The sequence below is a fragment of the Bufo bufo genome, chromosome 5 (assembly GCF_905171765.1).
Source record: "Bufo bufo chromosome 5, aBufBuf1.1, whole genome shotgun sequence".
Taxonomy (NCBI): Eukaryota; Metazoa; Chordata; class Amphibia; order Anura; family Bufonidae; genus Bufo; species Bufo bufo.
The window spans coordinates 105984794-106128972 of record NC_053393.1 but is presented as its reverse complement, the minus strand read 5'-3'; positions in this window follow the sequence as shown (position 1 = coordinate 106128972).

Sequence of the window (144179 nt, the reverse complement as noted above, 5' to 3'; positions counted from 1 at the left end):
ACTGTCCGCTAGTAATGTTCTAGGTGGTGGGTGTCTTGGCTGTAATCCCTCACCTTGCAGCAGTGTCTTTAATGCTAATTATGGCAGTTCACGCTGCTGTCTAGTGTCTCAAGACTTCACATGAAGCAAAAGAATAAATGATCTCTCTAGAGAATTCTCTTTTGGAGCAGGAGCTCAGACTTGTGCTTCCTCTCCTTCCACTGTCTCAGCAGAAACTCCCCCTCCTGGTAGGAAGCAGGGCCAGCCCACTCTTACCAAGATGAGAGGAACAGGGTGATTAGTCTTGTTCCTTTGTAACTTTTGCCAACTATTCCTTGCTGGAAAAAAACAGCCAGAACATACAATGAAACACCTAACATTTGAATACAAAACTATTATCAATTGTAGTGCCCCCAGGTCTGGGGTACTACAGCTGTATGCCATTTTTTGGTGCAAATCGTACCGCAGGTCTGATGTATTATGTAAATCTGTTAGGGTGGCACAGCCAGTGTAGTAATCGAGCACAGGAACCAGGCAGAAGACAGATTCTATACAACTTTACTTCAACAATGAAATATATAACACGGAGTTGTACAGAGGAGCTGTTAAATTTTAACCCTTTCTACCCCGGGCCACTTTTCACCTTCCTGCCCAGTACATTTTTTGCAAATCTGACATGTGTCACTTTATGTGGTAATAACTTTGGAACACTTTTACTTATCCAAGCCATTCTGAGATTGTTTTCTCGTGACACATTGTACTTCATGACAGTCATAAATTTGAGTCAATATATTTCATGAAAGGGAAAGTAGTGAATAGTGATCTGGATTGTTTAAGACTTAACTTTAACTTATTATACATTATAAAATATATCCCTCAAAGTGGTTCAATATAAATACAACTTTTCATAGTCCCACACTCCAGGGGACTCCTTGAAAACAAGGGAAACCGTGTCTACACTTAGTGTCATATATATAGAGATAATCCACGGCACACCATTGTCCACTGGTGTGCCGTGGATTATCTCTATATACTCTGCGACTGAAGTCCTCTGCGAGCACCCACCATTATATTCAGGTGTGCGGACTCCACAATTTCCTCAATTACACTTAGTGTCAGACACTAAAGGGTGACAGGAGCCGTTATGCCCAATCACCTTACAATTTTTACACAGTCACACACAGAAGAGGATTCTTTGGAAACAAAAACAATTATGTCTACACTTATACTTTCAGTGTCAGACACTATAGGGTGGCAAGAGCCGATATGCACGAGCACCCTAAGTGTACAGAAAACAGGGTAGCAGTAATCGATATATATTGGCACCCTATATACACAGTGATGTGAATAGATAACATATAGCAATGTATACAAAAATGCACGGCGGCATACAGAGAAGAGTATGCACATTGATTAGGTACATAAATATCATCATACACGAAGGATGCACAGCTGCACCTATATCAAAAAGGTGCACGGCGGCACCAAAGAAACCCAGGGTCCTACCCTACAGTTGATAGGCTCTTCAGACACCTCCGTTCCGCTATTTCTTGGTGGGATGGTCCGGTTTTGGGGGTACGAGGTCCTTAAAATATGTGGGGGTAGCAGGAGCACTAGTTGGGCCCCCGTCCGGAACCTAACCCTGGAATTGCGTTCCCTATTTGGCCCTGAAAAGATCCCGACATGTCTCTCATCAGGGGAATATATAAAAAAGGGCTAGATATAATACACTTGCTGGAGAGGATGTTCACCAACAAGTGTTTGCTGGAAAAGGTATTTGCCAGCAAATACAAAAAAAACACTGGAAAAGATAGCCCCCAGTGGAATAAAATGCACAGGTAAGTGCCAAAAAGGGAATAAGGAAGGGGACCCCTTCCCCTAGTTGCGGTACATGATTAGAGCCGCTGGCATGGATGTTACCTGGCGCCTGCAGGTGCCCGCCGATATTTAAACTGTCGCGTCCACCTGTGTGCGCAGCGCACGATATGATGACATCAACACTCGCGAGACGTCACGCGCGCAAACCGGAGTTTGGCGTGCGTCGTCCTGCGCTTACTGCGCCAGTGACCACAAACAAAAGTAGGTCACTGTGCAGGCGCCCCACCCCCGATGCGCACGCTCTAGCTTTTAAATACACTGCTAACATCACCGGACACAAAAACCATAGTGTACAGTGTACTGACATAAGGATGCCCATATTCAAACTGTGGGAACATATTCGGCATAAAAAGGACAAAGTATGATTAGATGAGTTGTCCTTAAATATGGGCATTGATATAAGGCACCATATGAGTGTATCCTAATGGGCATCGGGATATATGCCCATATAGTCTACACGTATACAAACCCCAATATGGGTATGTGGTAAATAAACAGTGGTATTTGTGGTGGTTTGATCTTATAATTTCCTGACCATGGCTCAGGATAGGACTCAGGGGTGGTGATAGGCACATAAGAAGGAGAGTCTATTGTAATGTGTATGCAGAAAAAATCATCATATTTGGGACAATTTCTTGTAGTACTTAATAGTACGTAGAGGAAGGGTAGATCTCAATTAATGCTCTAGAGGAAGCAACCAAATTGGAGTTGTTCGTTCAAACCTCTAGGGGATACTGTATCAAGTTGGAATGTACAGCGTGCTTCCCGCTGTAATAGGAGACGGTCCCAATCACCACCACGTATAAGTGGTGGAATTTTGTCGATGCCTATAGCCTTAATACAATTTTGGTCCCCTCCATGGGTATCATTCACATGCCGGGCTACTGGTGTATCGCGTTCATTTGCGATATCACCCAAGTGCTCCCCTAGGCGTCTCCGCAGCTCTCTTTTAGTTTTACCTATATATTCAAGTCTGCACACGCATGTGATCTTATAGATCACACCCCGTGTGCGGCAATTGATGAAGTCTTTGATAGTAAAGGACTTCTGCAGATTCGAGCTGTAAAAGGTTTTGCTACTTTGTAGTATCTTGCATGCCACACAGCCACTACACCTATAGCAGCCATTGATCTTACGGTCAAACCATGTGGTCCCTTGAGTGGCTGGGGTGTAGTGGCTGTGGGCAAGCATGTCTTTGAGGATATTGCCTCTCCTAAAGGAGATCTGCGGATAGCTGAAAATAGTCTCTTTGATTTCAGGGTCCATCAATAAGACGGGCCAATGTTGATGAAGGATGTCCCTAATCTGTCCTGGGTTTCTTCGGTGCCGCCGTGCACCTTTTTGATATAGGTGCAGCTGTGCATCCTTCGTGTATGATGATATTTATGTACCTAATCAATGTGCATACTCTTCTCTGTATGCCGCCGTGCATTTTTGTATACATTGCTATATGTTATCTATTCACATCACTGTGTATATAGGGTGCCAATATATATCGATTACTGCTACCCTGTTTTCTGTACATTTAGGGTGCTCGTGCATATCGGCTCTTGCCACCCTATAGTGTCTGACACTGAAAGTATAAGTGTAGACATTTTTTGTTTCCAAAGAGTCCTCTTCTGTGTGTGACTGTGGAAAAATTGTAAGGTGATTGGGCATAACGGCTCCTGTCACCCTTTAGTGTCTCCAAGGAGTCCCCTGGAGTGTGGGACTATGAAAAGTTGTATTTATATTGAACCACTTTGAGGGATATATTTTATAATGTATAATAAGTAAAAGTTAAGTCTTAAACAATCCAGATCACTATTCACTACATTCCCTTTCATGATTCATGCGAGTGATCATATATGAAAATTATTTTCCGATTTGGCAATTTTAAATTTCTCTGCTTTTAAAACAGAAAGTGATACCTCCTAAAATATGTATTACTTAACATTCCCCATATGTCTACTTTATGTTGGCATCATTTTGGAAATGTCATTTTATTTTTTTTAGGACGTCAGAAGGCTTAGAATTTTAGAAGCACTTTGTGGGGCTTACATAGTGAAAACCCCCCATAAATGACCCCATTGTAGAAACTACACTCCTCAAGCTACTCAAAACTTATTTTACAAACTTTGTTAACCCTTTATGTGTTCCACAAGAATTAAAGGAAAATAGAGATGAAATTAAAAAATTTCAGTTTTTTGGCGGATTTCCCATTTTAATAAAAAAAAATCTTAAACACATCGAGGGTTAACAGCAAAACAAAACTCAATATTTATTGCCCTGATTCTGCGGTTTACAGAAACACCCCACATATGGTCGTAAACTGATGTTAGGACGCACTGCAGGGCGCAGAAGAAAAGGAACGCCATATGGTTTTTGGAAGGCAGATTTTGCTGGACTGGTTTTTAGATGCCATGTCCCATTTGAAGCACCCCTGATGCACCCTTACAGTAGAAACTCCCAAAAAGTGACCACATTTTGGAAACTAGGGGATACGGTGCCCATTTTATTGGTACTATTTCGGGGTACATATGATTTTTAATTGCTCTATATTACGTTTTTTGTGAGGGAAGGTAACCAAAAAATTGCTGTTTTGGCACCGTTTTTTTTTTTTTTTACAACATGCATCTGACAGGGTAGATCATGTGCTATTCTTTATAGAGCAGGTTGATACGGACGCAATGATATCAAATATGTCTACTTTCTTTGTTTGTTTGTTTCAGTTTTACATAATAAAGCATTTTGGGAAAAAAAGTATTTTTTGTGTCTCCATTTTCTGGAAGCCATATTTTTTTATTTTTTTGCCGATCGTCTTGTGTAGAAGCTCGTTTTTTGCAGGAAGAGTTGACGTTTTTATTGGCATTATTTTTGGGTACATATGATTTTTGGATCATTCATTATTACACTTTATGGTGCAAGGTGACCCAAAAATAGTCTGAGAGCCATAGTTTTTTTTATTTTTTGACCGATTGTCTTAGGTAGGGTCTCCATTTTTGTGGGATGAGGTGATGGTTTGATTGGTACTATTTTGGGGGACATATGCCTTTTTGATCGCTTGGTGTTGCAATTTTTGTGATGTAAGGTAACAAAAAATGGCTTTTTTGGCACAGTTTTTATAATTTTTTTCTCACAATGTTTACCTGAGGGGTTAGGTCATGTGGTATTTTTATAGAGCAGGTTGTTATGGACATGGCAATACCTAATATGTCTACTTTTTTTTTATTTATTTCACTTTAGCACAATAATAGAAGTTTTGAAGCAAAATAAATCATATTCTATTTTTTGACCGATTGTTTTAGTTAGGAATTCATTTTTTACGGGATAAGGTGATGGTTTGATTGGTACTTTTTGGGGGAGCATATACCTTTTTGATCGCTTCGTGTTGCAATTTTTGTGATGTAAGGTGACAAAAATGGCTTTTTTTATACAGTTTTTATTTTACATTTTTTACGGTGTTCACCTAAGGCGTTAGGTCATGTGATATTTTTATAGAGCTGGTTGTTACGGACGCGGCGATACCTAATGTGTATACTTTTTTTATTTATTTCACTTTAACACAATAATAGCATATTTGACACATAAAAAGTGTTGTTTTAGTGTCTCATGTTCTGAGAGCAATATTTTTTTTTTTTGATTTTCTTATGTAACGGCTAATTTTTTTCAGGATGAGGTGACGGTTTTATTGGTATCATTTTGTGGGAAATACACCTTTTTGATCGCTTGGTGTTGCACTTTTTGTGATGTAAGGTGACAAAAATGGCTTTTTTTGACACAGTTTTTATTTTATTTTTTTATGGTGTTTATCGGAGGTGGTGGATCATGTGATATATTTATAGAGCCGGTCGTTACGGACGCGGTGATACCTAATATGTGTGTTTTTTCATATTTATTTTTTTTCAATTTTTTATTATAATATCAGGGGAAAGCTGCGTTTTTCTTTTTTTTATTATTAAAAACACAGTTTTTAACTTTTTTTTTTTTTTTTAGGGTCTGATCCCATCTGCAATGCATTACAATACATCTGTATTGCAATGCATTGCATGTTAGTGTTTTACACAGAGTAATACACTAACAGGTTGCCTAGGAGACCTAGCCTGGGGCTGGATCTCCTGGGCACCCGTAGAAGGCAGGTACTGATGCTGTGCAAGGCATTGGTCAGCCTCTGCACGGCATTGGGCTGCCTTCTCACCCATCGAGTCTCCGCCACAGCAGCGCGGGGACCCGATGGGCTCCCTCACCCGCAGCAAACTCCTTCTATGTCACGGTCAGTGCTGACCGCGGCATAGAAGGGGTTAATGCGCCGGCATCAGTGTTTTCACAGATGCCGTCGCATACAGCAGGGGCCTGGCTAACGGGAACAGCCAGTCCCCTGCATATGATCGGGCGGGCGCAGCTCCTGCACCCGCACGATCAGCGTGCCGTAATAGTACTGCGCTGGGCGGCAAGTCATGTCCCGCTGCGCCAGGGGAGGGCTGGCAGCCTTAGTCCTGGGAGGCAAGTCCAGTCAAGTGGCCCATTTTAGCCCCGCCCATTATTAAAAGCCCCTCCTACATATAATAGGCCACTCCCAACAAACACTGTACAGCTGACATTCTATTGTTGAGGCCTGTCTCTACACATCATACGGAGAGGGGAGGCCTGTCCTGGCTGCACTGCCTGCTTCACATTATACAATAAACAGCAGGCTACAGCCAGGAAGCTCCTCCGCTCTCCTGCCTCCCCAGATCCTGCTCAATCTGCCACCCGCCAATCCATCATCTGCCACCTGCCTGTGGCCTGCTGCCCCCTTTCGTCGTCCTCACCAAGCTCTGAATCCTCCCCTATCTGCAAATGGCAGGGGGAGGAGCCGGAGCATCTCCTCTCCTACATAGCACCTCATACCTCTTACATCCAGTGATGTCACCTTTGTTGTAGACGTTCTCTTTCCTCATCTTCTCCATTCAGACCAGACCGCCATGATGATTTTTCTGCCATCTCCCGTCTCTGCAGAGATTGAGAAACAGACATTAGTTTCCCACATTTCCATCATCTTCACATCTTCTAAACACCCTTTCCTGCCACCCCCAATACTATACTGCAGAAACAGTCCCCCTGGAAATACTACTACCACACAGATAGTGCCCCCAATACTGTGCCCACTCTGCCCCCAATACTATACTGCAGAAACAGTCCCCCTGGAAATACTACTACCACACAGATAGTGCCCCCTTAAACAATTATTGGCACACAGTGCTCTAAAAAATAACTGCACCCAGAGACAAATAGTATAAAGATAATGTCCCCCCCAAAAAATTGTGCTAAGCTGATACTATGCGAGGGTGCCAACTGAAAAGAATGGCGTGGTATTAAACAAGCAGGAAGTGCTCAAACCCACATGCAGTTGTGCATATATATAGGGGAGCAAATCCTGCACTTGTGGCCCGTTGCTAATGACGATCCCCAGCAAAAATGCATACAGTGGAGGATGCCTGCGGCGGACCACAAGTACCACAATAGACATCCTACACAAGATAGCAATTATGTGGATGTGATAATCAATATAGCAATATAACAAAATAATAACAAAGACAGGTACACTCTGCGGTCTTACTAAACCCTCAAACTGATTTTAAAATTGAGAGATTAGCCAACATGTCCTACACCGTAGGACATGTTGGCTAATCTCTCAATTTTAAAATCAGTTTGAGGGTTTAGTAAGACCGCAGAGTGTACCTGACTGTTATTATTTTGTTATATGCCAGGGTGCCCCCAAAGTAACAGTGCTCCCCAAAATCCCACCAATAGAAATAATTCTCTGCCAGAGCACACTTAGTAGTAATAATGCCCCTATAGTGCCCTAGTAATCATGTTCCTCATAGCCCCCAGTAGTAGTAAAGCTCCCCATAATACCCCCTAGTAGTACTAATTCTCCCTATAATATGACAGTACATGAAATACCCCCGCTTAGTGCCCGCAGTTGAGCTAATGTCCCCATAATGTATGCCAGTATAAAATACCCCTATATAGTGCCCCAGTAAATGCCCACTCCCTCTTCGCCATAGTGTCCCCCATAATATGCCAGTAAAAAAATTCCCCTTCTTAGTGCCCCCAGCAGATGCCCCTATAGTGCTCCTCTCCCCCACAATGTGCCAGTAAAAAATGCCCATTCTTAGTGCCACCATATGCCCCAATAGTGCTCCACCCCCTCATAGTACCCCGAAATAATGCCCCATAGTACCGCTCTCCTCTATAGTGCCTCCCATAATGTGCCAGTAAAAAATGCCCCCTTAGTGCCACCAAATGCCATAGTGCCCCCCATAATGTGCCAATACAAAAGGCCCCTTTAGAGCCCCCACTTCCCCATAGTGCCCCCAAATAATGCCCCTATAGTAACACCAGATGCCCCATAGTGCCGCTCTTCCCTATAATGCCCCCAATAATGTGCCAATAATTAAAAAAAGCCCCTTTAGAGTCCCCAGATACCCCCATATACCCCAGATACCCCCATAGTGCTCCTCTCCCCCATGGTGCCCCCCCATAATGTGCCAGTAAGAAATGCCCCCATAGTGCCAGCTCCTCCCATAGTGCCAGCTCCCCTCATAGTGCAAGCTCCCCCCATAGTGCCAGCCCCCCCATAGTGCCAGCTCCCCCATAGTGCCAGCTCCCCCCATAGTGCCAGCTCCCCCCATAGTGCCAGTTCCCCCATAGTGCAAGCACCCCCATAGTGCCAGCCCCCCCATACTGCCAGCCCCCCCATAGTGCCAGCTCCCTCCCATAGTGCCAGCTCCCCCCCATAGTGCCAGCTCCTCCCATAGTGCCAGCTCCCCTCATAGTGCAAGCTCCCCCCCATAGTGCCAGCCCCCCCCCATAGTGCCAGCCCCCCCCATAGTGCCAGCTCCTCCCATAGTGCCAGCTCCCCCATAGTGCCAGCTCCCCCCATAGTGCCAGTTCCCCCCATAGTGCAAGCCCCCCCCCATAGTGCCAGCCCCCCCATAGTGCCAGCTCCCCCATAGTGCCAGCTCCCCCATAGTGCCAGCCCCCCCTCATAGTGCCAGCTCCCCCATAGTGCCAGCCCCCCTATAGTGCCAGCTCCCCCTATAGTGAAAGCCCCCCATAGTTCCAGCTCCCCCATAGCCATAGTGCCAGCTCCCTCATAGCCAAAGTGCCAGCTCCCCCCATAGTGCCAGCCCCCCCATAGTGCCAGCTCCCCCATAGTGCCAGCCCCCCCATAGTGCCAGCTCCCCCCCATAGTGCCAGCTCCTCCTATAGTGCCAGCTCCCCCCCATAGTGCCAGCCCCCCCCATAGTGCCAGCTCCTCCCATAGTGCCAGCTCCCTGATAGTGCCAGCCCCCCTATAGTGCCAGCTCCCCCTATAGTGAAAGCCCCCCATAGTGCCAGCTCCCCCATAGCGCCAGCTCCCTCATAGCCAAAGTGCCAGCTCCCCCCATAGTGCCAGCCCCCCCATAGTGCCAGCTCCCCCATAGTGCCAGCCCCCCCATAGTGCCAGCTCCCCCCCATAGTGCCAGCTCCTCCTATAGTGCCAGCTCCCCCCCATAGTGCCAGCCCCCCCCCATAGTGCCAGCTCCTCCCATAGTGCCAGCTCCTCCCATAGTGCCAGCTCCCCCATAGTGCCAGCCCCCCTATAGTGCCAGCTCCCCCTATAGTGAAAGCCCCCCATAGTGCCAGCTCCCCCATAGCCATAGTGCCAGCTCCCTCATAGCCAAAGTGCCAGCTCCCCCCATAGTGCCAGCCCCCCCATAGTGCCAGCTCCCCCATAGTGCCAGCCCCCCCATAGTGCCAGCTCCCCCCCATAGTGCCAGCTCCTCCTATAGTGCCAGCTCCCCCCCATAGTGCCAGCCCCCCCCATAGTGCCAGCTCCTCCCATAGTGCCAGCTCCCTGATAGTGCGAGCTCCCCTCATAGTGCAAGCTCCCCCCCATAGTGCCAGCCCCCCCCATAGTGCCAGCTCCTCCCATAGTGCCAGCTCCCCCATAGTGCCAGCTCCCCTCATAGTGCAAGCTCCCCCCCATAGTGCCAGCCCCATAGTGCCAGCTCCTCCCATAGTGCCAGCTCCCTCATAGTGCCAGCTCCCCCCATAGTGGCAGTTCCCCCCATAGTGCAAGCCCCCCCCATAGTGCCATCCCCCCATAGTGCCAGCCCCCCCATAGTACCAGCCCCCCCCATAGTGCCAGCTCCCCCATAGTGCCAGCTCCCCCCCATAGTGCCAGCTCCCCCATAGTGCCAGCCACCCCTCATAGTGCCAGCTCCCCCATAGTGCCAGCCCCCCTATAGTGCCAGCTCCCCCTATAGTGCCAGCTCCCCCTATAGTGAAGCCCCCCATAGTGCCAGCTCCCCCATAGCCATAGTGCCAGCTCCCTCATAGCCATAGTGCCAGCTCCCCCCATAGTGCTAGCCCCCCCATAGTGCCAGCCCCCCCATAGTGCCAGCTCCCCCCCATAGTGCCAGCTCCTCCCATAGTGCCAGCTCCCCTCATAGTGCAAGCTCCCCCCCCATAGTGCCAGCCCCCCCATAGTGCCAGCTCCTCCCATAGTGCCAGCTCCCCCATAGTGCCAGCTCCCCCCATAGTGCCAGTTCCCCCCATAGTGCAAGCCCCCCCATAGTGCCAGCCCCCCCCCATAGTGCCAGCTCCCCCATAGTGCCAGCTCCCCCCCATAGTGCCAGCTCCCCCATAGTGCCAGCCCCCCCTCATAGTGCCAGATCCCCCATAGTGCCAGCCCCCCTATAGTGCCAGCTCCCCCTATAGTGAAAGCCCCCCATAGTGCCAGCTCCCCCATAGCCATAGTGCCAGCTCCCTCATAGCCATAGTGCCAGCTCCCCCCATAGTGCCAGCTCCCCCCCATAGTGCCATCTCCCCCCCATAGTGACAGCCCCCCCCATAGTGACAGCTCCCAAATAGCCATAGTGACAGCTCCCCCCGCAAAGAAAAAAAAACAAAACACTAATACTTACCTCCCTCAGCAGCGAAGCAGGCCTCTTCCAGCCTGTGTCCCTGCTGTGTGCTGCCCGGCTCAGGCGGTGCGATGATAATGATGTCATCGCGCTGCCTGAGCCGGCCTCTGATAGGCTGCAGGCATTAGTGCCTGCGGCCTATCAGAAGAACAGGGGAGGGACACGCCTCTCCCTCCCCTGCCCCACAGCACAGCCATCTGTATCGCTGTCCTGAGGACGGCGATACAGATGAATATGGAGATAAGCGCTTCCACAATGGAAGCGCTCATCTCCTACTGCCAGCCGCAATTACATCCAGGGCCGCGCCTCCTGTGGTGATCGGCGGTGCGGCCCTAAAGAATAAAAAAAACTATAATAATTTTTGTTAAAGACGGGCGGCCCAGCGGCCGTTTTTTTAGGGCTGCCTGGTGGGCAATTGCCTCCCTGCCCCCCGGCCCAGCCTGCCCCTGCGCTGCACCGTATTATTACGGAGCTGGTCGGGAAGGGGTTAAAAGTGAGGACAACATAAAACTGGTGACAGATTCCCTTTAAAACTCTGTGGTCCCCATATGTGGTAGAGCAGACTTGGAGATACTTGGAAACACTAGGCCTGCTGTATGCGCCGGCATCTGTGAAAACACCGGTGCCGGCGCATTAACCCCATCTATGCCGCGGTGGAAATTCTGGAGATATAGAACCATGACTTATAGATGTTACTGGATTGTCATGCAAAATTTCACACTGCTTCATTACCAAATGTTCTTGAGATTTCAAACATGTGAGTCACGTCTAAGCCATAATAACAGGTTTGGTAGAAGCTGTGGGTAGTTATACTACTTCATTCTTGTGGTTTTGCTTATGCTAATTTAATAAAAATGAAATAAAATATAATATTGTCGTTTATTAAAGGGACACCAGGCCCCAAAATTCCCCATGGTTGTATTTGAGATATTGTGACTGTTTTAACATTTGCTATGAATTTTAAGTGTTCATGCTGCCACCTTGGGATGCAATAGGTAATTGTAATATGTAGGAAAACCTGGCGGTTTGGAGCCTGTGCTGCACCAAAACAGGAGAAACTGCACCACAACAGGAAAAACTAAGAATTACACACTTCTCATTGGAGTGAGTGTGATGTCTCTGTGGTGACGGTGCATCCTGAATGAGGGGACCACTCTGTACTAAAGGGGCTGTCTGGGCTACAGATGTTCATGACCTATTCAGGTACTACAGCTGAGCCTAGGTCATCAATATATATATTGCCCTATAAGGTATTTGGTGATGAATAGGGATGAGCGAACCCGAACTGTATAGTTCGGGTTCGTACCGAATTTTGGGGTGTCCGTGACACGGACCCGAACCCGAACCCGAACATTTTCGTAAAAGTCCGGGTTCGGGTTCGGTGTTCGGCGCTTTCTTGGCGCTTTTTGAAAGGCTGCAAAGCAGCCAATCAACAAGCGTCATACTACTTGCCCCAAGAGGCCATCACAGCCTTGCCTACTATTGGCATGGCTGTGATTGGCCAGTGCACCATGTGACCCAGCCTCTATTTAAGCTGGAGTCACGTAGCGCCGCACGTCACTCTGCTATGATCAGTATAGGGAGAGGTTGCAGCTGCGACGTTAGGGCGAGATTAGGCAGATTAACTCCTCCAAAAGACTTCATTCTGTGATCGATCTGCAGCTGTGGATCATTGAAGTGCTATTATTGACTTGCTCACTTTTTTGAGGCTGCCCAGAGCGTTTTTAGATCACTTTTTTTCTGGGGTGATCGGCGGCCATTTTGTGACTTGTGGTGCGCCAGCACGAGCTATCACCAAGTGTATTTAACCATCGATAGTGTGGTTATTTTGTGCTATATCCTACATCAGCTGCAGGCTGAGCCTGTGTCACCGAAGTGCATTTAACCATCAACAGTCTGGTTATTTTTTGGCCATATACTACATCAGCTGCAGGCTGAGCCTGTGTCACCGAAGTGCATTTAACCATCAACAGTCTGGTTATTTTTTGGCCATATATTACATCAGGGGCAAGTTGAGCCTGTCACCCAGCGCCTAAAAAATAGACCTGACATTTCTATTCAACCAAATCTGCACAGTTTTAGCTGGTCAAGTTATTTGTAGTGACCGTCAAAGCAGACTTTTTGTTCTGGGTTGAAAAAGCATTCCCAAATTTGCCATTCTGAAAATAACTAGTTTGTGGTATTTCAGGCCTACTTGAAATCTATCCCAAAAAGAAAATCTTCCATTGAAGTTATTGATAGTATCATTCAGAAAAACCTAAGACACACGCTAGCGTGCTGATAGAAGTGTCATTCTGTGATTAAACCTATAACTGTCACACAGCGCAAAAAAAAACAGGTCTCACATCTCTATTCAACCAAATCTGCACAGTTTTAGCTGGTCAAGTTATTTGTAGTGACCGTCAAAGCAGACTTTTTGTTCTGGGTTGAAAAAGCATTCCCAAATTTGCCATTCTGAAAATAACTAGTTTGTGGTATTTCAGGCCTACTTGAAATCTATCCCAAAAAGAAAATCTTCCATTGAAGTTATTGATAGTATCATTCAGAAAAACCTAAGACACAGGCTAGCGTGCTGATAGAAGTGTCATTCTGTGATTAAACCTATAACTGTCACACAGCGCAAAAAAAAACAGGTCTCACATCTCTATTCAACCAAATCTGCACAGTTTTAGCTGGTCAAGTTATTTGTAGTGACCGTCAAAGCAGACTTTTTGTTCTGGGTTGAAAAAGCATTCCCAAATTTGCCATTCTGAAAATAACTAGTTTGTGGTATTTCAGGCCTACTTGAAATCTATCCCAAAAAGAAAATCTTCCATTAAAGTTATTGATAGTATCATTCAGAAAAACCTAAGACACACGCTAGCGTGCTGATAGAAGTGTCATTCTGTGATTAAAGCTATAACTGTCACACAGCGCAAAAAAAAACAGGTCTCACATCTCTATTCAACCAAATCTGCACAGTTTTAGCTGGTCAAGTTATTTGTAGTGACCGTCAAAGCAGACTTTTTGTTCTGGGTTGAAAAAGCATTCCCAAATTTGCCATTCTCAAAATTGTGGTGAACGGGAACAATGAGGAAAACATCTAATAAGGGACGCGGACGCGGACGTGGACATGGTCGTGGTGGTGTTAGTGGACCCTCTGGTGCTGGGAGAGGACGTGGGCGTTCTGCCACAGCCACACGTCCTAGTGAACCAACTACCTCAGGTCCCAGTAGCCGCCAGAATTTACAGGGATATTTGGTGAGGCCCAATGCCGTTCTAAGGATGGTAAGGCCTGAGCAGGTACAGGCATTAGTCAATTGGGTGGCCGACAGTGCATCCAGCACGTTCACATTATCTCCCACCCAGTCTTCTGCAGAAAGCGCACAGATGGCGCATGAAAACCAAGCCCATCAGTCTGTCACATCACCCCCATGCATATCAGGGAAACTGTCTGAGCCTCAAGTTATGCAGCAGTCTCTTATGCTGTTTGAAGACTCTGCTGCCAGGGTTTTCCAAGGGCATCCACCTAGCCCTTCACCAGGGGTGGAAGAGATAGAATGCACTAACGCACAACCACTTATGTTTCCTGATGATGAGGACATGGGAATACCACCTCAGCACGTCTCTGATGATGACGAAACACAGGTGCCAACTGCTGCGTCTTTCTGCAGTGTGCAGACTGAACAGGAGGTCAGGGGTCAAGACTGGGTGGAAGACGATGCAGGGGACGATGAGGTCCTAGACCCCACATGGAATGAAGGTCGTGCCACTGACTTTCACAGTTCGGAGGAAGAGGCAGTGGTGAGACCGAGCCAACAGCGTAGCAAAAGAGGGAGCAGTGGGCAAAATCAGAACACCCGCCACCAAGAGACTCCGCCTGCTACTGACCGCCGCCATCTGGGACCGAGCACCCCAAAGGCAGCTTCAAGGAGTTCCCTGGCATGGCACTTCTTCAAACAATGTGCTGACGACAAGACCCGAGTGGTTTGCACGCTGTGCCATCAGAGCCTGAAGCGAGGCATTAACGTTCTGAACCTTAGCACAACCTGCATGACCAGGCACCTGCATGCAAAGCATGAACTGCAGTGGAGTAAACACCTTAAAAACAAGGAAGTCACTCAGGCTCCCCCTGCTACCTCTTCTGCTGCTGCCGCCTCGGCCTCTTCTGCTGCCGCCGCCTCGGCCTCTTCCTCCGCCTCTGGAGGAACGTTGGCACCTGCCGCCCAGCAAACATGGGATGTACCACCAACACCACCACCTGCGTCACCAAGCATCTCCACCATGTCACACGGCAGCGTTCAGCTCTTCATCTCACAAACATTTGAGAGAAAGTGTAAATTCTCACCTAGCCACCCTCGATCCCTGGCCCTGAATGCCAGCATTTCTAAACTACTGGCCTATGAAATGCTGTCATTTAGGCTGGTGGACACACACAGCTTCAAACAGCTCATGTCACTTGCTGTCCCACAGTATGTTGTTCCCAGCCGCCACTACTTCTCCAAGAGAGCCGTGCCTTCCCTGCACAAACAAGTGTCCGATAAAATCAAGTGTGCACTGCGCAACGCCATCTGTGGCAAGGTCCACCTAACCACAGATACGTGGACCAGTAAGCACGGCCAGGGACGCTATATCTCCCTAACTGCACACTGGGTAAATGTAGTGGCGGCTGGGCCCCAGGCGGAGAGCTATTTGGCGCACGTCCTTCCGCGGCCAAGGATCGCAGGGCAACATTCTTTGCCTCCTGTCTCCTCCTCCTCCTACTCAGCTTCCTCCTCCTCTTCTTCCACCTGCTCATCCAGTCAGCCACACACCTTCACCACCAACTTCAGCACAGCACGGGGTAAACGTTAGCAGGCCATTCTGAAACTCATATGTTTGGGGGACAGGCCCCACACCGCACAGGAGTTGTGGCGGGGTATAGAACAACAGACCGACGAGTGGTTGCTGCCGGTGAGCCTCAAGCCCGGCCTGGTGGTGTGCGATAATGGGCGAAATCTCGTTGCAGCTCTGGGACTAGCCGGTTTGACGCACATCCCTTGCCTGGCGCATGTGCTGAATTTGGTGGTGCAGAAGTTCATTCGCAACATGTCAGAGCTGCTGCATAAAGTGCGGGCCGTCTGTTCGCGCTTCCGGCGTTCACACCCTGCCGCTGCTCGCCTGTCTGAGCTACAGCGTAACTTCGGCCTTCCTGCTCACCGCCTCATATGCGACGTGCCCACCAGGTGGAACTCCACCTTGCATATGCTGGACAGACTGTGCGAGCAGCAGCAGGCCATAGTGGAGTTTCAGCTGCAGCACGCACGGGTCAGTCGCACTGCGGATCAGACCCACTTCACCACCAATGACTGGGCCTCCATGCGAGACCTGTGTGCCCTGTTGCGCTGTTTCGAGTACTCCACCAACATGGCCAGTGGCGATGACGCCGTTATCAGCGTTACAATACCAAAACACTTAGGGTGATGATGGAAGAGGAGGTGGCCCAGGAGGAAGAGGAGGAAGAGGGGTCATTTTTAGCACTTTCAGGCCAGTCTCTTCAAAGTGACTCAGAGTGAGGTTTTTTGCAACACCAGAGGCCAGGTACAAATGTGGCCAGACAGGGCCCACTACTGGAGGACGAGGAGGACGAGGATGAGGAGGAGGTGGAGGAGGATGAGGATGAAGCATGTTCACAGCGGGGTGGCACCCAAAGCAGCTCGGGCCCATCACTGGTGCGTGGCTGGGGGGAAACACAGGACGATGACGATACGCCTCCCACAGAGGACAGCTTGTCCTTACCTCTGGGCAGCCTGGCACACATGAGCGACTACATGCTGCAGTGCCTGCGCAACGACAGCAGAGTTGCCCACATTTTAACGTGTGCAGACTACTGGGTTGCCACCCTGCTGGATCCCCGGTACAAAGACAATGTGCCCACCTTACTTCCTACACTGGAGCGTGATAGGAAGATGCGCGAGTACAAGCGCACGTTGGTAGACGCGCTACTGAGAGCATTCCCAAATGTCACAGGGGAACCAGTGGAAGCCCAAGGCGAAGGCAGAGGAGGAGCAAGAGGTCGCCAACGCAGCTGTGTCACGCCCAGCTTCTCTGAGGGCAGGGTTAGCATGGCAGAGATGTGGAAAAGTTTTGTCACCACGCCACAGCTAACTGCACCACCTCCTGATACGGAATGTGTTAGCAGGAGGCAACATTTCACTAACATGGTGGAACACTACCTGTGCACACCCCTCCACGTACTGACTGATGGTTCGGCCCCATTCAACTTCTGGGTCTCCAAATTGTCCACGTGGCCAGAGCTAGCCTTTTATGCCTTGGAGGTGCTGGCCTGCCCGGCGGCCAGCGTTTTGTCTGAACGTGTATTCAGCACGGCAGGGGGCGTCATTACAGACAAACGCAGCCGCCTGTCTACAGCCAATGTGGACAAGCTGACGTTCATAAAAATGAACCAGGCATGGATCCCACAGGACCTGTCCATCCCTTGTGCAGATTAGATATTAACTACCTCCCCTTAACAATATATTATTCTACTCCAGGGCACTTCCTCATTCAATACTATTTTTAATTTCATTTTACCATTATATTGTGGGGCAACCCAAAGTTGAATGAACCTCTCCTCTGTCTGGGTGCCGGGGCATAAATGTGTGACAGTGGCCTGTTCCAGTGGTGGGTGACGTGAAGCCTGATTCTCTGCTATGACATGAATACAGATTCTGCGCTGACATAAGGCCAGATTCTCTGTTACGGGACCTCTCTCCTCTGCCTGGGTGCCGGGGCCTAAATGTGTGACAGTGGCCTGTTCCAGTGGTGGGTGACGTGAAGCCTGATTCTCTGCTATGACATTAAGACAGATTCTGTGCTGACATAAGGCCAGATTCTCTGTTACGGGACCTCTCTCCTCTGCCTGGGTGCCTGGGCCTAAATGTGTGACAGTGGCCTGTTCCAGTGGTGGGTGACGTGAAGCCTGATTCTCTGCTATGACATGAATACAGATTCTGCGCTGACATAAGGCCAGATTCTCTGTTACGGGACCTCTCTCCTCTGCCTGGGTGCCAGTGCCTAAATGTGTGACAGTGGCCTGTTCCAGTGGTGGGTGACGTGAAGCTTGATTCTCTGCTATGACATGAAGACAGATTCTGCGCTGACATAAGGCCAGATTCTCTGTTACGGGACCGCTCTCCTCTGTCTGGGTGCCGGGGCCTAAATGTGTGACAGTGGCCTGTTCCAGTGGTGGGTGACGTGAAGCCTGATTCTCTGCTATGACATGAATACAGATTCTGCGCTGACATAAGGCCAGATTCTCTGTTACAGGACCTCTCTCCTCTGTCTGGGTGCCGGGGCCTAAATGTGTGACAGTGGCCTGTTCCAGTGGTGGGTGACGTGAAGCCTGATTCTCTGCTATGACATGAATACAGATTCTGCGCTGACATAAGGCCAGATTCTCTGTTACGGGACCTCTCTCCTCTGCCTGGGTGCCTGGGCCTAAATGTGTGACAGTGGCCTGTTCCAGTGGTGGGTGACGTGATGCCTGATTCTCTGCTATGACATGAAGACAAATTCTGTGCTGACATAAGGCCAGATTCTCTGTTACAGGACCTCTCTCCTCTGTCTGGGTGCCGGGGCCTAAATGTGTGACAGTGGCCTGTTCCAGTGGTGGGTGACGTGAAGCTTGATTCTGTGCTATTATTATCAAAAGACCACGGCACTCTGTAAATATTTTTAGTTACTTATTTTATTTCATATCTTTTGTATATATATTTTTCTTTTGTATATCCATCCAAAAGTAATAGCCACTGGCCAACGTTTCGGTCTAATGTTAGACCTTGTTCACGGCCTATTATATAAATAAGTACATAATTACATTTATATATATATACTGATCAGGCACAAAGTTAATTACATGTATATCGTGATAACAAAATAGACAATGTATAAAGAGATATAACATTGATGAGGGGAGAACAAGACGTCTGTCATCGATGAGAATACATGATGGGAATACATAATGGGGATACAAAACGAACCGGACCCATCAATATTGTACACAGACGGATATTGTACTTGTAGCATGTAATCGTCAAAATTGGCAAAATTGAAAAAATGAGATGAAATGAAAATGACCAAATGACTGTAGTAACCGCTAGAGTGATGAGACCACAGAATAGTGGTAGCCAGGCAGAGGTACCAGAGTAAGGATGAGATATCTGTGGAAGCCAAATGGTATAATATTAGGTAGATGGTAGTATATAAAGTCATTCAATAGGTGTGCTAGAATGGCATAGCAGTAGCCATAGTAGAATGGAGAGGGGCAGTGTTAAGAAAAATAGTGGCTTCAGAATGGTTAAAATAGGAGATGCTCAGAGCGATCCATTAGGCATCCCTAGTAGTTTAGTTGTAAATAAGCTATCAAGATTATTGTAAAAGGACACTCTCTAAGTATAAATACCTTAATAAGCATAACGGACATAACGAGCGTGGCATAGTTAATATAATAGATGCTCACTTGGTCGCAATCGCTGTACATACCTTAGTTCTGTGGAGTAGGGAGAATCGTGGATGGCGTGGGGATGCTTGGCGCATGTGCAATTTAAAAGGACCGCGGGGATGACGTGGTAAGGCGCGACTGGCGCCGAAATGGTGACGTAATGAGAAAGCGCATGCGTAGTATGGGTAGTCAATGTCGGGAGCGCGGTCAATAGCGCGCGCATGCGCAGAGGTACTCTAATGTCTAAGAAGGGCACTGGCAACTAGTAATTGTGTATGGGAGAGCCAGATTTAGTAGAAATGGCACTGAGAAGCTTGTAAGGAGTACCAGAATAAGATAATATACCTCAGACATATATATCTCTTAAGGGGAAAAATAGTATCTATCCTATGTTAGTAATTAATCAGGTAATATCAATATACAGGGTAATGCATTAGTCCCTATAGGGATTAGTAAGATAATATATCTCTACATTTCTGAATATATATTTTTCTTCTATCCATATTTCTATAAATATATTATAATAATAGCAGTATCATATACTATATTATATCACTAATGGTATACTACTACCTGGCTGATAGTGGTCATTTCACCTGTGGAGAATAAAGAGGGGTGGGGGGGGGGGGAAGAGAGAGTTAATATTTGGAAAACCATAATTAACACCTATTGCAAAAGTTGGTACAAATAGCTTAATGGGTTAATAAGATGAGGACATTATAAGTCAATAATAAAGCGACAAAATGAAATGCAAAAGTATAAAAGATCAAGAGATACAGAAATCAAAGTCTCTATTTAATCCACGAGGTGTCAAAGTATTAAGTTCATAGATCCAGTATGCCTCACGTTGTTTTAACCGTGCTATCCTGTTGCCTCCACGCCTTGCCGATGCTACTTGTTCTAAAACTTGAAACTTTAATTGGTTAATCTGATGGTTTGCTGAAATGAAATGATGTGGAACCGGTAATTCCGTTTTGTGGCAGCGAATGTCCGATTTGTGCTTGGAAATGCGGTCCCGTATACATTGGGTAGTTTCTCCCACATATGCAAGGCCACATGGACAACGGATCAGATAAACGACATATGAGGAGGAGCATGTATAGAAGCCTTTTGGGTGGTATATTTTGCCTGAGTGGGGGTGAATAATCCTGTTACCTCTAATGACATTGTTGCATTGGGTGCAGTTGAGACATGGGTAGGTGCCTGTTTTTGAAGGTGCTAGTGTGGTTTGTTTTATGGAAGGTCTTAACGGTCCTATATCAGCCTTGACTAGTCGATCTCTTAAATTTTGTGGTCTTTTATAGCACATGCGGACCGGTGACTGAAATTCAGGAATGTCTGGATAAGAATCTTTCAAGATCGACCAGTGTTTTTTTATTACTGTTTGGATTTTAGGCATGATAGGGTGGTATGTCACTACTAGCGGGAGACGGGGTGATGATGGAGTAGTATTAGGAGGGGAGTTTTGGCGTACGGGAAGGGTCTGTTCTCGTTTCAGTAGAGGAAGTGGATATCCTCTATCCTGAAATTTTTGAGATATTTCTTGTAGTCTTTGTTTCTGGAGTGTGGGGTCTTTGACAATTCGAGCTACCCTTTGGAACTGTGAACGGGGTAAGGATTGTTTGGTGGTGAGAGGATGGCAACTGGAATAATGTAGGAGAGTGTTCCGGTCAGTGGGTTTGCAATACAAATCGGTCGTCAGTGTTCCTGTGGAGGTCTTGATGACAACTGTATCTAAGAAACTAATAGATTGCGGGTCCGTATGAGCAGTAAATTGTAGATCGGAGTCAATGCTGTTGATGTATAGTAGAAATGCATTGAATGTGTGTTGGTCACCTTGCCATATACAGAATATATCATCGATATATCTGTACCATGTTAATGCATGAGTCTGGAATAGGGCATTGGAATAGATCCAATCTTCCTCAAATTGAGCCATAAAGGCATTAGCGTAGGGAGGCGCCACGTGCGCGCCCATGGCGGTTCCTTTCCTCTGTATATAGAAGTTATCACCAAACATAAAGAAATTGTGTTGGAGCACAAATTCTAATAGGCGTATACAAAACATCTGTGCTATTGGGAGGAGTTCAGAAGTGCTAAGTAATATTGTGACAGCTTTGATTCCTTTGTCATGTGAAATAGAGGTATACAAGCTATTGACATCTAATGTCACTAGCAGACTGTCTGAGGGTAGGTCCTGTAGGTCAGAAATGATGGATAGGAATTGTGAAGTGTCCAGTAAGAAGGAGCGTGTTCGTTTAATAAGCGGAGTTAGTATTTTTTCAAGAAATTTTGATAGTGGTGAGAGTATAGAGTCAGTGGAGGCTACAATAGGCCTGCCTGGTGGGTGGGTGAGATTTTTATGAATTTTAGGTAGAATGTAAAATACCGGAAGGATGGGATTGTTGTTAAGAAGAAAGGTATATGTGGATTTATCAATGGTGTTGAGTTTAAGCTGATGGTCTAGAAATGTGGTGATATCCTTAGTGAGTTGGAAAGTGGGATTGTGGTGAACTTGCTCATAGGTGGTAGTGTCGGATAGTTGTCTCTGTATTTCCTGAATGTAAAATGAGGTATCCATTACGACTATCGCTGATTCTGTGCTATGACATGAAGACAGATTCTGCACTGACATAAGGCCAGATTCTCTGTTACGGGACCGCTCTCCTCTGTCTGGGTGCCGTGGCCTAAATGTGTGACAGTGGCCTGTTCCAGTGGTGGGTGACGTGAAGCCTGATTCTCTGCTATGACATGAAGACTGATTCTGCGCTGACATGAAGCCAGATTCTCTGCTATGGCATGAAGAGACTGATTCTCTGCTGACATGAAGCCAGATTCTTTGCTATGGCATGAAGAGACTGATTCTCTGCTGACGTGAAGCCAGATTCTCTGCTATGGGACCTCTGTCGAATTGATATTGGTTCATTTTTATTTTTTTTAATTTTTATTTTAATTCATTTCCCTATCCACATTTGTTTGCAGGGGATTTACCTACATGTTGCTGCCTTTTGCAGCCCTCTAGCTCTTTCCTGGGCTGTTTTACAGCCTTTTTAGTGCCCAAAAGTTCGGGTCCCCATTGACTTCCATGGGGTTCGGGTTCAGATCGGGTTCGGATCCCGAACCCGAACATTTCCGGGAAGTTCGGCCGAACTTCTCGAACCCGAACATCCAGGTGTTCGCTCAACTCTAGTGATGAATTTACTAAAAAAGTGAACACCTTTAATCATTAAAGGGGTTGTTGGAGACAATAAAAAATCTCCCCCAAACCAGGAATTGTCATAAAATAAAAAAAGAAGGCGTGGTCACTAATTTCATTCCCCTCCACTTGTAGCGCTGCTACTTTCATCCTCCTTGCTTACTTGCTTACTTGGCAGCAGCAATGACATATACCCCTCTTACTGCTGCAGTCAATCACTGGTCTCAGCAGTATAAGTTACACTGTGGGCAGTGATTGGCTAGGGTGGTCACATGTTTAAAGGGGTTGTCCGGGTTCAGAGCTGAACATATACCCTTCTTCCCTTACGCAGCCTATTGCATGCTCCGATGCTCTACCTTGTCCTGCGCTGAATCATGGAGGGCAAGGGCTTTTTCTGGAGACCTGGTGACGTACCAGGCTCTCCATGGGTAAAGCTAGGCAGAGGCTTCCACGTAGCAGTGAGCCCTGTGCTGGCACTAATGGATGGGCTTTAGCGCTGCCCTAGCCTGTAAGTCAGCGCCCATCAGTGCCAGTGACATCACCGGGAACACTGCTAAGTGGAAGCCTCCGCCTAGCAGTGTAAAAATATAAACAAAAAAGCCCTTGCCCTGCACGATACAGCGCAGGGCAAAGGAGAGCATCAGAGGGGCTGAGAGGGGGAAGGAGGGGATATGTCCAGATTCAGCTCTGAACCCGGACAACCCCTTCAATACTGGCATATTACGGCTTCAGAGTGGCAGGACTGAAGGTGGAGGGGGATTTAAAAGAGGATGTAAGGCTTCTTTTATTACTTTATCACAATTCCTAGCTTTGAGTAGCTTTTTGATTATCCCAGAGAATACCTTTAACATGTAATTTATATGTGTAATTGAATATTGTTCATGATATTACTCAATGATCAATTTTTTCACATTAAAGGGTTTCTACCACTTCGTTTTCACCTAATTAGCTTTCAGACACTAGCGATCCGCTAGTGTCTGCTCTACCAAACTATCCTAATATAACAGCTTATTGTCCTGCCGTTTCGCTAAAAAACAAACTTATATAGATATGCTAATGAGCCTCTAGGTGCTATGGGGGCGTCATTAGCACCTAGAGGCTCGGTCTACCTTCACAAACTGCCGCCGCCCAGCGCGTCCCTCCAGCCCGCCCATCTTCTCCTGAATGCGATCCTCCCCGTGCGAGTCTGTATTCGGCGCATGCGCAGTGAATGTCTGACCGCTTTCTGCACAGACATCTCCACTGCGCCTGTTCCTCGGAGCACTATGACGTCATCGGCGCAGTGGAGATGTCTGAGCAGGGAAGCGGTCAGACATTCACTGCGCATGCGCCGAATACAGACGCGCACGGGGAGGATCGCATTCAGGAGGAGATGGGCGGGCTGGAGGGACGCGCTGGGCGGCGGCAGTTTGTGAAGGTAGACCGAGCCTCTAGGTGCTAATGACGCCCCCATGGCACCTAGAGGCTCATTAGCATATCTATATAAGTTCGTTTTTTAGCAAAACGGCAGGACAATAAGCTGTTATATTAGGATGGTTTGGTAGAGCAGACACTAGCGGATCGCTAGTGTCTGAAAGCTAATTAGGTGAAAACGAAGTGGTAGAAACGAGGGATGAGCGAACCCGAACTGTATAGTTCGGGTTCGTACCAAATTTTGGGGTGTCCGTGACACGGACCCGAACCCGAACATTTTCGTAAAAGTCTGGGTTCGGGTTCGGTGTTCGGCGCTTTCTTGGCGCTTTTTGAAAGGCTGCAAAGCAGCCAATCAACAAGCGTCATACTACTTGCCCCAAGAGGCCATCACAGCCTTGCCTACTATTGGCATGGCTGTGATTGGCCAGTGCAGCATGTGACCCAGCCTCTATATAAGCTTGGGTCACGTAGCGCTGCACGTCACTCTGCTGATTCAAGCATAGGGAGAGGTTGCAGCTGCGACGTTAGGGCGAGATTAGGCAGATTAACTCCTCCAAAAGACTTCATTCTGTAATCGATCTGCAGCTGTGGATCATTGAAGTGCTATTATTGACTTGCTCACTTTTTTGAGGCTGCACAGAGCGTTTTTAGATCACTTTTTTTCTGGGGTGATCGGCGGCCATTTTGTGACTTGTGGTGCGCCAGCACGAGCTATCACCAAGTGTATTTAACCATCGATAGTGTGGTTATTTTGTGCTATATCCTACATCAGCTGCAGGCTGAGCCTGTGTCACCGCAGTGCATTTAACCATCAACAGTCTGGTTATTTTTTGGCCATATACTACATCAGCTGCAGGCTGAGCCTGTTTCACCCAAGTGCATTTAACCATCAACAGTCTGATTATTTTTTGGCCATATACTACATCAGCTGCAGGCTGAGCCTGTGTCACCCAAGTGCATTTAACCATCAACAGTGTGGTTATTTTTTGGCCATATATTACATCAGGGGCAAGTTGAGCCTGTCACCCAGCGCCTAAAAAATAGACCTGACATTTCTATTCAACCAAATCTGCACAGTTTTAGCTGGTCAAGTTATTTGTAGTGACCGTCAAAGCAGACTTTTTGTTCTGGGTTGAAAAAGCATTCCCAAATTTGCCATTCTGAAAATAACTAGTTTGTGGTATTTGAGGCCTACTTGAAATCTATCCCAAAAAGAAAATCTTACATTGAAGTTATTGATAGTGTCATTCAGAAAAACCTAAGACACACGCTAGCGTGCTGATAGAAGTGTCATTCTGTGATTAAACCTATAACTGTCACACAGCGCAAAAAAAAACAGGTCTCACATCTCTATTCAACCAAATCTGCACAGTTTTAGCTGGTCAAGTTATTTGTAGTGACCGTCAAAGCAGACTTTTTGTTCTGGGTTGAAAAAGCATTCCCAAATTTGCCATTCTGAAAATAACTAGTTTGTGGTATTTGAGGCCTACTTGAAATCTATCCCAAAAAGAAAATCTTACATTGAAGTTATTGATAGTGTCATTCAGAAAAACCTAAGACACACGCTAGCGTGCTGATAGAAGTGTCATTCTGTGATTAAACCTATAACTGTCACACAGCGCAAAAAAAAACAGGTCTCACATCTCTATTCAACCAAATCTGCACAGTTTTAGCCGGTCAAGTTATTTGTAGTGACCGTCAAAGCAGACTTTTTGTTCTGGGTTGAGAAAGCATTCCCAAATTTGCCATTCTGAAAATAACTAGTTTGTGGTATTTGAGGCCTACTTGAAATCTATCCCAAAAAGAAAATCTTACATTGAAGTTATTGATAGTGTCATTCAGAAAAACCTAAGACACACGCTAGCGTGCTGATAGAAGTGTCATTCTGTGATTAAACCTATAACTGTCACACAGCGTAAAAAAAAACAGGTCTCACATCTCTATTCAACCAAATCTGCACAGTTTTAGCTGGTCAAGTTATTTGTAGTGACCGTCAAAGCAGACGTTTTGTTCTGGGTTGAAAAAGCATTCCCAAATTTGCCATTCTGAAAATAACTAGTTTGTGGTATTTCAGGCCTACTTGAAATCTATCCCAAAAAGAAAATCTTACATTGAAGTTATTGATAGTGTCATTCAGAAAAACCTAAGACACGCGCTAGCGTGCTGATAGAAGTGTCATTCTGTGATTAAACCTATAACTGTCACACAGCGCAAAAAAAAAACAGGTCTCACATCTCTATTCAACCAAATCTGCACAGTTTTAGCTGGTCAAGTTATTTGTAGTGACCGTCAAAGCAGACTTTTTGTTCTGGGTTGAAAAAGCATTCCCAAATTTGCCATTCTGAAAATAACTAGTTTGTGGTATTTGAGGCCTACTTGAAATCTATCCCAAAAAGAAAATCTTACATTGAAGTTATTGATAGTGTCATTCAGAAAAACCTAAGACACACGCTAGCGTGCTGATAGAAGTGTCATTCTGTGATTAAACCTATAACTGTCACACAGCGCAAAAAAAAACAGGTCTCACATCTCTATTCAACCAAATCTGCACAGTTTTAGCTGGTCAAGTTATTTGTAGTGACCGTCAAAGCAGACTTTTTGTTCTGGGTTGAAAAAGCATTCCCAAATTTGCCATTCTGAAAATAACTAGTTTGTGGTATTTCAGGCCTACTTGAAATCTATCCCAAAAAGAAAATCTTACATTGAAGTTATTGATAGTGTCATTCAGAAAAACCTAAGACACACGCTAGCATGCTGATAGAAGTGTCATTCTGTGATTAAACCTATAACTGTCACACAGCGCAAAAAAAAAACAGGTCTCACATCTCTATTCAACCAAATCTGCACAGTTTTAGCTGGTCAAGTTATTTGTAGTGACCGTCAAAGCAGACTTTTTGTTCTGGGTTGAAAAAGCATTCCCAAATTTGCCATTCTGAAAATAACTAGTTTGTGGTATTTGAGGCCTACTTGAAATCTATCCCAAAAAGAAAATCTTACATTGAAGTTATTGATAGTGTCATTCAGAAAAACCTAAGACACACGCTAGCGTGCTGATAGAAGTGTCATTCTGTGATTAAACCTATAACTGTCACACAGCGCAAAAAAAAACAGGTCTCACATCTCTATTCAACCAAATCTGCACAGTTTTAGCTGGTCAAGTTATTTGTAGTGACCGTCAAAGCAGACGTTTTGTTCTGGGTTGAAAAAGCATTCCCAAATTTGCCATTCTGAAAATAACTAGTTTGTGGTATTTGAGGCCTACTTGAAATCTATCCCAAAAAGAAAATTTTACATTGAAGTTATTGATAGTGTCATTCAGAAAAACCTAAGACACACGCTAGCGTGCTGATAGAAGTGTCATTCTGTGATTAAACCTATAACTGTCACACAGCGCAAAAAAAAACAGGTCTCACATCTCTATTCAACCAAATCTGCACAGTTTTAGCTGGTCAAGTTATTTGTAGTGACCGTCAAAGCAGACTTTTTGTTCTGGGTTGAAAAAGCATTCCCAAATTTGCCATTCTGAAAATAACTAGTTTGTGGTATTTCAGGCCTACTTGAAATCTATCCCAAAAAGAAAATCTTACATTGAAGTTATTGATAGTGTCATTCAGAAAAACCTAAGACACGCGCTAGCGTGCTAATAGAAGTGTCATTATGTGATTAAACCTAAAACTGTCACAAAGGGCAAAAAAAAAACAGGTCTCACATCTCTATTCAACCAAATCTGCACAGTTTTAGCTGGTCAAGTTATTTGTAGTGACCGTCAAAGCAGACTTTTTGTTCTGGGTTGAAAAAGCATTCCCAAATTTGCCATTCTGAAAATAACTAGTTTGTGGTATTTGAGGCCTACTTGAAATCTATCCCAAAAAGAAAATCTTACATTGAAGTTATTGATAGTGTCATTCAGAAAAACCTAAGACACACGCTAGCGTGCTGATAGAAGTGTCATTCTGTGATTAAACCTATAACTGTCACACAGCGCAAAAAAAAACAGGTCTCACATCTCTATTCAACCAAATCTGCACAGTTTTAGCTGGTCAAGTTATTTGTAGTGACCGTCAAAGCAGACTTTTTGTTCTGGGTTGAAAAAGCATTCCCAAATTTGCCATTCTGAAAATAACTAGTTTGTGGTATTTCAGGCCTACTTGAAATCTATCCCAAAAAGAAAATCTTACATTGAAGTTATTGATACTGTCATTCAGAAAAACCTAAGACACACGCTAGCATGCTGATAGAAGTGTCATTCTGTGATTAAACCTATAACTGTCACACAGCGCAAAAAAAAACAGGTCTCACATCTCTATTCAACCAAATCTGCACAGTTTTAGCTGGTCAAGTTATTTGTAGTGACCGTCAAAGCAGACTTTTTGTTCTGGGTTGAAAAAGCATTCCCAAATTAGCCATTCTGAAAATAACTAGTTTGTGGTATTTCAGGCCTACTTGAAATCTATCCCAAAAAGAAAATCTTACATTGAAGTTATTGATAGTGTCATTCAGAAAAACCTAAGACACACGCTAGCGTGCTGATAGAAGTGTCATTCTGTGTTTAAACCTATAACTGTCACACAGCGCAAAAAAAAACAGGTCTCACATCTCTATTCAACCAAATCTGCACAGTTTTAGCTGGTCAAGTTATTTGTAGTGACCGTCAAAGCAGACTTTTTGTTCTGGGTTGAAAAAGCATTCCCAAATTTGCTATTCTGAAAATAACTAGTTTGTGGTATTTCAGGCCTACTTGAAATCTATCCCAAAAAGAAAATCTTACATTGAAGTTATTGATAGTGTCATTCAGAAAAACCTAAGACACACGCTAGCGTGCTGATAGAAGTGTCATTCTGTGATTAAACCTATAACTGTCACACAGCGCAAAAAAAAACAGGTCTCACATCTCTATTCAACCAAATCTTCACAGTTTTAGCTGGTCAAGTCATTTGTAGTGACCGTCAAAGCAGACTTTTTGTTCTGGGTAGAAAAAGCATTCCCAAATTTGCCATTCTGAAAATAACTAGTTTGTGGTATTTGAGGCCTACTTGAAATCTATCCCAAAAAGAAAATCTTACATTGAAGTTATTGATAGTGTCATTCATAAAAACCTAAGACACACGCTAGCGTGCTGATAGAAGTGTCATTCTGTGATTAAACCTATAACTGTCACACAGCGCAAAAAAAAACAGGTCTCACATCTCTATTCAACCAAATCTGCACAGTTTTAGCTGGTCAAGTTATTTGTAGTGACCGTCAAAGCAGACTTTTTGTTTTGGGTTGAAAAAGCATTCCCAAATTTGCCATTCTGAAAATAACTAGTTTGTGGTATTTCAGGCCTACTTGAAATCTATCCCAAAAAGAAAATCTTACATTGAAGTTATTGATAGTGTCATTCAGAAAAACCTAAGACACACGCTAGCGTGCTGATAGAAGTGTGATTCTGTGATTAAACCTATACCTGTCACACAGCCCAAAAAAAAAAGGTCTCACATCTCTATTCAACCAAATCTGCAGTGTTTTAGCTGGTCAAGTTATTTGTAGTGACCGTAAAAGCAGACTTTTTGTTCTGGGTTGAAAAAGCATTCCCAAATTTGCCATTCTCAAAATTGTGGTGAACGGGAACAATGAGGAAAACATCTAATAAGGGACGCGGACGTGGACATGGTCGTGGTGGTGTTAGTGGACCCTCTGGTGCTGGGAGAGGACGTGGCCGTTCTGCCACAGCCACACGTCCTAGTGAACCAACTACCTCAGTTCCCAGTAGCCAGCAGAATTTACAGCGATATTTGGTGGGGCCCAATGCCGTTCTAAGGATGGTAAGGCCTGAGCAGGTACAGGCATTAGTCAATTGGGTGGCCGACAGTGGATCCAGCACATTCACATTATCTCCCACCTAGTCTTCTGCAGAAAGCGCACAGATGGCGCATGAAAACCAAGCCCATCGGTCTGTCACATCACCCCCATGCATATCAGGGAAACTGTCTGAGCCTCAAGTTATGCAGCAGTCTCTTATGCTGTTTGAAGACTCTGCTGCCAGTGTTTCCCAAGGGCATCCACCTAGCCCTTCCCCAGGGGTGGAAGAGATAGAATGCACTAACGCACAACCACTTATTTTTCCTGATGATGAGGACATGGGAATACCACCTCAGCACGTCTCTGATGATGACGAAACACAGGTGCCAACTGCTGCGTCTTTCTGCAGTGTGCAGACTGAACAGGAGGTCAGGGATCAAGACTGGGTGGAAGACGATGCAGGGGACGATGAGGTCCTAGACCCCACATGGAATGAAGGTCGTGCCACTGACTTTCACAGTTCGGAGGAAGAGGCAGTGGTGAGACCGAGCCAACAGCGTAGCAAAAGAGGGAGCAGTGTGCAAAATCAGAACACCCGCCGCCAAGAGACTTCGCCTGCTACTGACCGCCGCCATCTGGGACCGACACCCCAAAGGCAGCTTCAAGGAGTTCCCTGGCATGGCACTTCTTCAAACAATGTGCTGACGACAAGACCCGAGTGGTTTGCATGCTGTGCCATCAGAGCCTGAAGCGAGGCATTAACGTTCTGAACCTTAGCACAACCTGCATGACCAGGCACCTGCATGCAAAGCATGAACTGCAGTGGAGTAAACACCTTAAAAACAAGGAAGTCACTCAGGCTCCCCCTGCTACCTCTTCTGCTGCTGCCGCCTCGGCCTCTTCTGCTGCTGCCGCCGCCTCGGCCTCTTCTGCTGCTGCTGCCGCCGCCTCGGCCTCTTCCTCCGCCTCTGGAGGAACATTGGCACCTGCCGCCCAGCAAACATGGGATGTACCACCAACACCACCACCTGCGTCACCAAGCATCTCAACCATGTCACACGGCAGCGTTCAGCTCTCCATCTCACAAACATTTGAGAGAAAGCGTAAATTCTCACCTAGCCACCCTCGATCCCTGGCCCTGAATGCCAGCATTTCTAAACTACTGGCCTATGAAATGCTGTCATTTAGGCTGGTGGACACACACAGCTTCAAACAGCTCATGTCACTTGCTGTCCCACAGTATGTTGTTCCCAGCCGCCACTACTTCTCCAAGAGAGCCGTGCCTTCCCTGCACAAACAAGTGTCCGATAAAATCAAGTGTGCACTGCGCAACGCCATCTGTGGCAAGGTCCACCTAACCACAGATACGTGGACCAGTAAGCACGGCCAGGGACGCTATATCTCCCTAACTGCACACTGGGTAAATGTAGTGGCGGCTGGGCCCCAGGCGGAGAGCTGTTTGGCGCACGTCCTTCCGCCGCCAAGGATCGCAGGGCAACATTCTTTGCCTCCTCCTCCTCCTACTCAGCTTCCTCCTCCTCTTCTTCCACCTGCTCATCCAGTCAGCCACACACCTTCACCACCAACTTCAGCACAGCACGGGGTAAACGTCAGCAGGCCATTCTGAAACTCATATGTTTGGGGGACAGGCCCCACACCGCACAGGAGCTGTGGCGGGGTATAGAACAACAGACCGACGAGTGGTTGCTGCCGGTGAGCCTCAAGCCCGGCCTGGTGGTGTGCGATAATGGGCGAAATCTCGTTGCAGCTCTGGGACTAGCCGGGCACACATGAGCGACTACATGCTGCAGTGCCTGCGCAACGACAGCAGAGTTGCCCACATTTTAACGTGTGCGGACTACTGGGTTGCCACCCTGCTGGATCCCCGGTACAAAGACAATGTGCCCACCTTACTTCCTACACTGGAGCGTGATAGGAAGATGCGCGAGTACAAGCGCACGTTGGTAGACGCGCTACTGAGAGCATTCCCAAATGTCACAGGGGAACCAGTGGAAGCCCAAGGCGAAGGCAGAGGAGGAGCAAGAGGTCGCCAACGCAGCTGTGTCACGCCCAGCTCCTCTGAGGGCAGGGTTAGCATGGCAGAGATGTGGAAAAGTTTTGTCAACACGCCACAGCTAAGTGCACCACCACCTGATACGGAACGTGTTAGCAGGAGGCAACATTTCACTAACATGGTGGAACAGTACCTGTGCACACCCCTCCACGTACTGACTGATGGTTCGGCCCCATTTAACTTCTGGGTCTCCAAATTGTCCACGTGGCCAGAGCTAGCCTTTTATGCCTTGGAGGTGCTGGCCTGCCCGGCGCCAGGGTTTTGTCTGAACGTGTATTCAACACGGCAGGGGGCGTCATTACAGACAAACGCAGCCGCCTGTCTACAGCCAATGTGGACAAGCTGACGTTCATAAAAATGAACCAGGCATGGATCCCACAGGACCTGTCCATCCCTTGTGCAGATTAGATATTAACTACCTCCCCTTAACAATATATTATTCTACTCCAGGGCACTTCCTCATTCAATACTATTTTTAATTTCATTTTACCATTATATTGCGGGGCAACCCAAAGTTGAATGAACCTCTCCTCTGTCTGGGTGCCGAGGCCTAAATATGTGACAGTGGCCTGTTCCAGTGGTGGGTGACGTGATGCCTGATTCTCTGCTATGACATGAATACAGATTCTGCGCTGACATAAGGCCAGATTCTCTGTTACGGGACCGCTCTCCTCTGCCTGGGTGCCTGGGCCTAAATGTGTGACAGTGGCCTGTTCCAGTGGTGGCTGACGTGAAGCCTGATTCTCTGCTATGACATGAAGACAGTTTCTGCGCTGACATAAGGCCAGATTCTCTGTTACGGGACCGCTCTCCTCTGTCTGGGTGCCGGGGCCTAAATGTGTGACAGTGGCCTGTTCCAGTGGTGGGTGACGTGAAGCCTGATTCTCTGCTATGACATAAATACAGATTCTGCGCTGACATAAGGCCAGATTCTCTGTTACGGGACCTCTCTCATCTGCCTGGGTGCCTGGGCCTAAATGTGTGACAGTGGCCTGTTCCAGTGGTGGGTGAAGTGAAGCTTGATTCTCTGCTATGACATGAATACAGATTCTGCGCTGACATAAGGCCAGATTCTCTGTTACGGGACCGCTCTCCTCTGTCTGGGTGCCGGGGCCTAAATGTGTGACAGTGGCCTGTTCCAGTGGTGGGTGACGTGAAGCCTGATTCTCTGCTATGACATGAATACAGATTCTGCGCTGACATAAGGCCAGATTCTCTGTTACGGGACCTCTCTCCTCTGCCTGGGTGCCTGGGCCTAAATGTGTGACAGTGGCCTGTTTCAATGGTGGGTGACGTGAAGCCTGATTCTCTGCTATGACATGAATACAGATTCTGCGCTGACATAAGGCCAGATTCTCTGTTACGGGACCTCTCTCCTCTGCCTGGGTGCCTGGGCCTAAATGTGTGACAGTGGCCTGTTCCAGTGGTGGGTGACGTGAATCCTGATTCTCTGCTATGACATGAATACAGATTCTGCGCTGACATAAGGCCAGATTCTCTGTTACGGGACCGCTCTCCTCTGTCTGGGTGCCGGGGCCTAAATGTGGGACAGTGGCCTGTTCCAGTGGTGGGTGACGTGAAGCCTGATTCTCTGCTATGACATGAATACAGATTCTGCGCTGACATAAGGCCAGATTCTCTGTTACGGGACCGCTCTCCTCTGTCTGGGTGCCGGGGCCTAAATGTGTGACAGTGGCCTGTTCCAGTGGTGGGTGACGTGAAGCCTGATTCTCTGCTATGACATGAAGACAGATTCTGCGCTGACATAAGGCCAGATTCTCTGTTATGGGACCTCTCTCCTCTGCCTGGGCCTAAATGTGTGACAGTGGCCTGTTCCAGTGGTGGGTGACGTGATGCCTGATTCTCTGCTATGACATGAAGACAGATTCTGCGCTGACATAAGGCCAGATTCTCTGTTACGGGACCTCTCTCCTCTGCCTGGGTGCCTGGGCCTAAATGTGTGACAGTGGCCTGTTCCCGTGGTGGGTGACGTGATGCCTGATTCTCTGCTATGACATGAAGACAGATTCTGCGCTGACATAAGGCCAGATTCTCTGTTACGGGACCTCTCTCCTCTGCCTGGGTGCCTGGGCCTAAATGTGTGACAGTGGCCTGTTCCAGTGGTGGGTGACGTGATGCCTGATTCTCTGCTATGACATGAAGACAGATTCTGCGCTGACATAAGGCCAGATTCTCTGTTACGGGACCGCTCTCCTCTGTCTGGGTGCCGGGGCCTAAATGTGTGACAGTGGCCTGTTCCAGTGGTGGGTGACGTGAAGCCTGATTCTCTGCTATGACATGAAGACAGATTCTGCGCTGACATAAGGCCAGATTCTCTGTTACGGAACCGCTCTCCTCTGTCTGGGTGCCGGGGCCTAAATGTGTGACAGTGGCCTGTTCCAGTGGTGGGTGACGTGAAGCCTGATTCTCTGCTATGACATGAAGACTGATTCTGCGCTGACATGAAGCCAGATTCTCTGCTATGGCATGAAGAGACTGATTCTCTGCTGACATGAAGCCAGATTCTTTGCTATGGCATGAAGAGACTGATTCTCTGCTGACGTGAAGCCAGATTCTCTGCTATGGGACCTCTGTCCAATTGATATTGGTTCATTTTTATTTCTTTAATTTTAATTTTAATTCATTTCCCTATCCACATTTGTTTGCAGGGGATTTACCTACATGTTGCTGCCTTTTGCAGCCCTCTAGCTCTTTCCTGGGCTGTTTTACAGCCTTTTTAGTGCCCAAAAGTTCGGGTCCCCATTGACTTCAATGGGGTTCGGATCCCGAACCCGAACATTTCCGGGAAGTTCGGCCGAACTTCTCGAACCCGAACATCCAGGTGTTCGCTCAACTCTAGTAGAAACCCTTTAAATAATTTATCATTTGCTGGACAATTGGGGTTGCTTTACACGGAAAATCAGCACCTTCAGTGATGTTATTTATAGGTCACTATTGCCAAGTAACATAGGATGGAATTTATAATGAGGGTGGTTTTTTAAGTTTACATTTCAATAATTTGTGCCAAATTTATCAAATGTCACACGTTGTTTGATAAATTTGGTACATCTTTAAACCTAACACTTTTGTCTAGAAATGCTTCTCTAGTTTTTTTTATGCAACCCCATCTACTGGAGTGAGTTTTTCACTTTTATTGTAAAAAAAAAGTTTCAATGATAAATCTAATTAACATAGCTTTCCTACATATTCTCAATACTGGAGTTAGTGTTGTAAAAATGCAAAATGTTGCACAATTTTTGCACAAATAAGCCCAAAAAGTTTCAAGTCCTACTTGGCAACTTTTAGAAGCCTGAATTCTGGAAAGCAGAGTTTAATAAAATCCCTTCCAATTTGCCACTAGTTTCTTTATGTGTTCTTCTTCCAGCATTAAACATGCAGCACTTGGAAAAGGTGTGCTCTTTTTCATTCTTTCAGAATCAGGTTGTGGCAGAGGTGGACATGAAAAGTATGTGTAGTACCCCAGATCTGGGGTACTATAATTCTGTAAATAGTTATGTTTTCATATTGTTATGTATTGTGTTGTATTTTGTATGCTATGGCCGTAACTAGAGATAAGCAAATCGAAGTTGAAGAAGTGGAATTCGATCCGAATTTCAGGAAAAATTAAATTTGCACCGAATCCGAATTTTCTCACGCTTCGTGGTAACGAATCACATTTTTTCTTAAAATGGCTGCTGCACATGTGAGGACATGGAGCAATGCACTTTAGGAAGGAGGGATTACCCACAATGCCATGCATGCAGCCAATCAACAGCCAGCAAGCCCCGTGATGTCACAGCCTTAGGCTACATGCACATGACCGTATGTGTTTTGTGGTCCACAAATTGCGGATCCGCAAAAAAAAAAGGGATAACATCCGTATGACATCCATTTTTTTTTTGCGGATCCATTGTAACAATGCCTAAAACAGACAAGAATAGGACATGTTATATTTTTGGGCGGGGCTACAGAACGGACATACTGATGCGGACAGCACTCGGTGTGCTGTCCACATTTTTTGCGGACCCATTGAAATGAATGGGTCTGCATCCTATCCGCAAAAAAAATGGAACGGACACGGAAACAAACAACGTTCGTGTGCATGTAGCCTTATAAATAGCCTCAGCCATCTTGGATTCTGCCCTTTTCCAATGTACTTAGTGCAGGGAGAGATGCCAGCAGGCGCTAGGGACAGTGCTAGAAAAAACTTAATTGCGCTAAAAAAGCCATTTACAAGTTCAGGGAAAGATTATCAAGGTGTAGGGAAAGGATAGGGAGGAATCATTCCACAGCACTTATGTAGAACAGCGTTCAGTAGGGGAGGTTACAGTCTGGGAAATAGGGACAATCCTATTACACCTTGCTGCACTGACTGGGGATCCAAATTGCCATTATACAGCTCTGTAATTGCAGCAAACCGTTCTTGTTATTGGAGTGCACAGCCATTAACAGGGTTTATTACAAGGAAATATTTCTATGTCTTATTTGCCCTTGTGCGGTGCAATTATATGTTCTAAAGTATTTTTTGGCTTGTATTAGTGGGAAAAAGGGCTTATTAGCCATTGTATGGTGAAGTGCTAAAATTACAGCCCTTTTTGGCGTGTATTAGTGGCAAAAGAAAAATATATTTGCCGTTAAGCGGTGCAGTTATATGTTCTAAAGCCTTCTGTGGCGTGTATAAGTGGAAAAAAGTAAGGGCCTATTTGCCGTTCAGCAGTGCAGTTATATGTTCTAAAGCACTTTTTGGTGTGTAATAGTGGCAAAATAAAAATATATTTACCGTTCAACGGTGCAGTTATATGTTCTAAGGCTACTTTCACACTTGCGGCAGAGTGATCCGGCAAGCAGTTCCGTTGCCGGAACTGTCTGCCGGATCCGGCAAAACGTATGCCAACCGATGGCACTTGTAAGACTGATCAGGATCCTGATCAGTATTAAAAATGCCTGATCAGTCAGAAAAATGCATTGAAATGCCGGATCTGTCTTTCCGGTGACATCCGGCAAAACGGATCCGGCATTTATTTTTTTCACCTTTTTATCGGTCTGCGCATGGGCAGACCGGCAGGACGGATCCGGCATTCCAGTACTTTGAATGCCGGATCCGGCATTAACACATTCCTATGGGAAAAAAATGCCGGATCCGGCATTCAGGCAAGTCTTCAGTTTTTTTGGGCCGGAGATAAAACCGTAGCATGCTGCAGTTTTATCTTTTGCCTGATCAGTCAAAAAGACTGAACTGAAGACATCCTGATGCATCCTGAACGGAATGCTCTCCATTCAGAATGCATGGGGATATAACTGATCAGTTCTTTTTCGGCATTGAGCCCTTTTGACGGAACTCAGTGCAGGAAAAGAAAAACGCAAGTGTGAAAGTACCCTAAAGCCTTTTGCGGCGTGTATAAGTGGAAAAACAAAAATATATCTGCCGCTCAACAGTGCAGTTATGTTCTAAAGCCCCTTATCTTGTGTATTAGTGGCAAAATAAAAATATATTTGCCGTTCAGCGGTGCAGTTATATGCTCTAAAGCCTTTTGTGGCATGTAAAAGTAAAAAAAAAAAAAAGGGCTTATTTGCAGTTCAGAGGTGCATAAAGCCTTTTGTGGCGTGTATAAGTGGCAAAAGAAAAATATATTTGCTGTTCAGCGGTGCAGTTATATGTTTTAGCCTTTTGTGGCGTGTATAAGTGAAAAAAGAAAAATATATTTGCCGTTCAGCGGTGCAGTTATATGTTCTAAAGCCCTTTTTGTCGTGTATTAGTGGCAAAAGAAAAATATATTTGCCGTTCAGCGGTGCAGTGATATGTTCTAAAGCCCTTTTGGGCTTGTAATAGTGGCAACATAAGAATATATTTGCCGTTCAGCGGTGCAGTTATATGTTCTAAAGCCCTTTTTGTCATGTATTAGTGGCAAAAGAAAAATATATTTGCCGTTCAACGGTGCAGTTATATGTTCCAAAGCCTTTTGTGGCGTGTATAAGTGGAAAAAGAAAAATATATTTGCCGTTCAGCGGTGCAGTTATATGTTCTAAAGCTCTTTTTGGCGTGTAATTATTGCAAAATAAATATATATTTGCCGTTCAGCGGTGCAGTTATATGTTCTAAAGCCCTTTTTGTCATGTATTAGTGGCACAAAAAAGTATTAGCCATTGTGTGGTGAAGTGAGAAAATTACTGACTTTTTTGGGGTGTTTTAATTTCCTTTTTATTTATTTATTTGATCTAACAGTATGTCAGACAGAGAAGTGACAGGCCCTGCATAGGGGAGTGGCAGAAGCCTAAATGTTTCTGGCGCAGGCAGAGGTCACAGCAAAGTAAGGGAGCGCTGCAGCAGGAATCGCAGCGAGAGGCCTGAGCTCCCAGTGTCATCTAGCGGTCGTGTCTTGACCAGCAACACAGCGGTTCTTGAATGGCTGACTCAGTCATCCACTTCGTCCCAAGTGACATCAGACACCCCCAGCCAATTAGTGACGTCAACACAAACTTACTGCTGACACCATCTCCACTCTGTCGGGGAGCTCTACTTGTAGAAGTAACATAGTAACATAGTAACATAGTACATAAGGCCTAAAAAAAACATTTGTCCATCCAGTTCGGCCTGTTATCCTGCAAGTTGATCCAGAGGAAGGCAAAAAAAAAAACTGTGAGGTAGAAGCCAATTTTCCCCAATCAGGCAATCAGACTAACTCCCTGGATCAACGACCCCTCTTTAGTAGCTATAGCCTGTAATATTATTACGGATAAATAGATGATGGGATATATCCCTGTACTGACCCCTGATATATTTATACATGTTAATTAGATCTCCCCTCAGTCGCCTTTTTTTCTAAAGTGAATAACCCTAATTTTGATAATCTTTCAGGGTACTGTAGTTGCCCCATTCCAGTTATTACTTTAGTTGCCCTCCTCTGGACCCTCTCCAGCTCTGCTATGTCTGCCTTGTTTACAGGAGCCCAGAACTGTACACAGTACTCCATGTGTGGTCTGACTAGCGATTTGTAAAGTGGTAGGACTATGTTCTTATCACGGGCATCTATGCCCCTTCTCATGCAACCCATTATCTTATTGGCCTTGGCAGCAGCTGCCTGACCCTGGTTTTTGCAGCTTAGTTTGCTGTTTATTAAAATTTCTAGATCCTTTTCCATGTCAGTGTTACCGAGTGTTTTACCATTTAGTATGTACGGGTGACTTGCATTATTCCTTCCCATGTGCATAAATTTACATTTGTCAGTGTTAAGCCTCATATGCCACTTATCTGCCCAAGCCTCCAATCTATCCAGATCCCTCTGTAGCAGTATACTGTCCTCTTCAGTGTTAATTACTTTACACAGTTTAGTGTCATCTGCGAAAATTGACACTTTACTATGCAAGCCTTCTACAAGATCATTAATAAATATATTGAAGAGAATAGGGCCCAATACTGACCCCTGAGGTACCCCACTAGTGACAGTGACCCAATCTGAGTGTGTACCGTTAATAACCACCCTATGTTTTCTATCACTGAGCCAGTTACTTACCCACATACAGACGTTTTCTCCCAGTCCGAGCATTCTCATTTTATATACTAACCTTTTATGTGGTACAGTGTCAAATGCTTTGGAGAAGTCCAGATATACGACATCCATTGATTCACCGCTGTCAAGTCTAGAACTTACCTCTTCATAGAAACTGATTAAATTAGTTTGGCATGACCGATCCCTCACGAAGCCATGCTGATATGGCATTATTTGCTTAATCCCGTTAAGATGCTCTAAGATAGCATCTCTCAGAAAACCTTCAAACAGTTTACCCACAACAGATGTTAAACTTACCGGCCTATAATTTCCAGGCTTTGTTTTTGGACCCTTTTTAAATATTGGCACCACATTTGCCATGCGCCAATCCTGTGGGACATTCCCTGTCAGTATAGAGTCCGAAAATATCAGAAATAAGGGTCTGGTTATGACATTACTTAATTCCCTTAGGATACGGGGGTGTATGCCATCCGTTCCTGGCGATTTGTCTATTTTAATCTTTTTAAGTCGCTGATGTACTTCTTCCTGGATCAGACAGGACACTTTTAATGGGGAATTTATTTTTACATTCTGCATGTCATCTGACAGTTTATTTTCCTCAGTGAATACATTGGAGAAAAAAATATTTAACAGCTTTGCTTTCTCCTCGTCGCTCTCTGCGACTCCCCCCTCATTACTCTTTAAAGGGCCGACACCTTCAGATTTATACTTTTTAACATTTATATAATTGAAGAACATTTTAGGGTTAGTTTTACTCTCTTTGGCCATTAATCTCTTGGTCTCTAGTTTGGCCGCTTTTATTAGTTTTTTAAATGTTTTATTTTTTTCCTTATAGTTTTTCAGTGCTTCCGTACTACCCTCCTGTTTTAGTGATTTATATGCTTTCTTTTTGTCATTTATTGCTTTCTTTACAGTTCTATTTATCCATATTGGTTTCTTTTTGTTCCTTAACCTTTTATTCCCATATGCTTTTAAAGATATCCCATTTTGTGGCTGTATTTATTTTACTTTTGAAGACTTTGTCCCAGTTAGTTAGGCCTATGGCCTCTCTTAGTTGGCTAAATTTAGCTTTTTTGGAGTTTGGTATTTTTGTTCCTCCCTGTAGAAACGCTCTTTTGAATGATAATTGGAAGGTTATTACTTTATGGTCACTATTTCCCAGGTGTCCCCCAACCTGCACGTCTGTTGTTCTGTCAGGCCTATTGGTTAATACTAAGTCCAGTATGGCCGTCCCTCTAGTCGGGTCCTGAACCAGTTGGGAGAGGTAATTGTCTTTGGTTATTGCCAAGAACCTGTTTCCTTTATGAGATATACAAGTTTCAGTTTCCCAGTCTATATCTGGGTAGTTGAAGTCCCCTATAATAACCACCTCATTATGATTTGCCGCCTCGTCTATCTCGTTTAGTAGTAGATTTTCTGTGGACTCTGGTATATTAGGTGGTTTATAGTAAACTCCTATTAGTTGTTGTTTTTAGCTCCATGTATCTCTACCTACAGTGACTCCACATGTTCATGTCCCTCACTTTTATCTTCACGGAGTGTGGGCTTTAGACAAGACTTTACATAAAGGCAAACCCCTCCCCCTCTACGGTTTTGACGATCCTTTCTAAACAGACTGTAACCTTGTACATTAACTGCCCAGTCATAGCTATCATCCAGCCATGTCTCAGTTATTCCCACTATGTCATAGTTCTCCTCGCACATCACTAATTCCAGCTCCCCAGTTTTATTAGTCAGGCTTCTGGCATTAGTATACATATATTCAAGAGGTTTATGTATATTTTTTACCCTACACCTTTCCTTCTGAACTGTTCTAGTCCCTCCTTCCATTCCTTCCCCAGTCCCACTACCTTGCCCCCGGTCTCTATCTGCACTATCTTCCCCTCCTATAATGTAATTTCCCTCCCCCCAGACCCTAGTTTAAACACTTCTCCAACCTTCTAGCCATCTTTCTCCCCAGCACAGCTGACCCTTCCCCATTGAGGTGCAGCCCGTCCCTACGATAGAGCCTGTAGCCGATAGAGAAGTCGGCCCAGTTCTCCAGGAACCCAAACCCCTCCTTCCTACACCAGTTCTTGAGTCACTTGTTAAAGTGTTTAATAGAACAGGTTCTGTAGACATCTATGTGGAATCAGCTGAAAACTGTGTAAAAGGAGTGCGCTTCTTCTTGGCGCTAACATCGACCTGTAAGGCTCAGTTCATACTTGAGTTATTCGGTCAGGTTTGGCCCCGTGATTGCCCAAATAAGTGAAGTGTGCAGTGATTCTAATAGCGACCCCTGTCATCTGCATGTCATACTGATTCACAGTATTATTTCACTACCACAGCAGACTCCCTCTGATTGTTACTGCAAGGCACAGTGTTCTACACCCCTATAAAGGCTCTCTGCAGCCAGAAAATAGCCATTTTTTTATGCAATTCGCCATGAATAAATACGGATCGAACCAAATTTTTTTTTTTTATTCTGCGAACCGACCAAATCGAATTTTTGAAAAATTCGCTCATCTCTAGCCATAACCAGTAATATTATGGATTGCAAGGGTTAACTAGGAATAGGGCTAATCAATCTGTTCCTCCCCTCTAGTGGGAGTTAGCTGGTCCTGTTTCCTGCCAGAAGAGGTTTAAGAAATACAGGTTTTAGAAATAATATATACATTATATTATACATATCATGAGGGATTTATTTGTGTGAAACAGAGACAGAGACGGGTAAATGACTATATGCCTGAATGGTATATACAATTTATAAGTATGCATCTAGCTTCTTTTGTCTTAGACCTCATGCATACAACCGTTGTGTGTTTTGCGGTTGTATGCCATTGATATAACTGCCTATTCTTGTCCGCAAAACGGACAAGAATAGGACAGGTTCTATTTTTTTTGCGGACCACGGAACGGAGCAACGGATGCGGACAGCACATGGAGTGCTGTCCGCATCTTTTGCAGCCCCATTGAAGTGAATGGGTCCACATCCAAGCTTCAAAAACTGCGGCTCGGATGCGGACCAAAACAATGGTCGTGTGCATGAGGCCTTAGGCTACATGCACACGACGGTGTGCCCCCCGTGGCCGTATTCATAAATCTACCCCAATGTTTCTTCTAAACTTTCATTTTAAGCCTGAACAAAGATGCTACTAAGCTATCTACCAAAGGCTTTACTGACTTGCACCAGTAACATCAAAGACCATGAAAGATCAACCTGAGTATCATTTCTTAATATATGCACATAAATATGAAATACAAATGTACGGTTGTGTTGCACAAACAGGGCTGCATTTAATCACGAACCATTAAAATGTGCCTGATCCATAGATGTAGGCCACACCACGGTTAGGCTCCATTCACACGTCCGCAATGTGTTTTGCGGATACACGGAGACACGGATCCGCAAAAAACGGAAAGCTGCAATGTGTGTTCCGCATTTTGCGGACCGCACATTGCCAACATAATAGAATATGCCTGTTCTTGTCCGCAATTGCGGACAAGAATAGGACATGTTCTATTTTTTTGCGGAAACGGAAGCACGGATGCGGAAGTGCGGATCTGCAAATGTGGATGCGGACAGCACATTCCGTCCCCATAGAGAATGAATGGGTCCGCACCCTTTCCGCAAAATTGCGGAAAGGATGCGGACCTATTTTGCGGACGTGTGAATGGAGCCTAATGAATCCCATTATGGAAGAGCTTGATGTTGACCTGCCTCTATCTTCGTCCCACCAGCCATCAAGATACTCAGTATGTTAACAAGGGCATATAGCTTGGTCTTCTAAATGCAGAGCATTTATCTGCATGTATGGTGGTTTCTATATTCCGAACAATACGTCTATCAAACTTTGGTTGTCTCCATTCTGATTTTTGCTTGTATGCCTGCTGTTTCCTGCTGACTCCATAAGTATGTTTATGTATGGGAGACTGGGGTACCTAAAGAGAAGCTCATACAAATGTGAGGTCAGCATACCTGTCATTGCCGAAGAGGATCCAAGGAAGCATCTAGAAAATCTGTATTTGGCTGAACAAGATGCCCTGCATTGCCTTGGATTCCACTTGAGGTAACTTGTTGTTTAGACTATGAATTTTACCAATTTGTAGCAGTCTGCCTCTCAATTGCATGTCCTCAGATTTCCCTGGAAAGCTATGCCTTCTCTATTCTGAGGTCTGACATCACTGAACTGGCTGTAGACCACTCGAGTGCCCTTCCATTATCAACATTAGTGGGGATATAGGTAAAACATTCAGTTCTCTGACACTTTCTTTTTTAGCGGTTGTTGACAAATGTAACATGTTAATTTTTGAACTAATAATTCTAGTAACGTCTGAGCTAAGGGAAGTTTTAGTTTATTTCCTGGCCATTTTAAGGACTGCATCATAAGGCCAATGGCATTTGCCTCTTCTCAGGAACATTCACCAGCACATATCGTTAACTTATGATTTGAGACTGTGCAATGTACTTTTTAATACTAAACATCTTTTTCTTGACATTAGCTCCATTTTCACATATAAATGTTGCTATTTCAGGTAAGATATGTTTACCAATAATAAAAAAAATGAGTGTAACTTGACATGTAACTTGTGACAAGTTTTATAATCCCCATTCAAGAGTTAATGAGGTTCTTCAGGTTACAGAAATTGATGACCTCTCCTCCGGAAAGGTCATCAATATTTTATTGGTGGGGGCCCGAGATCCGGTGCCCCCATCGGTCAGCTGTTTTGGGCTACCGGGACAATAGCTGAACAGATTGTAAGGGTGTCGGGTGTCAGACCCCTACCAGTGTGATATTGATGACCTTTCGGGTTGTCTAAGAGAAATGCTAAAAGCTCACATTTGAATGATCCTTCATTAGTGTATACTCACTCCAGGACTTTGACATTACTATTATTACTTGTGTCACTTGCACTTTGGTCAAACTGTCACAATGGGGAAGATTTGCTAAAGTAAATACTTCAGAGTTCTTTGCACCACATTTATTATGTATTTTAGACAGTTTTTATGCTATGCCAGCCAGTGTGTGGCTTAGTGGGAAAGGGGAGTGACATAATGGAAAAGGGGAGTGACATAATGGAAAAGGGGAGTGACATAATGGCATAATAAATGTCCAAAGATCAAATTTATCATCTATCATGAACGACTTTAATAAATTTGCCGTATCTCTAGACTGTCTAGTCTGACTTCACACTGTCTAACTATAAGAAAATTAGTAAATCTGCCCCATAGTACCCCCATAGAGTTTTCTCACGCCCTGCAGTAGAGATAATTTGCGGATAAACTGCCACACGGATGCGGACAGCACACGAATGACATCTTTGTGATGTATGTATTTTTGGGGACCCATAATCCACAAAAATTGTGGATTAGATGCGTACCCAAAATATGGTCAGGTGCATGAGGTCTTCTGTAACCACAAATAAAGCATGTATAAGATACGGTACTTTACAGTTTTTGTCATAACTGGCAATTTTATGTTCCCTTTTTCTTAAAAGGGGGCATGGTGAGGCGGTATGGTCGGGGCCATCAGACTTGGCACATTTATCATTATTTATGCCATAAACTGGTGTAAATAATGACTGAAATCTACCCTGGCTGTGCTGGAGGCATGTGATTTATGGTTTGATGAGGCCCATGCCTCATCATAAATTAAGTGCATCCTCCAGTGGCACAAGGGGATAACAAGATCGATGTACAAACAGACAAGAATGGGTCCCAGAGTCCCCTGTCTGAGGAGCAGTAATAAGCGCAGTGGTCCACTTCTTCATTCAGTTCTATGGGACTGACGGATCACTGTCTACATGATAGAACCGATTGGATCTTTGGACTAACACGCACTAATCACTCCATTCAAACAGGGAACTTGGTGACCCTCCAATGATTGCACCCCAATGAGCCTACATTTATCACTCATCCTGTTGTTCGTGGTATAACCCCTTTAAATTGACAGATCAGCTTTAAAGGAAATCTGTCACCCCGATCTTGGACTATTATCTACAGCAGGGATGTCCAACCTGCAGCCCTCCAGGTGTTTCAAAACGACAACTCCCAGCATGCCTGACAGCTACAGCTATTTGGGCATGCTCGGAGTTGTAGTTTTGAAACAGCTGAAGGGCCGCAGGTTGAGCGTCCCTGATCTACAGTAACACATGTGTAGTGCACATAAGGCATCCAGATCACTATTTTTTATCTACAGCGTTCACCACTTCAACTGGATGACCAAAAAGAAGAAAATGAAGCATATAAAATGACCGTCCTTTTTAAAAAAATGATCATTTTCATTCTGAAACATAGAACGCCATACTCGGTTAACCCTTTATACATTTAATGGGTTTTCCGGGATTTTCATATTAATGGCCTATCCTCAGGACTGGTCATCATTATAAGATCAGCTGGGTCTGACTCCCGGTATCCCCACTGATCAGCTGTATGCAGAGGTTGCGGCTCTCCCCAGCTGTATGCAGAGGTTGCAGAGGCACAGCTCAGTCCCATTTAAGCACAGCTGCTATCAAATGGACAGCCCTGTGTTTGGTAAGCTGCGAAGAGGCTGCTTCCTCAAACAGCTGATCATGGGGGTGCCAGGAGTTGGACCTCTACCGATCTCATATTGCTGACCTATCCTGAAGATAGAACATCAATATGAAAATCCTGGAAAAAACCTTTAATTGGGCTCTTTTTATCCACTTTGCTGATTACACTTATTATTTGATAAAACATACATTTTGGCACACTGTATTAAGAGCACTCTGACATATTTATGATAGCTTATTTTATCACACTTTGGCTCATTCATCCAAGAGCACTTTGGCATATTCTTTATGCTCTGTCTGGTTCAGATCAGAGAGTCCTGGCATACAATAAATAGGATTAAGTAATCTAAAGCCTTCCAAATTAGATATTTCTGTATTAGCAACGTCTGAGCATGTTTAGGTTCTGGAAAATGGATTATGCTTTTCAGGGTTTCACCTATTTTGCATAGTACATTGTAAAAATATTTATTACGTATAATCAATTTAGCTTCATTAGCTTTGACTTCTATATTCTGTCACCAGGAAATTCGCTGTATAACCAGGCACAATGCGAGGTCAGCAGAATGTAATGATACCTTTCATTTAGCAATCCATTTTTGATTCATATGCAAATGAGCATTTAAGTGCACTGAGGGCAAACCCGAACCACTCTGTGCAGCCTTGCACCTCCTTCCTCTGCCAAACCCTCCTTCTCCTTGATTGACAGGACCAGGTTCCTGCATAGTCATCTCGCTTGGACCTGTCAAGAAAGAAAGGGAAGGGTTAACAGATGAAGCAGAAGGACCAAGGGTGCTCAGAAAGCTTGGGTCTTCCCCCAATGCTCTTACCTGCTCATTTGGATTAAAAGTACTTTTACAGAAAGAAGCAATAGGTTGCTAACTGAAAGATATATTAATAATAATAGTTATTTATATAGCGCCACCATATTCCACAGCACTTTACAATTCAGAGGGTTCACGTACAAATCAAAAGACATGACAACGTAACTGGCTAATATACGACTGAAACACTGGGAGTGAGGGCCCTGCTCGCAAGAGCTTACAATCTATGGTGAAATGGGGGAGACACAAAAGGTAGTTGATTGTGATATGTAGAAATGTAGCCATTTTTGTAGTGAAAGCAGTGGTGTAGGCCGATCTTCTTTGGGTCTGTGGACTGTTAGAAGATCGAGTTGAGGTCTGAGAAGTTGGGTGGTGGGGGAGGGGTTACTCAGGGAACAGTCAGTTTAGGAAGCATGATAAGCCTGCCTGAAAATGTGTTTTTAAGACTCATTTGAAGGTAGGGAAGATGGGAATTAACCTGATATTCCGGGGCAGAGCATTCCAGAGATTATATGTAGAAACGGGCACTCAAGTCATCGGAGTTGCATCAAAAAAGTTTATATAAACATATCACTATAACATTAAAATTAACATTTAAAACAAATCAAATCAACATTCGGATATAAATCGATGTTATAATCAATGTTATAATCGACTCTTGAGGATAATATTCGAACAATATCGATTGAAATATTCAAAAGGATCAGTTGTTAAGAGCATCGATTGTTGGGAAAACCACAAAAAAATCGAGTGATAGAAAAAAAAAAGGGGGGGGGGGGGGGGGAAATCGTAACAAAGTCCTCCAGGTATTTTTCCCAATGGTAGCATATATGACCACTTATACTTCCTTTGTTAGGATATGTAACCATTCGTAGCTTCATATAAACAAATAAACGAACATATGGATAGAAACAAGCAGTCTCTTTACCGTGTCTTCGCCACTTCCCAGTGGTTTTTATTCAGCGAGACAGACCGCACGCTTGATCAGCGATAATTTCTTTTTCCAATAGTCCGATATAAATGTCGATTTCGGTAGTGTATCAAGCGAAACTTACGAGTGGTAATCCCGTATGTTTGGAGGGTAATCGCGTACCTGGTGGTGTCTCACTTGGCATCCCACGTGGTTTCTGTACGTCACCTCTTTACGAATAACAGCGCGCCTTTTCTTTTAGATTATATCATCCGTAATTGCTGTAGTCAAATTTCCATACGCGTTTCGAGGTGTACACACCTCTTCTTCAGTGGCTGTTATAAATCTTTTGTATGTAGCAGTCCATATTTTATATAGTAAATTAATGGTTCCGTATGAAATGACAAAGAAACCGCATCAGGGGTGTATATGGGATATCTGTGCGGTTAATATACTACTTAGTTTTTCAACTAGTACGATCTAATATTTTGCATCATATATTGATTGCTTCCTTTCAAGTCTTTTCTCACTGACTTTTCCCTCAAAGCATTTAAAAATATTATACTACATCCTCCACATCCTCAATATATTATTAGAAGACGTAATGAAACACCTAGCAATGGTTTCCATCTCAATTGGAGCTGGAAGTAACATAAAATGCACAGAAAACGCACCAAAACCGCAATTGCGATATTCAAATAATTTGTATGTATCTCTATCTCATCGTTCTGGACTACCTTAGGCATAATTGCCAACCATTCTTAGAGGAATATAATCGATTCTCCCTAGGGAGTCTTTTTAGAGCCTCATCTATTGAAAAATTCCTTCGAAAGAATTCCCTCGAAGGAATTAACTCGAGAGGTCCTTCTAGAAGAAATCTTGAAAAATGTGAAAAAATTCTGAAAAAATTCCCTCGAAAATCTTCTCAGGTTTTCCCCGAAGGTTTACCCGAAAAAAACTTTTGAGTTTTCTACTAGATGATACATACTCCAAAGCTTTTTTTAAAACTTTTATGAGATATATTTCCAAACAGGGGTAATCGGATTGACTAGAGATTAGGTGCAGCTCGAGAAAAGTCTTGAAGACGGGAGTGAGAGGTACGAATTATGGAAGATTTTAATCTTAGATCCCTAACAGAATGGAGAACATAAGTAGGGTAGTAGACAGAAATGAGGGAGGAGATGTGCGAAAGTGCAGCACTGTGGAGAGCTTTGTGGGTGAGGGTGAGCAGTTTAAACTGTATTCTGTGGTGTTAGGGCAACCAGGGAAGTGACTGGCACAGGTTAGAAGCATCAGTAGGGATAGATGAGGAGGTGGATAGATGAGCCTGGCATTTAGGACAGACTGAAGGGAGGAAAGTTTAGTGAGAGGGAGACCAATTAGTAATGAATTACAGTAGTCAAGACGAGAATGAAGCAAGGCAAAAAAAAAGAGTTTTGGCCATTTCAACCATAAGAAAAGGTTGAATTCTGGAGATATTCTTTGTAGATGACAAGAGGGAGCAAGTGATTGGATATGGGGAACAAAGGAAAGATCTGAGTCAAACATGACCCCAAGACAGTGGGTGTGCTGCCCAGGAGTTATGATAGTGCCACAGACTGAAATTGAAATATCAAGTTTAGGTACATTAGTAGATGGAGGAAAGACAATAAGTTCAGTTTTTGAGAGATTACATTTTAGATACAGAGAGGACATGATGTTAGAGACAGCTGTCAGACAATTACTAGTGTTTTATAATAAAGCAGAGGTGATGTCAGGGGATAAAGTGTATAGTTGGGTGTCGTAAGCATAGAGATAGTACTGAAAGCCAAATCTACTGATAGTCTGTCTGATTGGGGCTGTGTAGAGAGAGAAGAGTAGAGGACCTAGAATAGAACCCTGAGGAACCCCAACATCAAGCGGAAGGGGAGAAGAAGTAGAGCCAGCGAATGATACACTAAAGGAGTGGCCAGATAGATAGGAAGAGAAGCAGGAAAGAGCAGTAAGGAGTGGAGTGGAGCATGGTGAGGAGGAGTTTGTGGTCTACAGTGTATTAAATACTGCAGAGAGGGATGAGATTGAGATTGGGGTAAGAGCTAACTGTAGGGTGTCAATGAGTTGCTGGCAGTTAGTGGTGTATAGGTTTCCATAAGTGTGAAAAGTAGGATTGTCGTGAGAAGAGTGAGAGGTCTTAAAAGTATATGAAAGAAGATTGTGGTCAGAAAGTGGGAAGGATGAGTTAATAAAGTTTAAGACTGAGTAGTGACAGAGGAAGACTAGACCAAGTGTATTTCCCTGTTCATGCACAGCAGAGGAACTAAATTGTGATAGGCCAAGTGTTGGTGATTCAGAAGTCAGGAAGTGAGGAAGCCAAGCTGCAAAGTGATCCAGGAATTGGTGGGGGGAGCCTGTGAGATGGTAGACAACTACAACTCAAAGGGGGAATGGGTGGAAGAGCCTGATGGTATGGATTTCAAAGGAGGGGAATGTGAGAGAGGGTACAGGGAGAATGACCTGAAACATGCACTGTGGAGAAAGTAGTATGTCTACTCCACCACCATGCCTGTGATCAGTTCTGGGAGTATGGGAGAAATGAAGTACACCATCGGATAAGGTGGCAGGGGAAGAAGTTTTAGAATGAATGTTGAAGCCTGAAAGCCAGGTTTCTGTAAGTGTCATCAAGTAGAGATAGCCATGCGGTTCGCCCGGCAGTCGTTTCGCATTGAACTTTGCTCGTTCGCTTTTTGGCGAACAGGCGAACATATAGCAATGTCCGTCGGCGCCATATTGTGACGACCACGTGTTATCGAATTTCAACTATTATCATTTGGGGTTTTTTCAAGAGGGGGGATTTCGTTAGCCATGTTTTTAATCCAATTTTATATTTTTTGTTCTTTTGAACATATGTACGGTATTTGACATCTATTTGTACTGGCCTGCAGTAAAATTGATATCCAATGACCATCTAATATACCTCCTGCCACATAATTACTTGTTCTTTTCTGTCCGGTGCATGCCTAATATTTGGGGCCTGTACTACACTGGCCTGCAGTAAAATTGTTATTAAATGGCCGTCTAATATACCTCCAGCCGCATAATCACTTGATCATTTATGTACGGTGAATGCATAATTTTTGGGGCCTGTAATCTAACTGGCCAACAGTGAAATTGTTATACGGTGACCGCGTAATGTACCTCCAGCCACATTATCAATTGTTCTTTTCTGTACGGTGAATTAATAATTTTTGGGGCCTGTAGTAAAATTGATATCTATTGACCGTCGTCTAATATACCTCCGGCCACATAATCACTTGATCTTTTATGTATGGTGAATGCATAATTTTTGGGGCCTGTAATCTAACTGGCCAACAGTAAAATTGTTATATGGTGTCCGCCTAATCTACCTCCAGCCACATTATCAATTGTTCTTTTCTGTACGGTGAATGTATAATTTTTGGGCCTGTAGTCCACTGGCCTGCAGTAAAATTGATATCTATTGACCGTCTAATATACATCCAGCCACATAATCACTTGATCATTTATGTACGGTAAATGCATAATTTTTGGGGCCTGTAATCAAATTGGCCAACAGTAAAATTGTTATACGGTGACCGCCTAATGTACCTCCAGCCACATATCAATTGTTCTTTTCTGTACAGTGAATGTATAATTTTTGGGGCCTGTAGTCCACTGGCCTGCAGTAAAATTGATATCCAATGACCGTCTAATATACCCCCAGCCACAACATAATTACTTGTTCTTTTCTGTCCGGTGAATGCCTAATATTTGGGACCTCGGAGGAATTCAACACCTATGACGACCAAGTGTTATCGAATTTCAACTATTATCATTTGTTTTTTTTTCAAGATGGGGGATTTCGTTAGCCATGTTTTTAATCCAATTTTATATTTTTTGTTCTTTTAAACATATGTATTTCACATCTCTTTGTACTGGCCTGCAGTAAAATTGATATCCATTGACCGTCTAATATACCTCCAGCCACATAATCACTTGATCATTTATGTACGGTGAATGCATAATTTTTGGGGCCTGTAATCTAACTGGCCAACAGTAAAATTGTTATACGGTGACCGCCTAATGTACCTCCAGCCACATTATCAATTGTTCTTTTCTGTAAGGTGAATGCCTAATGTTTGGGGCCTGTACTCCAGTGGCCTACATTAAAATTTTTAGCCATTGACCGCATAATGTACCTTGAGCCACATAATCAGAATTTCTTTTATGTCATGTGAATGCCTAATTTTTAAGGACCGTACTGCCGTGGCCTAAAATAAAATTTATCTAGGCTCCAGCAGGGCCCTAATTAAAATACATATTTTTTGGGGGAATTTTCGCCATTGATCCCCCTAGTATGTCACTGTCTATGTTTTGGGACGATTTGTGCACTTCTTGTAAGTATTTGGTAAGTGCAAATATGACCTGAAGGTTTTTCAGGTTCACCTGCCATTAAAGTGAAAGGGGCCCGCCGCAAACTTGCGGTTCGCAAACATTTGATCGCGTTCGCGAATCGTCCCGGCTGATGTTCGTCCATCACTATCAGCAAGTTCAGAGAGTGTGAGAGGAAGAAGTCATGGATTGTGGAGATTTTGTTTCAAACCGACCGTTCGTTACAGAGCACACAGTTAAAAGAGACTGAAGTAGATGTACAGGGAATATTAATAAGATTTTCAGGGTTTCTGAGCTAGCCATACAAGGCATTGTGCCTGGTTTAACAGTTACTTGCCTGGTGACAAGCTCCCTTTTGAGGAATACATAATTCACTAGAAAATCTAATCTTATAAATTTATTCAGTCCATTTTTGATTTTTTTTTACCTATTTATACCCTTTTTTGCACTGTTAAAGAAGCACTCCCACATACATTTGTAAAGGTATTCTTCTTACTGGTGACTGTATTTATGAGTATTAGGGCTCGTTCACACAAACGTTTTTTGCGTTCTGTATAAGGGCCGTTTTTTGCGTTCCGTATACGGTCCATATATACGGAACCATTAATTTCAATGGTTCCGCAAAAAAACGGAATGTACTTCGTATGCATTCCATTTCCGTATTTCCGTTTTTCCGTTCCGTTGAAAGATAGAACATGTCCTATTATTGCCCGCAAATCAAGTTCTGTGGCTCCATTCAAGTCAATGGGTCCGCAAAAAACAGAACACATACAAAATGTACTCCGTATGTCTTCCGTATCCGTTCCGTTTTTGCGGAACCATCTATTAAACATTTTATGCCCAGTCCAATTTTTTCAATGTAATTACTGTATACTGTATATGCTATATGGAAAAACGGAACGGAACCGGAAACACTACTGAAAAAAAACTGGAAAAATGGCTCGCAAAATACTGAAAAAGACATACGGTTGTGTGAACGAGCCCTTATTATTATTTATTTGAAAACACCATTAATTCCATGACGCTGTACATCCAGACGGGGTTACACAAATATAAAAGTACAATAAACAAGAAACTATTAACAGACTGGTACAAAGGGGTTAAGGACCCTGCCTGCAAGAGCTTACAATCTACAAGGGAAGGGGAGAACACATTATGTGAGGGTATAGGCTGATCATGTTGCTGCGTGGTGGCAGCATGCTCATTGCATGTGGTAGGCTTTCAAGTCATTAATAACCTCACTTCTGATCCTGATCTGTGTCATGTGGACGATACTGTGATCTCCAATTGACTCAGGACAGGAAATTAGTTACTTTTCTATTCATTCCTATGAGACTGACATTGAGGCTCCAATAGGAATACCCTGCAGAAAAAGCCCTGTAGTTACTGTTAAAAACTGTGTGACAAATGCTTTTTGTCCTACACCAAACATGTCTGCTGTTGCCCATACGATTTACGGGGTTGTCGCAATATTTAAACTTATCCCCTATACTCATAATAGGGAATACATATCTGATTTGTAGGAATACAGCCTTTGGGACTCCAACCGATCATGATAATGGAGGTTCTGTGTTGCTTCAGTCAACCATGTGCACTGGGGCTCCATTAATTTGCAATTATCTCAGGAGGAGCCGGAGAGGATGATGAGAGTGGTAGTGGCTCTGGCTGTCAATTACAGTGGCTCTCCTCACACAGTTGTTCCTTAGGGCCATGCAGTGAAAGAAAGGGGCACCCAATCTTCCCTTGGGGCACACCCTAATTCTGGGGCTCCTGCCTGATGGTAGCTGGAGTGCCTGTGATGTAAGGTGCTTTTATTGAGTGCAAAGCAGGCTGTGTACAGTGCAATGGCTAGCTTATGGTTTATTCCATAAGCCAGAAAACCAAGCCAGATGTAGCAGAACAAAAGTCTCTCTCAGCAGAATCTATGGATGGCAAGAGTACCTTGGTGACAGGGGCTGACTGGCAACATAGCCTACAGGTATATTTCCTGGTGGACTGATACCTAGAGGCCCACACAACCTTCCTTACTGTCACTGGCCAAGTACATAATGATCTCATGCTCTCAGCAGCAATTAACGTTGAGAGCATCAGGTACTCATAAACCTGTCTGGTGCCTGCAGATATCTTCCTGAATTTTATTGTGTGGATGGTAAAATAGTAGAATACTGCAGCGGGGCACCATATGTTAATTAGAGACAACTGGAGGAGGACAGAACATGCAGCTATTGATAGCCACCGCAGAAAGACATCTTCTGGGGTAGTATCTAGTGCTGAACTGTGGTATTCAGTTCTGCTGGGGTGGTATTGCTGACCTTGCCTGCTTGAGTTTCCCTGCTGTCTATCAATTTTGACCTGCATGGGGGTCATTTTTAGGTTTTTTCCAGCAACACTTAAAGTTCCCAGTCTGCTCCTGGTTGGTGATAATGTAGTGTCCACTGCGTGATAAAAGGTTTTGAAGGCACATCTGGCCAGGAAGTATCCAAATTTGAGGGGTGTTTTAATGGTGTCCTTCACAGCGGGAAAGTCTGAATGACCATAGTAGCAGATTTCCTTGCTTACTCCTATGCCGACCATGCACATTCTAAGTTCTCTCTCTTTCTGTTCATCTTGCAAAGCCGGTGAGTCTCTGTAGTTTTAGGCCTGGTATTGAAGCAACAACCTCCTCTAACATGTTATAAGATGATTGTTGTGCCAACCATAGTTCATTATTCTGAGTATACATTACATAGCATGAAATAACATTACAAACATTGAATAACAAACAATTTTCAGATACCCCATGTTCTGGGATACTGCACATTCTCAGCTTGACCATATCTAGCAGTCTTATAGAGATAAACAGATTGGCAGAATGCATGGTCAACCTCCACTTCATTGATACTGGGGAAACAGGACCCCCATTATCATGATCGTTGGGAGTCCCAGTGATGAGGTATGTATACCCTATCCTGTAGATTTTGAGTTTGAGTCTTGGGACAACCCCTTTAATGACTATTAAAGGGTGTCTGTCACCTCTTCAAGTCTTATTAAGTTAAACACATAATTAGTATTTCTGCCTCTGGCTCCCAATTGCTAATTTAAAATGTACTGTGAGGGATCACTTCTTTCAGGGGGTCACAATCACAGACTTCCTTCACGGACACCAGAATTCAGGTCCAAACTTGTGCTTTATTGTGGCACATCACAAACAAAACAATACAAAATGAACTCCTGCACGTCTGTGCCCTAACTAAAACAACTTTGTTTTCCCTGACTTACCTCTAAATACAGGGTCTCAGGCTCCAAGCCTCAGCAGGTCAGCCCACCAAACACAGTCCACACGGGGAAGAGATTCGGCTTTTCTAAGCCACATGGTCTCAGCCCACCTGGCTCTGACAACACAAGCCTCCAGGCTTCCCTCTCTGTAAGGTCACTTCCTCTTCCCCAGACTGACAGTCTGGGATGGGATTTTATTTCCCCTTAACGATCCCAGGTGGTTACACCTGGAGATCCCTCAGGCTAGAGAAAAACCTGCCCTGGAATGGGGTGGACTGGGGAGGTTCCACTACTAAACCTACCTTTCCTAGACCAATAAAATCCAGCCCATGAACTACTAAAGAAAAATAGCTTCAGCAACTATGTTTTCTGAAGCCAGCACCATCCTGGATCTTACTTACCTCAGCCAGTTGAGGAACCTGCGTGAGATATACACCCCTTCCAGGGATTTACAGCACACATTACTGTTTACATTGCCACAGTACATACTCACTCACGTTCCCTGCTTTGCTCCAACAAACTGCCACTGAAATACACTGAGAGGACTCATGAGCTGTGTACACATAATAGATTGGACTTCTGAGCAAGAGTGCTCTCAGTATATTCCAGTGGCAGTTTGCGGGTGCACAGCCTGGGAATAGGCTGAGTATGCACATTTAAAATAGCGATTGGGAGTCAGGGGTAGCAGTGCTATTCACATAGTAGGGCTTGGCGAAGGTAACAGAGGGCCACAGTTACAGTGGGCTCTTTAGTGGTCTACTGAAACCTAAGGCTTGACAAGAATAGAGCATGTTTACCTAGATAATCAATAGCCCCCAAGCTCACTTGGGCTCCACGATAATTTACCCTACCTTAGGCTTGACAAGCTTACAAGAATATGCAAGCATATTTGCCCAGATCATCTTGGCTTTCTGAAGCCCACTGCATCTTAACATCTGCCCAAGTTTGTCTAGTGCCAAACTTGTATATTGTGAATGTACATACTGAATGTTTGTATCACAATTAGAAATTTTCTGAGAAACTTAAGGGCCCATTTATTAATAAAGATCCATAGCTGGCGGTTATTCCTCCAAAGTTATGAAGAGGCACAGGCCTAATTTAGGCATATTTCAGAATAGTAACTGTCCCCCTTAGTTTGTAATAGGTAATTAGTATCTGATCTGTGAGGTCTCGACACCCCCCACTGATCAAGTATTTGAGAAGGCACTGGCACTCACATTAGTGCCACGGCATTCTCTCTGCTCACCAAGTACAGTGCCATCCATTTGAGGGCAGAGGTGCTTGGTATGGCAGCTTAACCCTATTTACTTCAAAAGGGCTGAGCTACATCTAGGCCATGTGACAAATAAACGTGATTTCACATGGCCTAGGCTAAGCTGCAAGAAGGCCTTGGGCTACTGTGATCCCCGTTTCATTCTCAAACAGCTGATCGACAGAGGTCCCAGGTGTCGGCCCCCCACCAATCAGATACTGATGACCTGTCCAGAGGATAGGTCATCAGTTAAAAAATCTAGGAAAACCCCTTTAACCACCTCAGCCCCTATAGCTTAAACACCCTTAAAGACCAGGCCACTTTTTACACTTCTGACCTACCCTACTTTCACCGTTTATTGCTCGGTCATGCAACTCCCAAATGAATTTTACCTCCTTTTCTTCTCACTAATAGAGCTTTCATTTGGTGGTATTTCATTGCTGCTGACATTTTTACTTTTTTTGTTATTAATCGAAATTTAACGATTTTTTTGCAAAAAAATGACATTTTTAACTTTCAGTTGTAAAATTTTGCAAAAAAAACGACATACATATATAAATTTTTCTCTAAATTTATTGTTCTACATGTCTTTGATAAAAAAAAAAAATGTTTTGGTAAAAAAATAAATGGTTTGGGTAAAAGTTATAGCGTTTACAAACTATGGTACAAAAATGTGAATTTCCGCATTTTGAAGCAGCTCTGACTTTCTGAGCACCTGTCATGTTTCCTGAGGTTCTACAATGCCCAGACAGTACAAACACCCCACAAATGACCCCATTTCGGAAAGTAGACACCCTAAGGTATTCGCTGATGGGCATAGTGAGTTCATAGAACTTTTTATTTTTTGTCACAAGTTAGTGGAAAATGATGATTAATTATTTTTTTTTTCTTACAAAGTCTCATATTCCACTAACTTGTGACAAAAAATAAAAACTTCTATGAACTCACTATGCCCATCAGCGAATACCTTGGGGTGTCTTCTTTCCAAAATGGGGTCACTTGTGGGGTAGTTATACTGCCCTGGCATTCTAGGGGCCCAAATGTGTGGTAAGTAGTTTGAAATCAAAATGTGTAAAAAATGACCGGTGAAATCCGAAAGGTGCTCTTTGGAATGTGGGCCTATTTGCCCACCTAGGCTGCAAAAAAGTGCCACACATGTGGTATCTCCGTACTCAGGAGAAGTTGGGGAATGTGTTTTGGGGTGTCATTTTACATATACCCAGCATGGGTGAGATAAATATCTTGGTCAAATGCCAACTTTGTATAAAAAAATGGGAAAAGTTGTCTTTTGCCAAGATATTTCTCTCACCCAGCATGGGTATATGTAAAATGACACCCCAAAACACATTCCCCAACTTCTCCTGAGTACGGAGATACCACATGTGTGACACTTTTTTGCAGCCTAGGTGGGCAAAGGGGCCCATATTCCAAAGAGCACCTTTCGGATTTCACTGGTCATTTTTTACACATTTTGATTTCAAACTTCTTACTAGACATTTGGGCCCCTAGATTGCCAGGGCAGTATAACTACCCCACAAGTGACCCCATTTTGGAAAGAAGACACCTCAAGGTATTTCGTGATGGGCATAGTGAGTTCATGGAAGTTTTTATTTTTTGTCACAAAAAAAAAATCATCATTTTCCGCTAACTTGTGACAAAAAATATAAAATTCTAGGAACTCGCCATGCCCCTCACGGAATACCTTGGGGTGTCTTCTTTCCAAAATGGGGTCACTTGTGGGGTAGTTATACTGCCCTGGCATTTTCCAGGGGCCCTAATGTGTGGTAAGTAAGTAAATGACCTGTGAAATCCTAAAGGTGCTCTTTGGAATGTGGGCCCCTTTGCGCATCTAGGCTGCAAAAAAGTGTCACACATGTGGTATCGCCGTATTCAGGAGAAGTTGGGCAATGTGTTTTGGGGTGTCTTTTTACATATACTCATGCTGGGTGAGAGAAATATCTCGGCAAAAGACAACTTTTCCCAATTTTTATACAAAGTTGGCATTTGACCAAGATATTTATCTCACCCAGCATGGGTATATGTAAAATGACACCCCAAAACACATTGCCCAACTTCTCCTGAGTACGGCGATACCACATGTGTGACACTTTTTTGCAGCCTAGATGCGCAAAGGGGCCCACATTCCTTTTATGAGGGCATTTTTAGACATTTGGATCCCAGACTTCTTCTCACGCTTTAATGCCCCTAGAATGCCAGGGCAGTATAAATACCCCACATGTGACCCCATTTTGGTAAGAAGACACCCCAAGGTATTCAATGAGGGGCATGGCGAGTTCATAGAAAAAAAAATTTTTGGCACAAGTTAGCGGAAATTGATATTTTTTTTTCTCACAAAGTCTCCCTTTCCGCTAACTTGGGACAAAAATTTCAATCTTTCATGGACTCAATATGCCCCTCACGGAATACCTTGGGGTGTCTTCTTTCCGAAATGGGGTCACATGTGGGGTATTTATACTGCCCTGGCATTCTAGGGGCCCTAAAGCGTGAGAAGAAGTCTGGAATATAAATGTCTAAAAAATTTTACGCATTTGGATTCCGTGAGGGGTATGGTGAGTTCATGTGAGATTTTATTTTTTGACACAAGTTAGTGGAATATGAGACTGTAAGAAAAAAAAAAAAATTTCCGCTAACTTGGGCCAAAAAAATGTCTGAATGGAGCCTTACAGGGGGGTGATCAATGACAGGGGGGTGATCAATGACAGGGGGGTGATCAATGACAGGGGGGTGATCAGGGAGTCTATATGGGGTGATCACCCCCCTGTCATTGATCACCCCCCTATAAGGCTCCATTCAGATGTCCGTATGTGTTTTGCGGATCCGATCCATGTATCAGTGGATCCGTAAAAATCATACGGACATCTGAATGCAGCCTGACAGGGGGGTGATCAATGACAGGGGGTGATCAATGACAGGGGGGTGATCAGGGAGTCTATATGGGGTGATCACCCCCCTGTCATTGATCACCCCCCTATAAAGCTCCATTCAGATGTCCGTATGTGTTTTGCGGATCCGATCCATGTATCAGTGGATCCGTAAAAATCATACGGACATCTGAATGCAGCCTTACAGGGGGGTGATCAATGACAGGGGGGTGATCAGGGAGTCTATATGGGGTGATCACCCCCCTGTAAGGCTCCATTCAGATGTCCGTATGTGTTTTGCGGATCCGATCCATGTATCAGTGGATCCGTAAAAATCATACGGACATCTGAATGCAGCCTTACAGGTGGGTGATCAATGACAGGGGGGTGATCAATGACAGGGGGGTGATCAGGGAGTCTATATGGGGTGATCACCTCCGTCATTGATCACTCCTCTGTAAGGCTCCATTCAGACATCCGTATGTGTTTTGCGGATCCGATCCATCTATCAGTGGATCCGTAAAATTCATACGGACGTCTGAATGCAGCCTTACAGGGGGGTGATCAATGACAGGGGGGTAATCAATGACAGGGGGGTGATCAGGGAGTCTATATGGGGTGATCACCTCCGTCATTGATCACTCCCCTGTAAGGCTCCATTCAGACGTCCGTATGTGTTTTGCGGATCCGATCCATCTATCAGTGGATCCGTAAAATTCATACGGACCTCTGAATGGAGCCTTACAGGGGGTTATCAATGACAGGGGGGTGATCAATAACAGGGGGGTGATCAGGGAGTCTATATGGGGTGATCTGGGGTGATCAGGGGTGAATAAGGGGTTAATAAGTGACGGGGGGGGGGGTGTAGTGTAGTGTAGTGGTGGTTGGTGCTACTTTACTGAGCTACCTGTGTCCTCTGGTGGTCGATCCAAACAAAAGGGACCACCAGAGGACCAGGTAGCAGGTATATTAGACGCTGTTATCAAAACAGCGTCTAATATACCTTTTAGGGGTTAAAAAAATCTCATCTCCAGTCTGCCAGCGAACGATCGCCGCTGGCAGGCTGGAGATCCACTCTCTTACCTTCCGTTCCTGTGAGCGCGCGCGCCTTCACAGGAAATATCGCGTCTCGCAAGATGACGCACGAATGCGTCCAGGAGGAATGAATCAACCACCTTCCGGACGCATCCGTGCGTTAGGCGGTCGGGAGGTGGTTAATCAGTCAATCACATAACAGAGACATGTTAAGGAAACAATAGTTATACTCTAATGATGACCTTATTAGCAAGAGTATAGTGCTTGAACAACTCACATTGGATCTATTGGATATTTGGATATATTTGTCTATTTTAGAACTAAATAGGTACATTAGACAGTGCTTAACCACTGAGCACTGGTGCCTTGCAGCGCTGGGGTCCTAGGTCCGAATCCGACCAAGTACAACATCTGCATGTTTGCGTGGGTTTCCTCTGGGTATTCTGGTTGCCTCCCACACTCAAAAGACATACTGATAGAGAATGTAGATTGTGAGCCCCATTGGGGACAGCTTGATGTTAATGTCTGTAAAGCGTTGTGGAATATAGTAGCGCTATATAAGTGCGTAAAAGAAATAATAAATAAATAGAAATAACTCTCATTTGTGCCATATAGCAAAATCAGCCCCTGTGACAGGGATCTGTGTTCTTGTAAGCTACAGCAGCAGATATCTGGAGTATGTGGCTCTTCCTAGGAATGCTCCTTCCTGATAATTGTCCCGATCTTTGGTTCATGCAAAAGGGGCAAAGGGGTACAACAGTCAGCATAATATTGCTGGTGGTAAATTAAGCAGTGTTGGTCAGTGGCACAGTCAGTATTTCCTTGTGTTTGGTGGTGGTATCAATGCCTGGTCCTTGGTAAGTTCTCATATAGTGTATGCAGTGCCCAATTTCCAGTGATTAATGGCAGAGACATTCAGGGAGATTTGTTATAGTGTCTTAAATTTAGACAGCACTAAACCAGCCAGATATAAAATGGGCCAAACTTATCACAGTGGCTCACAGTGTGTGATAGATTTGGGGCATTCAACCTCTCAGTTGTCTTACTTCAGACCAATATTGTGTGACAAAAAATAGCTCACCCTACTAATACATCTGGCAACTCCTGTTAGCTATATTCTCTTTCGTAGACATGTTTAAAAATTCAGCTAGGTGTAAAAAGTGTCTAAAATACATAATAAATCTGGTGCACAGCACATATGCAAGTTTTTGTGGTTCAATTTGAGCCATAATTCTCTGCATTTTGATTAGTAAATCTTCCCCATTGTTTTTTTCCTTGCTGATTAATCCAATCTTTAGGAATCCTTGCTTCCCAGTCATAAGGGGCTCATTTTCACATCTAGTAACACAATTAGAATGAAATACTGGTTGGATGCTAAGAAAGTAAAAGTGCACTGACAACTCAACTGTTCTGCTATGTTGTATCTTCTCTACCCATAGTGGTCATAGTGCTTTTTTCAAGATGCTGACATGAGCAAGCATATTCCTTCTAGATTAGTTATAACTATTAGGGTACATTCACACGAACATAAGCCATCCATACCCGTGTGGTCTGCAATACACGGGCACCAGCTGTGGGAATCCCGTTCGCTTGAATGGGTCCGCGATCAGCAATATACGGCAAAAGATAGGACAGGTCCTATCTTTTGCAGTGCAGAGGCACAGACCAAAAAGCCCACGGAAGTGCTTCCGTGGGCATCTGAACCATGAGCCCGCTGTGCACTGCGCCATATCTTGAAGATTGCGGACCCATTCAAGTCAATGGGACCGCGTCCGAGATACGGGATTCACATGGCCGTTGCCCGTATATTGCGTTACCGCTGCTTGCGATCTGCAATACGGACACAGACCACCCATGGTCCTGTGAATGGACCCTTAGAGACAGAGACATTCTCAAGAGTATTATCAGGTGTGGGATTACAAAAAGTGGTTTCCCCTTACTAGGCCAAACCTTTCCTTTCCTCGGTTAGCAGCTGTGGCCAAAATGCTTCTCCTTGAAGCTTGAATCCATGACATTGTGACAGCACCTGTGGCTTATCAATTGATCGAAATGATTTGGTAATGTGGCGGGCCTGACCTCCTCTAGGGAAGAAGTAGTGAGAACAGATAATACAGATAATAATGAAGCTCTAGGTATAGCTGACATTTCTTTGGAAGCCCTAATTTAAGAAATGTATGTCTTCTCAAGATATGCTTTAAGAAATTGACACATTTATAAACTACAGGGGAGATTTATCAACCTCCTTGTGTCAATAAAGTGGCACCAAAAAGTGGCAAACTCTTAAGTTTTTTTAAATTTTTGCCCTTATCCTGCCAAGGTACACAAACCTGCCAAGGTGCCCCAAGTTATTAAGAAGCCCACTCCTTAATTTTTGTGCATCTCATGCCGCCACTAAGCAGGTCAAGACTGGTGGTACAAATGCCAGTCTTGATAAATCTCCCCCTTAATTCCATTATCAATGTACACATAAAAGGGAACCTATACAAACGATAAGCAGCACTCCAAACCCACCTCATAGGTAAAATTCACTGGACAGCCAAAAAAGGTCCAAAATAGTATAGGTGCACGCGGATAAGGATCCAGTCTTAAGGGTCTCTTGCGGTAGCGAGTTAGTAAAAAGATCCACAGCACTCATCCATTTAAATAATCCAGTGTTTTATTCAACAGGCAGCAAACATAGCTATGTTTGCTGCCTATTGAATAAAACACCAGATTATTTACTCTGCTAGGCTACTCTGCTGGGCTTCCTTGTTGAAAACTTCAACTTCAGCAAATTACTGGCTGTGGTGGTGACCAGATCCCATTGCATCATGTGACCATTTGTCATGATGTCAGAGGAGGTGGTAACTGCAGTGGCCAATGATTAGCGGCAGGAGATGTCAAACGGGATGTTTACAGCGAGGTTGCCCAGGAAGCATCACAGGCCAGGAGGAGAAGCAGTGGGGAGCCAGTGCCAGGAAGCAGGTAAGGTTCCCTCTACAGGTTCATCCAAGTTGGGGGTGGGCCAAACCCTACTTCATTCTTGCACAACCCCTTTAAGCTGAGCTAAAGCCTACTACGCAATTTAAAGTTCACTTGCTGTCATATGAAAACCTATTCAAAAAAATTCTACATGTATTACACAGGTGACTTTTTTTTTTTTTTTGTGTAATTTTTTTTTTTATTTAGTATATTAATGAGGACTAAATACAGGTTCCAGTTTTCCATTGAAAATGATAACTGTGACTATAGAATTTCACCCTGAAGAAATAGCAGCCCAATGGTGAGGGGCAAACCTTCTAGCAAATATCAGAGCAGTTAGGGAAAGTTCGGATCCTAAAAAAAAAAAGCCTCAGTTATGCAAATTTGTCATCCGTTTGAGCCATTTCCATCTGAGATCTGTTTCTTTACTCAGAAAAAAAGGACTGCATGCACGGAAATTGCTCAAATGGATGCCAAATGTGCATAACTGATGCACAGGATCCGTGTAACAGCAGTCGGTAGGGAAGACACGGACAGTGAACCCTGACTGGAACCCTGCCCGCTTTCACTGCCTACTTCGAACCGCAAGCACAGCTAGGGAGTCAGGACTATCACTGTCAAAGGTGAATTGCCAGAAGGGAATTTAAATAGAGCACCGAGTCCTTGAATCAGAACCTGATACGTCCATGGACTCGGACAGTTTACAATCCATAGAGTAACTGGCAGTGTGTCACACCTGGCATGGCTGCTCTGAAGCTAGAGACCACAGCGCTGGAGCCCAGAGAGGTGAGTTTGTGACATACTGTAATCTCCCCTCATAAGAGGAGTCCTCTAAATGGAATTTCCTAATTAGGTGAAGATCATGAACTTCCCGAACTGGCACCTATGTTCTCTCCTCAGGACCCCTTCCAATGGATTAAGTGGATTAAGCAACGAACCCTGAACCTTCCGGGAGTCAACAATATTCTCCACCTCATAATCCATTTCGCCCAGGATTACCATTGGATCAGATTTAGGTGGAGAAATCACAGGAGGAATGTATTTCTTTAGCGATGACTTATGGAAGACATCATGTATCCTGAGTGAGGAAGGCAACTGAAGACGAAAAGATACTAGATTAATCACAGATATTAAGCTATATGGTCCAATAAGCTTAGGCGCAAATTTAACAGAAGGTACTCTGAGACACAAATTTTTTGTAGAAAGACAGATAAAGTTACCAAACACAAAGTTCAGACCCACAGGTTGCTTCTTATTAGCTAGTCTTTTCCACTCATTTTGGCAGTCAGAATCAAAACACCTTAAAAACTGCTCCAAGACCTGGTTGACCCTTTCGGTTTTTTTCTCAGGATGGAATGCAGAAGAGAAGGAGAGCTTGATCCAGAGTTAGTTGCAAAACTCTCTCCAGAATCTCGAGATAAACTGGACACACCAATCCGAGACAATGGACTCAGGTATGCAATGTAATCTAAGGATGTTGTCCACAAAGTAGCCAATTCCTTTGCTTTAGGAGGTTTCTTTATTGGCACCAGATGACACAGCTTCAAGAATCTATCTATGACTACCCGGATGACTGACCCACCCTGGGAGGGTAGAAGGTTCGTAATGAAGTCCATAGAGATGTGGGTCCAAAGTCTCTGTGGAATGGACAGGTGACAAAGTAAACTTACAGAACGTCTCCTGGGTACATTGGCCCTAGCACACATCACATACTGAGACAAAGGCACCCACATCGTGCGACCAAGTGGGCCACCAGTAGGCTTGGGAAACCAGATGTTTAGTCCCCGCAATGCCTGGATAACCTGCCAGAACAGAGCAATAAGATTCCTTCGAAACTAATTCAAAAGTTTGGAGGAACAAATAATTTACCAGGGAGATTACTAAGAGCCAAGTCCTGACAATGTATTTCGGCGACAAGATCAGGATTAATGGTGTCAACAACGATACCAGGGAACAGAATGTTACCAGGCTCAGTATCAGTGGACTCTCCAATACCAAAACTGTATACTACCAGACCCAGGACGATAATTCACAACAAAGTTAAACTGAGTAAAAAACAGGGCCTACCGTGCTTGCTGGAGATTTAATCGCTTAGCAGTATCTAAATAAATCAAGTTTTTGTGATCCATAAGCACAGTGATTTGGTGCTGAGCCCACTATAAGAAGTGGCACCACTCCTCAAAGGCCCACTTTCTGGCTAACAGTTCACGGTTGCCGATATCATAATTCCTCTCAGGAAAGGAACATTTTCTAGAGAAGAATGTGCAGAGTTTCAAATTAGTTAAGGAAGACGACCCCTGAGATAGTACAACACCCACTCCTACCTCAGAGGCATCCAGCTCAACAATGAAAGGTTTGGTTACATCTGGCTGGATGAGTACAGGTGCCTGAATAAAACTTCCTTTAATGTATCAAATGCAGACAGAGCTTCAGCAGACCAATGGAGAAGATCAGCCAACGGTTTAGCAATGACCAAACATTTTTTAATGAATTTCCTATTATAATTAGCAAAGCCTAGAAATTTTGAAGAGACTTGAGAGAGGTAGGCCTAGCCCAATCAACAATGGTTCACACCTTAGCGGGATACATACAGAATTCTTGGGGAGACAAGATATAAACCAGGAAAGAGACTTCTCTTACACCAAACTCACATTTGCTTAGTTTTGCTAACAAATTATGGTCCCTCAATTTTTTAAGGACTTTCTGAACATGTAAAAAAATGACACGACCAATCCGGGGAAAACACCAAAATATCATCTAGATATACCACTAGAATCTGACTCTCGGAAAATATTGTTAACTAGGCTATGAAATAATGCTGGGGCATCACAAGGTATTCAAAATGCCCTTCAGGAATGTTGAATGCAATTTTCTATTCATCCCCCTCCTTGATTCAAATTGTAGGTACCTCTGAGCTCAATTTTGGAGAGCAATTGAGCCCAGACAATTTGATTAAATAAATCAGGAATGAGAGGAAGAGAGTACTGGTTCCAGATAGTGATTTTATTGAGATCTCTGTAATCCAAACAAGGATGCAGACCACTGTCTCTCTAAGGACCTTCCAAAATCTTGCCTCTGATTGGCTCACAGGTTGTTTATTAGCCTCTGAGCAAATCAGGACAAGCCCCCTCCTTTCCATGGTCATGTGATTCTCTATCGTTATCCTTCCCTGTTGTTTTTCGCAGCCAATTTTCACTGTAAAATGGCATGGCCCGCCATTTTGCACCATACGTCAGAAGTGAATTGCCAAAATTTCGGATTTGTTTGACAGTAAAATTTTTGTGAAATTTGTAATGAATCTAATTCTTTTAGAATTGATTCATTCAACTCTAGTCCTCATTTAAATATGATTGGTTTAATTTGGTAAGGTTAGCTATAGACAGCATTACATTGATTTCAGAAACACAATTGCTTCAATAGGGTAAAACATATTTAACAAGTATATTTTGCTTAGAGCAATATATAACACTTGTATTGAGAATGGGACACCTCAGCCAACTTCAGTTCCAGAGCTCAATTACATGTTTTTTCCAGTGATCGAACTATAATTTTGCATAAGGCTCGTCAAATTCAGCAAATCTCAGTTGACACATGAATTTGTCTTGAATATTTGAGCACTTTCCATTATTTGGCTCCGTGAAGGAGTACAAGGGATGAAGACTTTCCTAAATTTCCCTAAAACCAAAAAGTTGTGGCAGATATGTATTGTAGTATACAGAGTTTTGCCTTGTAGGCTGTGAGATAGACTGAATGGGATTATAAATGCATTTTGTTTGGTATAACAGTAACTAGAGGAACTTCTGATTTATGCAAGTGTCTTGAAATTAACTGCATCATCAAGACAGCCCCTTCTCTGAATGAGAACTCATTGGTAATCCGCTTATCATTGTGGATCTGGCAGCTAACACTCCTGGTGTTCTTGTCATGGCACATTTCTACTGTAGCGGCTGTTGTGGAGAAATGTGGTATTACATTACATCCATTCAAATAAATTCCCTACTTGTATTAGGTCTCTAGACTCATACACCACATAAGATCCTAGTACAGGGATGGTCAACCTGTGGATCTCCAGCTGTTGCAAAACTACAACTCCCAGCATGCCCAGCCTGCCTACAGCTATAAGCCTACAGCAGGGCATGGTGTGAATTGTAGTTTTACAACAGCTGGAGAGCCGCAGGTTGGCCATCCGTGTCCTAGTATGATCCTAATGGGACAACTATTTTAATGATATTCTTACAGTAGTGGGTGTGGACCCACTTTACCAACAAACCGGCTGTGGGCTAACTCTAAGGGCGTTATGCTGGCAGTATATAAACTTTATACCCTGTACAAGGATCTTGACTTCACTGAGAGGGAGCCAAAAGACTGCTACCTACTGAGATAGTTCTGGTTTGGTTGGCAGCTGACCCACAGGGGTCAGAGATACCAGTGCGCAGCACCAAGGAGTCAGGCAATAAGCGTAGTCTGAATATAGGCCAAGTTCAAAGCAGGCAGAGTAGTAGTGTAACCAGAAAACAGGTCAGAGATCAGGGAAGGTGGTTAAGGAGGAATACAAAGAACAGGTAAAGGTCAAGGCAGGTGGAGTCAGAGTTGGATGTCAGGCAGCAATTCAGTACATGGGTAGTCAGACAGGATATAACAACTTTGCTGGTATACTAGACACTAGAAACCTAAAGGTCAGGCACTCTACCACTGGGTAAGGTGCCTTAAATACCTATGAATAGAAAGATAAGTGCTTTATAAATATATCCGAACATTCAACTTGGCAACATTAAATGAACTCTCTTGGCATTAGTTAACATGTACTGTCCAGCGAGAAGTAACTTCCCGACAGCTGCTTTACATGTATACTGCACGCTGATCGAGCGGGTGCGGATGCTGCGCCCATCCTACCAGTGGCAGGGGCCAGGCTGTTCCTGACAGCCAAGCCCCTGCTGTATACACTGGCATCAGTGAATACTCCGATGCTGATGCTTTAACCCTTTGAATGCCATAGTCAGAGCTGACCATGGCATGTTTGGGCTGTATGGAGGGAGGGGGCACCCACCCCCTCTCCATTGTGTCCGGAGGGGGCACCCACCAACTCTCCATTGTGTCCCTGCGCTGCATTGACGGGGACCCAATGGCTGGGAAGGTAGCCCGATGCCTTCCACAGGCATCTGGGCTTGCCTTCTACGGAAGTCTGTGAGACCCAGCCGTCTGAGTCTCACAGGCAGGCAGGCTGTCAGTATACAGTATTACACTGGTAATACATTGACAGTCAATGCATTACAATACAGACCCCAAAAAGTTGAAGTCTCACAGTGGGACAAAAGTAAAAAGTTAGAAAGAAAAAAAAAAAAAGCGTTTTTCATAATAATAAAAAAAAGTTTTTCAATGAAAAAAATGCCTCTTTCTCATAATAAATACATATAAAATTGTAAAAAATAGAAGAAAATAGACATATTAGGAATCACCGCATCCATAATGACCGGCTCTATAAAAATATCACATGAGATATAAATATCAAAATAGGCGCGGCTATCAAATTGCCGCATGTTACGCCTCATTTATCATCCTCTTATCAGCAGAAATGGCTCAAATTGTTGCGGACGATAAAGCCAGCTTATTTTTTGTCCAAAAAATTGCATTTATGAAAAGAAAACCAACTCGTCATTAGAACAAGTGATATGTAAGTATTAAAACAGGTTGCATTTATATTGATGTCATATAAATGAGCTGAACAACAGGGTTTTGTCAGTAAAGTGACATTCAACAAAACATTGACTTTCAACAAAAGTCGCAATTGCCCAGTGAAAATGTCGCAAATATATTTCAGAAGTCCCAAATATGTTTCAAAAGACGCAAGTGTGGTTTGGCACGGTTGGCTGAAATAACGCATTTTGGTTTAAAAAAAAGTTGCATTTTAGTGCTATTGGCGTTAAAATATTGCAAATCAAGAGAAATAATCGAATAATCAAGTTTAGATTAAAAAAGTCACATTTTAAAAGTGCAGTGCACCTTTTGATATATGAAGTGAAAGAAGTCACCACTTTTTATTTGTGATGTTAGTAATTTTTGGCGCAAATTATGCCATTATTGATAAATGTCCCCCAATGTGTCATTTTTCCTGCACGGTGTTCGCTGTAAAATATCAAATCCCAAAAATCAATGGCAGTGGCAAAGTTGCCGTCTTTTCTTTATCCTGCTTCCCACAAAGCTAAATTAAAAACGATAAAAAAGTTGTATGTACCTCAAAATAGGGTGTCAGAAAATGGCTGTACTGGTGTCCAGAGGCTGATTAATAGCAACATGGTGCCTGTAAATAATTCCACCAAAATCTGCTCTCCAAAAACCATATGGTCCTCCTTCTCTTCTGATCTCCTCCGCGTGCCCAAACAGCAATTTTCAACTACATATGGGGTGTTTTAATGTTCAGGAGAAAATGCTTAACAAAATTTGTGATGCCTTTTCTCCTGTTACCCCTTGTGAAAATGAAAAATGGGAAGTGACACATGTCAGATTTGCAAAAAAAGGCTCTCTCAGGGAGGTAAAAAATGGCTGTGTCCAGAAGGGGTTAAAAATTAAGGAATGATAGACATTTTTTACATTATCACTCCATTTTCACATGCTCAAAAGTAAATGGACAATTAAGCAGTTTCATAGTTCAGTGTGGTTTGTTCCCTCGTTATTTCATGACAAATTGAAGAGATTAAATATCTTAAATTGATTATTATATGAGTACTCTCAATATACAGTTCATGGTGTCAATGCAAGTGAAGGAGGCCATCATTAGGCTTACAAAATCCAAACTTAGAGAGATAGCAGAAACTTTAGGAGTGGCCAATTTAGTACATATTTAAAAAGAAGGAAATCACTAGCAAGCCCAGGAACATCAATAGGCCTGGAAGAGCTTGGAAGATAACTATGGATGATCACAGAATTATTTCCTTGGTAAAGTATAATGCCTTCAAACCAGTAGCCAAGTCAATGACACTCTTGCAGTATATCATTGATCAAGAGATGCCTTTATGAGTGAAATGCACTGTGTTTCTAAAAATTGCCGTGGCATAGGACACACCAAATCTTTTAAGAGGCGTAGGCCAGAAAACTGCCACTGGATCAAAAAACTGGGGCCGCAGTGAGTGATGTACACGCAAAAGCACACATTACTGCTCCTGCTAAAGCCTGGCATAGCACACAGCACAGGCAGGAGCAGCAATCTGCTATGCAGGAGACCCAATGTGCTATGCAGGGCTTTTAAAGGGCAGAGTGGGCACAGGCAAGAGCTCTGCATAGCACATCACTGCTCCTGCCTGTGCCCACTCTGCTAAAGTCTGGCATAGCACATTGGATGCTATACCAGGCTTTAGAAGAGAAAAGTTTGCACATGCAGGGGCAGCCCCACTGTGGCCCCACAGTAGAATTTGTACACCCGTACACTGCTGACAAGTCAGCTGTGTATGATTTTACAGATACCAAAGCGCTATAAGCACCTGAACTTCGGGTGACTATTAAGTCACTGAAACAGTAAAATAAGTAAATAAAGTACATAACAAAAATGAGTTATTGGCCATTTAGAACAATATTTTATACAAATTATCAAAAAGTTAGGTACACATTAAACATGCTACTACATAATTTCAATGATGATTCTTTTAAATTTTATATTGATTGTTGCGTGGGCGGCCTGTGCCTGCCTCTGCCCCTTTACTTCGGGTGGGCATGAGCGTTGCTCCACTCACCCTGTGTTTGTTGCAGGTCTGTCCCTCAGGATTCACTGCCCCTCCTATGCTCTCCTGCAGGGGGTCTGGAACTGGTGTCCTATTTGTCTATTGAGGAAAATGTATTCTGATTTGAATCTCACCTCATTCTTAAAGAGGACCTTTCGTCTGTTTAACCCTAGTCTAATTAGGGTCTTACCTTATAGGGCGGCCCCCACTGATGTCATCGCACTTTTTTTCCCCCCAAAGTTCGTCCGCTGTTGTCCCCCGTTGATTTCGGCGCCTTATATTCTAATTAGCCGACTTGGTTATACTAGGCGGAGACTGGAGTGGTTCTCTTCTCCCTGGCTGTGAGTGGATCCAATCAGAGCGCACCGCTCATAGCCAGGGAGGAGCTCATTCTTTGAAAGAAAAAAAAAGAAAGTGCGATGACATCAGTGGGTTCCGCCCTATAAGGTAAGACCCTAATTAGACTAGGGTTAAACAGATGAAAGGTCTTCTTTAAGTATTGCAAAGGTTGAAACCACATCGAGACTACTCCAAGAGGCAGTGGCCTGGAACATTCACTGCAGTGAAGACCAGATCCTTGTAGAGGAGTTAAAGGGTGAAAACCAGGGGACTGCCAGGATAACGACCGTAGGTTTTGCCCAAAGCCAAATCTGGTGGTTGGCCCAGTGGCTCCACAACCACTGTCCGTAACAATTATTATATTGCAGTCATGATCTTATAAGTACATTGGGACTGCTTTTATAGTTTGCTTCATTATTCATTTGAAATAATTATTAGAATATAATATGTATCTGTTGTGTCCAGAGCACACATATGCCAAGTCTTTGCAAGTGTATGCTGCTCAACAATGTCTTATATTTTTAATGTAGTATGTTTTAATATGAATTAACATAGTCATGAGTGTGGAAATAAACCACCTTCAAATAACCCTAAAAATACATAAAGGGGGTATCCCATGAGTATTATAAAAAAATAAAGTCAGACATCATATAGTACACAACACACTTTTTCTAACAAAGCTAGAACCAGCCCTATACCTCACATGGATCCAGAGATCTCCCCATTCATTGCTCTGCTAGATTTATATCAAGCTGGCAGCTCAAGGGGAGTGTATTTTCTGCTGCAGCTCAGGGGGCGTGTCCGTGCTCTCCCTATCACAGCTCAGGAGGCAGTTGAAGGATGGAACTGAGCATGTGCGACCATCTCAGTAAGCAGGACAAAGAGATAAGAACAAACAGCAGGTGGCGCTATTCAGATACATTTTATTGAATAAGTCATTGGCGATACTACATTTTTAATTAGCTACGTTTCTTTTCTCCTCCAGTGGCGTTAGATATGAATCCTGTGGTTGGGATGCTAGCTGGCACATTTGAACCTGAAACCTGAAGCTGAGTGTTTTCTTCACTGTACTGAATTCTGATCCTACATGATCACTGTTACCTAACCCTTGGCTTGAATTACAACTCTCTCATCTATGCCAGGGCACGGCATAAGCAGCTTTTAGCCTTATTTCCCTTACCTGACTTTTGACTCATTTGGCTCATCTCTACTCCAAAATTCTACATACCCAATCCAGCCTGACTTGATTTTCGACAGTTTCCAGGAAGCAACTGGAAGTCCTATGGAACTGGCTGCTGTGAACTTTTTACAAGCAGGGTCAACATGGATGGTGGTCAATGCCCATCTAGCCAATCAAACTTCAGCAGCTACTATTTGAATTCCCTTCCTAGCACTTATCTGGTGCCTCTTTTGATGTCTAATCCCTGCTTCAAGAATTCCTTAGACCTTAGTCCTTTGACTTACTAATCTGTTCTTTTGTGACTTCGATTGTTCCTGATCATTCTCTTGCATTTGTCCAACTGTTGTGAATTATTTGCCCATTTGTCTTTTAGTTTTGTATTGCATGCAGAACCAAGAAAACAAATAGCAATTTCTCAGGGGCCTCCTCCATCCAGTCTCCTCCAGGCCTTCCAAGTCACTCCCAACAGCAACACAGTTCTTGTGTAATGATCCCCCAATGTCAAATTATTAACTGAAATAAATACAGTGGTCAACTAGATAAAGGGATACGTGTCAATATCTAGTTTTAATTGGCAGAAAAAGGTGACACATTCCCCTTAATTTAAAAGGAAGGGGAAAGATGAGCACCTGCCAGAGTCATCTGACTACCCATCTTCCACTTCTTTAAAGGATCCGACATTTAAAAATTCAGCATGTTGAAATTTTCTTTCCCTGCATAAATTGGCCATGATTATAGGCCACTGCTACTGAGGTCTTCCCCTAACATTTTGCTCCATAAGCATAAAGCCCTTATTGTATGGAGGTCAGAAACATCCTATTGTGCTGATGCCTGTTTGTCTAAGATTCAATTGCCGATTATACAGCCAATGTTACTCGAAAGTGATTTAGTTACTTCCAATAGAGGTTGTCATCTTGACAACTCAAGCAAATACCCTTTGGAGTTATTCAGTGGGGCATTCACTGCATTCATGCATATACTGTATCTAAACGACCCATATCTTGCTTTATTTTATCTTAATTTACTGATACAATTTGAAATTGATTATTCACTGTTAGAGAAGAGCGAATTTCTCAAAAAAATCGTTTCGATACAAATTTATTTGTGGGGAATCGCATTAAAAACAACTATTTCCTGGCTGCTGAGAGCCTTTATAGTGGTGTAGAACACTGTGCCTTGCAGTAACATGCATAGGGAGTCTGCATTGGTAGTGAAAAAATACTGTGAGTCCGTATGACATGCAGGTGACAGGCGTCGCTCTTAAAATCACTGCACACTTCACTTATTTGGTCAGTTAAGGGGCCAAAACTGACCAAATAACTCAAGTGTCAACTCAGCCTTAGCAACTATCACTGAGAGCAAGTATCTTAAAACATAACTTTTATTTATGTATTTGTAAAAATAATAACACCCATGGATCCAAAAAAGATCCTTTTGACAAATACAACGAGCTATCAACTACATAAAGGCTGAAAAAGTGAGGTGCCAAAGGCAGCAAACAGTCACTGATCCCTTACACTTCTCAACCCAGGGACACACTCTGATGGTAGGTGCTCCCTGTTCTCGTACCTAGGACTATTCTGTAACCCTTAACCTAACTTGGAAAAAACTAGCTAAGGTATAACCCGACGTGTTTCCCCCCCCCCCCCCTTTTTTTTGGAGGATAATTACAGGGGTTCCTCAGGGGACCAATATACTATAAACAGTAGCTATTAGCGTGCGTGTGACAGTATGCACCATACAGAACAATTGCAAGCGGAACCAAATACAGCCAAGCATGTGCATATAAAAGCCAGAATCAAAGATAATCCAGGTCTCAAGACGTAATACAACTTATATCACCAATACAGAGTAAAAGGAAGTTGTACTAGTATCCCATCACGATGCATGGGCATTAATACAAGACAACTAAAGGCAATTTACATACCGGGCTGCCGTAGTCAGTGAAGATATACTCACAAGTCCAGTACTGTGAATGAATTCCGCTGCAAACTGGAGCAGATGGTAGCTCAAGGTGGTCAGCAATGTGCACGATTTAAAAAAGGCCGGGCGGGGTGTGTGTACTATAAACCCAGTTCCCCCATTGGTGGATGGATCTATCAGTATGACCGGTATTAACTCCCATTGGAGGTATACATGCAGCTTACTACCGCCCACAACAATATGCGGGCCAAGCCTCGTTCAGGAGATGATTTGGACATACTGGTGACGATGCCCGAGCGTCACTCCACCCCTTACGTGTGAACCATGGCGCGCGATGCGCTGTCAGATTGACAAGACAGACTGCGCATGCGCACTATGTGTATTCAGTGCGATGAAAAAAGAGTGCATGTCAGGGCCGCGGATAAAATGGCCGTGCGTTCCACTATGGAACGCGAGACAGACTGCGCATGCGCACTGTGTATCCAATACGGTAGAGATATTGCGCATGTCAGGGCCACAGGTAGGATGGCAGTGCGTTCCTCTGTGGGACGCAGATATTCGCATCATGGAATAGGGCATGCGCAAAACCGAAATATCTACCGAAAAGACAGGTAGCCACATATAAGGAGTGTGTACAGCCAAAATACGGTTTTGTGAGGGTAATATCATACTGATAAATGCAGATAGTCCATCATGTGGCATAATATCCATAATGTGCCATTGCGGAGCAAATGATAAGCCAAATAAAAGGGTTAGTAGATATAGATTAATGAGATTTACGATAACAACAATAAGTTGGGAAGATAAAACCAACAAAGAGGATATATTTTAGAAACAAGTGCTTCGCGCGCGGATATATAACCTATAGTACCGGAGGAGAGGCTACTCTAAGTAATGACATAGAGACAGCAGGGCTAAATAAAGCAAGAGAAAGTTAACCTCTCATTGAGTCCCCCGGGTGACTGGGATCGAAGTCTATAGATCCATTCTGTTTCTTTTTGAAGGATCCTTCGATCCCAGTCACCCTTCCTGGGTGAGGGTCGTACCACTTCAAGCATGGCAAAGTTTAGGAATTTTGGATTGCCTCCATGACATTCCCAAACATGGTCTGCCACGGGGGTGTTCTTTTGTTTTTTAATGTCATTGACATGTTCCAAGACTCTTCGTCGAAGCTCTCTGTAGGTTTTCCCCACATAGTCGCGAGGACAAGGACATTGGCACACATATACTACTCCTTTACTCAGACAGTTGGTAAAATCTCTAATGAAGAACACCTGTTTCGTAACAGAACATACAAATGGACAGGCTGCACAGGAACCACATTTAAACGTTCCTGAAGGTCTACGTTCCAGCCAACTGCGGATTATGTTCTGAATACGTCTATTCTTCACATCAAAGGTGGAGATAATCCGAATAGTGTCCCGGACTGGGGACGATTCCTTGGGAACTAAAAGAGTATCTCTGTCATGTGATTGAGCTTTTTGAAAGGCATCCCTTAGTACTTTCTGAGGGTACCCTCTTCCTTTATAACGTTTCATATAGCTTCTTAAACTCTCTGTGGAAACTATTAGTGTCAGAACAGTTCCTCTTTACTCTAAGGTATTGACCACGGGGGATCCCTTTTTTCAAGTTAGTTGGATGGAAACTCTCCCAATGCAATAGGTTGTTCGTCGCCGTGGACTTTCTATACAGAGTCGTGACTAGCTTATAATTTTGTTTAGTCACCCTGACGTCGAGAAAGGTGAGTGTATCCGGGTGAAATTTGTAGGTAAATGAGAGGCCTAAATCATTGACATTAAGGCCCCTTTCACACGAGAGAGTTATCCGCGCGGGTGCAATGCGTGACGTGAACACATAGCACCCGCACTGAATCCTGACCTATTCAATTCAATGGGTCTGTGTACATGAGCGTTGTTTTTCACGCATCAGTTCTGCGTTGCATACAAATCGCAGCATGTTCTATATTCTGTGTTTTTCACGCAGCCCTGGCCCCATAGAAGTGAATGGGGCTGCGTGAAAAACGCATCGCATCCGCAAGCAAGTGCGGGTGCGATGCATTTTTCACTGATGGTTGCTAAGAGATGTTGTTTGTAAACCTTCAGTTTTTTATCACGCGTGTGAAAAACGCATAAAAATGCATTGCACCCGCGCAGAAAAAGCTGAACAACTGAGCGCAATCGCAGACAAAACTGACTGAACTTGCTTGCAAAATGGTGCGAGTTTCCCTGAACGCACCCTGAACGCATCCGGACCTAATCCGTCACGCTCGTGTGAAAGAGGCCTAAGGGTTTTCATGAAGACTTTAAACTGGTCCAAGTCATCATTCCAAATCAAAAAAACGTTGTAAATATAACGAGCCCAAAAGATGATTTTCTCACACCACCAAGGTTGGCTGTCAGAGAAGACAAGTTTTTCCTTCCACCAGCCCAGGAGGAGGTTTGCATATGTAGGGGCACGTGGGCTCCCCATAGAGGTCCCCCTGAGCTGGTGGAAGAGTTTAAAGTCAAAAAGGAAATAGTTGTGTGTCAAAACATATTCCAATATGGTAAGGACAAATTAGTTGCGTGAATTAAAGCACACTGCCCTTGTTTTAAGGTAGTCGGCAACCGCCATAAGGCCCTTGGTATGGGGAGTAGAACTATACAGTGATTCGACGTCAATACTTACAAGGGAACACGAAGGATCAAAACTGATGGTCTCTATCGTTCTCAGAAAATCTATTGTGTCCCTTGTAAAAGAGGGCAAAGCTGATACGAAGGGTTTAAGGATCCTATCTATGTAGACACCACAGTTTTGAGTAATTAAGTCGACCCCAGAGGCTATGGGTCGACCCCTTAGGGGTGAAACCCCCTTATGGATTTTGGGGAGCCCATAAAATGTGGCTATCTGTCGGAATTTGGGTTTCAAGAACAGATACTCATTTTCACTAATGATATTCTTAGTTAATGCTTCATCAAGAATGCCAGTAAGATGGTTCATAAATGATTCAGTCGGGTCTGATGTTAGAATATGATAACATTCGCGATCACTGAGTAAATGTTCACACATAGATTTATACCATTTTATATCTAGGACCACCAGGTTGCCCCCCTTGTCGGACGGTTTGATCACTATAGATGTATTTTTCTCAAGGCACAACAAGGCCTCCATCTCCGGTCTTGAAAGATTATGAAAAGACTGTATTGTGGGATTAGGGGGTTCAATCTCTGCTATAGTCATTTCCAAAAAAATGTCAATATGGTCATAATTCAGGGGCGCGGAGAACCTGGTGCTCTTTAACCTTAAATCTGTGAATGGGCCCTGTCCAGGGGCTCTTGCTCCCTCTTCCCACAGATCCATAAGGATTTTAAGTTCCTTAAACTCGTTCTCACTTATACCCTCACTTGAGTTAGGTTAAGGACAGTTTAAGGACAGAATAGTCCTAGGTACGAGAACAGGGAACACCTACCATCAGGGTGTGTCCCTGGGTTGAGAAGTGTAAGGGCTCAGTGAAGGAATAGTTTTAATTTTCCCGTATCCCGACTGTTTGCTGCCTTTGGCACCTCACTTTTTCAGCCTTTATGTAGTTGATAGCTCGTTGTATTTGTCAAAAGGATCTTTTTTGGATCAATGGGTGTTATTATTTTTACAAATACATAAATAAAAGTTATGTTTTAAGATACTTGCTCTCAGTGATAGTTGCTTTGACCTCTTGCAAGTTTTCTCAATAATAGTAATCAGTGATTTTGTTTCAACTCAGCCTTAGACCTCATGCACACGGCCGTTGTTTGGGTCTGCATCCGAGCCGCCGTTTTTTTTCTTGGATGCGGACCCATTCACTGCAATGGGGCTGCAAAAGATGCGCACAGCTGGAACTGCTTCTACCCCCCATCCTGCCACAGCAGCCATGGCAGAGGAATGTGAGCACAGAGGGCCCCCCCGGTCAGACCTGCGAGAGGATGGACAATGGCACAGATAGGCACCGGCCAACTGACTACATAGGATGTCTCTATAGTAGTATACAGTTTGTCCTCCCTCTCAGCGGGTGTAAAAAAGGCCCCCATTTTGGACCAGTAGCGAGGGTCCAACAAGGTGGAGAGCCAGAAGTCATCCCACTGCCTAATGGTGACAATTCGGCTGCCACTATGCAAGTAAGTGAGCATGCATCGGGCCATTTTTGCCAGTGACTCGGAGGGACTCCATGCCTCCATCTCCACTGCATACTGCAATGTAGTGTTGAGCACGAATATTCGAATCGCGAATATCACCACTTCAAGAATTTGCGAATATTTTGAATATAGTGATATATATTCGTATTCGCGAATAGTGTTGATCGCAAATATTTTAATAGCGAATTTATCGCGAATATCGGCACTTAGCAACATCCCTAGCAACCAATAGGAAAGTTGCCTACCCCTGAGTGTTGATCGCAAATATTCTATCGCGAATATATTACATTGCCGATTTTCGCAATCAAGAAAATAATGACTGGAGATCACGAATTCTCGAATTTGCAAATTTATGGCGAATATATGGCCAAAAATTCACAAAATATTGTGAATTTGAATATTGCCTATGCCGCTCATCACTACTGCCACGATGTGTCTGGGTCCTCTTTCTCGTCTTCTTCATCGCCCTGTAGCTCCTCTGGCTGCTCCTTTCCTCTCCTGTCACCTGTGTAGAAAAACCACCCAATTCGCTACACATTGCTTGTGCTCCAATGTCCTCCTCCTCCTCCAGTTCAGCCCCAGCAGGGCTCATGTGGCTGTGAGGTCTAGGCTCCACGTCTCCAGTCCCCTGACCAGCCAGATTTACCAGCATCTGTTCCAGGACATGAAGCAGTGGAATGACTTTGTTCATCCCGTAGTTCTGGCGACTGACAAATGACGTGGCCTCCTCAAAGGGCTTGAGCAATCAGGTGTCACTCATGAGCTGCCACTGGCTGACATCGAAGTTACACAGGGGAGTACTCCTGTCCGCTTGGATCATCAAGAAAATGTTAATGGCCTTTCTCTGTTCGTATAGTTGGTCCAACATATGTAGGGTGGAATTCCAAATGGTGGACACGTCGCATATCAACCTATGTTGGGGGATGGTGTTCTGCTACTGCAGCTCAAGGAGGGTGTGCTTTGTGGTGTACAAGTGGCTGAAGTGCATGCAGTTTCCTGGCCATTTTTAGGATGTCTTGCAGATGGGTGGAAGACTTCAGGAACCACTTGACAACCAGATTGAACATGTGTGCCATGCAGGGCGAATGGCTCAACCTTCCTTGACGCAGCGCCGACACCATGTTCTTCCCATTGTCGGTCACCATGGTTCCGATTTTGAATTATCATGGTTCCGATTTTGAAGAAAGCCAGGACTCGATTTCTTGATGTAGGACACGTAGAAGTTCCTCCCCAGTGTGACTCAGTTCGCCCAAGTACAGAACAGCGTGACACCGCAGTGCCCTGCACATGTGGTATGCTTGAGGGGCACTGTGAATTGTCCCTGCAGTGGAGGCTGAGGACACGGTGGAGGGTGAGCATTGTCGCAGGACCAACGGCGTGAGAACATGGAGGCGGAAGCGGCGTCACCTGGCCAAGTTGCTGGTGTATCTGTGCAGGAACGACATTCACACAGTGGGCCGTAAAGGACATGTATAGTCCCTGACCGTAGTTACAGCTCCACATGTCGGCGCTCATCGACAGGCTCAAGGATTGGCCCACCTTCTGTTTTACATACGTGTGCAGGGCTGGTACTGTCTTTTTGGCAAAGAAATGACAGCTTGGGACTTTCCACCTCGGCTCGGCACAAGCCATCAGTTCTCTGAAAGGTGCAGAGTCCACCACTTTAAAAGGGAGGGACTGCAGCACCAGCAACTTGGACAGGAGCACATTCAGCTTCTGCGCCGTTGGATGAGTGCACGCATACTGTTGTCTCTTGGCAATCGCTTCAGTGATCGATTGCTTACAGAATGACTGACGAGGAGTAGGAGGAGGAGCAGGAGCATCAGGACCAACAGATGATGGGAAGGACAGACAGCTCCCTTCGGCTGAGGTGGTGGAGCCTTGACTGCCTGAATACGGGTGCGTGCCACTGGGTGATGCAGCGGTTGCCGGGTGCTGCCACTGGGTGATGCAGCTGGATCACCACATCAGAGCCACGGTTCTCCCAGGCCACTTTATGGTGACGCTGCATATATTGACACTGCACACTGGCCACGCTTCACCTTCTGCCCACAGATTCTACAAATGGCCATGTTCACCTCCTCCAGCGGCTTAACAAAAAACTGCCACACCGCAGAGTAGGTGATTTTACCCCCAACACTCCGCGCTTACTGACTGCTACCGCCGCTGCTTTTGTGAACCCCTGCACCACTACTTTCCGGCCAGGTAGACTCCTGCAAAGTGGGTGGTCTACCCTGGGCACGTTTGGCTCCCGACCTCCCACTGCTGCCACCATGCTGACTCCCGGCCACGCTAGCGACTTGCTGGCTCCGCCGCTGCCTCACGGGCAAGCTTCCACCCTCTTCTCCCAATGATGATAAAGACCCTAATTCTCCCGGATCCCAAGTGCGATCAGCTACATCATCGAGTACTGTCTGCATGTCACTGATGTCCTTCTCAACGGTCTCTGGGTCAGGAGCCTTACAGCTCGCAACACCAGCTCCCACACCACTCTCCTAATCGCTACTTGCCCGTCTACCGGAGGAAGCGGCGGATGTCTCCTCCACATCTTGGCTGGCCAGTAGCTGCTGACTGTCCTCTAGTAGCTCGTCCTTGCTGTTTAGTGGAGCTGAGCCCACAGCAAACAATACTTCTCTGGCTGAGGGACAGAAAAGGACAGAGACATGTTGAGGACAAGTGAGGGTACAGGGCCTGCTCCCGGGCCATGCCAACTAAGGGTTGTGTCTGACGAATTCACAGTTTCTTGGCTCTGGGTGTCTGATGTCACCGAGGGACGAAGTGGATCACTGAGTCAACCATTCAAGAACCGCTGGGTTGCTGGTCAAGACACGACCGCTAGATGACACCGGGAGCTCAGGCTTCTCACTGTGACTCCTGCTGCTACGCCCCCTTACTCTGCTGTGACCTGTGCCTGCGCCAGAAACATTCAGGCGTCTGCCATTCCCCTGTGCAGGGCCTGGCACTTCTCTGTCTGACATACTGTTAGATCAAAAAAATAAAAATAAAATTAAAACACCCCAAAAAAGTCTGTAATTTTCGCACTTCACCACACAACAGCTAATAAGCCCTTTTTTCCCCGCAGTAATACACGCCACAAAAGGGCTTTAGAACATAAAACTGCACCACTGAACGGCAAATAGGCCCTTATTTTTTTCCACTAATGCACGCCAAAAAGGGCTTTAGAACAAATAACTGCACCGCTGAATGAAAAATAATATATATTTTTCTGCCACTAATACTCGCCAAAAAGGGTTTTAGAACATATAACTGCACCGATGAACGGCAAATATACATTTTTTGCCCTAATACATGCCAAAAAGGGCTTTGCAACATATAACTGCACAACTGAACGGCAAATATATATTTTTTTGCCACTAATACATGCCAAAGAGGGGTGTAATTTTATTACTTCACCACACAACGGCAAATACTTTTTTTGAGCCACTAATACACGCTAAAAAAGGCTTTAGAACATATAAATGCACCGCTGAATGGCAAATATATATATTTTTTGCCCTAATACACGCCAAAAATGGCTTTGTAACATATAACTGCACAGCTGAACGGCAAATATATATATTTTTGCCACTAATACACGCCAAAAAGGGCTGTAATCTTCTTACTTCACCACACAACGGCAAATCCTTTTTTTGTGCCACTAATACAAGCAAAAAAGTGCTTTGAACATATAAGTTTCAATAGTTTTTTATTATCAGAGAATATGCTCATATACAAAGTATACAGTACGTAAATACAGTGATGTTATAAAAACACATGTTTACAATATTTCCCAATTTTTTGGCTGCTTTGAACATATAACTGCACCGCTGAACAGCAAATAGGCCCTTATTTTTTTCCACTTATACACGCCACAAAAGGCTTTAGAACATATAACTGCACCGCAGAACGGCAAATAATATATATTTTTTGCCACTAATACACGCCAAAAAGGGCTTTAGAACATATAACTGCACAGCTGAACGGCAAATAATATATATATTTGTTTGCCACAAATACATGCCAAAAAGGGCTTTAGAACATATAACTGCACAGCTGAACGGCAAATATATATTTTTTTGCCACTAATTTATGCCAAAAAAGGCTGTATTGTTCTCACCTCACCACACAATGGCAAATACTTTTTTTGTGCCACTAAAACACGCAAAAAACTGCTTTAGAACATATAACTGCACCGCTTAGCGGCAAATAATATATATTTTTGTGCCACTAATACACGCCAAAAAGGGTTTTAGAACATATAACTGCACCGCTGAACGGCAAATAATATATATTTTTTTGCTACTAATACACACCAAAAAGGGCTTTAGAACATATAATTGCACCGCTGAATGGCAAATATATATTTTTTGCCACTAATACATGCCACAAATGGCTGTAATTTTCTCACTTCACCACACAACGGCAAAGACTTTTTTCTGTGCCACTAAAACACGCAGAAAGGTGCTTTAGAACATATAACTGCACCGCTGAACGGCAAATAAGCCCTTATTTTTTTTCACTTATATACGCCACAAAAGGCTTTAGAACATATAACAACACCGCTGAACAGCAAATAATATATATTTTTCTGCCACTAATACCCACCAAAAATGGCTTTAGAACATTTAACTGCACCGCTGAACGGCAAATAGGCCCTTACTTTTTCCCCCTTATACACTCCACAAAAGGCTTTAGAACATATAAGTGCACCACTGAACGACAAATAATATATATTTGTTTGCCACTAATACACGCCAAAAAGGACTTTAGTACATATAACTGCACCGCTGAACGGCAAATATATATTTTTTTGCCACTAATACACGCCAAAAAGGGCTGTAATTTTCTCACTTAACCACACAACGGCAAATAATTTTTTTATGCCACTAATACACGCCAAAAAGGGCTTTAGAACATATAACTGCACCACTGAACGACAAATAATATATATTGTCTGCCACTAATACACGCCAAAAAGGGCTTTAGAACATATAACTGCACCGCTGAATGACAAATAATATATATTTTTCTGCCACTAATTCCCACCAAAAAGGCCTTTAGAACATATAACTGCACCGCTGAACGTCAAATAATATATATTTTTTTGCCACTAATACACGCCAAAAAGGGCTTTAGAACATACAACTGCACCGCTGAATAGCAAATAGGCCCTGAATAGCAAATAGGCCTTTTAGAACATATAACTGCACCGTTGAACGGCAAATAATACAGTATATATATTTTGCCACTAATACACGCCAAAAACTGCTTTAGAAGATATAACTGCACTGCTGAACGGGAAATATATATATTTTTTGCCACTAATACACGCCAAAAAGGGCTGTAATTTTCTCACTTTACCACACAACGGCTAATAAGGCCTTTTTTCCCACTAATACAAGCCTAAAAATGCTTTAGAACTTATAGCTGCACCGCACAAGGGCAAATACAATGTAGAAATATTTCCTTGTAATAAACCCTGTTAATGGCTGTATCAAACAGCACTTGCACCCCAATAACAAGAACGATTTGCTGGAATTACAGAGCTGTATAATGGCAATTTGGATCCGCAGTCAGTGCAGCAAGGTGTAATAGGATTGTTCCTATTTCCCCGGCTGAACCCTGTTCTGCTTCAGTACTGTGGAATGATTCCTCCCTATCCTTTCCCTGAACTTCTATACAGCAAAATAACAGTTTTAAAGTCTTTTCTACCACTGTCCCTAGCGCCTGCTGATGTCTCTCCCTGCACTAAGTACACTGGAAAATGGCTGAATCCAAGATGGCGGAGGCTATATATAGGGCTGTGACATCACAGGGCTGGATGGCTGCTGATTGGCTGCATGCATGGCATTGTGGGTGGTCCCTCGTTCCCAGAGTTCTTTGCTCCATGTCTAAACACGTGCAGCAGCCATTTTAGGAAAAAATGTGATTCGTTACCACGAAGCGTGAGGAAATTTGGATTAGGTGTGAATCGAATTTTTCCTGAAATTTGGATCAAAATTCCAATTCGATTCGCTCATCTCTGTTCACTGTAGAAACAGCACATGCAAAAGTATAATAAGTTGAGTCTCATAATTACAGGAGTATCCTAAGGCTAAACTGAAATGTAATAGCAAAGCAAGCCTTAATTAATCACACACTGCAAACAGTGCGTACTAACAATAATGCTCCACATTATTATGGAAAAGTTAGCAGAGACAATATAATTCAACACAATAATATAACTTCCTGTAGAACACTGAGTGAACGAGAAAGCTAAATAAATAGTCCATCCTTATACTTTAAAATAAATTACTGGCTATCTGCCAGAACATTTGGCAAAAATTAGGGCTATAGACCTAGATCTTAAGATGGGCTTGGTTCAGGGCTTGAAGATACATGAAACTTTTTCCATGTGCCTCTTGTGATACACTTTTTCTATTTATTTGACTTTATGTTTAAAACTTTATTTATCTTCATTCTCAGTGTTTATTTTATTACTTTACCACTTATATACTGTACTTCACTGGACCCCTGGGGGGCAGATTATAGTATATTCTCATAGTGGGAAGTGTGAGTAGGAGCTCACTATCAAAAAGAAGAAGTAATGTTATATTAATTTACATCCAGTATGGAGATAGAAGTAGGTTAGATTCTTTGGAGGGAATTGATATCTCCTGGGTTGAAAGTGGCTGTGCCTATTTTATGACAAGGTGCATGCCTCATCATAGATTATGCACATTCTCCAGCAGTCCATGCGCCTAGATTTATGTCTTTGTTTACACCATAAAACTGCTAAATGTTGAAGAAGATAAATTCTCGGCCTGCAGGTCTTGACTCTACCCACCCTTGCAATGTCCCTTTTTGGGAAAGTGGCAAGGGTGGTGTAGAAACTCATCTTGATACAATGGCATTTAAAAAGTCCCAGGCACGAGGTTTGCGACTTTTTTACGCCAGAGAACTGACTTTGCGGGAATGATAAATTCACCTCTTTATGTTTAATAGAAAAAAGAGGTAGGTTATAGTGCTTGTTTCCTAGTGGGGAGGGTAGTTGAGTTGCCTGGTATTTGGGGTATGGTTGGTGATGTTTCTGCCACAAGCCCAGGTGGAGTGGAGTGGAGGATGGGAGTAGTAGTGGCTCTGGCAATGATAGTTGTTCATACAAATCACAGTGGCAATCCTCACATTGATGCTGTCCTAGAATGTGAGCAAGACTGGTTGCCTCCACTTGCAGAGCTGCCTAGGTGAATACGAAGACGGCGCTTCACTACACACCATGCTCTCTTACTTACATACACTAAGTATTGGTGTGTATTCCTGTCAGGCTGCTCAGCCATGATGGCATATTGTAGGCAGAATCACATATTTGCATCTATTGTAGAGAAAGTGTAGTGTGCAGTGAGGACCCATTCCCTCGCCTCCCTGGGCAGCTCTGCAAGTGGTAGCAACAGTCCTGTTAAGATTCTAGGATAAGTTGCTGGCAGCCATTTTACATAATTACAGGAGAACCACTTTAAGTTTGTTTATGTAGATATATAAAATTTATTTACAAGAATACGATACATGTTAATAGCTAGATCTACTATGCCTTTAGTTTTACAGAACTCTTAATCCCTAATTGCAATAGTAGTAGTAGTTCAGCCCTGCCCATTTAGCAGCATGTCTAAGTGTTGACAAGTTTGAAGTGGGAAGATACTAAGCGAATGCAGATGGACATTGAAACACTTTTAGGAAACATTAATACGTTTCTGTAAACGTATTGTGTTGCCCAGTGAACATTGGGACTAGAGATGAGTGAATTTCTCAAAAATTCGATTCGTCCGGTTCGCCGAATTTTCCCAAAAAATACAGGAGTGGATCTAAAACAGAGATGACACATGAAGATAATATTTGCATGTCTTCTGTGTTTTGTACCTACCTACTCCTGCTTTTGGCTACCAAATCATAAGCCAATTCTGATGCGACCATACAGGCCTTACAGTTGCTACACAGACAGGATCCGTTGTGTGTCTCATTTTTCCTTCCTTCTGACCGATCAGAAGAAAGGTCAAATAAATGGTGATTTCAAGAAGGCCAAACAAGGACAATAGCAACCCCGTCATAGAGTGGGGAGGGTGGTAACAGCATGAGAAGTCCAAAGAGTGGCCCTATGACATAGTGGTGAGGTGGAAGCAGCACGAGGAGACCACCAAGTGGCACAATGACAAAGTGTGGAGGTGACAGCAGCAGTATGATTAGGCCACAGAGTGGCACGGTGACATAGTATGGAGATGGCAGCATCAGGAGGCCACAGAGTGGCAAAGTGACATAGTGTTGTAAGCAACAGCAGCAGCAGCAACATGATACTACAGAGTGGCAAGGTGACATAACATGGTAACATAGTATATAAGGCCGAAAAAAGACATTTGTCCATCCAGTTCGGCCTGTTATCCTGCAAGTTGATCCAGATGAAGGCAAAAAAAAAACTCTGAGGTAGAAGCCAATTTTCCCCACTTAAGCGGAAAAAAATTCCTTCCCGACTCCATTCAGGCAATCAGATAACTCCCTGGATCAACGACCCCTCTCTAGTAGCTATAGCCTGTAATATTATTACACTCCAGAAATGCATCCAGGCCCAGATTGAACTCTTTTAGTGAACTTACTATTACCACCTCCTCAGGCAGAGAGTTCCATAGTCTCACTGCTCTTACCGTAAAGAACCCTCTTCTATGTTTGTGTACAAACCTTGTTTCCTCGAGGCGCAGAGGATGTCCCCTTATCACAGTCAAAGTTCTGGGGGATAAATAGATGATGAGAGAGATCTCTGTACTGACTTATACATAGTAATTAAATCTCCCCTCAGTCGTCTTTTTTTTCTAAAGTGAATAACTCTAATTTTGATAATCTTCAAGGGTACTGTAGTTTCCTCATTCCCGTAATTATTTTAGTTGCCCTCCTCTGAACCCTCTCCAGCTCTGCTATGTCTGCCTTGTTCACAGGAGACCAGAAGTGTACACAGTACTCCATGTGTGGTCTGACCAGTGATTTGTAAAGTGGCAGGACTATGTTCTCATCACGGGCATCTATGCCCCTTTTGATGCAACCCATTATCTTATTGGCCTTGGCAGCAGCTGCCTGAGACTGGTTTTTACAGCTTAGTTTCCTGTTTACTAAAATTCCTAGATCCTTTTTCACGTCAGTGTTACCCAGTGTTTTACCATTTAGTATGTACGGGTGACTTGTTGTCACGGCGGACAGGATATAAGATACACAAATAACAAAACAAACAAGTTTTCTAGGCGAGAAGCTGGGGATAAGGTCACCTCCTAGCAAATCCCTAACTGCTCTTCCTATTTTGCTTTGCCCACATTCAGACCCTGAAGGTGGGAATAATGTGTCCTCGTGCCTGGGCTGAGAATACCCTAGAATCCCTGAGATGGTGAAAGGGGAAAAAGGGGCAGCCTGCTCCCTCAGAAACAGGAGGGGACAGACGACACACAAAAAGCCTAGACAGCAAACCAAAGAAATCAGAAACCAACTTATCTTATCTGAGCAGGAAAAGCCAATCCTTCACTCCTTGCTTCCACAGCCTGACAGAAGCTATAACCCGCATGGAACACTGGGAGGGGAGTAATTTAAACCAACGACCCCACCCAGTGCACCTGAAGGGAGGCGGATCTAGCACGACTCCAAAACAAATCAAATTACTAGACATGTGCTGCTAATCTGGCAGACCTCCGTACATAGTCTGAGTAGGACATGACAGTACCCCCCCCTTCTACCTGTGACCTCCGGACACCCCGGACCAACCTTATCCGGGTGGGATCTGTGAAAAGCCCTCACCAGTCGGTTGGCACTGACATCCAGCGCCGGAACCCACATCCTCTCCTCAGGGCCGTATCCCATCTAGTGTACCAGGTACTGAAGGGAACACTGAGGAACTCTAGAATCAAGAACCCTGGAGATCTCGAACTCTAAATTTCCATCGACCAGAACAGGGGGAGGAGGCAATGGTGATGGTTCCACCGGTTTCACATACTTTTTCAGTAAAGATCTGTGGAACACATAATGGATCCTCCAAGTCTGTGGAAGATCCAGCCGAAACGCTACTGGATTGATCACCGCAGATATTTTGTACGGACCAATAAATCTTGGACCCAGTTTCCAAGATGGCACTCTCAGTTTAATATTTTTAGTGGACAACCACACCAGATCACCCACACACAGGTCTGGACCAGTCACACGTCTCTTGTCAGCCATGCGCTTATACCTCTCACCCATCTTCTCCAAATTCACTTGGGTCCTCCGCCAGATAGAAGACAAGGCAGAAGAAAATCTCTCCTCCTCTGGCATCCCAGAGAAACTAGTCCCAGAAAAGGTACCAAACTGAGGATGAAAACCGTATGCGCCAAAAAATAGCGACTTACCCGTGGACTCCTGCCTACGGTTATTCAAAGCAAACTCTGCTAGGGACAAAAATGAGGACCAGTCCTCCTGATTCTCAGCCACAAAGCACCTCAAGTAGGTCTCCAGGTTTTGATTAGTGCGCTCTGCCTGTCCATTCGACTGCGGATGAAAAGCCAAAGAGAACGAAAGTTGAATGCCAAGCCGAGAGCAGAACGCCCTCAAGAACCAGGAGCCCCCTCCTGGGCTCCCAACACCTCCATCTCCAATTCGGGGTACAGAGCGGAGACCACCACCCCATTAGCCAAAATCGGAGCAGGATCCTCTGAATCACACCCTCCAGGAAAACTGTGAGACAACGCATCTGCCTTGATGTTTTTAACCCCCGGGCGAAAAGTAACCACAAAATTGAACCTGGTAAAAAACAGTGACCATCTGGCCTGTCTAGGGTTCAGACGCTTGGCAGATTGCAGGTAAGCCAAATTCTTATGATCCGTATATACTGTAACGGGGTGAGACACCACCTCCAACCAGTGATGCCATTCCTCAAAGGGCAACTTGATGGCCAGCAACTCTCTATCTCTCACATCATAATTCTTCTCGGCGACCGAGAGCTTCTTGGGAAAAAAAGCACACGGGACCCACTTGCCAGGAGATGAACGCTGAGACAGCACCGCTCTAACCCCCACTTCTGATGCATCAACCTCCACCACGAATGGCTGAGACACATCGGGCTGCACCAGAATGGGAGCAGACGCAAAACACTCCTTAATAGTCGAAAAGGCCTGCAATGCCTCATCCGACCAGACAGAGACGTCGTCGCCCTTCTTAGTCATATCAGTCAGAGGTCTTACAATGGTAGAATAGTTCAAAATAAATTTTCTATAATAATTAGTAAACCCCAAAAACCCATCAAAGCTTTCTGATTCTCTGGTCGGTCCCATTCCAGAACCGCCCGGACCTTTTCGGGGTCCATACGAAAACCAGAGTCAGAAAGCAGATATCCCAAAAACGGAAGCTCCTGCACAGAAAACACATATTTCTCCAATTTGGCATATAATTTATTCTCCCGAAGGATCGTCAAAACCTGTCTCACATGATCCTGATGGGTCTTCAGATCAGGAGAGTAAATTAAAATATCATCCAAGTAAACTACCACGAACCTCCCCACCAAATGATGAAAAATGTCATTGACGAATCGCGTTCGTCAACCTAAAAGGCATAACCAGATTCTCAAAATGACCCTCGTGCATATTGAAGGCCGTTTTCCACTCATCCCCTTCCTTGATTCTGATCATATTGTAGGCCCCTCTCAAATCCAACTTGGAGAACACCTTGGCACCAACAATCTGATCAAAAAGGTCGGAGATCAAAGGAAGGGGATACGGATCCCGGACCGTAATACGGTTCAATTCCCGGAAATACAAACCAGGTCTCAGCGATCCATCCTTTTTCTTTACAAAGAATAAACCTACTGCCACCGGAGACTTAGATGGCCTAATATGACCTTTTGCCAAACTCTCGGCGATATACTTCCGCATGACCTCTCTTTCGGGTTGAGAAAGATTGTAAAGCCGAGACTTTGGCAACTTAGCCCCAGGGATGAGATTAACTGGACAATCATAGTCACGATGAGGGGGCAATTCCTGAGCCCCACCCCCCAAAAAGACATCCGCAAAATCTGAGAGATACTGAGGTAGAGCCGTAGTGGACACACCAGAGATAGATGTGCCAAGACAATTATCCAAACAAATTTCACTCCAACCAATGATTTGTCTTGCTTGCCAATCTATAATTGGATTATGTTTTGTCAACCACGGTAACCCTAAGACTATAGGAGCGGGCAAATCCTTCATGACAAAACAAGACATAATCTCAACATGTGAATCACCCACCCTTAACTGAATACCATGAGCAATATGAGTGAGACTCCTTTGAGAAAGAGGGGAAGAATCAACCCCACCCAGTGCACCTGAAGGGAGGCGGATCTAGCACGACTCTAAAACAAAACAAATGACTAGTCACTTGCTGCTAATCTGGCAGACCTCCGTAAATAGTCTGAGCAGGAAATGACACTTGTATTATTCCTTCCCATGTGCAAACCTTACATTTGTCAGTGTTAAAACTCATCTGCCACTTATCTGCCCAAGCCTCCAATCTATTCAGATCCATTTGTAGCAGTATACTGTCCTCTTCCGTGTCAATTACTTTACACAGTTTAGTGTCATCTGCAAAAATTGATATTTTACTGTGCAAGCCTTCTACAAGATCATTAATAAATAGAGTTGAGCGAACACCTGGATGTTCGGGTTCGAGAAGTTCGGCCGAACTTCCTGTAAATGTTCGGGTTCAGGATCCGAACCCGAACCAAACTTCGTCCCGAACCCCATTGAAGTCAATGGGGACCCGAACTTTTGGGCACTAAAAAGGCTGTAAAACAGCCCAGGAAAGAGCTAGAGGGCTGCAAAAGGCAGCAACATGTAGGTAAATCCCCTGCAAACAAATGTGGATAGGGAAATGAATTAAAATTAAAATAAAAAAAATAAAAATGAACCAATATCAATTGGACAGAGGTCCCATAGCAGAGAATCTGGCTTCACGTCAGCAGAGAATCAGTCTCTTCATGCCATAGCAAAGAATCTGGCTTCATGTCAGCAGAGAATCAGTCTCTTCATGCCATAGCAGAGAATCTGGCTTCATGTCATAGCAGAGAATCAGGCTTCACGTCACCCACCACTGGAACAGGCCACTGTCACACATTTAGGCCCCGGCACCCAGACAGAGGAGAGCGGTCCCGTAACAGAGAATCTGGCCTTATGTCAGCGCAGAATCTGTCTTCATGTCATAGCAGAGAATCAGGCTTCACGTCACCCACCACTGGAACAGGCCACTGTCACACATTTAGGCCCAGGCACCCAGACAGAGGAGAGCGGTCCCGTAACAGAGAATCTGGCCTTATGTCAGCGCAGAATCTGTATTCATGTCATAGCAGAGAATCAGGCTTCACGTCACCCACCACTGGAACAGGCCACTGTCACACATTTAGGCCCAGGCACCCAGGCAGAGGAGAGCGGTCCCGTAACAGAGAATCTGGCCTTATGTCAGCGCAGAATCTGTATTCATGTCATAGCAGAGAATCAGGCTTCACGTCACCCACCACTGGAACAGGCCACTGTCACACATTTAGGCCCAGGCACCCAGGCAGAGGAGAGAGGTCCCGTAACAGAGAATCTGGCCTTATGTCAGCGCAGAATCTGTATTCATGTCATAGCAGAGAATCAGGCTTCACGTCACCCACCACTGGAACAGGCCACTGTCACACATTTAGGCCCCGGCACCCAGACAGAGGAGAGCGGTCCCGTAACAGAGAATCTGGCCTTATGTCAGCGCAGAATCTGTCTTCATGTCATAGCAGAGAATCAGGCTTCACGTCACCCACCACTGGAACAGGCCACTGTCACACATTTAGGCCCAGGCACCCAGACAGAGGAGAGCGGTCCCGTAACAGAGAATCTGGCCTTATGTCAGCGCAGAATCTGTATTCATGTCATAGCAGAGAATCAGGCTTCACGTCACCCACCACTGGAACAGGCCACTGTCACACATTTAGGCCCAGGCACCCAGGCAGAGGAGAGCGGTCCCGTAACAGAGAATCTGGCCTTATGTCAGCGCAGAATCTGTATTCATGTCATAGCAGAGAATCAGGCTTCACGTCACCCACCACTGGAACAGGCCACTGTCACACATTTAGGCCCAGGCACCCAGGCAGAGGAGAGAGGTCCCGTAACAGAGAATCTGGCCTTATGTCAGCGCAGAATCTGTATTCATGTCATAGCAGAGAATCAGGCTTCACGTCACCCACCACTGGAACAGGCCACTGTCACACATTTAGGCCCCGGCACCCAGACAGAGGAGAGCGGTCCCGTAACAGAGAATCTGGCCTTATGTCAGCGCAGAATCTGTCTTCATGTCATAGCAGAGAATCAGGCTTCACGTCAGCCACCACTGGAACAGGCCACCGTCACACATTTAGGCCCAGGCACCCAGGCAGAGGAGAGCGGTCCCGTAACAGAGAATCTGGCCTTATGTCAGCGCAGAATCTGTATTCATGTCATAGCAGAGAATCAGGCTTCACGTCACCCACCACTGGAACAGGCCACTGTCACACATTTAGGCCCCGGCACCCAGACAGAGGAGAGGTTCATTCAACTTTGGGTTGCCCCGCAATATAATGGTAAAATGAAATTAAAAATAGTATTGAATGAGGAAGTGCCCTGGAGTAGAATAATATATTGTTAAGGGGAGGTAGTTAATATCTAATCTGCACAAGGGATGGACAGGTCCTGTGGGATCCATGCCTGGTTCATTTTTATGAACGTCAGCTTGTCCACATTGGCTGTAGACAGGCGGCTGCGTTTGTCTGTAATGACACCCCCTGCCGTGCTGAATACACGTTCAGACAAAACGCTGGCCGCCACGACCATGTCCATGTCCGCGTCCGCGTCCCTTATTAGATGTTTTCCTCATTGTTCCCGTTCACCACAATTTTGAGAATGGCAAATTTGGGAATGCTTTTTCAACCCAGAACAAAAAGTCTGCTTTTACGGTCACTACAAATAACTTGACCAGCTAAAACTGTGCAGATTTGGTTGAATAGAGATGTGAGACCTGTTTTTTTTTTTGCGCTGTGTGACAGTTATAGGTTTAATCACAGAATGACACTTCTATCAGCACGCTAGCGTGTGTCTTAGGTTTTTCTGAATGACACTATCAATACCTTCAATGTAAGATTTTCTTTTTGGGATAGATTTCAAGTAGGCCTCAAATACCACAAACTAGTTATTTTGAGAATGGCAAATTTGGGAATGCTTTTTCAACCCAGAACAAAAAGTCTGCTTTTACGGTCACTACAAATAACTTGACCAGCTAAAACTGTGCAGATTTGGGGTTGAATAGAGATGTGAGACCTGTTTTTTTTTTGCGCTGTGTGACAGTTATAGGTTTAATCACAGAATGACACTTCTATCAGCACGCTAGCGTGTGTCTTAGGTTTTTCTGAATGACACTATCAATACCTTCAATGTAAGATTTTCTTTTTGGGATAGATTTCAAGTAGGCCTCAAATACCACAAACTAGTTATTTTCAGAATGGCAAATTTGGGAATGCTTTTTCAACCCAGAATAAAAAGTCTGCTTTTACGGTCACTACAAATAACTTGACCAGCTAAAACTGTGCAGATTTGGTTGAATAGAGATGTGAGACCTGTTTTTTTTTGCGCTGTGTGACAGTTATAGCTTTAATCACAGAATGACACTTCCATCAGCACGCTAGCGTGTGTCTTAGGTTTTTCTGAATGACACTATCAATACCTTCAATGTAAGATTTTCTTTTTGGGATAGATTTCAAGTAGGCCTCAAATACCACAAACTAGTTATTTTGAGAATGGCAAATTTGGGAATGCTTTTTCAACCCAGAACAAAAAGTCTGCTTTTACGGTCACTACAAATAACTTGACCAGCTAAAACTGTGCAGATTTGGTTGAATAGAGATGTGAGACCTGTATTTTTTTGCGCTGTGTGACAGTTATAGGTTTAATCACAGAATGACACTTCTATCAGCACGCTAGCGTGTGTCTTAGGTTTTTCTGAATGACACTATCAATACCTTCAATGTAAGATTTTCTTTTTGGGATAGATTTCAAGTAGGCCTCAAATACCACAAACTAGTTATTTTGAGAATGGCAAATTTGGGAATGCTTTTTCAACCCAGAACAAAAAGTCTGCTTTTACGGTCACTACAAATAACTTGACCAGCTAAAACTGTGCAGATTTGGTTGAATAGAAATGTCAGGTCTATTTTTTAGACGCTGGGTGACAGTGGTTAAATACACTTGGTGATAGCTCGTGCTGGCGCACCACAAGTCACAAAATGGCCGCCGATCACCCCAGAAAAAAAGTGATCTAAAAACGCTCTGGGCAGCCTCAAAAAAGTGAGCAAGTCAATAATAGCACTTCAATGATCCACAGCTGCAGATCGATCACAGAATGAAGTCTTTTGGAGGAGTTAATCTGCCTAATCTCGCCCTAATGTCGCAGCTGCAACCTCTCCCTATACTGATCATAGCAGAGTGACGTGCGGCGCTACGTGACTCCAGCTTAAATAGAGGCTGGGTCACATGGTGCACTGGCCAATCACAGCCATGCCAATAGTAGGCATGGCTGTGATGGCCTCTTGGGCCAAGTAGTATGACGCTTGTTGATTGGCTGCTTTGCAGCCTTTCAAAAAGCGCCAAGAAAGCGCCGAACACCGAACCCGAACCCGGACTTTTACGAAAATGTTCGGGTTCGGGTCCGTGTCACGGACACCCCAAAATTCGGTACGAACCCGAACTATACAGTTCGGGTTCGCTCATCCCTATTAATAAATATATTGAAGAGGATAGGCCAAAAAATAACCACACTGTTGATGGTTAAATGCACTTGGGTGACACAGGCTCAGCCTGCACCAGATGTAGTATATGGCCAAAAAATAATCAGACTGTTGATGGTTAAATGCACTTGGGTGACACAGGCTCAGCCTGCACCAGATGTAGTATATGGCCAAAAAATAATCAGACTGTTGATGGTTAAATGCACTTGGGTGACACAGGCTCAGCCTGCAGCTGATGTAGGATATAGCACAAAATAACCACACTATCGATGGTTAAATACACTTGGGTGACACAGGCTCAGCCTGCAGCTGATGTAGTATATGGCCAAAAAATAATCAGACTGTTGATGGTTAAATGCACTTGGGTGACACAGGCTCAGCCTGCAGCTGATGTAGTATATGGCCAAAAAATAACCAGACCGTTGATGGTTAAATGCACTTCGGTGACACAGGCTCAGCCTGCAGCTGATGTAGGATATAGCACAAAATAACCACACTATCGATGGTTAAATACACTTGGTGATAGCTCGTGCTGGCGCACCACAAGTCACAAAATGGCCGCCGATCACCCCAGAAAAAAAGTGATCTAAAAACACTCTGGGCAGCCTCAAAAAAGTGAGCAAGTCAATAATAGCACTTCAATGATCCACAGCTGCAGATCGATCACAGAATGAAGTCTTTTGGAGGAGTTAATCTGCCTAATCTCGCCCTAACGTCGCAGCTGCAACCTCTCCCTATACTGATCATAGCAGAGTGACGTGCGGCGCTACGTGACTCCAGCTTAAATAGAGGCTGGGTCACATGGTGCACTGGCCAATCACAGCCATGCCAATAGTAGGCATGGCTGTGATGGCCTCTTGGGCCAAGTAGTATGACGCTTGTTGATTGGCTGCTTTGCAGCCTTTCAAAAAGCGCCAAGAAAGCGCCGAACACCGAACCCGAACCCGGACTTTTACGAAAATGTTCGGGTTCGGGTCCGTGTCACGGACACCCCAAAATTCGGTACGAACCCGAACTATACAGTTCGGGTTCGCTCATCCCTATTAATAAATATATTGAAGAGGATATGGCCAAAAAATAACCACACTGTTGATGGTTAAATGCACTTGGGTGACACAGGCTCAGCCTGCACCAGATGTAGTATATGGCCAAAAAATAATCAGACTGTTGATGGTTAAATGCACTTGGGTGACACAGGCTCAGCCTGCACCAGATGTAGTATATGGCCAAAAAATAATCAGACTGTTGATGGTTAAATGCACTTGGGTGACACAGGCTCAGCCTGCAGCTGATGTAGGATATAGCACAAAATAACCACACTATCGATGGTTAAATACACTTGGGTGACACAGGCTCAGCCTGCAGCTGATGTAGTATATGGCCAAAAAATAATCAGACTGTTGATGGTTAAATGCACTTGGGTGACACAGGCTCAGCCTGCAGCTGATGTAGTATATGGCCAAAAAATAACCAGACCGTTGATGGTTAAATGCACTTCGGTGACACAGGCTCAGCCTGCAGCTGATGTAGGATATAGCACAAAATAACCACACTATCGATGGTTAAATACACTTGGTGATAGCTCGTGCTGGCGCACCACAAGTCACAAAATGGCCGCCGATCACCCCAGAAAAAAAGTGATCTAAAAACGCTCTGGGCAGCCTCAAAAAAGTGAGCAAGTCAATAATAGCACTTCAATGATCCACAGCTGCAGATCGATCACAGAATGAAGTCTTTTGGAGGAGTTAATCTGCCTAATCTCGCCCTAACGTCGCAGCTGCAACCTCTCCCTATACTGATCATAGCAGAGTGACGTGCGGCGCTACGTGACTCCAGCTTAAATAGAGGCTGGGTCACATGGTGCACTGGCCAATCACAGCCATGCCAATAGTAGGCATGGCTGTGATGGCCTCTTGGGCCAAGTAGTATGACGCTTGTTGATTGGCTGCTTTGCAGCCTTTCAAAAAGCGCCAAGAAAGCGCCGAACACCGAACCCGAACCCGGACTTTTACGAAAATGTTCGGGTTCGGGTCCGTGTCACGGACACCCCAAAATTCGGTACGAACCCGAACTATACAGTTCGGGTTCGCTCATCCCTATTAAAAAATATATTGAAGAGGATATGGCCAAAAAATAACCACACTGTTGATGGTTAAATGCACTTGGGTGACACAGGCTCAGCCTGCACCAGATGTAGTATATGGCCAAAAAATAATCAGACTGTTGATGGTTAAATGCACTTGGGTGACACAGGCTCAGCCTGCACCAGATGTAGTATATGGCCAAAAAATAATCAGACTGTTGATGGTTAAATGCACTTGGGTGACACAGGCTCAGCCTGCAGCTGATGTAGGATATAGCACAAAATAACCACACTATCGATGGTTAAATACACTTGGGTGACACAGGCTCAGCCTGCAGCTGATGTAGTATATGGCCAAAAAATAATCAGACTGTTGATGGTTAAATGCACTTGGGTGACACAGGCTCAGCCTGCAGCTGATGTAGTATATGGCCAAAAAATAACCAGACCGTTGATGGTTAAATGCACTTCGGTGACACAGGCTCAGCCTGCAGCTGATGTAGGATATAGCACAAAATAACCACACTATCGATGGTTAAATACACTTGGTGATAGCTCGTGCTGGCGCACCACAAGTCACAAAATGGCCGCCGATCACCCCAGAAAAAAAGTGATCTAAAAACGCTCTGGGCAGCCTCAAAAAAGTGAGCAAGTCAATAATAGCACTTCAATGATCCACAGCTGCAGATCGATCACAGAATGAAGTCTTTTGGAGGAGTTAATCTGCCTAATCTCGCCCTAACGTCGCAGCTGCAACCTCTCCCTATACTGATCATAGCAGAGTGACATGCGGCGCTACGTGACTCCAGCTTAAATAGAGGCTGGGTCACATGGTGCACTGGCCAATCACAGCCATGCCAATAGTAGGCATGGCTGTGATGGCCTCTTGGGCCAAGTAGTATGACGCTTGTTGATTGGCTGCTTTGCAGCCTTTCAAAAAGCGCCAAGAAAGCGCCGAACACCGAACCCGAACCCGGACTTTTACGAAAATGTTCGGGTTCGGGTCCGTGTCACGGACACCCCAAAATTCGGTACGAACCCGAACTATACAGTTCGGGTTCGCTCATCCCTATTAATAAATATATTGAAGAGGATAGGGCCCAGTACTGACCCCTGAGGTACTCCACTAGTGACAGTGGCCCAATCTGAGTGTGTACCATTAATAACCACCCTCTTCTTTCTATTACTGAGCCAGTTACTTACCCACATACAGACGTTTTCTTCCAGTCCGAGCATTCTAATTTTATTTACTAACCTTTTATGCGGTACAGTGTCAAACGCTTTGGAGAAGTCCAGATATACGACATCCATTGATTCGCCGCTGTCAAGTCTAGAACTTACCTCCTCATAGAAACTGATTAAATTAGTTTGACATGACCGATCCCTCATGAAGCCATGCTGATATGGCGGTATTTGCTTATTTTCATTGAGGTGCTCCAAGATAGCATCTCTTAGAAAACCTTCAAACTGTTTACCCACGACGGATGTTAAACTTACCGGCCTATAATTTCCAGGCTCTGTTTTTGGACTCTTTTTGAATATTGGCACCACATTTGCTATGCGCCAATCCTGTGGAACACTTCCTGTCAGTATAGAGTCCTTAAATATTAGAAATAAAGGTCTGGCTATGACATTACTTAATTCTCAGTATACGGGGGTGTATGCCATCCGGTCCTGGCGATTTGGCTATTTTAATCTTTTTAAGACGCCGCTGTACTTCTTCCTGGATCAGACAGGGCACTTTTAATGGGGTCTTTACTTTTACATTCTGCATTTCATCTGACAGTTTTATTTCTTCAGTGAATACAGTGAAAAATATTTAATAGCTTTGCTTTCTCCTCATCGCTCTGTAAATGTTTTTACTTTAGTTTTTCAATGCTTCCTCGCTACCCTACAGTTTTAGTGATTTAAATGCTTTCTTTTTGTCATTTATTGCCTTCTTTACAGTTCTATTTATCCACATTGGTTTCTTCTTATTCCTTAATCTTTTATTCCCATAAGGTATGCACCTCTCACAATAAAATTTTAGGATGCTTTTAAAAATATCCCATTTTGTGGCTGTATTTTTATTTTTGAGGACTTTGTCCTAGTTAGTTAGGCCTATGACCTCTCTTAGTTGGCTAAATTTAGCTTTTTTGAAGTTTGGTATTTTTGTTCCTCCCCGAAGAAACGCTCTTTTGAATGATAATTGGAAGGTTATTACTTTATGGTCACAATTTCCCAGGTGTCCCCCAACCTGCACATCTGTTGTTCTGTCAGGTCTATTGGTTAATACTAAGTCCAGTATGATCGTTCCTCTAGTCGGGTCCTGAACCAGTTGGGAAAGGTAATTGTCTTTGGTTATTGCCAAGAACCTGTTTCCTTTATGAGATGTGCAGGTTTTAGTCTATATCTGGGTAGTTGAAGTCCCCCATAATAACCACCTCATTATGATTTGCCGCCTCGTCTATCTTGTTTAGTAGTAGATTTTCTGTGGACTCTGGTATATTAGGTGGTTTGTGATAAACTCCAATTAGTATTTTATTTATTTTTTTGCCATTATGTATTTCTACCCACAGTGACTCTACATGTTCATTACATTTACTGGTTGGTGGTCCCTAAGGACCTATTCACGTTCTTGGATCAAGTACTGTTTTTTCTTTTAAAACTTCACTTTTATTTTATTATTTTAATAAATACTGACCTTTTATTCAAATGTTCATCTTATTGCTATGCTAAAGACATATTTAAAACTATCAGTGATGCGGAATGGCTCTATATTCTTTTTAGTGATATATATATTCTTATAGTCGTACATAGCAGTTTCTGCGACCTTCTTGATATGTGGCTCTTTTTTCCTCCTATTCGTGTATAACAACTATTGGGAGAGGGGGGAGGGCAGGGGGAGGGGAGGGAAGGAGAGGGGAGATTGTCCTGTTGTTTATTACCCTCTCTAGGGAGACAATAGGTTGAAGGAGCGTCACGATCTATTATCTATTATCATACACTTAGTATGTAGGGACATGTATTGTGCTTATTCACTAATAGTAACACCTGTTATTTTTCTTGTTGATACGTTCCTCCTCTCACTTCATATAAGTCTCTCTCCATCTCCTATATACTCTTTAGAGCCACTGCCTTCTATGCTGACTGCATCTATTCGGGTCTAGTCCCTATGGTTCGCTGCTGCTATAATAATATCTTTATTAACACTATTATTAGAGCTTCTCCCGCATATCACTGCCTAAAACCTAACACTCACACACCCTGCATCCCGACATGTTTCGCTGTAACACAGCGTCTTCAGGGGATGATGCAGGTGTGAGTGTTGGGGGCAGGGTCCATCCTTTGAGGGCTCGCTTTGGGTCACATGCTCTCAGCCTCCAATCCATTGCTGGTACGTCATACCCATATGTTTACTTTATTCACACCCTCTTTTTTAATTGGCTCCAGTCCGTCATGTGCTGGTGACTCACATTTATTCGTCACGTCACTAGGATCGTACTCCACCGCATTATAATTTATTCACGCCCTCTTTTTCAATTGGCTCCGGTCCGTCATGTGATCATGACTTACCATTGTATGTCACGTCACTATGATCATCCCTCACTGCAATAAGATGAACATTTGAATAAAAGGTCAGTATTTATTAAAATAATAAAATAAAAGTGAAGTTTTAAAAGAAAAAACAGTACTTGATCCAAGAACGTGAATAGGTCCTTAGGGACCACCAACCAGTAAATGTAAAGTCTAAAACGTTGACAAGTACTGTGAGGTCAAAAGCTATAAAAATTTGCAAATGAATAGTGGGACACATCCCAACATAATATAGACCTTTCTAATTACTGCTAATATTGATAAGTCAGCTAGGTGATATGGCAGGGTTCTTGTCCAATCAGCCTAATAGTCAAAGCTATCTCCTAGAAGCAAATAAAGTGTTCTCCACAGAGAGTCTCCCCATCAATACACAGGATATAACCCAGGCATTTAGAGAAATTAATAGAACTTACAAAAAGTACATTAGATCGATTTGGGAAATCACAAGCTTAGAAACCTACCTACAACAAAAAATTGTGTACAGGGGTATGAAAGTTAACATCATTTCCAACTCACATCAGGAAGACGTAGAATTTATTAGAGGTTGGGAGTCATTGCTAGCGGAAAACTCACTCCGCATGCAAGCGTACATCCTAGAGCACGAGAAAAAACAGCTAACTAAAGTGGTAGCACAGCTTGAGAAAGAGACCCAAGAAATTCAACAACTAAGATCTCAGCCGGAATTTAGTTCCCTGGAAGTTAAATTACAAAAAAACGTTGAAAGTTTACAAACCGAGGTGAAAGAGAGGAAGCACAGGAAGTATATCAGGGATAAGCGAGACTTCGAGACAGGTCAGGTATATAATAAACCAAATAGTCAGTCATTATATACTGGTAGAACTGAGTACAAACAATATACAGATATATCTGAATCTGAAGCGTCTGAGTCAGAAGGAAGTCTCCCCCAGACAAACAGGAGAGGCAGAGGTAGATATAGGGGGAAATACCAACAAAGGAGAAATCCACAACCAAAAAATATTAATCAAGAATGGCAACAGAGCCAATATCGGGTCCAAAATATTCAAGGACCAAATATAAACCCACAAACATCCTCCTATTCATTACAACCTACCTCTGCGTCTACAACTCTGTCGCTTCCACAAACAAATATGCCCCAGTTAGTAGCACCTACTGCCCAGGTTCCTTTTTTAATGACGGGGATACAACTCAGAGACCGAGACAAATGGGGGTACAGTCAGAAAATGTAAATAGCAATACGGCAATGCAGATTATAAATATGTCCTCTGTATTGTTAAAACCAGAGCATGAATCATTGATACGGAAGGGACTATCGTACACCCCGACTCCAAAATTTGAGTGTTTTACGTGGGTGAAAGACATTCACCTATTTGCTCGGAAACTTGCTCTACATAAAGAGTTTAAAGATAAAGAGAAACATGGGTATGAGTTGACAAGTGGGGAAAAACAAGCCCTAGAGACCCTAGAAGAACTATCCAGGGAAGGAGCAGGCGAGATAATAAGACCTGTCGCCCCCTTTAGTAAAATGCGACCTAAATCTAGATACACTCCGTCAATAGCTAGATTCGCAAACATTCAGACATTTGTGAACCTTGTAACAGGTGATCTAGAAAAGATAGAAAAGAAGAAAAATGAAATGGGGGAAAACCTGTCTCCTGAAGAAAGAAATGCCATCAGTGAAATTACGGAACGACAGGATCTTACAATAAAACCCTCAGATAAAGGGGGAAATGTTGTACTAATGAATACAGAGGAGTATATAGAGATGGTGATGAGACTACTAGGAGATAACACCACCTACAAAAAATTAGACAGTAACCCCACAGAAAGATACAATAAAGACCTGAAAAAAATACTGATGGAAGCAAGAGGGAAAGATCTGATTACAAAAGAAGAGTACAAAATCCTCTATAAACCATATCCAACAATAGCGACGTTTTATGCGTTGCCGAAAATACACAAAAAACGTGAACCAATACCCGGAAGACCAATCGTTTCAGGGAACAACAATATATGTGAGGGCATAAGTGCCTACGTAGATGCCATTATAAAACCTTTTGTGCAGACTCTCCCCTCATATCTGAAGGATACGAGTGATACAGTGATGAAATTGCGAGAAATTCATGTGAATGACAACACTCTGATAGCAAGCCTAGACGTTGAGGCTCTATATACAAGTATAAATCACGAATTAGGGATTAAGGCAGTAGAATATTATTTAGGCACGAAAGGCACACAATTTTATGAGCACAATAATTTTGTTATCACTTTATTACGGTTTTTACTTACACACAATTATTTTATTTTTAATGGGCAATATTATTTACAGATTACCGGCACCGCGATGGGGACGGTATGTGCACCTAGTTTTGCAAATTTATTTCTGGGGTGGTGGGAAGACAAACAGGTCTTCATCGATAAGAATGCACATCACACGGAGCATATAATGTATTGGGCTAGATACATAGATGACATTCTGATATTTTGGAATGGCACTATACCACAGTTTGAGACATTCACTAGAGACCTCAACGTGAATGACATCGGCTTGCAATTCACAAATGAGATAAATAAAAAAAGTATTAATTTCCTCGATCTAAAGATCAATATAGAAAATGAGGGTGAAGTGACGACTGAAATATATAGGAAGACCACAGCCAGCAACAGTCTCCTTCACTGGGAAAGCTGCCACCCTAAACCTCTAAAAAGAGGCATACCCGTCGCACAATATCTGAGAGCGAAAATAAATTGTACAAATGAGACAGCTTTTGAAGAGGAATGCAAGATCCTGTATCAGAGATTCCTAGAGAGGGGATACCCTAGGAAGGTGCTCTATAGAGCCTATAATAGGGTCAAGAAGATGGAGAGGGAGAGTCTGTTCAAAAGAAAGGTACCAAAAAATGATAAAACAATAAGATGTATAGGCACTTTCGACTATCAACACCAGAAAATATATGGGATACTTAAAAAATATTGGAATATCTTGACATCAGATAAAGATCTAAAGGAGGTGCTGCCCAATAACCCATCGGTGACATATAGGAGAGGACAAAATCTAAAAGATATTATGGTTCATAGCCATTTTCAGAAAAAAACGTGCACAAAAAAGAACTGGCTATCCACACAGGGGTCATACCCATGTGGGGGATGCGTATTTTGTAAATACATGGTGCCAAAGAAAGAGTTCCTAAACCCACATGATGGGAAAAAGTACACCATCAGAGAGTACATCAATTGTAAGAGTACTGGCGTTGTCTACGCGATACAATGTAGATGTCCAAAAATCTACGTTGGAAAAACGATACAGGAATTGAGGAGGAGGATTTCGAAACATCTAAGTACCCTCAACACTGATGATGACACACCCCTAGTGAGACATATAAATAAATATCACAAGGGAAATCCAACAGGTCTAGAAATCTGGGGAATACAGAAGGTCAAACTAGGCCCTAGACAAGGAGATGTGGATAACAAACTACAACAGGAAGAGGCAAAGTGGATATACCGGCAGAAATCCTTGTCACCAATAGGAATAAATGAAGGATTTACCTTCCTACCTTTTTTATAAAGCAATTTAGCAGTAAAAAGAAAAAGAAAAGGAAGAAAACAATGAATAATAATAGATTAAAGTATTTTTAAATTATCAATAATAAGGCTATGTAGATAGACTAGTTAGAGGGGCAAAAGAAGATCATCCGCGTGAATAGAAAAGACATATACACATATAAATAATAAAAGAAAAGTGAAAAATCTAAACTTTGAAAAAAAGAAGAATTAGTAAATTTTTCAAAAAAGAAAAAAATTATTAATAATAGAGGATAATACTTACCATAGGAACAGATGAAGGGGTCCATACCGTGGGGAGGTTCATCTTGGAGGCTCATCTTGGAGTGGGGGGAGTCGTTGGAGATGAATGTATAGACTAGGGGTTACGGCCCTAAAAAATATAAATGTGATTTGGGTATGAGTAGTCAGCTAAATGAAAATAAATGATAAAATATTATATTCATAAAATTAAATATCTAAAAAGTAGACACCAAAATAAGTCCATTTCTCTTCCCCCTATTTCCCTCCCCCCCCCCTGTACCTCCAGGAAAAATGAACTCATATATCGATGAGTGTATATAGGCACAGATATAGGTATATACATGCATATGTATACCATGAGAATGAAATAGTAATCTTATGGTTTCCAGAGGTCAGAGAGCCGCTTTAAAAAGAAAGAAAGAAAAAAATAAGATGCCTAACTAAAGAATAGACCCAATAAATAAAAATATATTTACAATTTAAACACCCCCTACAAGGAGAAGAATGTCAAACACCAAAGAAATGAAAGTGAAATGAAACTCCGGTTTAAAGGATGATGTATACACATGGTGTATATGTATATATACATACAGTATACACCAGTAGATATGTCATGAGGGAAGGATATCCTGAGTTATGACAATCTAACTGAGACCCATCTAGAAAAAGGAGGATTAACTGGAGATAAAACCTAAACCTGTAAAATTTTATTTAAAAAAAAATGTGGATATATGAAGGTTTTGCCAATAAGTGTATTAATATAACACTGAAGATATGCGCTGAATAGAAATAGAATACAGTACTAGCGGGAAGAATGAAGGACCACAGAAACGATGAAAGGCGAGGGTAATCCAGCTAAGAGTCCGTGCCTGCGCCGACAACGCAATAGTATAGAAGTGGACAGTTAAAGTCTAAGTCCGCATGCGCGAAAATAGCGGAGGTCTCGCGGTGACGCAGTGAGGGAGGATCATAGTGACATACAATGGTAAGTCATGATCACATGACGGACCGGAGCCAATTAAAAAAGAGGGCGTGAATAAATTATAATGCGGTGGAGTACGATCCTAGTGACGTGACGAATAAATGTGAGTCACCAGCACATGACGGACTGGAGCCAATTAAAAAAGAGGTGTGAATAAAGTAAACATATGGGTATGACGTACCAGCAATGGATTGGAGGCTGAGAGCATGTGACCCAAAGCGAGCCCTCAAAGGATGGACCCTGCCCCCAACACTCACACCTGCATCATCCCCTGAAGACGCTGTGTTACAGCGAAACATGTCGGGATGCAGGGTGTGTGAGGTTTTAGGCAGTGATATGCGGGAGAAGCTCTAATAATAGTGTTAATAAAGATATTATTATAGCAGCAGCGAACCATAGGGACTAGACCCGAATAGATGCAGTCAGCACAGAAGGCAGTGGCTCTAAGGAGTATATAGGAGATGGAGAGAGACTGATATGAAGTGAGAGGAGGAACGTATCAACAAGAAAAATAACAGGTGTTACTATTAGTGAATAAGCACAATACATGTCCCTACATACTAAGTGTATGATAATAGATAATAGATCGTGACGCTCCTTCAACCTATTGTCTCCCTAGAGAGGGTAATAAACAACAGGACAATCTCCCCTCTCCTTCCCTCCCCTCCCCCAATAGTTGTTATACACGAATAGGAGGAAAAAAGAGCCACATATCAAGAAGGTCGCAGAAACTGCTATGTACGACTATAAGAATATATATCACTAAGAGCAAAGAATATAGAGCCATTCCGCATCACTGATAGTTTTAAATATGTCTTTAGCATAGCAATAAGATGAACATTTGAATAAAAGGTCAGTATTTATTAAAATAATAAAATAAAAGTGAAGTTTTAAAAGAAAAAACAGTACTTGATCCAAGAACGTGAATAGGTCCTTAGGGACCACCAACCAGTAAATGTAAAGTCTAAAACGTTGACAAGTACTGTGAGGTCAAAAGCTATAAAAATTTCTACATGTTCATGTCCCTCACTTATATCTTCTCGGACTGTGGGCTTTAGACAGGACTTTACATAAAGGCAAACCCCTCCCCCTCTCCAATTTTGGCGATCCTTTCTAAACAGACTGTAACCCTGTACATTAACTGCCCAGGCATAACTATCATCCAGCCATGTCTCAGTTATTCCCACTATGTCATAGTTCTCCTCACACATCACTAATTCCAGTTCCCTAGTTTTATTAGTCAAGCTTCTGGCATTAGTATACATACATTCGAGAGGTTTATTTATATTTTTTACCCTACACCTTTCCTTCTGAACTGTTCTAGTCCCTCCCTCCATCCATTCCTCCCCCAGTCCCACTACCTTGCCCCCGGTCTCTATCTGCACTATCCTCCCCTCCTATAACGTAATTACCGTCCCCCCCAGTCCCTAGTTTAAACACTCCTCCAAACTTCTAGCCATCTTCTCCCCCAACACAGCTGCCCCTTCCCCCTTGAGGCGCAGCCCATCCCTACGATGGGCTGCAGCAGTGTGGACATGGCAGCATCAGGAGGCCACAAAGTGGCAAGGTGACATAGTGTGGAGTTGGCAGCAACAGCAGCATGATACTACAGAGTGGAAAGGTGACATAGTGTGGACATGTCAGCATCAGGAGGCAGTGGCGTACCGCCAATATAGGCAGACCACGCCGTTGCTATGGAGCCCGCGGCACAGGTAGGCCCGGAGCGCATGGAAGGCCCCGCCCCCTACTCTGCACAGACAGTTTAATCATAGATATGAGCTAATGTTAATATGGGTTAATATAACCCCCCTCCCCTCATCTGTCGGTAGTGTAGGCTGAGGACCGCAGGGCAGCAGCATTATATGTCAACAGGCACGCTGAGTCGGCTCTACACACGTGCCTGCTGACGCTGATTGATGCTGCCCGGTCCGCGCTGTAGGGATTTGCTCTGGTAGGCAGGGTAAGCGGGCGCAATACAGAGGCAAAACCACGGTTGATAAACAAAAGTCAGTGTTTATTCACAAAGAAAAGGCAGGGCCCTGGTGTTAATTCACACCGCAGGAATCCTCGTGTTAATTCATACAGCAAAAGTCCACAAAACTCAGAAACATGTCACCTGGCAGTCCACAGCAGGCTTTAGGGTACCTGGCTTCCAGCTGGCAGCTCTCATGCAGCTCTCAGCCTTGTAGTATGGTAGAACTCCTCAGCTCCCAAAAAGCAGAGCTCCACTTTCACCTGGAGGTTCATTCCACACCCAGCTGAGCTGCTGGCTGGGTTTTTAAACCCCAGCCCAAAACCTGGCCTGGACGTGGGGAACACCCACCCACCCTGATCTTTGGCTGCTCCCAATAAGAACCGGTCCGGATCGGCTTTTCAGCCACACTAAGAAAAAAACAGTGTCAGCGAGCACTAGCTGCGGCTGACACACAAAATAACCGGTTCTTATCTCACCGAGGCCAGGAACCTCGGTTACACGTACCTTCCGTAAATGACGGACCCTTGCGCCTTCTTACATACCTCCCCCCGTTGTTCAACCCTGAGGGGGTGAACACACGCCAGACAGTGTACTCGGGACAGGGCATCCGCGTTTCCCTGTAACCGGCCTGCCCTGTGTTCTACTGTGAACTTAAAGTTTTGCAGCGATAAGAACCACCTGGTGACCCGAGCATTCCTCTCTTTGGCCTGGCTCATCCACTTGAGAGGGGAGTGATCGGTCACCAGACAGAACTTCCTCCCCAACAGATAATAGCGGAGAGACTCGAGTGCCCACTTGATGGCCAGGCACTCTCTCTCCACTATACTGTACCAGGCCTCCGCTGGAGTGAGCTTACGGCTGAGGAAGACAATAGGATGCTCCTCCCCGTTGACTTCCTGAGACAGCACTGCACCGAGGCCCACTTCGGAGGCATCAGTCTGTACCACAAATTCCCTCTTGAAGTCGACTTCACACAGGGTCGACTTCAAAGAGGAGAAAGCCTCCTCCGCCTGGTCACTCCGCGGACTTCCGTCCCTTTAAGAGCCCTGTCAACGGAGCCGCTAACGTGGCAAAATGGGGGACAAACCTCATGTAATACCCCACCATTCCCAGGAACGACTTTACTTGTCTAGAGGTGGCAGGTCGGGGCCAATTCCGTATCGCCGCTATTTTGCTCACTTGGGGTTTATTGACTCCGCGCCCAATGACATACCCAAGGTATTTAGTCTCCTCTAACCCTATCGCACATTTCTTTGGGTTAGCTGTTAGTCCCGCCTTTCGAAGGGAGTCCACTATGGCCTGTACTTTGGGCAGGTGACTTTCCCACTCGGTACTGTGAATGATAATATCGTCCAGGTAAGCCGAGGCGTACCGCCGATGTGGACGAAGTACAATATTCATTAGACGTTGAAAAGGGGCGCCATGCAGGCCAAAGGGTAACACTTTATACTGGTAAAGCCCCTCTGGTGTAATGAAGGCAGTTTTCTCTTTGGCAGCCTCCGTCAAGGGTACCTGCCAGTACCCTTTGGTGAGGTCCAGAACAGAAAAATACCTGGCTTGACCTAATTTCTCAATTAGTTCATCCACCCGAGGCATTGGATATGCATCGAACTTTGATATTTAGTTTAATTTCCGAAAATCGCTATAAAATCGTAACGACCCGTCCGGCTTGGGAATTAAGACTATAGGACTGGCCCACTCACTTTTAGACTCCTCAATGACATCCAGCAGCAACATGAGTTGCACTTCCTCCGAGATGGCTTTTCGCCGAGCCTCGGGTACTCGGTATGGCTTTAATCTGACTTTTGCCTGAGGCTCAGTGACAATGTCATGCTGGATTATGGAAGTGCGTCCAGGGAGGTCCGAGAACACATCCATGTTCCGACTAATGAACTCCCTGGCCTCCTGAGTCTGTTTAGAGGAGAGGCTGTCAGCAATTTTTACTGTGGCAGCCGCCTTTCTTGCATCAGACAGAGGGGCCGGTATCTCTTCTCCTAGAAAACCTGGCCGCGGGCTGTCTTCTGTACAGGTTTTCCTATCTTTCCACAGTTTGAGTAAATTCACATGGTAAACCTGCTCCGGCTTTCGCCGCCCTGGCTGGTGTACCTTGTAGTTTACATCTCCAATTTTCTTGAGTACATCGTAGGGCCCCTGCCACCTAACCAGGAACTTACTGTCCACGGTCGGCACCAGAACCAAAACCCAATCACCCGGGTTAAAGATCCGGACCCGAGCCTGCCAATTATAGACCCGACTCTGGGCTCGCTGAGCTGCATTCATATGCTCCCTAACAAGAGGTAACACTGTCTCTATCCGATCTTGCATCTGGGTAACGTACTCAATGACACTTTTATGTGGAGTGGGTTGTTGTTCCCACGCCTCTTTGGCCACGTCCAAGAGACCGCGACGATGTCTGCCATATAGCAGTTCGAAGGACGAGAACCCAGTAGACGCCTGGGGTACCTCTCGCACTGCGAACATGAGATAGGGCAGAAGGAGGTCCCAGTCCTTCCCATCTTTAGACACTACCTTTTTCAACATATTTTTTAATGTTTGTTTAAACAGTTCTACCAGACCGTCCCTTTGCGGATGGTAAACTGACGTCTGTAGTTGTTTTATGTGCAGCAACTTACAGAGTTCCCTCATCACCTTGGACATAAAAGTGGTCCCTTGGTCGGTCAGAACCTCTTTAGGTGGTCCTGAGTTTAGCCGAGGTATGTCGCAGTGGCACCGCCTCCGGGTACCGAGTGGCGTAGTCTAGAATGACTAAGATGTGTTGATGCCCTCTGGCGGACTTCGGTACTGGGCCTATGAGGTCCATAGCTATTCAGTCAAACGGAACTTCGATAATCAGGAGAGGTACTAGGTGACTACGGAAATGTAGCTGGGGGCTAGTTATCTGGCAGATCGGGCAAGACTTACAAAACTCTTCCACTTCTTTAAATATGCTGGGCCAGTATAACCGCTGTAGAATACGATCCGGATTTTTCTGCAGCCCCAGGTGACTCCTGAGAACGTGTTGGTGGGCTAGATCTAACACAAGTTTGCGATAAGCCTTGGGGACCACCAACTGTTCAATAGGCTCACCCCGTAGTTGATTTACTTAATACAAATTATCCTGATGAACCAAAAAACGGGGAAACCCTGACTCCGCCCCAGGTTGTTGTGGTTCACCATCTACTATTAACACATTTCCAGGCGCGGGATAGGGTTGGGTCCCGATGTTGGGCGGTACCAAAATTATCCTCGGAGACATTGAGGTCTGCCAATTCAGGACCCGGCGGCAAGTCCTCCACGTCTCCAACCATCACATTTAGCGGGGTTGTCTCCCCCTCTTCCACCAAAGTGGCGGTCACCCCTACCGCTGGCCCTTCGGTCTCAGATTCCCAGGGTTCTGGTCTCCCCCCTGAGCCGGGCCACTCTGCTAGGGTTACCCCTGTCTCATGGGTATCAGTCACTCTTATAGCAGGCAATAGTGCCTGGAAGCCCAGGAAGTATCTCCCTATTATAAGTTCGTGACAATGTGAATGTGGCGCACAGGATCCCACACTGACCAAACAGAGGTGCACTCAGTAAAGTGGACTCACCATGTCCACTCGAAAAGACTGAATAATGTAATAGAAAAACTGGGCACTCTCAAGATATTAGAACCATACAGAAGTTTATTGGTCTTTGAAACAACATTAAAAACAATAATAAAAAGGATATTAACCACATGTAAAATAACTATAAATACTCAACAATAAATAGCATATAATGTATTGATTGCATGAATGGTGGTATATATACAGTAACTGTCTAGTCTGGATAGTATACCAGTACTTTAAACCCAAATGGCATATATAACAAATAAAAACACAAAATACTTTAAATCGATGAATAAATAAATAAATATTCGCATAAATATTCGTATCCGAATATACAATATGAAATCTTCGCAGGGAACGTAGTGGCTACAATTTTCGTATAGCTCTCTCCCTTCTGACACTAAATAATCCCAGAATGAAATAATGCCAACAATGTTCGTAATTTCCTGAAAAATCCAGTACAATAATAATTGGGGGCAACGTTGATTATTTACTGTCCCACACTGGAATAAGCCAGCAAGATGTAGCGGCGTCCCGCTATGTATTCAAACCAGCGGCGTCCCACTGGGATATTAACACTGCAGTTGTAATAAATATTCTGCCGGTAAAGTTCGAAAGTAGTTCGAAAGTAATCTTACCGTATGTCTTTCCTCACCACAAAATCGCTACAAAATCGCTCTGCTGATTCATTCTTTGTGTATAGAAACTAGTTTTGTTCAAGCGATAGTAGTTTTCACTTCCCACATTGGTAAATGTTTGACACGTGCAGTCTGATCTTTGCTGTAGACTGTGGTCTTTCAAAGTTTCTTTCTCATTTACCCTTTCCGCGTAGATGAACAAAAATGCTGTGAGAGTTCGGCAATATCTTTCGGTCTCCAGTGTTTAGAGGTTCGGGGTCCTGTCTAAGCTAGACGCGTTTCGGGGCATTTAATCGCCCCTTCCTCAGTAGCTTTATTAATCGATTTAAAGTATTTTGTGTTTTTATTTGTTATATATGCCATTTGGGTTTAAAGTACTGGTATACTATCCAGACTAGACAGCTATATATACCACGATTCATGCAATCAATACATTATATGCTATTTATTGTTGAGTATTTATAGTTATTTTACACGTGGTTAATATCCTTTTTATTGGTGTTTTTAATGTTGTTTCAAAGACCAATAAACTTCTGTATGGTTCTAATATCTTGAGAGTGCCCAGTTTTTCTATTATATTATAAGTTTGTAGTGTAAATTTGGGGCAACTGCCACTTTGTGAGTCCATCTGCCAGCCCCTGTGGTTAGAGATACCTTGGAGGTGGGATGGTCTTTTTTAAGTCTCCATGGATGCACATGACCCCGACTTTCCAGCCAGTATACTCTGCTGACCGTACCAGGGAAGCCCTTACTAGGGACACCAGACTCCCTGAGTCCAGCAGAGCATCCACTGGAGTGTCTCCTACCTCCACCTGGCACAGGTGGTTTACAGTTTTTGGGGTACCTGCTGGACACAGCTTCCTGGCATATAGCGACTGACGGTAGCCATAGTTAGTATCCATGGGTTCCACCTGATGGGGACAGTCAGCATTAAACATGGCCCAGCTCCTAACACCGCCAGCAGTCTGTCGGAGCCAGGTCCGTAATGGGTACACCCCGGGTGGGTTTGGTTGGTACAAGTCGCCGGGTCTGGGATGGAGAATTACGGGGGTTGACTGCCCTCCTCCCAAAAGAACCCCCTGTAACAGTCTTGGTAGCTCCATAGCGCTCCACCAGGTCCACCATTTCTAGGGCATTGCCAGGAGACACCTGGCTGATCCAGTACTGGAGAGGGGGTGGCAGAGCTCTCCAGAACATATCAGCCAATAGTCTATCCAGCATAGCTGTTGGACTCAGCACATCATGCTGTAGCCATTTTTGCAAGATTTGGAGTAAGTCATAATACTGGGTTCTTGCAGGCTCAGCCAGCTAAAACCCCCACTGATGTACCCGCTGGGACCGGACCAACACATTCACCCCCAGTCTTGCCAAAATCTCACCCTTTACTTTTTGGTAGTCGGCCGCTTGATCGTCCGGCAAGTCTAAATACACCCGCTGGGAATCGGATGCCAGGAATGGAGCGATGACCTCAGCCCACTGGTCACAGGGTAGCTTTTTCCTGATGCCCACTTTCTCGTACATCGCTAGGTAGGTTTCGATGTTGTCTGTGGGGGTCATCTTAGGAATCGCGGCATGGACTGCTTTACGGGCATTGTGGACGCTCAAGATTGCTCCTGCTGTCTTCAAAGCCATCACGTGTTTCTATGAGGAGGTAAGTTCTAGACTTGACAGTGGCGAATCAATGGATGTCGTATATCTGGACTTCTCCAAAGCATTTGACACTGTACCACATAAAAGGTTAGTATATAAAATGAGAATGCTCGGACTGGGAGAAAACATCTGTATGTGGGTAAGTAACTGGCTGAGTGATAGAAAACAGAGGGTGGTTATTAACGGTACACACTCAGATTGGGTCACTGTCACTAGTGGAGTACCTCAGGGGTCAGTATTGGGCCCTATTCTCTTCAATATATTTATTAATGATCTTGTAGAAGGCTTGCATAGTAAAGTATCAATTTTCGCAGATGACACTAAACTGTGTAAAGTAATTTACACTGATGAGGACAGTATACTACTACAGAGGGATCTGGATAGATTGGAGGCTTGGGCAGATAAGTGGCAGATGAGGTTTAACACTGATAAATGTAAAGTTATGCACATGGGAAGGAAAAATGCAAGTCACCCGTACATACTAAATGGTAAAACACTCGGTAACACTGACATGGAAAAGGATCTAGGAATTTTAATAAACAGCAAACTAAGCAGCAAAAACCAGTGTCAGGCAGCTGCTGCCAAGGCCAACAAGATAATGGGTTGCATCAGAAGGGGCATAGATTCCCGTGATATGAACATAGTCCTACCACTTCAAATCGCTAGTCAGACCACACATGGAGTACTGTGTACAGTTCTGGGCTCCTGTAAACAAGGCAGACATAGCAGAGCTGGAGAGGGTTCAGAGGAGGGCAACTAAAGTAATAACTGGAATGGGGCAACTACAGTACCCTGAAAGATTATCAAAATTAGGGTTATTCACTTTAGAAAAAAGACGACTGAGGGGAGATCTAATTAATATGTATAAATATATCAGGGGTCAGTACAGAGATCTATCCCATCAGCTATTTATCCCTAGGACTGTGACTGTGACGAGGGGACATCCTCTGCGTCTGGAGGAAAGAAGGTTTGTACACAAACATAGAAGAGGATTCTTTACGGTAAGAGCAGTGAGACTATGGAACTCTCTGCCTGAGGAGGTGGTGATGGTGAGTACAATAAAGGAATTCAAGAGGGGCCTGGACGTATTTCTGGAGCTTAATAATATTACAGGCTATAGCTACTAGAGAGGGGTCGTTGATCCAGGGAGATATTCTGATTGCCTGATTGGAGTCGGGAAGGAATTTTTTATTCCCCTAAAGTGGAGAACATTGGCTTGTACCTCACAGGGTTTTTTGCCTTCCTCTGGATCAACTTGCAGGATAACAGGCCGAACTGGATGGACAAATGTCTTTTTTCGGTCTTATGTACTATGTTACTATGTTACTACAGTGAGGAACAGAAGTATTTGAACACCCTGCGATTTTGCAAGTTTTCCCACTTAGAAATCATGGAGGGGTCTGAAATTCACATTGTAGGTGCATTCCCACTTTGAGAGACAGAATAAAATAAAATAAAAATCAGGAAATATTTTGTATGATTTTTAAAGAATTTCTTTTTCTTGCACTACTGAACATAAGTATTTGAACACCTGAGAAAATCAGTGTTAATATTTGGTACAAAAGCCTTTGTTTGCAATTACAGAGGTCAAACGTTTCCTGTAGTTCTTGACCAGGTGTGCACACACTGCAACAGGGATTTTGGCCCACTCCTCCACACAGATCTCCTCTAGATTTGTTAGGTTTCAGGGTTGTCGCTGAGCAACACAGAGTTTCAGCTCCCTCCAAATATGTTCTATTAGATTTAAGTCTGGAGACTGGCTAGGCCACTCCAGAACCTTGATATCCTTCTTACGGAGCCACTCCTTGGTTATTCTGGCTGTGTGCTTCGGTTCGTTGTCATGTTGGAAGACCCAGCCATGACCCATCTTCAATGCTCTGACTGAGGAAAGAAGGTTGTTGCTCAAAATCTCACAATAAATAACCCCATTCATCCTCTCCTTAATACAGTGCATCCATCCTGTCTCCTTCGCAGAAAAGCACCCCTAAAGCATGATGTTACCACCCCCATGCTTCACAGTAGGGATGGTGTTCTTGGGATGCAACTCATCCTTCTTTTTCCTCCAAACACGACGAGTAAAGTTTAGACCAAAAAGTTCTACTTTGGTCTCATCTGACCACATGACTTTCTCCCATGCCTCCTCTGGATCATCTAGATGGTCACTGGCAAACTTCAGACGGGCATGGACATGTGATGACTTCATAAGGGGAACCTTCCGTGCAATGCATGATTTAAAACCATGATGTCGTAGTGTTCTACACCGACAGTGACCTTTGAAACTGTGGTCTCAGCTCTCTTCATGTCATTGAGCAGCTCCTCATTTATAGTTCTGGGCTGATTCCTCACCTTTCTTATCATCAGTGATACCCCACGAGGTGAGATCTTGTATGGAGCCCTAGTCCGAGGGAGACTGACAGTAGTCTGTAGCCTCTTCCATTTTCTAACAATTGCTCCAACAGTTGATCAATTTTTACCAAGCTGCTTGGCAATTGCCCCGTAGCCCTTTCCAGCCTTGTGGAGGTCCACAATTTTGTCTCTGGTGTCTTTTGAGAGCTCTTTGGTCTTGCCCATGGTAGTAGTTGGCGTCTGACTGACTGTGGGGTGGATAGGTGTCTTTAAAGAGCTCAGACAGGTGCTACTAAGTTAGATTAATGAGTGGAGTAGAGGTGGAATATTTAAAGGCACAGTAACAGGTCTTTGAGAGCCAAAATTCTTGCTGTTTCTCAGGTGTTCAAATACTTATGTTCAGCAGTGCAAGACAAATAAATTATTTAAAAATCATCCAATGTGATTTCCTGATTTTTTTTTATTTTTATTCTGTCTCTCAGAGTGGGAATGCACCTACAATGTGAATTTCAGACCCCTTCATGATTTCCAAGCGTGAGAACTTGAAAAATAGCAGGGTGTTCAAATACTTCTGTTCCTCACTGTATGTGTTGTAGCAGCAACTGGTTAGTCTCCTACTGCTGCTTATTAGCCTCGCGTTGCTTCAGGTTTGTCTCTCGCTGCTGCAGATTAGCCTTCATGAGGGCCTTCACACGGGCCTTCACACAGCCTCCATTTTGTCGTTGGGCACTGGTTTTAATACAGCTGGTTTAATGTAGGACAACCGTGCCTGAAAAAGGCAGAAACCAAAAATATCAGTGTTCATGCCAGCCTCACTGCTCTTGCTCGCATCCTCCACCAATTGTGGGGTTTCGCTCTGGTAGATAGGGTAGGCAAAATACAAGTTCTTAACTCAAAATGTCAGTGTTTATTCACACTTGGGGCAATTGCACAAAACAGCAAATAACTTTGCAGTCTTGGTGTTAATTCACACACAATGGAAAGTTCATATAACACAAGGCTTTAGGGGGCCTGTTTCCCCAGCATGCAGCTCTCAGCCCTTCAGCACGGCACAAAGCCTCAGATCCCAAAAACAGAGACATCTCTGCTGAGCCCAGCTTGTAGCTCGCCAGCTAAGACCTGTCATAGATTGCTAATATGTTGCTTATATGTTTATACAGCTAGACCTGCCAATAACCTAATACAGTTCCTATGTTTGTGTGTTAAAGACAAAAGCAGAGTCATTTACAGTGACTTCATGATTGGATGTCATGTAATAGTAATATTTTGTGTTCACAGAAACAGAAAAGATAATATGCTTTTAAAGGGAACCTGTCACCTGGATTTTGTGTATAGAGCTGAGGACATGTGTTGCTAGATTGCGGCTAGCACATCCGCAATACCCAGTCCCCATAGCTCTGTGTGCTTTTATTGTGTAAAAAAAACCCAGATTTGATACATATGCAAATTAAACTGAGATAAGTCAGAGCTTGAAAATATGACTCTTCTCTGGTCACACAACTAAGATATGACTCTTTTATGTTAATTTGCATAAAAGGCGGGAAGTACAAAAATGTATAAAACTTATTGAATTCGTCTGCAAATGAAATTAAAAGTGTAATTTATATGTTTATGGTAACACAATGAACATTTAGAAACGCTCAGTGAGGGTAGCAGAGTAGAGGTGACAGGTTCCCTTTAAGATTCATTATATAATGTAAGGTAAGCTCAATGACACAGCAGACACAACAAAAGCATAGCGTTAAACTGTTGTTGCTGGGCAGGAGTCTTGACCAATCACAGCTAGCCTCACAAAGATCAGGAGTTTTGACCAATTGCAGCCAGCCTCACACACAGCTTGTGTGGAAAATTCCCCTAGAAGGAGATATCAAAATTCTTCTAATGCCACAGCGCAAAAGGCACTTCATAGTGCTGCGCCTGCCACACAGCTGCCTATTTGAGGACAGCCAGGTGCTGCCAAAACCCGGACCAGTACTTAAACTCCGGTCCAGTTTTTTACCTCACCTGGCTGGAAACCAGCCCAGCCGCACATGCTGGGAGGAAAATACCTGCCTTGCCAGACACAACCCCTCACTGTGTCACAATATATATATATACTGTATATGTGTGTGTCTATATGTATGCATGTATGTGTGTATATATGTCTATATTTATCTGTGCATGCGTGTGTAGATGTGTGTGTGTATATATATGATCTAATGTCAGCTAAGGTCATATTTGGATGTTGCAGAGGTGTATCAAGGACCCTGGATTTTAGTCCACTGATATCCAATGTCACAGCCTTAATGAATGTTTCAACAGTATGATGGTTAATCTGTGGTATGAAGTCACTCTTAGGAGACAGATTAACCTGTCCCAGAGTGAGTTCAGATCCACCTATAGTCGATCTATGGTCAGCTGGGGGTGGATGTTCAGAAAACCAAATTTGTAATTTGATATTCCTGAACAGGCGCTGCATATCCACCTCAAGCTGAAACCAATCGACCTTTGTGGAGGTTCATAATGCTTTTTTTAGGCCAGGGACCTACACCAAAAGAACCAGACGAGGAGGGAGCAAGCACTATAAATGGAGAAAACTTCAAAAACGTCAAAAATCAGAGACCACAGAAGCAAACGACACGTCGCAAAGGGGGCAAACAGTAGGGGTGGACGAGTCTCTTATCTCCAAACCAACTGTGGTAAATATGTCCTCAGTTTCATTGTCTGATGCACAGATGGCCTTATTGTCAAAGGGTTTGTCATTTTGCCCCTCCACAAAGGTCGATTGGTTTCAGCTTGAGGTGGATATGCAGCGGCTGTTCAGGAATATCAAATTACAAATTTGGTTTTCTGAACATCCACCCCCAGCTGACCATAGATCGACTATAGGTGGATCTGAACTCACTCTGGGACAGGTTAATCTGTCTCCTAAGAGTGACTTCATACCACAGATTAACCATCATACTGTTGAAACATTCATTAAGGCTGTGACATTGGATATCAGTGGACTAAAATCCAGGGTCCTTGATACACCTCTGCAACATCCAAATATGACCTCAGCTGACATTAGATCATTGGACGAGTTATGCCATGACAGCAGCCTCACCATAAAACCGGCCAACAAGGGCGGTGCGGTTGTTGTCATGGACACGTCCTGGTATATGGGTGAAATAAGGAGACAGCTAAATGACCAGAATGTGTACAGGGAATTGCCAGGAGATCCAAAATTTGAGTACATCAAAAAAATCTAAAATGTTTTGGATTTGGCACGTGATCGTGGGATCATTGATGAATGTGTATATAGTTTTCTGTTAATTGAGAATCCACGTATGCCAATGATTTACGTATTGCCAAAAATACATAATTCCCTGACGAATCCCCCCGGGAGACCCATTGTGTCGGGTATTGATTCGATCTAATCACATGTTTCAATTTTCCTGGACCGCATACTCCGCACTTATGCAATTAACACAAAGTCCTATATTATGTATCCCACCACTTCAGTCAGGTACTGGGGTGGTGGCGGTAAATAGACGACATCTTCCTCATTTGGCGAGGGGACATAGAATCCTTGGAACAGTTCCACTGTTATCTGAATGATATGGACAGTGAGATTGTATTCACATTAACACACTCCAATAAACAGGTCCAGTTCCTTGACACAATGGTGTCTATTGTTGGTGATAGATTGTCTACGGACATCTTCACCAAATCTACTGATTGCAATACGTTATTGCGATATGAAAGCTGTCATCCTAGACCCTGTATTGAGTCCCTACCACGCAGTCAACTACTGCGTGTGAGGAGAATCGTACAGGATCCAAAAAACCTACCTGTCAGATATGGACAAATGGTCAATAAGTTCAGACAGAGGGGGTATCCGCAAAAAAATCTAGCGAGACATCTGAGGAGAATACAGCATCCGCAGGAGGAGGAGGAAAAGAAATCCAAACCTAAACAGATCCCTTTTGTAACAACATACTCAGAACAAAGTAAGGATATAGCTAGTATATTGAAAAAACACTGGCCTATCCTACAGAGTAATTTTCCTAAGATTGAAACACTGATTAGACCTCCTCTCCTGTCATATAGACGGCCCACCAACCTGAGAGACAGGCTGGTGAGGGCTGATGTCCCTATCAAAAAAGGTGCAAACATTTCTAGGTGCAAGGAGGACGGGATGTTTCCCGTGCCTTACATGTGTGAACTGCACTTATATGATTAGGGGTAATGTGTTTATACATCCGGAAACTGGAGTACAATATGACATTCGTCATTATCTGACGTGTGACAGCACAATTGTTATTTACGTGTTGAAATGTCCATGTGGTCTCCTCTATGTGGGGGAGACCACATGTGACATGAAAACGCGTTTGAACAATCACCGGTTCTCGATAAGACGCAAAAGATTGGACCTACCGGTCCCTAAACACTTTGTGGAGTTTAGCTATACTGAGAACGACCTTAAATGTATGATTATAGATCAGGTTCAAAGGGGTAGACGAGGTGGCGACCGTACAGTGACCCTTAAACAACGGGAACTGCGGTGGATACATCGCCTACAGTCACTCAAACCTAAGGGTCTGAATGTGGACTTTAAGTGGAACATTATGTAGAATGTTGGGTTCTCTCGCGCCTATGTGGGGTGTTATTTTCCTCGTTTACCAATTTGGTTATGTGATCACCTTTGGTGTCTATTCTAATTATTCTATTTTGTTTTTTCATTTTTAGGACTTTTGGGATCCAAAAAGGATTCATCTATTCTTCAAGTTTTTTTCATGGTGGAGGAGAATGGTTGCAGCCGCCTTGGCGGTGCAGGTCCAGAATAAGAGAATGGGGTTCACACTTGAATCATGGCTTCACACTTGAAAGAAAAATGGATAAGTCGTGAATGGAGGAAGTTATGGCTACAGGAGATGTATAGGGGGTAGAATTGGAATGTGGGGATGCGGGGTGTGGACAACACTCGGTACCCTATGATCCTTTAGGTATATGGGGATGATCACTTGCGTGGTGCATCCTTATAGACCGCACCCCCTTTTCTCCACTTAATATACAATACACAATATATGTTATGTCCCTTTTAGGACTATAATCCTCCGATATTCACGATTTGATATAGTGATTTATGTATCTATTATATTATAATTGTCTGCAATAACCATGTGAATAGTGTTCATTCTCTAGCTGTCTCTTTTCCCAATATAGGTCTCATTGCCGTGCTCTGACTGACCCTGGAGATGGCGAGGTGTTGAGGATAGGCGCTTCCTAGTTGTCAGGCAATGATTCACGTGACTCAGTCATGTGACCGGGAGGCCGAACAGGGAGACGCCGCCCTCCATATCGTCATGCTTCGGGGGAGGTGCCGGGATGCTGGTGTGCGCATCAGGACTGACGTCACTTTTGGGCGCGTTCTCTGTTGGTGTACACCGGTATCCAGGTTACCGAGCATGCGCGGTGGGGCCCCAGGGATGCCGAGACGACTGCCATCACGATACTCCACTCTGTAAGTTTTTAAACCATGCGGCCACTGACCGCCTAATCAGCACTTACAGGTGATGACTATAAGCACAAAGCACGAGGCACTTTATGAACTAGGCAGTGTTTATTTGTGATTTTTGGAATTTGCCTATGAAATGTCACTATGTATGTAAAAAAATTGCATTATTGACACACGATATATAAATGAATTCATATATGATCATGAAAAAACTTTGAATGTAACTCACGTTTTTATGCATTATTGATTATGTTATTGCCAATCACTTTGTTAATTGACTCACTAAGCATTGTGGGTACAAATGTAGATGCTGTTACACCAATTGTTACGCTTGAGAAAGACTGCAATGAGCAGTTGAAACGTTGCACAGGGGAAATAAAGCGGGTCGTTTTTTCACCATATCCTGGAGTGCTGCCTCTTCTTTGAGATATCTACAACCATTTTGACCTAACAGCCTAAGGTCAGAGGATTTTGCACCCGACTTCATCTGCAAGTAGTGCTGCTGCCCTTTCTTTGTATTTTATATATATATATATATATATATATATATATATATGTATATATATAGAAAAAAGAAAATTCGGCGGCACCAGTAAACTGGCTCAGGTGCAACGTCCAAGGGAATGAGCTTCACCCTTAATATATACCAGAAATAGGACAGCACTCCAAGACTTGAAAAAACTGTGTCTTTATTCACCCATGTGAAGCAGTAACGACGTTTCAGCGCACAACTGAGCCTTTCTCAAGCCTTTCTCAGGCTTAAGAAAGGCTCAGTTGTGAGCTGAAACGTCGCTACTGCTTCACATGGGTGAATAAAGACACTGTTTTTTCAAGTCTTGGAGTGCTGTCCTATTTCTGGTATATATATATATATATATATATATATATATATATACAGGGAGTGCAGAATTATTAGGCAAGTTGTATTTTTGAGGATTAATTTTATTATTGAACAACAACCATGTTCTCAATGAACCCAAAAAACTCATTAATATCAAAGCTGAATATTTTTGGAAGTAGTTTTTAGTTTGTTTTTAGTTTTAGCTATTTTAGGGGGATATCTGTGTGTGCAGGTGACTATTACTGTGCATAATTATTAGGCAACTTAAGAAAAAACAAATATATACCCATTTTAATTATTTATTTTTACCAGTGAAACCAATATAACATCTCAACATTCACAAATATACATTTCTGACATTCAAAAACAAAACAAAAACAAATCAGTGACCAATATAGCCACCTTTCTTTGCAAGGACACTCAAAAGCCTGCCATCCATGGATTCTGTCAGTGTTTTTATTTGTTCACCATCAACATTGCGTGCAGCAGCAACCACAGCCTCCCAGACACTGTTCAGAGAGGTGTACTGTTTTCCCTCCTTGTAAATCTCACATTTGATGATGGACCACAGGTTCTCAATGGGGTTCAGATCAGGTGAACAAGGAAGGCATGTCATTAGATTTTCTTCTTTTATACCCTTTCTTGCCAGCCACGCTGTGGAGTACTTGGACGCGTGTGATGGAGCATTGTCCTGCATGAAAATCATGTTTTTCTTGAAGGATGCAGACTTCTTCCTGTACCACTGCTTGAAGAAGGTGTCTTCCAGAAACTGGCAGTAGGACTGGGAGTTGAGCTTGACTCCATCCTCAACCCGAAAAGGCCCCACAAGCTCATCTTTGATGATACCAGCCCGAACCAGTACTCCACCTCCACCTTGCTGGCATCTGAGTCGGACTGGAGCTCTCTGCCCTTTACCAATCCAGCCACGGGCCCATCCATCTGGCCCATCAAGACTCACTCTCATTTTATCAGTCCATAAAACCTTAGAAAAATCAGTCTTGAGATATTTCTTGGCCCAGTCTTGACGTTTCAGCTTGTGTGTCTTGTTCAGTGGTGGTCGTCTTTCAGCCTTTCTTACCTTGGCCATGTCTCTGAGTATTGCACACCTTGTGCTTTTGGGCACTCCAGTGATGTTGCAGCTCTGAAATATGGCCAAACTGGTGGCAAGTGGCATCTTGGCAGCTGCACGCTTGACTTTTCTCAGTTCATGGGCAGTTATTTTGCGCCTTGGTTTTTCCACACGCTTCTTGCGACCCTGTTGACTATTTTGAATGAAACGCTTGATTGTTCGATGATCACGCTTCAGAAGCTTTGCAATTTTAAGAGTGCTGCATCCCTCTGCAAGATATCTCACTATTTTTGACTTTTCTGAGCCTGTCAAGTCCTTCTTTTGACCCATTTTGCCAAAGAAAAGGAAGTTGCCTAATAATTATGCACACCTGATATAGGGTGTTGATGTCATTAGACCACACCCCTTCTCATTACACAGATGCACATCACCTAATATGCTTAATTGGTAGTAGGCTTTTGAGCCTATACAGCTTGGAGTAAGACAACATGCATAAAGAGGATGATGTGGTCAAAATACTCATTTGCCTAATTATTCTGCACGCAGTGTATATACACACTCACCTAAAGAATTATTAGGAACACCTGTTCTATTTCTCATTAATGCAATTATCTAGTCAACCAATCACATGGCAGTTGCTTCAATGCATTTAGGGGTGTGGTCCTGGTCAAGACAATCTCCTGAACTCCAAACTGAATGTCAGAATGGGAAAGAAAGGTGATTTAAGCAATTTTGAGCGTGGCATGGTTGTTTAGTGCCAGACGGGCCGGTCTGAGTATTTCACAATCTGCTCAGTTACTGGGATTTTCACGCACAACCATTTCTAGGGTTTACAAAGAATGGTGTGAAAAGGGAAAAACATCCAGTATGCGGCAGTCCTGTGGGCAAAAATGCCTTGTGGATGCTAGAGGTCAGAGGAGAATGGGCCGACTGATTCAAGCTGATAGAAGAGCAACGTTGACTAAAATAACCACTCGTTACAACCGAGGTATGCAGCAAAGCATTTGTGAAGCCACAACACGCACAACCTTGAGGCGGATGGGCTACAACAGCAGAAGACCCCACCGGGTACCACTCATCTCCACTACAAATAGGAAAAAGAGGCTACAATTTGCACGAGCTCACCAAAATTGGACTGTTGAAGACTGGAAAAATGTAGCCTGGTCTGATGAGTCTCGATTTCTGTTGAGACATTCAAATGGTAGAGTCCGAATTTGGCGTAAACAGAATGAGAACATGTATCCATCCTCTGATGGCTACTTCCAGCAGGATAATGCACCATGTCACAAAGCTCGAATCATTTCAAATTGGTTTCTTGAACATGACAAATTGGTTTCTTGAACATGACAATGAGTTCACTGTACTAAAATGGCCCCCACAGTCACCAGATCTCAACCCAATAGAGCATCTTTGGGATGTGGTGGAACGGGAGCTTCGTGCCCTGGATGTGCATCCCTCAAATCTCCATCAACTGCAAGATGCTATCCTATCAATATGGGCCAACATTTCTAAAGAATGCTATCAGCACCTTGTTGAATCAATGCCACGTAGAATTAAGGCAGTTCTGAAAGCAAAAGGGGGTCCAACACCGTATTAGTATGGTGTCCCTAATAGTTCTTTAGGTAAGTGTATATATATATATATATATACACGTGTGTGTCTATGCATCTGTATGAATGTATGTATATATATATATATATATATGCATTTATGTCTTTTTATATATATATATATATATATATATATATACTTTAGGAAAATGAGGAAGCAGCACACTGTAGACGTTTTTCCTCAATTACTTGGAGTGCTGCTGGCTTATTTTTCTTCTATATATATATATACAGTATATACAGTACAGACCAAAAGTTTGGACACACCTTCTCATTTAAAGAGTTTTCTTTATTTTCATGACTATAAAGGCATCAAAACTATGAATTAACACATGTGGAATTATATACATAACAAACAAGTGTGAAACAACTGAAAATATGTCATAGGTCCTTCAAAGTAGCCACCTTTTGCTTTGATTACTGCTTTGCACACTCTTGGCATTCTCTTGATGAGCTTCAAGAGGTAGTCCCCTGAAATAGTCTTCCAACAGTCTTGAAGGAGTTCCCAGAGATGCTTAGCACTTGTTGGCCCTTTTGCCTTCACTCTGCGGTCCAGCTCACCCCAAACCATCTCGATTGGGTTCAGGTCCGGTGACTGTGGAGGCCAGGTCATCTGGCGCAGCACCCCATCACTCTCCTTCATGGTAAAATAGCCCTTACTTTCAAAGTTTTCCCAATTTTTCAGCTGATTGACTGACCTTCATTTCTTAAAGTAATGATGGCCACTCGTTTTTCTCTACTTAGCTGCTTTTTTCTTGCCATAATACAAATTCTAACACTCTATTCAGTAGGACTATCAGCTGTGTATCCACCTGACTTCTCCTCAACGCAACTGATGGCCCCAACCCCATTTATAAGGCAAGAAATCCCACTTATTAAACCTGACAGGGCACACCTGTGAAGTGAAAACCATTTCAGGGGACTACCTCTTGAAGCTCATCAAGAGAATGCCAAGAGTGTGCAAAGCAGTAATCAAAGCAAAAGGTGGCTACTTTGAAGAACCTAGAATATGACATATTTTCAGTTGTTTCACACTTGTTTGTTATGTATATAATTCCACATGTGTTAATTCATAGTTTTGATGCCTTCAGTGTGAATCTACAATTTTCATAGTCATGAAAATAAAGAAAACTCTTTGAATGAGAAGGTGTGTCCAAACTTTTGGTCTGTACTGTATATACAGTTGCAAGAAAAAGTATGTGAACCCTTTGGAATGATATAGATTTCTGCACAAATTGGTCATAAAATGTGATCTGAACTTCATCTAAGTCACAACAATAGACAATCACAGTCTGCTTAAATTAATAACACACAAAGAATTAAATGTTACCATGTTTTTATTGAACACACCATATAAACATTCACAGTGCAGGTGGAAAAAGTATGTGAACCCCTAGACTAATGACATCTCCAAGAGCTAATTGGAGTGAGGTGTCAGCCAAATGGAGTCCAATCAATAAGATGAGATTGGAGGTGTTGGTTACAGCTCCCCTGCCCTATAAAAACACACACCAGTTCTGGGTTTGCTTTTCACAAGAAGCATTGGCTGATGTGAATGATGCCTCGCACAAAAGAGCTCTCAGAAGACCTACGATTAAGAATTGTTGACTTGCATAAAGCTGGAAAGGGTTATAAAAGTATCTCCAAAAGCCTTGCTGTTCATCAGTCCACGGTAAGACAAATTGTCTATAAACGGTGAAAGTTCAGCACTTCTGCTACTCTCACTAGGAGTGGCCATCCTGTAAAGATGACTGCAATAGCACAGCGCAGACTGTTCAATGAGGTGAAGAAGAATCCTAGAGTGTCAGCTAAAGACTTACAAAAGTCTCTGGCATATGCTAACATCCCTGTTAGCGAATCTACGATACGTAAAACACTAAACAAGAATGGATTTCATGGGAGGATACCACAGAGGAAGCCACTGCTGTCCAAAAAAAACATTGCTGCACGTTTACAGTTTGCACAAGAGCACCTGAATGTTCCACAGCAGTACTGGCAAAATATTCTATGGACAGATGAAGCCAAAGTTGAGTTGTTTGGAAGAAACACACAACACTATGTGTGGAGAAAAAGAGGCACAGCACACCAACATCAAAACCTCATCCCAACTGTGAAGTTGTCACGGCTGAGGATGGGGGAAACCCTCAGCCATGTGCCGAAGGAAGGTGGTCGCTGCTTGACCAGGACAAACAGGATTAGGGAGCAGGTCACCTCCTACAGCGTCCCTAACCTGACCCTAACTCCTATCTGCATGGGCCGACCTTGAAGGTAGGAGGACCCATGCGCTGGAACCTCGGAGCCCTAACTAACCCTCCGACTAGTCCCTGGGCTAGGAGTCAGAGTAAGACATCCTGTTCCTTCTGGATACGGAGGAACAGGAGTCTCACTGGCCAAGCTGCAAGCAAGGGGAAACAAATGCAACCTATGGCAATGGCAGGTACTTGTCACAAACATAGCAGAGACCTACCACAGACAACCAAGCCTGGAACCCATGTGGATGTACTGCCCACAGACAGCAGGACTCAGCACACAAACACACAACACACGGGAACCCAGGACCACAGGTGCAATAAAGAAACATAAAACAAAACACATCTTCCAGACACCAAAGGACATATATTTAGCTTATGACCAGAAGGTAGGCCCCCACTGGCAGTTGGTAAGTAACCAGGAGGATGTCTACAGCCAGCATGGCTGAAACACCCTCTCTGGCTACTGCCTACAACTGAGGCTTTATAGAGCCAAGAGGCCACACCCAACAATCAGACACACCCAGTGACTCACACACACTGAAAGGGAGTTAACCCTTCCAAAACCACAGAAGGGAAAACATAACTTAAAGGGGAAGTGTCCAAACAACAAACACACTGTGGCCGTTGCCGCAGGCAACGACATGGGTGGCAAGCGTGTCCTGGGAGTCAGCCCGAAGGCCAGGACACTGCCACCACATGTACATCATACCACCAAACGTTGCCACGGACAGCCACAGTGCAGGGAAAATGTCAGTGCACACCAAACATAAACAAAGTGCACACAGACATACAAAAGTGCTACAAACGCGCACACAACTCCAAGGGAACTGCACACATAGCTGTTGTCCGCGGCAACCGCACCCGAGGCCAACTACATTATGCCTCAAGCTGCGGTTGACACTACAACCCAAAACCGCGGGCAACAGTATGCGGCTCCCAAGGAGTCACGGCCAAAACCGTGGCCGTGACAGAAGTATGGTGGTGGGGGCATCATGGTTTGGGGCTGCTTTGCTGCGTCAGGGCCTGGATGGATTGCTATTATCGAAGGAAAAATGAATTCCCAAGTTTATCAAGACATTTTGCAGGAGAACTTAAGGCCATCTGTCCACCAGCTGAAGCTCAACAGAAGATGGGTGTTGCAACAGGACAACGACCCAAAGCATAGAAGTAAATAAAAAACAGAATGGCCTAAACAGAAGAAAATACGCCTTCTGGAGTGGCCCAGTCAGAGTCCTGACCACAACCCGATTGAGATGCTGTGGCATGACCTCAAGAAAGCGTTTCACACCAGACATCCCAAGAATATTGCTGAACTGAAACAGTTCTGTAAAGAGAAATGGTCAAGAATTATTCCTGACCGTTGTACACGTCTGATCTGCAACTACAGGAAACGTTTGGTTGAAGTTATTGCTGCCAAAGGCGGTTCAACCAGTTATTAAATCCAAGGGTTCGCATACTTTTTCCACCTGCACTGTGAATGTTTACATTGTGTGTTCAATAAAAACATGATAACATTAAATTCTTTGTGTGTTATTAGTTTAAGCAGACTGTGATTGTCTATTGTTGTGACTTAGATGAAGATCAGCCCAGTCACAGAGTGTCATATATAGTAGTGGCAAGCTATCATCAAATAATATCACAGAAAGTTATAGCTACCAATTTAAAATTTAACTTTTACTAAATTATATTAAAAGAAGCATCATTCCAAATATTCCATGATAGTATATTTTTGTATGCCAGACAAAAAGAAACTAAGCCCACCTCTGGAGTTAGGGTAGTGGGAGAATAATTTATAAATAATAGGTAAGACGGATATTGCACTTACGGTTAGAAGATATCCTTAAGAGATAGATGTGTTATCAGTGCGGGCTGCAGGTCGGATATCCTTATAGATACCTAGTGACTAGGCCCTTTACTTACCCCTACATGACCCTATGGTGCTAGCTCACAGTGGGCTGCTTGTTCTAAAGGACAGGATGAATCGTCCTAAAGATGACGGTAGTGAAATGTCCTGACGCGTTTCCCCAAGTAAAAGAACTTGGTTCGTCAGGGGACTTTATATTCCCATAGCCGAAGGATGGTGGCTAAAGATTCTGGCGGTGACAGAGGCTGATGATATGCAACCCCTTGTGTATTAAGGCAGAGTTTAAATAGCCGACTTTTGGCGCCAAGTATTTCGGAACGCCCCCTCTGATTAGGTAGATGATGTCTCAGTGGGTGTGTTGTCATACCGGTATCCTCATTGGTGTTAGTGGTGGGTGCCACGTGTGTGACGTACCTGTAGTCCGGTCTTGCTATTTTCTAGTATGCCGATGTCCCGATACGTCACATCCGGTCATGTGATCGCAAGGTTTAGAGATCATATGACCACTACTTCCTGTCTGTGGAACGCAAGCGGATGCCAGTTCGTGGAACGCATCGCCCGATACTGCTTCCTGTTTCCACTCAGATGACTTGGATGTTATAAAGATGTTATTTTATGGTTCATATGGGCTAAATACTCTGCAAATTAGATATTAATAAAGGAAGTAACGATGAAATCATGATATTTTCATCAATGTTTAAGTTTGATAAAGGGAAAGTGATAAGATATATTAGACCATTAGAGCCTATTCCGGCTCCGATATAAGCTAGATTCCTAGTCTTTATTTGTAATTTTTTAAAAATGGATCCCATGTTTGTAGTTATATGACTGGAGACTTTACTAAAAAGAAGGGATTTAGATGAAGCATGTATAGGAGATTTGTTCATTGAGTCCATATGGGTAGATGAAGATCAGGTCACATTTTGTGACCAATTTGTGCAGAAATTCATATCATTCCAAAGGGTTCACATACTTTTTCTTGCAACTGTATAATGTGTGTCTTTATGTGTACAGTATAGATACCTATTGTCTATGCATGTATTTGTGTCACTCTCTCTCTATTGTCTATGCATGTATTGTGGGGTTTTGCTCTGGTAGACAGGCTAGCGGACGCAGTATAGAGACGCAATCACAAAGTCTTTAATTTAACAGTACAATATATACAGTATATACATTATTTTTTGGAAATATGTTTTTGATCATATTTATTGTATGTATGTGTGTCCCTGTGTGTGTGTGTGTTTCACCATCACGATGTCCACAGTGTTCCTATGTCTTGACGCAGCTGCATCAGGACGTTCTGTGCGGGGCAAGAAGAAGAAGATGGAAGAGGAGGCAGCACCGCCAGCATGGAGTCCGTGGGAAAAGCACACTAAGGATGTAGGTAACACTACCACATGATCTACACTAGTGTTATCTGTGGTTTTACATAGGACTGCAGGTAACACCACTACATTTTCGGTAATCAGAGCCATCACTGTGTTATTTGTGGTGTTACGTAGGACTACGGTGACATCTATTACATTATCTGTACTCAGAGAGTTATCACTGTGTTATTTGTAGTGTTACATAGGACTGCAGATAAAACTTTTATAGAATATCCACAGGAGTCCCATAGATTCAGATACCACAGGGTTTTGTTCCTACAGCATTCCCTTTGCCACAAAACTGAACTGTGCCCTTCATTCTCTGGGTCAGTACGAATATGTACGAACGTATGTATACATTTCTTTATTGGCAAATGGGGGTGTGGCAGGGGAGGAGCCAGAACAGGAGATGGGGTCGGGCCATGGGTGGGTAGTGGGTGGGGTTAGGGGCCCAATTCAGATTCTTGCTATAGGGCCCAGTGATTTCTATGTACGCCCCTTTCAGGCGGTCACAAAGTGGCACGGTGACATAGTGTGGAGATGGCAGCATCAGGGGGCCACAAAGTGGCATGGTGACATAGTGTGGACATGGCAGCAACAGCAGCAGCAGCAGCATGATACCACAGAGTGGCACGATAACATAGTGTGAAGATTGATGATCTAATCTGATGCATCAGGCGTTATTGGGTGGAAATCCTGGCTGATCCACGCCTGATTCATCTTGACAAAAGTAAGTCTCTACACATTTTGGGTGGGCAGGCGAGTTCTTCTTGAGGTAACTATGGCCCCGCCGCACTAAACACCCGCTCTGATGCCACACTACTGGCCAGGCTGGACAGCTTTTCCAGGGCAAACTCGGCCAGTTGCGGCCTCAAATCCAGTTTAGTTGCCCAGTAGTTTAGCGGATCTTCTATGACGGCTGGCAGGGTGCTGTCAAAGTATGCCACCATCTGCTTGTTCAGGTCCTGCTCCAGGTCTACCTGCTGCTGCTGGTGAGTAGTTTCTTCATTATGCAGCTGAAGAAAGCTGCTCATCAGCGATTCTAAACTGCTTGTGCTACTGTCACTTGCGACGAAGTCGAAGATCCAGTCAACCAATCAAGAACCGCTGGGTTGCTGGTCAAGACACGACCGCTAGCTGTGATGTGGACCTGAGGCCTCTGGAAGAAACCCCTGCTGCCATGCCCCCTTACTCTGCTGCGACCTTTGCCTGTGCCGAATAATTTACGCCTCTGACACTTCCCTGTGCAGGGCCTGGCACTTCTCTGTCTGATATACTTTTAGCTGAACTAAATGATTTAAAAGCAAATTAAAACACCCCTAAAAGTGCCAAATATATATTTATTTTTTTACTGAGATAGGCAACTAAAGGATTTGAAATAGGCAACGAAACGATTTCAGCGTAAATAACAGCAAAAGAGAACTGCGTATATATTTCTCATATTGGACTAAAATAGGCCACTAAACAATTTCTAAGTAAATAACAGAAAAAGTGAACCGCGAATATTTTTCTCTTTTTCTCTAGAAATATGACAATAAACGCTTTTAGCGCAAATAACACAAAATGTGAACTGCGTCCATTTTTCTCGTATTGTAGTGAAATATGACAATAAACGCTTTCAGCGCAAATAACACCAAATGTGAACTGCGTCTATTTTTCTCCTATTGTAGTGAAATATGACAATAAACGCTTTTAGGGCAAATAACAGCAAATATGAACTTAGTCTATTTTTCTCGTATTGTAGTGATATATGACAATAAACGCTTTTAGGGAAAATAACAGCAAATATGAACTTAGTCTATTTTTCTCTTTTTCTCTAGAAATATGGCAATAAACGCTTTTAGCGCAAATAAGACCAAATGTGAACTACGTCTATTTTTCTAGTATTGTAGTGAAATATGACAATAAACGCTTTTAGCTCAAATAACACCAAATGTGAACCACGTCTATTTTTCTCGTATTGTAGCGAAATATCACAATAAACGCTTTCAACGCAAATAACACCAAATGTGAACTGCGTCTATTTTTCTTGTATTGTCGTGAAATATGACAATAAACGCTTTTAGCGCAAATAACACCAAATGTGAACTTAGTATATTTTCCTCTAGAAATATGACAATACACGCTTTTAGCGCAAATAACAGCAAATATGAACTTAGTTTATTTTTCTCTTTTTCTCTAGAAATATGGCAATAAATGCTTTTAGCGCAAATAACAACAAAAGTGACCTGCGTAAATATTTCTCGTATTGTATTGAAATAGGTCACTAAATGATATCAGCGCAGTTAACAGCAAAAGTGACCTGCGTATTTATTTATCTTTTTCCACAGATAAAAGCCACTAAAGGCTTTTCAACATAGCACTTGCACCCCAATAACTAATTGCTGGAATGACAGAGCTGTATTATGAGACTATCTGGATCCCCAAGTAATGTTTCCCTGCACTTGTTTTTTTCACAATGAGGATTTTCCTATGACTCTCCCTAGCATCTGCACACATCTTTCCCTGCCTGTGAAATGATTCCTCTCACTATCCTTTCCCTGGACTAGTAAATCGCTTCTTTCCTTTTTTTTTTTTAACAATTAGTTTTTCTTTCACTCTCCCTAGTGCCTGCATACACGTCTGTCCCTGAACAAAGTACGATAGTGAATGGCAGACTCTAAGATGGTTGCCTAATTTTTAGGGCTGTGATATCATCGGGCTGGCTGGCTGCTGATTGGCTGCATGCATGGTATTATGGGTCATCCCGCCTTCCCAGAGATCCTCGTCCCATGTTTTTACACTTTTAGCCGCCATTGTCGCCGGCTGGCCGCCATGTTAGGAAAAATTGCGATTCATTACCACGAAGTGCGAGGAAATTCGCATTCGTTTAGAATCTAATTTTTCCTGAAATTCGGAACAAATTTGACTTCATCAGCTTCGATTCTCTCATCTCTAATTGGGACATATATACTATTGAATGAACAATAGAGAATTTGGGAGAGCTTAAAATATAACTTTTACTGTTAATTTATATAAAATATATAGTGCCACAGACAGATGCTTGAAATATGGCTAAAATGTATGGAACAGTCTTACCATTCAGACGCCCCCTGATAGGGATCAGCCTAGCGTGGTGGAAATAATACCGCGTCTGGGCCGAGGGTTAGATGTGGTCGTGGGTAATTTCAAGATGTAGACTGGTACAGGGAACCGTTGTCCCTAGTAAGCCCTGATTGGGGAAGGGGGCAAAGCTGCTGTTCACCTGCCTATCTACACAGAGTTCCTACCCCGCAAGGGGCGGCCCTGTCCGGATACCTTACCCTAGATTAGGCGGGTATCCCTATTATTGCCCTATAGGATGGTTCCCAACGTGTCACGTTTCAAGTGATAAATCATCAGGGGAAGAGATCCAAAAATGTGCAAAAGTAATCCTGCAAGGAAAAATATATTTAACATGAGGATCTAGAAAAAAGAAGGAGTTCACATATATTGGGGAAAAAAAGAGAATGGAACAGGGACAGAACCTTAGATCAGTGGATCAATAGGATTGGAAGAAAAGGACATTGATGGTCCTAAGGGAAGGAGGACCCCACAGATTCTTTAAAGAGGGGCGCCTCTGGGGCAGCTGATCTGATGTTATCAGCTGCACACCGAATTGCCATGAGGACGCTGTATTTAAGCAGCAGAACGCGCGCCCTTTGTCTAGCGACCGCCTCTGGGGGTGGGATGGTCCGGTCACGTGATCGGAACGCTACGCCCCATCGACAGGTGCGGCCGTCCTGTGGACCGCACCGCACCAAGCCGTGGAGCGCAGCGCAACGTCCGGTCACGTGGGGCGGCCGGGAGAAGGGCTGAATGCAGCGCCTGTTGCTGGGCAACTGACCGACACCAGGAGTGCTCAGACGTCCGGGTTAGCTGCTAGAGAGCCAGCATAAAAGATTGCGCTCCTATAGATATAAATATAGCATTTTGTGCAGATTAACAGTTAGAGAGGCATGAATGCTCCTATGATTACAAGCCAGAAAGGCATAAAGTTTATGAATATGAGCATTTAACAACATTAATCAGGGGGAGGGGAGGAGGGAAGGGCAGGGGGACGGGAAGGGGGCATGGGGAAGGACTATGCAAGTAGCTTTCAATATATACTTGGGGTGAAATGATACCCCTTAACCACTTAAGGACCACAGGTTTATACCCCCCTAAAGACCAGGCCCTTTTTTACAAATCGGCACTACACTACTTTCACCGTTTATTGCTCGGTCATGCAACTTACCACCCAAATGAATTTTACCTCCTTTTCTTCTCACTAATAGAGCTTTCATTTGGTGGTATTTCATTGCTGCTGACATTTTTACTTTTTTTTGTTATTAATCGAAATTTAACGATTTTTTTGCAAAAAAATGACATTTTTCACTTTCAGTTGTAAAATTTTGCAAAAAAAACGAGATCCATATAGAAATTTTGCTCTAAATCTATAGTTCTACATGTCTTTGATAAAAAAAAAATGTTTGGGTAAAAAAAAATGGTTTGGGTAAAAGTTATAGCGTTTACAAACTATGGTACAAAAATGTGAATTTCCGCTTTTTGAAGCAGCTCTGACTTTCTGAGCACCTGTCATGTTTCCTGAGGTTCTACAATGGCCAGACAGTACAAACACCCCACAAATGACCCCATTTCGGAAAGTACACACCCTAAGGTATTCGCTGATGGGCATAGTGAGTTCATAGAACTTTTTATTTTTTGTCACAAGTTAGCGGAAAATGATGATTTTTTTTTTTTTTTTTTTCTTACAAAGTCTCATATTCCACTAACTTGTGACAAAAAATAAAAACTTCTATGAACTCACTATGCCCATCACGAAATACCTTGGGGTCTCTTCTTTCCAAAATGGGGTCACTTGTGGGGTAGTTATACTGCCCTGGCATTCTAGGGGCCCAAATGTGTGGTAAGGAGTTTGAAATCAAATTCTGTAAAAAATGACCTGTGAAATCCGAAAGGTGCTCTTTGGAATATGGGCCCCTTTGCCCACCTAGGCTGCAAAAAAGTGTCACACATCTGGTATCTCTGTATTCAGGAGAAGTTGAGGAATGTGTTTTGGGGTGTCTTTTTACATATACCCATGCTGGGTGGGATAAATATCTTGGTCAAATGCCAACTTTGTATAAAAAAATGGGAAAAGTTGTCTTTTGCCAAGATATTTCTCTCACCCAGCATGGATATATGTAAAATGACACCCCAAAACACATTCCCCACCTTCTCCTGAGTACGGCAATACCAGATGTGTGACACTTTTTTGCAGCCTAGGTGGGCAAAGGGGCCCATATTCCAAAGAGCACCTTTCGGATTTCACAGGTCATTTGTTACAGAATTTGATTTCAAACTCCTTACCACACATTCGGGCCCCTAGAATGCCAGGGCAGTATAACTACCCCACAAGTGACCCCATTTTGGAAAGAAGACACCCCAAGGTATTCCGTGAGGGGCATGGCAAGTTCCTAGAATTTTTTATTTTTTGTCACAAGTTAGTGGAAAATGATGATTTTTTTTTTTTTTTTTTCATACAAAGTCTCATATTCCACTAACTTGTGACAAAAAATAAAAACTTCCATGAACTCACTATGCCCATCAGCGAATACCTTGGGGTCTCTTCTTTCCAAAATGGGGTCACTTGTGGGGTAGTTATACTGCCCTGGCATTCTAGGGGCCCGAATGTGTGGTAAGGAGTTTGAAATCAAATTCTGCAAAAAATGACCAGTGAAATCCGAAAGGTGCTCTTTGGAATATGGGCCCCTTTGCCCACCTAGGCTGCAAAAACGTGTCACACATCTGGTATCTCTGTATTCAGGAGAAGTTGAGGAATGTGTTTTGGGGTGTCTTTTTACATATACCCATGCTGGGTGAGATAAATATCTTGGTCAAATGCCAACTTTGTATAAAAAAAATGGGAAAAGTTGTCTTTTGCCAAGATATTTCTCTCACCCAGCATGGGTATATGTAAAATGACACCCCAAAACACATTCCCCACCTTCTCCTGAGTACGGGGATACCAGATGTGTGACACGTTTTTGCAGCCTAGGTGGGCAAAGGGGCCCATATTCCAAAGAGCACCTTTCGGATTTCACAGGTCATTTTTTACAGAATTTGATTTCAAACTCCTTACCACACATTTGGGCCCCTAGAATGCCAGGGCAGTATAACTACCCCACAAGTGACCCCATTTTGGAAAGAAGAGACCCCAAGGTATTCGCTGATGGGCATAGTGAGTTCATGGAAGTTTTTATTTTTTGTCACAAGTTAGTGGAATATGAGACTTTGTATGAAAAAAAAAAAAAAAAAAAAAAAAATTTCCACTAACTTGTGACAAAAAATAAAAAATTCTAGGAACTCGCCATGCCCCTCACGGAATACCTTGGGGTGTCTTCTTTCCAAAATGGGGTCACTTGTTGGGTAGTTATACTGCCCTGGCATTTTCCAGGGGCCCTAATGTGTGGTAAGTAGGTAAATGACCTGTGAAATCCTAAAGGTGCTCTTTGGAATGTGGGCCCCTTTGCCCACCTAGGCTGCAAAAAAGTGTCACACATGTGGTATCGCCGTATTCAGGAGAAGTTGGGGAATGTGTTTTGGGGTGTCATTTTACATATACCCATGCTGGGTGAGAGAAATATCTTGGCAAAAGACAACTTTTCCCATTTTTTTATACAAAGTTGGCATTTGACCAAGATATTTCTCTCACCCAGCATGGGTATATGTAAAATGACACCCCAAAACACATTCCCCAACTTCTCCTGAGTACGGCGATACCAGATGTGTGACACTTTTTTGCAGCCTAGATGCGCAAAGGTGCCCAAATTCCTTTTAGGAGGGCATTTTTAGACATTTGGATACCAGACTTCTTCTCACGCTTTGGGGCCCCTAGAATGCCAGGGCAGTATAAATACCCCACATGTGACCCCATTTTGGAAAGAAGACACCCCAAGGTATTCAATGAGGGGCATGGCGAGTTCATAGAAATTTTTTTTTTTGGCACAAGTTAGCGGAAATTGATATTTTTAATTTTTTTCTCACAAAGTCTCCCGTTCCGCTAACTTGGGACAAAAATTTCAATCTTTCATGGACTCAATATGCCCCTCACGGAATACCTGGGGGTGTCTTCTTTCCGAAATGGGGTCACATGTGGGGTATTTATACTGCCCTGGCATTCTAGGGGCCCTAAAGCGTGAGAAGAAGTCTGGAATATAAATGTCTAAAAAATTTTACGCATTTGGTTTCCGTGAGGGGTATGGTGAGTTCATGTGAGATTTTATTTTTTGACACAAGTTAGTGGAATATGAGACTTTGTAAGAAAAAAATAATAATAATTCCGCTAACTTGGGCCAAAAAAATGTCTGAATGGAGCCTTACAGGGGGGTGATCAATGACAGGGGGGTGATTAATGACAGGGGGGGTGATCAATGACAGGGGGGGTGATCAATGACAGGGGGGTGATCAATGACAGGGGGGTGATCAGGGAGTCTATATGGGGTGATCACCACAGTCATTGATCACGCCCTTGTAAGGCTTCATTCAGACGTCCGGATGCGTTTTGCGGATCCGATCCATCTATCAGTGCATCCGTAAAAATCATGCGGACATCTGAATGGAGCTTTACAGGGGGGTAATCAATGACAGGGGGGGTGATCAGGGAGTCTATATGGTGTGATCACCACAGTCATTGATCATGCCCCTGTAAGGCTTCATTCAGACGTCCGGATGCGTTTTGCGGATCCGATCCATCTATCAGTGGATCCGTAAAAATCATGCGGACGTCTGAATGGAGCTTTACAGGGGGGTAATCAATGACAGGGGGGTAATCAATGACAGGGGGGTGATCAGGGAGTCTATATGGGGTGATCACCACAGTCATTGATCACGCCCCTGTAAGGCTTCATTCAGACGTCCGGATGCGTTTTGCGGATCCGATCCATCTATCAGTGCATCCGTAAAAATCATGCGGACATCTGAATGGAGCTTTACAGGGGGGTAATCACCACAGTCATTGATCATGCCCCTGTAAGGCTTCATTCAGACGTCCGGATGCGTTTTGCGGATCCGATCCATCTATCAGTGCATCCGTAAAAATCATGCGGACATCTGAATGGAGCTTTACAGGGGGGTGATCAGGGAGTCTATTTGGGGTGATCACCACAGTCATTGATCATGCCCCTGTAAGGCTTCATTCAGACGTCCGGATGCGTTTTGCGGATCGGATCCATCTATCAGTGCATCCGTAAAAATCATGCGGACATCTGAATGGAGCTTTACAGGGGGGTGATCAGGGAGTCTATATGGGGTGATCACCACAGTCATTGATCATGCCCCTGTAAGGCTTCATTCAGACGTCCGGATGCGTTTTGCGGATCGGATCCATCTATCAGTGCATCCGTAAAAATCATGCGGACGTCTGAATGGAGCTTTACAGGGGGGTTGATCAATGACAGGGGTGTAATCAATGACAGGGGGGTGATCAGGGAGTCTATATGGGGTGATCACCACAGTCATTGATCACGCCCCTGTAAGGCTTCATTCAGACGTCCGGATGCGTTTTGCGGATCCGATCCATCTATCAGTGGATCCGTAAAAATCATGCGGACATCTGAATGGAGCTTTACAGGGGGGTAATCAATGACAGGGGGGTAATCAGGGAGTCTATATGGGGTGATCAGGGGCTAATAAGGGGTTAATAAGTGACGGGGGGGGGGTGTAGTGTAGTGTAGTGGTGCTTGGTGCTACTTTACTGAGCTACCTGTGTCCTCTGGTGGTCGATCCAAACAAAGGGGACCACCAGAGGACCAGGTAGCAGGTATATTAGACGCTGTTATCAAAACAGCGTCTAATATACCTGTTAGGGGTTAAAAAAAACACATCTCCAGCCTGCCAGCGAACGATCGCCGCTGGCAGGCTGGAGATCAACTCTCTTACCTTCCGTTCCTGTGAGCGCGCGCGCCTGTGTGCGCGCGTTCACAGGAAGTCTCGGCTCACGCGAGATGACGCCTATTGGCGTTAGTGTGACCTGGGAGCGCCGCAGAAATGACGCCTTTCGGCGTTAGCGTGGCGGGAAGTGGTTAATATGCCCCATAGTAGATCGGGGTGCATGATGTATGCAAATACTGGGACGGCTGGGACTATCAGTGGAGGGATGGTCCGTTATAAAAAACAACCAAAATTTAGCTGCTCGTTAAGTCCTAGGGGAGCCATGGTCTTAAGGTCATATATCCATCTAGTTTCCCTCTGTAGGATTATTCTGTCACAGTCTCCCCCTCTTGTTGGTGGATTCACTTTATCAATGGCCATGAATGAAAGACGGCCGTGGCCGTTGTGAAAGTTGTGGACGTGTTTAGCCACTGGGGTATCCTTGAGTTTGGCCACATCGCTAAGGTGTTCACCTACTCGCCTACGGAATTCACGGATTGTTTTGCCAATGTATTCTTTCCCACATTGGCAGACAATCCGGTAAATAACCCCCCGGGTCTTGCAGTTCATGAAATCGCGAATTGTAAATTCCTTGCCCGTAACATTACTCCTGAAAGATTTGCCAGTTGTGATGTGTGGGCAGGCGATGCAACCACTGCATCGATAACAGCCATGGTTGGGGTTCTTAAGCCAAGCACAACCCGACGATGGTTGTGGGGTGTATTGGCTATGAACCAGCCGATCCTTGAGGCTCCTTCCGCGTCTATAGGATATGCTCGGAGTTTCACCGAGCACCTCCCTCAGATCCGGGTCCATCAAAAGGATGTGCCAATGTTGGTTGATTATCTCCCTGATGGATCTGGTCATACTCATGGCAACATAAGCTTTCTTCCAATCTTGGCATTTTTTTGCAGTTTCCACATCTGCACCAATTCGTGTTTACAAGGCGACCTTCTGGATCTTCAGGAGGACGTGGACGTTCTTCATCCGGGCCCCATTGTGGGTCATTTTGAAATGATAATGGATGTAGTCTGTTTTCTGAAGAAACACCCTCTCTCAGTCTTGCTAGAAGCCCTGTAAATTGCTGATACAAAAAATAAATATTTTACCTACTATACTGTCTCAATAGACATGCATGTTTAAAATATAAAGTACAGTTTTTTATAGACATATTTTTTTCTTAAAAAAGTGTGTGAAAAATGACCCTGCGTTTTATTTGTCAAGTACTGATGAGCCGCTACCATTAGTACAGGCGGACTGGGAAGCGGTGAAAGCTTTGTACTCCCCGCTTTTTGGTACACATTTGACAGTTGTGAAGGCTGTGGGTAGAATTCACAGCACAGTGGGTGGCAGGATGAAGACAATCGTGTTGTAGAAGAGGATCCGCGTCGTCCGGAACCTTGAAATATTTTTTTTAACCCATAGTAGGCTGGTGGGGGTTGTAATGAAGCTAGAGTGGGCTGCTATAAGGATAATGGGGGCTGATGAGAGGCATGGGACTATTATCTGTGGTCTTATTGGGGTCATTAACCTTGGTGTCTGATTTGGGCTCTCACTTGAGGTCTGATTAACATTGGGGGTGTGATTGCTGGTCTGAACAGAGGTCAAATAAAAAAATATTGTTCCCCTCTAAATCCTAGGTGAGTCTTATGTGCTGTTTCGTCTTATTAGTTGAAAAATATTGTTAATAGAGTGGGATTTTTATTTTGCTAAATTATCTAATACTTACCGGTCTCGATGCATTTGTGGCAGATGGACTAACTAATTCTTCGGTTGTTCCATCAGAACTTTCCTCCTGAAAAATAAGATAATGAATATGTTTTTATTTAATATAGATATTATTTGCAAAATTAGTTTTACCTCAACATAATTTTCAGCATCACTTTCTACTTCAAACTCCTCTGATTCCTCTCCGCGAAAATTGGTTTGCTGATTCTGGAATATATGTGGATTCTAACATTGTTTAGTCTGCAAATATTATTTTCTGAAAGCACAATGTTGGTTATTTTGTAAGGTAATTAAAGTTGTTGTCCAGGTTCAGAGCGAAACCGGGACATATCTCCATTATCACCCAGGCAGCCTCCCTGACAGGAGCATCTGAGCAGTTTATGCTCCGATGCTCTTTGTGCTGCGCTAAATTGCGCATGGCAAAGTAATTTTCTTCAGTTTTGTTGAGGAAACAGGCTCTCCGTGTGACTGGCTGAAAGCCTGGTGACGTCAACGGCACTGATGGGCGGGCCTTAACACTGCTCTAGCCTGTAAAACATATATGGCATTGATAAATCACACCCATTATTGCTGGTGACGTCACCAAACACACTGCTGGGCAGAATACTCCGCTTGGAAGTGTGTTATTATAAAAAAATAAAAATATTGCCCTGTACAATATAGCTCAGGGCAAGGGACAGCATATAATCATGAAATGATCTGATGCTAACATCAAGGGGGCAGTCAGGGTGGTCAATGAAAACTCAGGGTCTGAAACTGGCTGACCTGTCTATGAAGAGGGGGGTGGCTCTACTTCTATAAATGTTTAAAAGAACAGGTTCTGTAGACATCTATGTGGAATCACCAGTCGATGCAGCTAGAGGAGTGCGCTTTTTCAATCTATAGTAGTATTTTGTCCCTCTGCACATTTATTTATGCCTGCCGCAAACCTTGTCCTGATAAGGCTTCAGGAACACGAAGGACTCATGCACACGATTGCGGTCCCCAATGCATGGGCAGCAACTGTGCAACTGCTGCAGCCGGATACAGACCCATTCAACTTGAATGTGTCCGTGATCAGTCTGTTAAAAAAAAAATTGAACACGGAAGTACTCTGAGGTCTTCCGTGGTGTTGCGCTCCGTGCTTCCGCACTGGATCTCCCGGATTACGGACCCTTTCACTTCAATGGGTGCAGACGGATAACGGACCCATTCCAGTAGTGTGCATGAGCCCTTCATGTTCATAAAGCCTCATGAGGAGAATTTTTGCAGCAGGTATAAATAATATGTTATGCGGGTACACAGTCACATGCATGAGCCCAAAGGTTGTGCATTCTTTCCCTGCAATTGAGAAAGCAATATGCAGTTCACAATGCATTGGGAGAAACATCAGAGAGAAACATCAGAGAAGCATTTTTTATTGTTTCTGTGGAGTTTCCCATTAGTGCCTCCATTACGACTCTGCGATATCGGACTCATGAAAGTAAACGGTTCTGAATCCGTGGTGAGGAATGCACAAGGACCAGTGCCCATGTATTGCTGCCGGCAATTAGCTCGTTTGTGTTCAGGAGGCTTTAGTGTAGTGATTCTTAGGCTCCATTCACACGTCTGCAAAATGGGTCCGCATCCTTTCCACAATTTTGCGGAATGGGTGCGGACCCATTCATTCTCTATGGGGACGGAATGGATGCGGAGAGCACACAGTGTGCTATCTGCAGCCGCAATTGCGGAGCACGGCCCCGATTTTGGGTCCACAGCTCCTCAAAAAGATAGAGCATGTCCTATCCTGGTCCGCAGCTTGCGGACAAGAATAGGCATTTCTATGGGGGTGACGGGCTGGTGTGTTGCGGACCCGCAATTTGCTCGTCCGCAACACACCACGGATGTGTGAATGTAGCCTAAGGCCTCATGCACACATCCATGTTTTGTCTCAGCATCCGAACTGCATGTTTTTTATGTCTCGGGTATGTACACAGTCACTTCATTGTGACCACAATACATGCGTACAGTAATATGTGTGCTGTCCGCATTCGTTGAGCAGTTCTGTGACCACCAAAAAAAGTATATATTATGTCCTATTCGTGTATGTTTTACTGAAAAGAAGAGGTGTTTCTATGAGGGCTCATTCACCCGGTCGTAGGAGTGCCTTTCCGTGCACTGTTGGCCTCAATTTCAGGTCACCAAGTCACGGGCAACGTCTGTGCAGCCGCCGGGATGGATCCATCCGTGATACTTCCTTTACACAAAAAAGTATTGCATGCACTATTTTTTTATGTGCGGAGGCCAGAAACACCACAAAGGCACTCCGTAGTGTTTCTGCGGGGTTCCCCTGTGCATTTCTGCACTGCATCTCCTTGATTGCGGACAAATAGGTCCTTGATCCGTGTTGCATATGACCAGTGGATGTGTATTATGGGCCTACTGTATGCGGGAGGCAATAAGGCCATGGCTGGCCAGCCGCAGTGTACATGAGCCCTGATGGACTGTTCATTTAGACAAATTTATGACAGCACACAGGCAGCATTCGTGTTTTTTAACTGCCGCATAAGGGCTTATTCGCGTGACCATGTGCAGCACGTGCCCGTACTGTTGACCGCAAATTGAGGTCCACAATGCACGTGCACCGACCGTGGGCCAGCCACATACAGATCATGGACCCATTCACTTGAATGGCTCCAAGATTCATCCGTTCAGAAAAAAGATAGAGCAAGTTCTATCCTTTTTCTGTGCAGAGGAATCGAATGGAACCCCAGGAAACACTCCGTAGTGCCCCATTCCAAATCTCATGATTTGCGGATTGGGTCTGCATCGGTGAATCATAATGCAAATGGAATGGTGCACATATATTGCGGATCCACCAATGCGATCCGCAATAAGACTTCTTTCACACCTGCATTCGTGTGTCCGCTTGTGAGCTCCGTTTGAAGGGTCTCACGAGCGGCCCCGAACGCATCCGTCCGGCCCTAATGCATTCTCAGTGGAGGCGGATCCGCTCAGAATGAATCCGCCTGCCAGCGTTCAGCCTCCGCTCCGCTCAGCAGGCGGACAACTGAACGCTGCTTGCAGTGTTCGGGTGTCCGCCTGGCCGTGAGGAGGCGAGC